Source organism: Petromyzon marinus, unplaced genomic scaffold (assembly GCF_048934315.1).
Source record: "Petromyzon marinus isolate PM22_M1 ecotype Great Lakes invasive population unplaced genomic scaffold, UKy_Petmar_22M1.pri1.0 PM_G_Scaffold_124, whole genome shotgun sequence".
NCBI classification, from domain to species: Eukaryota; Metazoa; Chordata; class Hyperoartia; order Petromyzontiformes; family Petromyzontidae; genus Petromyzon; species Petromyzon marinus.
The window spans coordinates 301,892-444,470 of record NW_027422678.1 but is presented as its reverse complement, the minus strand read 5'-3'; the positions used below and the strand labels follow the sequence as shown (position 1 = coordinate 444,470).

The window sequence follows — 142,579 nt, the reverse complement described above, 5'->3', positions numbered from 1 at the left end:
AGTAATTTGGCAAGGATAGTCTCGGTAACAATAAGTAAATCAATGGTAAACGAGCGCTAATTTAACAAGTGTAGAGGATTCTCACGACGTTTCGACTGCAACACAAGCAGTCATCATCAGGTGTGAAAATCAACGGCAAGAAACATTTGAGAGAAGTGGCGGTTTGTATTTATTTTCTTGAAATGAAAGATGTCGAGCATCCTGAGCTAGCTAACACTGAGTGGCTCCTGAAGTTGTACTATCTTGTGGACATGACTGGACATCTGAACCAGCTCAATGTGAAAATGCAAGGCATTGGAAAGTCTTATCCCTTCAACAAGCAGTGTTTGCATTTGAAAACAAGCTGGAACTCTTCATCGTGGATATTGAAAAAGGTCGTTTACTGCACTATGAAAAACTGAGAGAATTTAAAGATGCGTGCACAGCAAGTGACCCCGTTTAACATTTTGATCTCCAGCAGCTAGCTGGCTTCACATCTGATCTCCAGCAGTCATTCAAAGCACGCTTTGGAGAATTTCCTGAGCACACTCGTCTTTTCAAGTTCATCACTCATCCACACGAGTGTTCAGTGGACAAAGCCGACCTGAGTTACATCCCTGGTGTCTCCATCAGAGATTTTGAGCTGGAAGTTGCTGACCTGAAGGCTTCAGACATGTGGGTGAATAAGTTCAAGTCACTGAATGAAGCTTTGGAAAGACTTGAACAACAGCAAGCAGAGCTGGCGAGCAAACACAAGTGGACAGAAATGAAAAAACTTCAACCTGCAGACCAGCTGATTGTCAAAACATGGAACGCGCTTCCTGTCACATACCACACACTGCAGCGTGTGAGTATTGCTTTATTGACCATGTTTGGTTCTACGTATTCATGTGAGCAGTCGTTCTCACATCTAAAAAACATCAAGATCAACCTACGATCCCGTTTAACGGATTAAAGCCTCAACGCCTGCATGAAGCTTAACCTCACCACGTAACAACCAGACTACAAAGCCATCAGCAAAACAATGCAGCACCAGAAGTCGCATGAATGGTAAGAAGTATTTTATTTATTATTAGTTGTTGGTATAACGTTATTAAAAAGGATACATTCAGAGACTTATTATATTCTAAAATTGGTCTTAGTTAAAAATACACGCATTTAGTTGTATTCAGTGTTAAAAAAGTATATGACTCTCACGGACATTTATTTTAAAATGTGGCTTTCATGGCTCTCTCAGCCAAAAAGGTTCCCGACCCCTGGTGTAGTGTATAATAGTGTAGTGTATAATAGTGTATTGTATAGTAGTGTATATTGTAGTGTATAAGTGTATAGTGTAGTGTATAATAGTGTAGTAGTGTATAGTAGTGTAGTGTATAGTAGTGTATAGTGTAGTGTATAGTGTAGTGTATAGTGTAGTGTATATTGTAGTGTATAAGTGTATAGTGTAGTGTATAATAGTGTATATTGTAGTGTATAGTAGTGTATATTGTAGTGTATAAGTGTATAGTGTAGTGTATAATAGTGTAGTGTATAATAGTGTATTGTATAGTAGTGTATAGTTGTGTATATTGTAGTGTATAAGTGTATAGTGTAGTGTATAGTAGTGTATTGTATAGTGTATAATAGTGTTTAGTGTAGTGTTTAGTGTAGTGTATAGTGTAGTGTATAGTGTAGTGTATAGTAGCGTAGTGTATAGTAGTGTAGTGTATAGTGTAATGTATAGTAGTGTAGTGTATAGTTTAGTATAGTGTAGTGTATAGTAGTGTAGTACGCACACTGTTGCACATGGTTCGCTCGTGTGGGTGTGTAGTGGAACGCACTGCTCATGAAAACTTTGCCTCGTTACGCGGTAAATGCTGCGGCACAACAGGAGGGAACTGCAGGGATGAGGCTCTCCGCTCTTTGTGCTGAGAATTAAAACAGCGCCAGGGTGGAGAGTCTCGTCCCTACAGCTCGTAGCTGTGATGGAGCGAGAGTGATCAGCGGACAGCCACCATGGTTGCCAGGTAAGGGGAGACTTCACCCGGAACTCTCCTCCACACGTGTTCCCTATGAACATTGTCGCAATAAACGTACGATCAGGAATCTTTAAAATATCAGACCTTTGTTGTTCCGCAAGAATATTAACGCTCAAACTCGTATCGAACTCTTCATTAATTCACTTGGTCAAACAGTTCAGGTACTCGGCAAAGCATTTCACCACCCGGTATGCAACAGTTAAACAATCTACTCCAAATCAACACCGAAATGTCAAATCATCATCCACCATTGACTTCCACATCGATGGAAGCCGTTTGCCACGACGTCCAAGCCATTAAACACCGGAACAATGAACGTGCCATTCAAGTACATCTTGAAACCCATTATCTGAAGTAGTTGGTATTAAATAACAATAACTAAATAATAGAAACACGTTTACAATATTGAGCGAAGTTATAGTCACGGACTCTTTCCAACTTGATCTCAACAGGACCACAAAAGCTCAGATATGTGTTGCATAATAATGAATCAATCTGATTGAAATCATCAAACACTTTCCGATTTCAACATCACCTTATAAAAGAATAACATTTTAAATATAAGCGCACAACTTTATCTATCTGTGATGAGCGCTGCACTTTCCGTTGTTTTCATGCAGGGGGCGCTGCAAACCGACGCACCCCCTGCATGGACGACGGAGGCGCAGGGACAGACGTTCGATTACATTGGAATCGATCTGCAGACGGCGGTCTTCTCGCACGGCCAGCTCCGTGTCGCCTTACCTCGATCCCGCAATCCCAAACAGGTAAAGGGCCGCATCGAACCGAACCCCCGGCAAGACCGTCTACTTAACGACGAGAGAAAATTCACACGAAATGTCCTTTTCAATGAAGTCTTCCAGATGTAAATTGAGACAAGCTTTTAATGAAGAAATAAAATTATCTAATTCAAAACACAACACAATTCAAACATGCTTCATTTTAAAACTTAAAAACGGAGCATGGGGTACTTGCGTGAATGCGTCCTTCGTGTGCCGTAAATGTTGTGACTTTCCTGGCCTGAAGGCCGTCAACGTGTTGGACCATTATTGGTGCACAGCGTTTCAACAATAGCAGTGGGGTTTGCTTCAAACGATAGGTACGAACATCCAGACGTGAATCAGCAAGGTGCATTTCTAGTCCTAGTTAGACAAAATCTACGTCAACACGTAAGACAAAACTACAATTCGTGTTGTAGAGAATGTACCTCCTATACGTGTAACTTTTAAGTGGTATTCCTTGTAACTGATGAATGATCCGAGCGTGCTACCTATTTCAAAGACAATGAGTTGCGCCAGATGCTTCGTGGAACACAAAAGTACCCTTTGACCTGTATCACAAGAACAACGGGTCTCACCTGAGTAATCTGTACAGGTTACTTTCAAACACACACACACTTTGTCCTAACATCACTTAATCAATGTTTGACCCTTATAGATCAAATGTTACAAGTATGCACAAAACCAGACAAGTATACATTCTAAATTATTGACAGGCATATTAACAAAATTGGATTACTGCAGTGAAATATACTGCATCACGTTACATCATATTAACAAGAAGCTTTTTAAAAAAGTTGCACAGTCTGCTTCACCGTGTATGTAAAACATACTATTGTCATTCAAAACGAGGCCATTGCATGCTGGCGTCTGAGTGAAAATGTAGCAAATTCTAAACATTACCTACAAACCACACAACTGAGATGACACATCAATCATCGCCCCCTACTGACAGGCTCTTGTCCACATGCAGGCCGGTGCAGGGCCACCACCTTGTGCCACACAGGGGCAGCTGCTACTTGGGGATGCTCTTTGAGTGTTTCAGGCGAGGTACGACACAAAACTCCGAGTTGCTGAGGCGATTAAGCAAGCACCGTGTAAAAGCAATTATTATAACATAGTGAATGCTTGGGAGCTTATTGGCTCTTGCTCCTGGTTAGAGATCTACCCAACCCACGGGCCCACAAAGTGTTCAACTTCACATTGTCATTAAAGGCTTGTGACAAAGGTGCATCTATTGTAGCGACATCGTCTCTGGCTTACACATCTACCGGGTCTCCACTTGACTTTGGATTGTCTCGGAGGAAGTCCACCCACACCTCCACTTCCACAAAATGCTGGGAGTTGCCTCGCTCTGCCTCACAGTCAGAATTCTCCTCCTGCTTTACGTTGCCTCCATCGATGTGAAGGTCCCATTTTGGAGTTGAATCTTCATCTTCACATTTCACCTTCACTTCTTCCCTCTTCACCATCACTTCTTCCCTCTTCACCATCACCTCTTCATATTTCACCTCGATACCTTTAAAAGTGTCCAAGCTGCGATTTTCGTCCGGTTCTTGTTTCATGAGGGATGGGCTTATTGTGGCACTTTGACTTTCACAAGCTGATTTCAGATTCCACTCCTTGCAGATCTTCTGATGCTTCCGTGTTTTCTGGTGTACTTGAAGATTTTATGAATGTGCAAACGCCTTCCCGCAGAGTGCACCTGTGTTCTCCGGTGTACTATAAGATTTGATGACTGTTCAAACATCCCACGTAGAGTGTACCTCTACGGTTTCTCTCCTGTCTGTGTTCTCTCGTGTACTAGAAGATTTGATGAATGTGCAAATGCCTTTCCGCACACACTGCACTTGAAGGGTTTCTCTCCCGTGTGTACTCTGGTGTTTTTTAAGAGTAGATGACTGTGAAAATGCCTTCCCACACACACTGCACTTGAAGGGTTTCTCTCCCGTGTGTGTTCTCTGGTGTGATTTAAGACCAGATGACTGTGAAAATGCCTTCCCACACACAGTGCACTAGAAGGGTTTCTCTCCCGTGTGTGTTTTCTGGTGTGATTTAAGACCAGATGACTGTGAAAATGCCTTCCCACACACACTGCACTTGAAGGGTTTCTCTCCCGTGTGTTTTCTGGTGTGTTTTAAGAGCAGATGACTGTGAAAATGCCTTCACACACACAGTGCACTTGAAGGGTTTCTCTCCCGTGTGTGTTCTCTGGTGTTTTTTAAGAGCAGATGACCATGAAAATGTCTTCCCACAAACACTGCACTTGAAGGGTTTCTCTCCCGTGTGTGTTCTCTGGTGTGTTTTAAGAGTAGATGACCGTGAAAATGCCTTCCCACACACAGTGCACTTGAAGGGTTTCTCTCCCGTGTGTGTTTTCTGGTGTGATTTAAGACTAGATGACTGTGAAAATGCCTTCCCACACACACTGCACTTGAAGGGTTTCTCTCCCGTGTGTGTTCTCTGGTGTGTTTTAATAGTAGATGAATCTGAAAATGTCCTCCCACACACACTGCACTTGAAGGGTTTCTCTCCCGTGTGTGTTCTCTGGTGTGTTTTAAGAGTAGATGAATCTGAAAAAGTCTTCCCACACACACTGCACTTGAAGGGTTTCTCTCCCGTGTGTGTTCTCTGGTGTCTTTGAAGATGAGATGAATCTGAAAATGCCTTCCCACACACACTGCACTTGAAGGGTTTCTCTCCCGTGTGTGTTCTCTGGTGTGTTTTAAGAGTAGATGAATCTGAAAATGTCCTCCCACACACACTGCACTTGAAGGGTTTCTCTCCCGTGTGTGTTCTCTGGTGTGTTTTAAGAGCAAATGAATCTGAAAATGCCTTCCCCCACACACTGTACTCGAAGGGTTTCTCTCCCGTGTGTGTTCTCTGGTGTTTTTTAAGAGTAGTAGAATCTGAAAATGCCTTCCCACACACATTGCACTTGAAGGGTTTCTCTCCCGTGTGTGTTCTCTGGTGTGTTTTAAGAGCAGATGAATCTGAAAATGCCTTCCCACACACAGTGCACTTGAAGGGTTTCTCTCCTGTGTGTGTTCTCTGGTCTTTTTTAAGAGTAGATGAACCTGAAAATGCCTTGTCACACACAGTGCACTTGAAGGGTTTCTCTCCTGTGTGTGTTCTCTGGTGCTGTGTCAAATTTCCAGTCCGATCCGTGCTGTATGCACGCCGGTCGCATTGTTGACTTGTCGTCCCGGCTTGCTGTGCTGAGGGCCTTTGCTCCATCAGACCAGCGTCAGCTGCAGACAGAAAATAAGAATATCCACACCATCTACACGTCAGTATCGAGCCATGGAGGAATGAATATATACAGTCACACGTGACTTAGACGTCTATATTCATTCATGTATTCACGACTAGCTGTACTACCCAGCTTCGCCCGGGACTTGGATCCACCACGTCCGGCCGCCTTTGTCTCCCCAGTGGCGATGTTCACACGACAGCAGTTACTCGTTTGAGGCTGAGTCGACCTAGGGGAGGCCCAGAAGCGGTTCAAATAATCGTCACTGGTGGTGGCCGTGAGCGCGAATCGAACTCGGGTCGCAGGGTTCGTAGCGCGGCGTAGCGCTAACCGCTACACTACAATGCGTTACGCTTCCACACAAACACAGACACACACAGACACAAACAGACACACACAGACACACACACAGACACACACACAGACAGCGCTAACCGCTACACTACAATGCGTGACGCTTCCACATGCGAGGGTCACGTGACAGATTTGACGTCACAGCTCACTTGCCGTCCAAAAAATCTATACATTATTGAGCTCCCCCCCCAAAAAACAACACAAAAGTGTATTTGTATAATGTTTGCACGGTGTACAGTCTGGAAAGTACCCACATGGCAAATTTCCAGTTTTGTTGCATGTCGGGAAGTACGCTAAACATTTTGAACAGACAACACACACAATCACAACCTTGCATATTTTTATATATATGGAGGTATACAGTAAGAGCCAATTTGTTAATCCATTGCCAGACGAGGGTCTCCCCACGCCGCCCCGGGTCGTGATTTGACCATACTTCACCACGCTCGTCCGTGTGGCGGCTTGGTGGAGGAGGGTAGCGTAGACGTGGGAGCGTAGTGACATTGTACTCTACAATGGATGTTGCCCCCACCGCTCCTATGCCGCTCACCAACGTTGCACAGTCCCGCAGCCGCCTAAAACAACAACAAAGTGCCATCACAAGGGAGAAACACAAATAGACATTCACTTCGAGTACACTCACCACCACGTAGCTGTCAACCCCCTATCAATCAGTGCCCCTACCTTATTACAGATCAATTCAGACCGTATCGGCCACCACGTGTCTTTATAAATATCAACGTTCGTCCTACGGAGTCCCATCACAATGTAGAAACACAAACAGACAATATTATGTTACCAAATCATGTTTTTTTTTTGCCCGTATTGAAACGGCTGTACCCCGTATGGGCGTGAAAACTCAATGTCTCTGTACAAGAATACGGGGTAAACCGTACGGGTTATGACAGCTGTGATGCATCAAGAGATAACTTGACCCGTCGTTGTGTTACCTCGTTTAACCAAAGGCTTCAAACTCGCGTGGAACAGCCCGAAACCCAAAGCATGAGGACAAACACAAAGACGGGTATATCACGAGAGAAAAACCCCTACAAATTTACCAATAACACTGCCCTTAAAAGTAAATACTGTAGTGCATAATCGTGCAATGGCCCTTTTTCATAACGCCTCTGTTACTGACGATTGTATTTCAGCCTTTCTTCTTACGACTGCTGCCTGTGTATCTTACTGTGAAAACAGTTCCACAAAGCATGTATAAATGTTTATTTTCTTTGTGACAGACTAGGCCCGAGACGCCAGGGAGGGCCTGAATGGCCTGGATTGCCTACCGAGAAGGAGACGCCTTCCCCGGCGGGGAGCAACCACAGCCTACGGTGTCACCGCCGCAACGGGGGTCACACAACACCGGATTTTTTTTTTCGTAAAAATTTTAAAACCAAAACACCCACTTACCGGTTCGCGTGAGTTCAATCCTGCTCAGAGTTTTAAGGGGCGAGAGGAATTGTTCGTGCAAGTTTAGGGTGGGGTGGGTGGGGGTGGGGAGTCGTTATGTTCCGAACAGTTTCGAAGCGTCCTGGGAGCCGCGCTTGAGGCGTCAGCCATTGGCACTTGGAAGCTACCACTCCCAGCGAAGGGTTGATGCTCAAACTATCAATCTTATACTTTCACTTCCATCACATAATTTGAATTGTATAAACTCAAACAATATATGCTGAATGATCTGTAATAGTCACGGTCGCTCCGTCATTGTATTGCTGTTGTAGATGTATATATTTATATATTTTAAAAAATATTACCGTGTCTGCGACCCCCCCTATTTAAAGCGGTAAGTTGGTTCGTTCCAAATGATGACGTTCACACAACGCGATCAAAGTTCGGAACGCTCTTGCAGAATTGTACAACATTTAACTCCGACAGTTATCGCGATATGGCGATACTACGATATTACCTAATCATATCCACCATAAGCGTATCGTACATTTTTTTCCACACGCACACGGCACGTGCACACACTCAAAGCACTTGCAATTTAGATTTAAAGCTTTCGTGACTGCAGGGATTCATCTTCTTGGTTATTTGGGTAAAGTCACCACGTAGAATGGAAACAATAAAATAAAAAATATATTTTGATCCCCTGCTGATTTTGTACGTTTGCCCACTGACAAAGAAATGATCAGTCTATAATTTTAATGGTAGATTTATTTGAACAGTGAGACAGAATAACAACAAAAATCCAGAGAAACGCATGTCAAAAATGTTATAAATTTATTTGCATTTAATGAGTGAAATGAGTATTTGGCCCATCAGAAAGATTTCTGGCTCCCAGGTGTCTATGTGTACACTGTATGTGTGTACACTGTTTGTATACACTGTGTGTGTACACTGTGTGTGTACACTGTATACAGTGCGTGTACACTGTGTGTATACACTGTGTGTGTACACTGTGTGTGTATACACTGTGTGTGTGTGTGTGTCACTGTGTGTACACTGTGTGTCACTGTGTCACTGTGTGTGTGTACACTGTGTGTGTGTACACTGTGTGTATGTAAACTGTGTATACCCTGTGTGTACACTGTGTGTGTGTACACTGTGTGTGTACACTGTGTGTGTATACACTGTGTGTGTACCCTATGTGTGTACGCTGTGTGTGTGTACACTATGTGTATACACTGTGTGTGTACACTGCATATGTGTACACTGTGTGTATAAATTGTGTGTGTACACTGTGTCTGTGTACACTGTGTGTGTACACTGTGTGTGTGTACACTGTGTGTGTACATTGTGTATATTGTGTATACACTGTGTGTGTACACTATGTGTATACACTGTGTGTGTACACTGCGTGTGTACGCTGTGTGTGTACACTATGTGTATACACTGTGTGTGTACACTGCGTGTGTACGCTGTGTGTGTGTACACTGTGTGTGTACACTGCGTATGTGTACACTGTGTGTATAAATTGTGTGTGTACACTGTGTGTGTGTACACTGTGTGTGTGTGTACACTGTGTGTACATTGTGTACATTGTGTGTGTACACTATGTGTGTGTGTACATTGTGTGTGTACACTGCGTATGTGTACACTGTGTGTGTACAGTGTGTGTACACTGTGTGTACATTGTGTGTGTACACTGTGTGTGTGTACACTGTATACACTGTGTGTGTGTATACACTGTGTATACCGTGTGTCACTGTGTGTACACTGTGTGTGTGTATATATACACTGTCTGTACCCTGTGTGTGTACACTGGGTGTATACACTGCATGTACACCGTGTGTACACTGTGTGTGTACACTGTGTATACCCTGTGTGTGTGTACACTGTGTGTTTACACTGTGTATACACTGTGTATGTGTACACTGTGTGTGTGTACATTGTGTGTGTACACTGTGTGTGTACACTGTGTGTATACACTGTGTGCACACTGTGTATATACACTGTGTGTGTGTACACTGTGTGTACACTGTTTGTATACACTGTGTGTGTACACTGTGTGTATACACTGTGTGTGTGTACACTGTGTATACAGTGTGTGTCACTGTGTGTCGCTGTGTGTGTCACTGTGTCACTGTGTGTCACTGTGCTTGGCACAAGCGTCGTGGTGACGTCACCGCCACTTAGTAGCAAATGGCGGTTGTTGTTGTGTCACTGTGTCACTGTGTGTGTGTCACTGTGTGTGTACACTGTCACTGTGTGTGCGTCACTGTGTCACTGTGTGTGTACACTGTGTGTGCACACACAGTGTACACACACAGTGTACACACAGTGTACACTGTGTGTGTCACTGTGTCACTGTGTGCGTGTACACTGTGTGTGTACACTGTGTGTGTGTACACTGTGTGTGTGTACACTGTTTGTGTTCGCATTGAACCGAACCCCCGGCAAGGCCGTCTACTTAATGACGAGAGAAAATTCACACGAAATGTCCTTTTCAATGAAGTCTTCCAGATGTAAATTGATACAAGCTTTTAATGAAGAAATAAAAATCATCTAATTCAAAACACAAGACAATTCAAAGATGTTTCATTTTAAAACTTCAAAACGGAGCACCGGGTGTTTGCGTGAATGCGTCCTTCGTGTGCAAATGTTGTGACTTTCCTGGCCTGAAGGCCGTCAATGTGTTGGACCCTTATTGGTGCACAGCGTCTCAACAACAGCAGTGGGGTTTGCTTCAACCGACAGGTACGAACATCCAGACGTTAATCAGCAAGGTGCATTTCTAGTCCTAGTTAGACAAAATCTACGTCAACACGTAAGACAAAACTACAATTCGTGTTGTAGAGAATGTACCTCCTCCGCTACATGTAACTTTTAAGTGGTATGCCTTGTAACTGATGAATGATCCGAGCGTGCTACCTATTTCAAAGACGATGAGTTGCTCCAGAGGCAGACGCTTCGTGGAACACAAAAACACCATTTGACCTGTATCACAAGAACAACGGGTCCCACCTGAGTTCTCTGTACAGGTTACTTCCAAAACACACACACACACTTTGTCCTAACATCACTTATTCAATGTTTGACCCTTACAGATCAAATGTTACAAGTATGCACAAAATCAAGCAAGTATTAATTCTAAATTATTGACAGGCACATTAACAAAATTGGATTACTTCAGTGAAACATACTGCATCACGTTACATCGCATTAACAAGAAGCTTTTACAAAAAAGTTGCACAGTCTGCTTCACAGTGTATGTAAAACATACTATTGTGTCATTCAAAACGAGTAGGCCATTGCATGCTGGCGTCTGAGTGAAAATGTAGCAAATTCTAAACATTACCTACAAACTACACAACTGAGATGACGCATCAATCATCGCTCCCTACTGACAGGCTCTTGTCCACATGCAGGCCGGTGCAGGGCCACCACCTTGTGCCGCACAGGGGCAGCTGCTACTTGGGGATGCTCTTCGAGTGTTTCAGACGAGGTACGACACAAAACTCCGAGTTGCTGAGGCGATTAAGCAAGCACCATGTAAAAGCAATTATAACATAGTGAATGCTTGGGAGCTTATTGGCTCTTGCTCCTGGTTAGAGATCTACCCAACCCATGGGCCCACAAAGTGTCCAACTTCACATTCTTGTCATTAAAGGCCTGTGACAAAGGTGCATCCATTGTAGCGACATCGTCTCTGGCTTACACATCTACCGGGTCTCCATTTGACTTTGTATTGTCTAGGAGCAAGTCCACCCACACCTCCAATTCCACAAACTGCTGGGAGTTGCCTCACTCTGCCTCAGTCAGCATTCTCCTCCTGCTTTATGATGTGAAGGTCCCATTTTGGAGTTGAATCTTCATCTTCACATTTTACCTTCACTTCTTCGCTCTTCACTTCTTCACATTTCACCATCACCTCTTCATATTTCACCTCGATACCTTTAAAAGTGTCCAAGCTGGGATTTTCGTCCGGTTCGTGTTTCATGAGGGATGGGCTCATTGCGGTACTTTGACTTTCACAAGCTGATTTCAGACTGCACTCCTTGTGGATCTTCTGATGCTTCTGTGTTCTCTGGTGTACTTGAAGAGTTGATGAACGTGCAAACGACTTCCCGCACAGAGTGCACCTGAAGGGTTTCTCCCGTGTGTGTTCTCTCGTGTAATACGAGATTATGACTGTGTAAACGCCATCCCGCACATCGTGCACCTGAAGGGTTTTTCGCCTGTGTGTGTTCTCTGGTGTTTTTTAAGAGTAGATAAATCTGAAAATGCCTTCCCACACACACTGCACTTGAAGGGTTTCTCTCCCGTGTGTGTTCTCTGGTGTGTTACAAGATTACATGACTGTGTAAACGCCATCCCGCACATCGTGCACCTGAAGGGTTTCTCTCCCGTGTGTGTTCTCTGGTGTTCTTTAAGAGCAGATGACTGTGCAAACGCCTTCACGCACACACTGCACTTGAAGGGTTTCTCTCCCGTGTGTGTTCTCTGGTGTGTTACAAGATTACATGACTGTGTAAACGCCTTCACGCACATACTGCACTTGAAGGGTTTCTCTCCCGTGTGTGTTCTCTGGTGGTTCTGAAAAACTGATGGCCATGCAAATGCCTTGTTACACACAGTACATTTGAAGGGTTTCTCTCCTGTGTGACTTCTCTGGTGCCATGTCAAATTTCCAGTCCGGTCCGTGCTGTATGCACGCTGGTCGCATTGTTGACTTGTCGTACCGAGCTGCGCTGAGTGCCTTTGCTCCATCAGACCAAATCTGCAGAGGAAGCGTCAGCTGCAGACAGAAAAAAAGAATATCCACACCATCTACACGTCAGGCACAGAGGAATGCACACGTGACTTACACGTCTATACTTATTAATATATTCATGATGTGAAAAAGTTTCCCAAATTCATCAGATTTGATGAACGTGCAAACGCCTTCACGCACACACTGCAACTTGAAGGGTTTCTCTCCACAGGCTGTTATGGCACACAATGAGAGGGAAAATGTCATTAATATGCCTGGAAGCCTTCATATCTTCAAGATGAATGTTAACCCAAAACTCTAAGCACACAATTTCCGCTGTCTGACTACAAAATGAATATTTATGAAAACTAAATTCAGCTGACATAGCAAAGGGTTTTGAAAACAATACTATTTGTGTTTTGCAGAAATGCATGAATTAATGTTCAATCGCAACTCAGGTGTGAGTCCAGGCTCAGATGTTCTTGAATGCTGGGGATGAACAGTTCTGACTTCAGCTGAATGTGTGTGCTGTGTTCACATCCTGTTTCCATTCTTACAAAGAGTTCCAGAGGAAAACAAAAATAAACTATTGCTTTGATATAACCTCCGTGTTCAACCTAGTTAATAGACTTTACTGCAAACACAAACTTGACACTGTCACACACTGCCATGTGTAAACAGGTGGTGGTGTGACCAGCACCATGCCTGGCCACCTTCATCTGCTCAGCATTAATTCTTCCTCACTCCACCAAATAATGAATCGAGGATCATCAACATAGCCGAGGCTATTCGTGTCTCTGTCTCTCTCTCCCCGTGGTGAAGGTGTTCCCATCCACACATTCAGAGTCAACAGCGGCACGCGCTTAGCGTCTTTGACCGATAGATACATTGACGCACGTATTGTTGGTTCTTTCAGTAAAGTAACGTAGATAGAAAATAAAAATAACAGATTAAATTCAATAAGATAAAGACCACTTGTGTTGCGATCGAAACGTCGTGGGTTTTTTGCTTCATTTTCAATTTTTTTTATTTTTCATTAAATTTATTATCTGTTATTTTAAGTTAATTTTCTATCTACGTGACTTTACCGAAAGAACCAAGAATATTAATTCCTGCAGTCACCAAAGTTTTAAGTCAAAACATTCACACACGTTGACAAAGCCTCACCTTGTGTTGTTGTGGGCAGGTCGCTTCTGATAACAAGAGCGGTATAGCAGCTCAAGCGGGCTTGGCCTGGTAACAAAAGAACGAAAATAAAAACTGTGTGAATATTTACAATAAAACAAAGTTACAAAGTGGCGAGCCGGGTGAAGACAAATTAAACTTAAGCGAGATAATTAAAGTAAACGCAATCAGGCGAGGGCAGGAGGCAAGGCCCCGCGTGGCTAGGCCCCGCGTTGTAAAGTTCCAACCTGGACATCGATCCCCATGCTCGCTGCTACTCAACTGACATCCCTACGAGAGAGAGAGAGGCTCTACCTTGGTAAACAACAACCACCACCATGAGAATTTCTCACCTCGGATTTCAATGCAAGCGTGGATCGGCAGCCTCCTGTTACCTCGCGACATCACACGGGTAAGCAGGTAACATGACGTCACTTCCGGGGTAAGAGACACGCCCCTCCCTTATGTCGAGGGATGGGGCGTGGCTGCTGAACCCAACGGCTTCAACGAATACATTATATTTTGATTTAAAGCTTTCGTGACTGCAGTAATTCATGACTTTACCGAAAAAACTAAGAATACGAACACATTATGTTAATGAACCTCAGTCACTTGGGCGTAGCTTTGCCCAAACAAGGATTGCCACTGGATATCGGCAGTGACCCAAGCGGAGGTGACGTCACGCTCAAGAGCGCTGTGGACGGGGTTGGGGGAGTGTGAATACCTTGGTGACATGACGTCCCTAGCGAGGTACACCTCCCGCTGGCACTTCATGCCGATGAGGTCATGCTGAGTGATGACGTCACAGAGCATGGATGGAGTTTAAGTTGATTTAGCTTCATTTTCCATTGCCCCCTCCCTTGGGTGCGTGAACTCAGCAACTACAACGTGGACATTATTGTGTGTACGTACATACTGTGTGTATACACACTGTGTGTGTGTGTACGCACACACACACAGTGTGTACGTATACACTGTGTATGTACGTACATACTGTGTACGTACAGCCACTGTGTGTGTGTGTACGTACACACTGTGTGTGTGTAGTGGGGGGCAAAGGCGGTGCATTGGCCAGTCATCTGAGTCAGTCGACCCATGGCATCTTATCATCAATTAATTTTTTTAAATGTATTATTTTTATTTGTTATTTGTATTACATTTTTTCATTTTTTTATCTTTTATTTTGTTTATTTTTTTGTTTTCTATCTACGTTAATCTTTACCGAAAGAACCAGGAATATGGTAGCGCATTCTCTATTTGTTGCAGAGGTTCAAAGTTCAAATCCGACAGGCACACCTGGCTACTCCAGTAACAGTCACCACATTATGTGCTGTTCTGCTTCACGGCGGATGTCAAACAGAGTATTGTGTCACTCACAACGCACAGGTCATTGCATGTTGGTGTCACGGTCAAAATTGTGGTAATTCCAAACATTATCCGGAAACTCCACAATGTAGATGACGTGTCAATGATCGCCCCGTACCGACAGACTCATGCCAGGTGCAGGCCGGTGGAGGGCCACCTTGTGCCACGCAGGGGCAGCTGCCACTTAGGGGCGCCCTTCGATTGTTTGAGATGAGATTCGATACGAAACACCGAGTTGCTGAGGCAATTAGGCAAGCGACTTATGAGTGCAAATATGTTGTTTATAACGTAGTGAATGCTTGGGAGCTTAATTGTACCTCGCTCCTGCTCGCAGATTTACCCAGCCCACAGATCTTACATATGAAAAGCTAATGGTCAGTGAGGTCAGCAGCACTGTAGGTTCTGGTGTCAAGGACATGGGCCTGCATTAGCAGGTCCACTGCTATATAGTCCTGCGGATGTTCTTGCTTGGACCCGGCGTGAATCCATGATGTTGTCTGGATGCACAGATGCCAGAACAGCGTGTTGGCAATGACAAGCCCATAGGCTGCACAGAAGTCTAACAGCCTCCTACCATTGTTATTGAGTTGATCTGGCCCATGCCTTCCAATCGCTCCAGACCAGGTGCCTGCATCATCACCAACTCGGGCATTGAAGTCACCCAACAGGATGACTCTATCCCGAGGAGCCACTTTTAGCTAACACCTGTGACAGGAGGTCACAGAAGGAATCTGAATCCACGGGCTTGCCTGCATCCCTCCACTGATGTTCATCTTCGGTGGGGGCGTAAGCAGCCACCACCACCACCACCATTCTCTGCCTCCTGTTGATGGGGAGGCGAGCCCAAAGTAGCCTGGGGCTTACAGCTTCCCACACCTCGCTGCCACCTTCCCATGCCGCCTTCATTCTTTTTTTCAGAATAAGAGCCACTCCTTGTTGTTTGGCAGTCTCCTGCCCCGAGTGGAGGACTCTGCACCCCTCATGATGATTGGAGCCAGAGCCGGTCCACTGGATCTCCTGAATGCCACAGAGATCCAGGTAGTACCGGTCCAGCTCTGTACAGAGTAGCAGCCTCTCCTCCACGTGGCCACTCTCAGTGGCTTTTTGCCATTTCTAGAGGAACCCCAATGGTAAGGATTCAGGCATTGCTCCTCACAATGTTATCATCTGCCATCACAACCACCAACAACACACCTGTCTTTGAATTGCAAGTAACTTTAATGAACACAACGCAACCCACACAACCGTTCGTTTGAAAAACATATCCTTAATATTTCCGTTCTTCTCCGTGTGAGTCCCACGCCACACACCCGCTGCATTTAAATTCCAAATCGTGTTCATGAACACACCGCCAGTCACTTGAAACCGAGTCGGTGCTTAGAGGAGGGTGGCCCAGGACCGGTTCAGATAATCGTCACTGTTGTTGTTGGCCAGGAGCGGGAATCGAACTGGGGTCTCTGCTGTGTTGGTAGTGCAGTGTAGCCTGAATCTCTGCGCCGCTGCTTTCTCCTCACCCCCCTCAAAGTCCCCCCTCCCTGCAAACATCATCTATCAGCGGTCGTTGATGCAACAACGACAAGCCGGGGTCTTGTCTCTCTCTCTCCCTCCCTCTCTGTCCACCCACCTTCGCCCCCTGTTCCCAATACCCAGCACCCTATCTACCACTCCCACCAAGCGGTTCTCTCTCGCGATATGCCGCATCATGTGCATTAACTGTCCCCTCCCTCCCCCCTCTCCCCCTTCTCTTGTCCCCCCCTCCCCCCTCTCCCTTTGCCGTCTATCTCTCTCCGCGACTCCTCTGTCTCTCACGACCACCTCCCCCCCCGCCCCCCGGTCTCGACCCTTCTCGGCCTCCACGACTCTCCACGCTCTGTCCAAGTATTGCCTAACCCTCTCAATCGACACTTCTACCTCTCTACCACCTCTGATCCTTCCAGCCCCCTCCATGCCCCTGTGTGCCACCTCTCTCTCATTTCTTCTATCTACCTCTCTCCCTCCCCTCCTTCCAAGCCCCTCTCTCTCCCACCTTAGCATCTCTCCCGCTCTCTCTCTTATCTGCTGCTCTCTACCCTGGCCACCGGCCCATCTGACAATGTCTGCCTCCGCTCTTTCCCTCTCTGCTCCCCTATCTACCCCTCTGTTATCTCTCCTTCGTGCTCCCTCTCTCTCCCACCTTAGCATCTCTCCCGCTCTCTCTCTTATCTGCTGCTCTCCACCCGGGCCACCGGCCCCTCTGACAATGTCCACCTCCGCTCTTCCCCTGTCCATTGGCCTACGCACCTCTCCCTCTGCCCTCAATCTGGCCGCCTCTCTCTCCAATCGAGGCCTGTTTACTAACATCCTCTCCACTCTATTATCTACCTCTCTCATTGCCCTCAATCTGGCCCCCTCCATGTCCTACACACGCCGCTCTGCCGCCTGAACCACATCTCCCACTCCCCTCTGCCTGACCGGGTCCCTCTCCCCCCGCCCGTCCACCCCTCTCGCCCTCCCTCGCCCGCATCTCCCTCTCTTGTCCCCCCCGGTCCACGTTCTCCCTCGCTCCCAAAGCCCCGCCCGCATCCTCCCGTTCCCCGCGCACGTCTCTCCCTCCCCTCCGTCGAGCAAGCTCTCTACGAGCCCACTGCTCCTCCTCTAGCCCCATGACCCCCTCTTCCAACCGTCCACCTCCTCCTGCCCCCTCCCTCGCCCGCGTCTCATGCTCTCTTCCCGCCCGCCCCCGCTCCACATTCTCCCTCACTCTCCGTGGCCTCTCTCCGCCCTCTCCTCCGCCCCTCTCAATTCTGGCCATCTCCCTCTGTGCCCTCTGCCTCACGAGCTCTCTCATCTCACCCCATCTATCTCCCCCTGGTCGATCCCCCCCACCCCCTGGTCCTCTCTGTCCTCCCCCATCCCCGCCTCTCCTCTCTCTCTCCATCGTGGTACTCCGATTGCGCTCTTCCTCCTGGCCCCTCCCGCAGCGTCTTGCCGGGGGTAGCGATGCACCACGCGCACCTGTACCATGACAATGGCCGCCGTCGACACCGACATCAACGACCGCCGTTCGCCAGTAAGTGGCAGTGACATCGCCGTGGCGCCCGTGCCAGGCCAGGTACACTTTGAGGCCATGTGAAGTGTCAAAGGCTCGCTGGAAGGAGGAAGTCGCGTGACAGACTCAGCAGTTGCGATGGGTTAACTGACGGATGGCTATCGATTAGAAATCACATATCCCCGAGTCTCACCTGTGAGTGGCACCGCCTCACGCTGTTGTGGATCCCCACGTGGCTCGGAGCCTCAAAAGCTCCGTGACTCCTGGGTGGTGATACAAAGACAAAGAACCCCCGTGTAGCCTTAACAGACTGTTGGGGCAAGTGCTGTTAGCAAGTAGCAGCGCCACCTATGAAGGCCGGAACGGTACACGACGGGGTGGGTGGCCAGCACCGTGCCCGACCGCCTTTGTCTCCCAAAGTGGCGATGTTTGTACACCACACCGGGTACTCATTTGAGGCTGAGTCGACCTAGGGGAGGCCCAGAACCGGTTCAAATAATCGTCACTGGGTGTTGGCTGTGAGCGGGAATCAAACTCGAGTCGTTATGTTCGTAAGCAGCGTACTAACCGCTAGACTACCGCCACACACGTTACACACACACGCACAGTACACACACATGGTACACACACAGTACACACAGTGTACACACAGTACACACACGCACAGTACACACACACACGCACAGTACACACGCACGGTACACACAGACACACAGTACACACACACGGTGCACACATGCACAGTACACACACACGGTACACACAAACTCACAGTACACACACACACGCACAGTACACACACACACAGTACACACGCACGGTACACACACACAGTACACACAAACTCACAGTACACACGCACAGTACACACACAGTACACGCACAGTACACACACAAAGTACACACACATAGTACACACACACGCACGGCACGCCCACACTGCTTCCGTCACGTGACTAAGGTTGACGCGCCGCCCCGTCTCCCAAGGTGACCTCTTGGCTCTCTCGTCTCTCCTCGACACGTAGATTAATTTCTTACTCTTACCTAGAAACGTCATTGTCAGTCTGTCTGTCTCTGTGGACGCAACTTGCGAGGAATTGTACTCACAAACTGTACTCACAAACTGTGGGGTCAAATTATAGTGCCCAGATACCACGCGATAAGCCCCGTGGTGAGCCAGTGCTATTCCTATTTCCAATCCATCAACATGAAAGTAGTTAAATTAACAATTTATTACTAATCATATATATCAAAGGCAAAGTTGTGAATGTGTGTGTCTGTTCACACAGTTCCACAGAGGAAACTAAAATGACATTACGCAATCCCCAAAGTCGCACGCGGTAGGCTACACGACTCGGAGAACAGCGTCAGACTTCAAGACTTGCATCGCCATCATCATCATTCTTCCTCTCCACAAGTCATCGCACGTCAATATTCAACAAGCTGCACACACGTGCAAGTCACCTCTCGACCCGCCACCTGCACAGTTAACGCGATCAGACCCGGGGGTCAAATTAAAATTGTGTCGTCTTTGGTGACGTATTGCAATCGGTGTAATTTTAATGATGTACATACAGCAACTGCTGTACGTGCATCAAATTATATCATTGACAACGGGGTCCACTTTTGCGACATCTGTGTGCGGTCTTTTAATTATATAGATACGTAGTCAGTTCATTAGCATGGGGTTCCTCTATAAGGAATTGTAATTGTAAAATGTATTACTTAATAATACGCTTCCAGGCCACACTTAGCTTGTAGCAGTCAGAGCAGTTAAAATGACTGTACATGTGTAGGTATGAAATAAAATAAATTTAAAATAAAATAAAATAAATTTAAATTATTAAAACATTTAATTTAACGTAGGTATTAGATAAATTTAAATTAAATAAATTTACTAAAAATAATAATTTAACGTAGGTATAAAATTAATGTAATTTAAATAAATGTAATTTATAAAAAAATTATTTAACGTAGGTATAAAATAAAATAAATTGAAATAAATGTAATTTATAAAAAAATTTAATTAAACGTAGGTATAAAATAAATTTAAATAAATTTGATTCACAAAAAAATTCAATTTTATTTAACATATGTATGAAATAAAATTTAATTTATTACACATTTAAATTAAATTTAACGTAGGTATAAAATAAAATGAATTAAAATTATAAAAAAAATATTCATTTATAAAAAAAATTACGTAGGTATAAAATACATTTTAAATTAATCAAAATTTCAAATTAAATTTAACGTACATATAAATTTAATAACATAATAAATAAATTTTATTTTCTACCTCCGTCACTTTTCCGAAAGACGCAAAGAGTGTGGACCCACGTGACATCAAGGCTGTCCTAGTCTAGGCAAGGCCTCAGGGTGTACCGAGCCTTTCACAACAATAACAGCAGCAGCAGCAACAACGGTTCTCTTGAGAAAATGCTTTAAAAAAAAGTCAACGTAGCTTACCTTGACACTCGCGAACTTTAATGATTAAAATAATTAAAACAAAACTAAACACTCACACGCACAAGGGCAAACCTGGGCGCGTCTCCGGCGATGGTGCGCAGCGATTGGTCAACGGTTGTCCTATGCTAATTTTGGTATGCTAATTAATTTTAATCTGTATGCTAATGCAGTATATTTATCCATACTCATTAAGTTTAATGTTTATCCTAAATTAGTTAAAAATGTATGTTCGTTTCGTTAACATTCTATAATAGTATCGTTATATATTTTTATGCTATGATAACAGCAGTGCATACTGTGGTGGTACCTGCTATGATTACAGTAGTACATACTGACTGTGGTGGTACCTGCTATGATTACAGCAGTACATACTGACTAGTGGTACCTGCTATAATTACATCAGGGCATACTGTGGTGGTACTTGCTAAGATTACAGCAGGTATACTGACTAGTGGTACCTACTTTCACTACAGCAGTGCATACTGCTGTGGTGGTACCTGCTATGATTACAGTAGGTATACCAACTAGTGGTACCTACTATAATTACATCAGTGCATACCGTGGTGGTACCTGCTTTCACTACAGCAGTGCATACTGTGGTAGGACCTGCTAAGGTTACAGCAGTGCATACTGCTTATATGCTTTATCACGTGTTGTGAATGTGAGATAGTTTCATCCCAGAAATGGAATCCTTGACCGGCCCAGAGCAGACATTTCACTTTGCCTTAGAACCTGAGGTGGCACAGCATTAGCAATTCCAAGTTCTTTATGTGACCAATAGCGACGAATTGTGGCAAGCATTTGACATGAGTGGGTTATGACGTACTGTACTTCACTCTTATCGACCATTAACATAAGTCTGTGTTACTGGCGTTGTGCTGCCTCGGCTGGTACCAACTTCTTCTTTGACCACGTGGACCACGCGGATGAATGGTCTACGCGAGCCCAGCGACCGATGGAGAAGACCTATGGGGGCACGCAGCAGGAGACTCTCAGGCGAAATCGTGGAAGTCGCGTGACAGAATCCACGCGTGGATGATAGACGCATGCTGGCGAGACGTCGTCTTCAGTTTAATTTAAGTTTCATGTGTTAGGTGTAGAGCCCTGTGAGCCGTGCGGCCCTTGACTCGGGTACAACCGCAACAAATAAAAACGTGAACATATTCATGTTGTGGGTCACTGTTGACGATGTGGGTCCCTGATGACGATTTGGGTCCGTGTTAACGATGTTAGCACTGAATTGGTCCTCGTCTAATAGCCTATATGTTCTACCATATGTAAACCCATAAGACAATAAATGTTACAATACATAGCATGTATAAGAATTCAAATTCATGTCAACCACCACTCATCCTCCCCTCGACTCACTCCCACGCTCAGCCCTCCACTAGGGTACCCCCCCCCCCCGCCCACACCGGTGGCAGAGGGCCTTGTTTGACCCAAGACACCTCTCCTTCTTTCCACAGAGCTACAAGACAATCAGAGTCTAGTCGTCCCACACATCGTCAGCAAGACGGATGAGGTGAGCTACGTCTGGCTGTGTGTGGCGCCGAGCGTGACGATTTTCTCCTCTTCTGCAGCGTGCGTCCACGACAACTTTCACCATCATGCGCGCCTAGACTCCTCCAAGGCTCCGCTGTCTCTCCTGCCCTCGTCCTCCTGCTTCCGCTCCGTCCGATCGCCCCCCTCTCCTCCCGCCCCTTGCCGTCTCTCTTCACACGCGCACTCCGACCTCCCTCGCTTTCCACGTCAGGAGGTACGCCCAAGATCACTCGTCCTGCCCGCACCAACGGCTCACCCATCGTCTGACCGCGTCTCCGTTCATGCAGGTAAGGGCACCATCGCGGCGTAGCGGTTAGCGGCGCTGCGCCATTCTCGCTCACGGCCAATACCAGCGACAATTAGGGGCCGTCCGTGAATGACGTCACGCACCTAGAGGGGGGGGGGCGGGGTCAGACGTTTGTGACGATGTGTGGCAAGGGGGGGGGGGGTTGAGAAATGTGACGTCACATCAAATTACGCAACTTTAAATAAATATAAACGCGTTCTACTTAAATAGACTTTGTAATGTTTTCTACCGACAACATCAGAGTGCAGCGCCACATTTACAACGCACTACAATGACAACAATAGTTTAAAGAGATTTGAAGCATGTTTTATATTTTTTTTGGGGGGGGGGGGGCAGAGCTTTGTGACGTCATATTTGAGGGGGAGGGGTCTGACTTTGTGACGTCGTGTGACGATTGGGGGGGGGGTCAAAAATCCTCTAAAATCACGTGACGTCATTTAAGGTCGGCCCCTTACCTGAAGCAGTCCTGAGCGTCACTTAGGTGGACTCAGCCATAATTAAGGAGGTGGTGAGGTGGGTGGGGGTGCTAACATCAGAATGTGAGAGACGAGCGGCCAGCCGTGGTTCTGTCCACACCAGCCCCTGGTGTTGTTCCATCACGATCCTCACCGGTGCTCGCTAACAGCGCACGCCCAGTGGGAGTCGATGAGTCCGTGGGTTTCTGTGCGAGTCCGTGGGTCCATGAGTGGGTCTGTGGATGCGTCAGTCTACATTGGGGAGCCTTTGTCTTTGCAGTTTGGGGACTAGTGCAGCACTAGTGTGTAGTAGTGTATAGTGTAGTGTAGTAGTGTAGTGTATAGTAGTGTAGTGTATAGTGTAGTGTATAGTAGTGTATAGTGTAGTGTATAATAGTGTATTGCATAGTAGTGTATAGTGTAGTGTATAGTAGTGTATAGTGGTGTATAGTGTAGTGTATAGTAGTGTATAGTGTAGTGTATAGTGTAGTGTATAGTAGTGTATAGTAGTGTAGTGTATAGTAGTGTATAGTGTAGTGTATAGTAGCGTAGTGTATAGTGTAGTGTGTAGTGTAGTGTATAATAGTGTTTAGTGTAGTGTATAGTGTAGTGTATAGTAGTGTAGTGTATAGTGTAGTGTATAATAGTGTATAGTGTAGTGTATAGTTTAGTATAGTGTAGTGTATAGTGTAGTCTATAGTAGTGTATAGTGTAGTGTATAGTTTACTATACTAGTTATCACGTGACTAGTGTAGCTAGCCAGGTGGTGACCACACTCGTGCGTGCATCTCCACTCGTCCGTGTATGCAAGTAAGCGCTCGTGTGTGTATGTGCACCCGCGTGTTTGTTCGTGTCTGTATGTACGCACACTGTTGCACATGGTTCGCTCGTGTGGGTGTGTAGTGGAACGCACTGCTCATGAAAACGTTGCCTCGTTACGCGGTAAATGCTGCGGCACAACAGGAGGGCACTACAGGGATGAGGCTCTCCACTCTTGGTGCTGTGAATTAAAACAGCGCCAGCGTGGAGAATCCTGATCCCTACAGCTCGTAGCTGTGACGGAGTGAGAGTGATCAGCGGACAGCCACCATGGTTGCCAGGTAAGGGGAGACTTCACCCGGAACTCTCCTCCACACGTGTTCCCCTTGAACATTGTCGCAATAAACGTACGATCAGGAATCTTTAAAATATCCGACCTTTGTTGTTCTGCAAGAATATTGACGCTTAAACTCGTATCGAACTCTTCATGAATTCACTTGGTCAAACAGTTCAGGTACTCGGCAAAGCATTTCACCACCCGGTATTCAACAGTTGAACAATCTACTCTAAATCAACACCGAAATGTCAAATTATCATCCACCATTGACTTCCACATCGATGGAAGCCATTTGCCATGACGTCCAAGCCATTAAACACCGGAACAACGAACGTGCCATTCAAGTACATCATGAAACCCATTATCTGAAGTAGTTTGTATTAAACAATAACTGAATAATAGAAACACGTTTACAATATTGAGCGAAGTTATAGTCACGGACTTTTTCTAACTTTAGCTCAACAGGACCACAAAAGCTCAGATGTGGTTCATAATAAATGAATCAATCTGATTGAAATCATGACCTGGCCAAACACTTTTCGATTTCAACATCACCTTATAAAAGAATAACATTTTAAATATAAGCGCACAACTTTATCTATCTGTGATGAGCACTGCACTTTCCGTTGTTTTCATGCAGGGGGCGCTGCAAACCTACGCACCCCCTGTATGGACGACGGAGGCGCAGGGACAGACGTTCGATTACGTTGGAATCGATCTGCAGACGGCGGTCTTCTCGCACGGCCAGCAGCTCGATGTCGCCTTATCTCGATCCCGCAATCCCAAACAGGTGAAAGTCCGCATCGAACCAAACCCCCGGCAAGGCCATCTACTTAACGAGAGAAAATTCAAACGAAATGTCGTTTTCAATTAAGTCTTCCACATGTGAATTGATACAAGCTTTTAATGAAGAAATAAAATCATCTAATTCAAAACACAACACAATTCAAAGATGTTTCATTGCAAATGTTGTGACTTTCCTGGCCTGAAGGCCGTCAATGTGTTGGACCATTATTGGTGCACAGCGTCTCAACAACAGCAGTGGGGTTTGCTTCAACCGATAGGTACGAACATCCAGACGTGAATTAGCAAGGTGCATTTCTAGTCCCAGTTAGACAAAATCTACGTCAACACGTAAGACAAAACTACAATTCGTGTTGTAGAGAATGTACCTCCTCCTATACGTGTAACTTTTAAGTGGTATGCCTTGTAACTGATGAATGATCCGAGCGTGCTCCCTATTTCAAAGACGAGTTGCTCCAGAGGCAGACGCTTCGTGAAACACAAAAGTACCCTTTGACCTGTATCACAAGAACAACGGGTCTCACCCGAGTTCTCTGTACAGGTTACTTCCAAAACACACACACACTTTGTCCTAACATCACTTAATCAATGTTTGACCGTCACAGAAAAAATGTTCCATGCACGCGCACAGTATTAATTCTAAATTATTGACGGGCATATTAAGAACATTGCATTACTGCAGCGAAATTGACTGCATCACGTTACATCGTATTAACAAGTTATTTAACAAATACGCACCGTCTGCTTAACAGTGTATGTACACCGTAGTATTGTTGCGTCATTCAAAACGAGTAGGCCATTGCATGCTGGCGTCTGGGTCAAAATGTAGCAAATTCAAACCATTACGCTACAAATAATAAATCACGGCACTTCGATGGCAACACAAGCAATCGTCATCAGGTGGGACAAGCACAGCAGCAAGAAGACAAAACTGCTGAAGTAGGCGCCTATTTCAGAGTCTTCTTCTTGCTGTGGTTGTCCCACCTGATGACGATTGCTTGTGCTGTGATCTAAACGCCGTGGTCTGTTAAGCTTCGAATCAAGATTGCCTACAAACTACACAACTGAGATGACGCATCAATCATCCCCCCCTACTGACAGGCTCTTGTCCACATGCAGGCCGGTGCAGGGCCACCACCCTGTGCCACACAGGGGCAGCTGCTACTTGGGGATGCTCTTCGAGAGTTTCAGACGAGATACAAAACTCCTAGTTGCTGAGGCGATTAAGTAAGCACCATGTAAAAGCAATTATCATTAGAACATCGTGAATGCTTGGGAGCTTATTGGCTCTCGCTCCTGGTGAGAGATTGACCCAACCCACAGGTCCACAAAGACTGGCCGCTCTTACTCTGCAGGTTGAACCTAGGAGCTGAGTGTTCAACTTCACATTCTTGTCATTAAAGGCCTGTGACAAAGGTGCATCTATTGGAGCGACATCGTCTCTGGCTTACACATCTACTGGGTCTCCACTTGACTTTGGATTGTCTCGGAGGAAGTCCACCCACACCTCCACTTCCACAAACTGCTGGGAGTTGCCTCGCTCTGCCTCACAGTCAGAATTCTCCTTCCTGCGTCACGTTGCCTCCATCGATGTGAAGGTCCCATTTTGGAGTTGAATCTTCATCTTCACATTTCACCTTCACTTCTTCGCATTTCACCATCACCTCTTCCCTCTTCACCATCACCTCTTCATATTTCACCTCGATACCTTTAAAAGTGTCCACGCTGGGATTTTCTTCCGGTTCGTGTTTCATGAGGGATGGGCTCATGGTGGCACTTTGACTTTCACAAGCCGATTTCAGACTCCACTCCTTGCGGATCTTCTGATGCTTCTGTGTTCTCTGGTGTACTTGAAGATTTTATGAATGTGCAAACACCTTCTTGCAGAGTGCACATGAAGGGTTTCTCTCCCGTGTGTGTTCTCTGGTGTGTTACAAGAGGAGATGACCGTGCAAACGCCTTCCCACACACACTGCACATGAAGGGTTTCTCTCCTGTGTGTGTTCTCTGGTGTACTTTAAGATGTGATGACTGTGCAAACGCCATCATACACAGAGTGCACCTGAAGGGTTTCTCTCCTGTATGTGTTCTCTGGTGTACTTGAAGATTTGATGACTGTGCAAACATCATCCCGCACAAAATGCACTTGAAGGGTTTCTCTCCCGTGTGTGTACTCTGGTGTCTTTGCAGATTTGATGAATGTGGAAATACCTTCACACACACACTGCACTTGAAGGGTTTCTCTCCCGTGTGTGTTCTCTGGTGTAGTTGAAGATGTGATGACTGTGCAAACGCCTTCCCGCACATTGTGCACTTGAAGGGTTTCTCTCCTGTGTGTGTTCTCTGGTGTTTTTTAAGAGTAGATGACTGTGAAAATGCCTTCCCACACACAGTGCACTTGAAGGGTTTCTCTCCCGTGTGAGTTCTCTTGTGCCGTGTGAAATATCCAGTACGATCCGTGCTGTATGCACACCGGTCGCATTGTTGACTCGTCATACCGAGCTGCGCCGAGCGCCTTTGCTCCATCAGACCAATTCTGCAGAGGAAGTGTCAGAGGAAGGGTCAGCTGCAGACATAAAAAAATAATATCCACACCATCTACACGACAGTATCGAGGCACAGAGGAATGCATATATAGTCACATGTGACTTATACGTCTATACTTATTCATATATTCATGATGCAGTAAAAACGTTTCCCAAATTCATCACAGGGCTGTTATGGCACACAATGAGAGGGCAAATGGTCATAAACATGCATGGAAGCCCTCGATTCTTCAAAATTAATGTTCACCCAAAACCCCGAGCACACAATTTCGGCTGTCTGGCTACAAAAGGAATATTTATGAGAGCTAAATTCAGCTGACATAGCAAAGGGTGTTGAAAACAATACTATTTGTGTTAGGCAGAAATGCATAAATTAATGTTCAATCGCAACTTAGAGGTGTGAATCCAGGCTCAGATGTCCTTGAATGCCGGGATGAACAGTTCCGACTTCAGCTGAATGTGTGTGCTGTGTTAACTTCCTGTTTCCATTCATATAAAGAGTTCCAGAGGAAAACAAAAATAAACTATTGTTACGATATAACCTCCGTGTTCAACAGAGTTAATAGACGTTAATGCAAACACAAACTGTACACTGTCACTGGGTAAACAGGCGGTGGCATGTCTAGAATCATGCCTGGCCACCTTCATCTGCTTGGCATGAATGCTTCCTCACTCCACCAAGTAATTAATTGAGGATCAACGAACATAGCCGAGGCAAACTGGAGTTTGCGTGTCTCTCTCCGTGGTGAGATGTTAACTAACTCACCTGGTATACAGGAAGTATACCAGGCCGATAGACATTGACACACGTATTCTTGTTTCTTTCAGTAAAGTTACGTAGATAGAAAATAACAATAACAGATAAAACAATTACATTAAATAAAGACCACTTGAGTTGCAATCAAAACGCGGGGTTTTTTGCTTTATTTAATATTTTTATGTTTATTATGTTATTGTTATTTTATTTTCTATCTACGTGACTTTACCGAAAGAACCAAGAATATTAATTCCTGCAGTCACCAAAGTTTTAAGTCAAAACATTCACACACGTTGACAAAGCCTCACCTTGTGTTGTTGTGGGCAGGTCGCTTCTGATAACAAGAGCGGTATAGCAGCTCAAGCGGGCTTGGCCTGCTAACAAAAGAAAAAAAACTGCGTGAATATTTACAATAAAACAAAGTTACAAAGTGGCGAGCCGGGTGAAGACAAATTAAACTTAAGCGAGATAATTAAAGTAAACGCAATCAGGCGAGGGCAGGAGGCAAGGCCCCGCTTGGCTAGGCCCCGCGTTGTAAAGTTCCAACCTGGACATCGATTCCCATGCTCGCTGCTACTCAACTGACATCCCTACAAGAGAGAGGCTCTACCTTGGTAAACAACAACAACGACCACCACAACGATGAGAATTTCTCACCTCGGATTTCAGTGCAAGCGCGCACACGGCAGCTTCCTGTTACCTCGCGACAGCAGGAAGTAGTATGACGTCAATTCCCTCCCACGAGCGGCTCTGTAACTGAATAAATTATGTTAATGAGGCCGGCCCATATGTCGACGGATGGGGGCGTGGGCGCTGAACCCGTCGCAATAAACTCGTGACGGCTTTAACGGACACATTATGTTAATGAGCCACCAGTCACTGGGCGTGATGAGTTCTAGGTGCCTCGGTGAATGTATATGCTCTGACTTTAACATAGCTATTTCTGTGACCAGTTACAAGCTAATCACTCAGCTATTTCAATGCTAAATTCTATGCTAATTCCTTTGTCAAGGGGTACCTCTGCGGATGTGTATACTTTAACTTAGCTATTTCAATGAGCCATTTCAATGCTAAATTATATGCTAATTCCTTTGTCAAGGCGCTTGGTCTTTTACTTCTCACACAGCTTATAGGTCGTGATCTAAGCGTGGCTTCTTCCACTCCAGCGCTGTCCTCCAGACAGTCTCGTCCCTTCACCTGATGAAGGCCGCTTGTGTTGTGGCCGAAACGTCGTGATTTTTTGTTAATTTTTTTATTTTATTTTCACCTACGTGACTTTACCCAATAGAACCAAAGAGTATTGGGCGTAGCTTTGCCCAAATAAGGATTGCCACTGGAACGATATCGGCAGTGACCCAAGCGGAGGTGACGTCACACTCAAGAGCGCAGTGGACGGGGTTTGGGGTGAATACCTTGGTGACATGACGTCACTAGCGAGGTACACCTCCCCCTGGCGTTTCACGCCGATGAGGTAATGCAGAGTGGTGACGTCACAGAGTTGGAGTTTAAGTTGATTTATATTCATTTTCCATTGCTCCCTCCCTTGGGTGCGTGGGCTCAGCAACGTGGACATTATTGTGTATACACTGTGTGTACACTATGTGTGTACACTGTGTGTGTGTGTACACTGTGTGTGTGTGCACTATGTGTGTGTACACTGTCACTGTGTGTCACTGTGTGTGTACACTGTGGGTGTACAGTGTGTGTATGTACACTGTGTACGTATATACATTGTGTGTGTACACTGTGTGTGTACACTGTGTCACTGTTTATACACTGCGTGTGTATACACTGTGTGTGTGTGTGTATACACTGTGTATACACTGTGTGTCGCTGTGTGTGTCACTGTGTCAGTGTGTGTGTCACTGTGCCTGGCACAAGCGTCGTGGTGACGTCACCGCCACTTAGTGGCGAATGGCGGTTATGTCACTGTGTCACTATGTGTATGTCACTGTGTCACTGTGTGTACACTGTGTGTGTACACTGTGTGTCACTGTGTCACTGTGTGTGCACACTATGTGTGTCACTGTGTCACTGTCACTGTGTGTGTACACTGTGTGTGTGTACACTGTGTGTGTGTGTACACTGTGTATACACTGTGTGTGTACACTGTGTGTGTACACTATGTGTATACACTGTGTGTCACTGTCTGTCGCTGTGTGTGTCACTGTGTCACTGTGTGTGTCACTGTGCCTGGCACAAGCGTCGTGGTGACGTCACCGCCACTTAGTGGCGAATGGCGGTTGTTGTTGTGTCACTGTGTCACTGTGTGTCACTGAGTGTGTACACTGTGTGTGTACACTGTGACACAGTGTGTACACTGCGTGTGCACACTGTGTCACTGTGTGCCACTGTGTGTGTGTACACTGTGTGTGTCACTGTGTGTGTGTACACTGTGTACACTGTGTGTGTATACGCTGTGTGTGTACACTGTTTGTGTCCACATTGAACCAAACCCCCGGCAAGGCCATCTACTTAATGACGAGAGAAAATTCACACGAAATGTCCTTTTCAATGAAGTCTTCCAGATGTATAGATTGACAGGTCTGGGTGTAGGCACTGATTAGAGATTTACAGGTCTGCGTGTAGGCATTGATAAGGGGTTGACAGGTCTGGGCGTAGGCACTGATAAGGGGTTGTCAGGTCTGAGTGTAGGCACTGATAAGGGGTTGACAGGTCTGAGTGTAGTCACTGATAAGGGGTTGACAGGTCTGAGTGTAGTCACTGATAAGAGATCTAACACCAAAATAAATAAATAAAAACCTGTATTAGGGGAAGCCACCGTTGGCCAATTTGGACCCCCGGTTTTTTTGTTTTTCTCCGTTGGCTCCAAGCGCTTGATCATAGCCCCCAGCTTTTAAGGGCGGTCCGTGAATCGCTTCTTCTCGCCCCTTCCGCCAGGATGCTCGAGAGCGTGAATGCAAACATTAAAACGTTTCCCCGTCTTGACCGGGCTGTCTTTGTTTGTTACGTCCTGTTGATTTCGTTGCCTTGGGTGTTCTGATTGTCCCTGCGAGGCCATGCCGCCAGGACCCTTCTTGAAGAGACGCGCGGCCAAAGGAGATGCTGATACACATGGACCCAGAGCTGGAAACCCAGCATCTCGATGTCTCCGTCTTAACCATTGCGAATCCCCAGAGAGACACAGCCATTATGAATCCACTGAGAAAGAGAGAGAGAGCGCTATTATGAATCCCCTGAGAGAGAGAGAGAGCTATTATGAATCCCCTGAGAGAGAGACAACCATTATGAATCCTCTTTGTGTGTCAGTGTGTGTCAGTTTGTGTGTGTGTGATTTAATACCATTTGTAAAGGATGTGATTCCCAATCTCACTGCGGCAGCAGTGACATTGGGGAAACGAAACGACATGTCTCGGACCGCGTTCGTGAACACAAGGTAAATCTGAAACACCAATACCTCTGCCGTTGCCGATCATTGTTTTAACGCTGTGGGCTCACACGAAATTGATTTTTCCAAGACGAAGGTACTCTGCAAACCTACCGGCTACCTTCAGAGATTTGCTCATGAAGCCATCCAGATATATAAACACAGACAACTTCAAGCGAGAAGATGGGTACAAACTGAGCAATCATTGGAAGGACTTTATTAACCAAGTAAATTATTAACTGACTGTGATGTTTCCCTCCTACCAGCCTATGTCAGCTGTTCTTTCCGACTCTCTGTATGTCTCTCATCATGTGTACCTCTTGCTCTTAGGGGTTTTTGTTCCTGTTGCCCGGCTCTCTGACATTGGGCCGTCTCACGTTGACATGCTAATCTCCCACATTTACATTTATGTACAAATTCCTTCTCTAGCTCCACCCACTTATCAGTGGGTTGGGCCCACCAATATCCTATATAACCTCTTGTTGCAGCGGCTCTTTCTCCTACGGCAGCAGTCCTCCTGCTCTGTTTGTTTCACACCTGAAGATGGTTGCTTGTGTTGCGATGGAAACGTCGTGATTTATTATATTTTTTCTACCTACGTGACTTTACCGAAAGAACCAAAGAATATGAATTCCTGCAGTCACGAAAGTTTTAAGTCAAAATTTGAGTCTAAGGGTCGCAGTGTGGTGAATCTATGGATCCTTGCGTGATGCGTCTATGGATCTTCGTGTGATGCGTCTATGTGTCTATGTGTGGTGTACATGGATCTTTTCGTAGTTTATGGATCTTTGCGTGATGAGTTTATGTGTCTATGTGTGGTGTATATATATATCTTTTCGTAGTTTATGGATATTTGTGTGATGCGTCTATGGGTCTCTGTGTGGATTCGGGATCTTTGTGTGGTTAGTCTCCACTGTAATTGTAAATGTGGATTTACTCTCCAACATTCTCTGTACCAACGTTCAACGTGATAACACTTAGAACGTGAGAATTTACACCAGCCATGGTGAAAGTAGTTCGTATTAAAGTAATCTATATGTATTCGATACTAAACACAAAAGTTTACGGTTTAAAAACTACGGGTGGATTATGGCATGGCAAACAGTCATTGCAAGATGTTTTTGACGGGCTGAATTTCATAAACGTGTCAAGAATGTCCAGAATGCCATTCACATTTTTCTGAGCTTTACATCAGCGGAGGCCAATGTGGGTTGTGATCCATGATCCACATGGGTTGATCGCAAGAGATTTTATTGTGCATCTCAGGACAAACCAAGATATTATTTTTAACAATCTGACTTGCGAAATTTAGGTCGGACTTACGAACCAAACGGCGGATCTCTTTTGTTCAGCGGAGCAGTCCTCCGCGAGATGTAACGAGTCCCAAAATTCTGCACGATGCGCAACGAGTCAAGGTCAGTGAAATTGAATGCTTTTTTCTTTTTGTGTTACGTTATTTTATGTTTTATTTACTGCACGGTATTTATCGTATTACGTGCAAATATACAATATTTAATTTCATTTGTTCGTTTAACAATGCTTCCCTTTTTGTGATAACGCTGCCCATGTGTACAATTAAATATGAAGTTCCGAGATACGAACAAATGGACTTAAGAACGAGTCTCAGGAACGTACCCCGTTCGTAAGTCGAGGCCTGCCTCTATAATGTAACAAAAGTGGGATTTTAAAAATATAATATATTTTATGTTTTTTACACCCATGTCTGATTTAACGCTAGGTAAAAGTGATGTAACGTAAGCGAGCAACAGGTCCTTGTAAATAAATGCGTAGTGACCAACTCGGAGACGATAAGACGTGAAGGCAACTTCTTTATTAACGAGCACCATATTGGGTTAACATGCTTCACGTTCAGTCCGTCTGTTACCGGCGACGCTACTCAGCCGGGACAGCTGGCGGGCTGCATGACCGTCAGCGCCCCCCCCCCCTCCCGAGATGGTGGAGACGGAGAGGACGACGAGAAGAATGGCGAAGGATGGACTTGAGCAGCACGACGGGGATCCCACTCCAACAGCAGCCACGAGGTGCCCCACAGGGCCCCACCCACTTACACTGCTGGCTCCGCCCACGGCCACGCCCCCTTTCTGGAACCTACCGGCGGGTTCCTGGTGGGCCCCTTCTGTGACCTTTCCCCGAGATCCCCCTTCTCGTGTCTATCACGTGGCCTGCTGACGTCAGGACTGCCGTTACACCGCAGATTCCCTTTCCTGCCAGCAGCCGGCGCTGTGCCACTTCGCGTGTGTGCGTGATGACTCTTGGACAACACAAACTGTAGCAGGTCTGTAGGGGCAAGTGCTGCTCGTAGCGAGTAGCGGCACTTACGAAGACAGAGATCCCGCGTGTCGCCTCTGCAGACTGTAAAGGACAAAGCGCCCTTAGCCCTTTTGAAGGACAGCACTGTGGCACGCGGGGGTGGGGTGTGGCTAGAACCACGCCCGGCCGCCTTTGTCTCTCCCACTGGTGATGGTTCCTGTACACTACCACTACACCAGATACTCATTTGAGTGCGTGGGTTGAGAAGCGGGTGAATGAGCGGTTGAATGATTGAGCGTGCAGTTGAGCGAGCGGATGAGCGGGTGAGCGTGCGGGTGAGTGAGCGGGTGAGGAGTGGGTGAGGAGTGGGTGAGCGTGCGGGTGAGCGTGCGGGTGAGCGGGTGAGTGAGCGGGTGAGGAGTGGGTGAGCGTGCGGGTGAGTGAGCGGATGAGCGGGTGAGGAGTGGGTGAGTGTCCGGGTGAGCGGGTGAGGAGTGGGTGAGCGTGCGGGTGAGCGGGTGAGTGAGCGGGTGAGGAGTGCGTGAGCGTGCGGGTGAGTGAGTGGGTGAGTGAGCGGGTGAGGAGTGGGTGAGCGTGCTGAGCATGGGGTGAGCGTGGTGAGAGGGGTGAGCGAGGGGAGGATGGGGTGAGCGAGTGGTGAGCGTGGCTGAGTGGTGAGCGTGGTGAGCAGGTGGAGTGGTTCTGGTGGCGCCCTTCACGGCCATCACCGCTGCTGCTGTTCTCATATCTTGAGAACTGCTGCTGCTGTTGTTGTGCTGTTGTTTAGTGGCGTTCACCTTCCCCCGCACCTCCAATTGTCTACGTATGGTGAGAAAGAAGTTCAACATATGTACATTTACCCAGCCAAATAGGGGCCGTCCATAAATGACGTCACGCGATTTTGGACGATTTCTGACCCCCCCCCCCTACCATCGTCACACAGCGTCACAAATGTCTGACCCCCCCCCCCCCCCCCTAGGTGCGTGACGTCATTTATGGACGGCCCCTTACCCACCCGCTCACTCACCCCACACCCACCCACCTAGTCACCTCGTCTTTAATTTGCACCCCCTGTGGTGGAGGCGTCTATGCACTGCGTTTGTCTGTGACCCAAAAGAGCTTTGTAGCCCTTCCGATTGCTCCTCCCTGCAGTCAAAGTAAAAGATTGAGACGCAGACAGACGGACGAAGCCCGCACGGCGTGAGTTGAGAATTCATTCGGTGGGGTCGGGAGGGGGGGGTCACTTACTGGAGGTGTAGCAGCTGCTGAGACTCGCTCTGAGACTCACTCAGAGGGTCGCTCAGAAACTCACTCTGAGACTCAGAGGCTCACTCAGAGACACTCAGAGGCTCACTCAGACTCACTCAGAGGCTCACTCAGACTCACTCTGCGACTCAGAGGCTCACTGAGAGACACTCAGAGGCTCACTCAGACTCACTCAGAAACTCACTAAGAAACACTCAGAGACACTGAGACTCACTCTGAGACTCAGCGGCTCACTCATAGACACTCAGAGACTCACTGAGAAACACTCAGAGACTCACTCAGAGACTCACTCAGAGGCTCACTCAGAGGCTCACTCTGAGACTCAGAGGCTCACTCAGAGACACTCAGAGACTCACTGAGAAACACTCAGAGGCTCACTCAAAGGCTCACTCAGAGACACTCAGAGGCTCACTCAAAGACACTCAGAGACTCATTCAGAGGCTCACTCTGAGACTCACTCTGAGACTCAGAGGCTCACTCAGAGACTCACTCTGAGACTCACTCAGAGGCTCACTCTGAGACTCAGGCTCACTCAGAGGCTCACTCTGAGACTCAGACTCACTCAGAGACTCACTCAGAGGCTCACTCAGAGACTCAGAGGCTCACTCTGAAGCTCACTCTGAGACTCACTCTGAGAATCACTCTGAGACTGAGGCTCACTCAGAGACTCACTCAGAGGCTCACTCTGAAGCTCACTCTGCGACTCACTCTGAGACTCACTCAGACTCACTAAGAAACACTCAGAGACTCACTCAGAGGCTCACTCTGAGACTCACTCAGAGGTTCACTCAGAGACACTCAGAGACTCACTGAGAAACACTGAGACTCACTCTGAGACTCAGAATCACTCAGAGACTCACTCAGACTCACTCAGAGACTCACTCTGAGACTCTGAGACTCACGCAGAGACTCTCTCTGAGACTCACTCTGACTCAATCAGATTCACTCCGAGACTCACTCTGAGACGCATCCAAAGACCCACAGACTCACAACATAGAGACCCTTAACAAAGCTTTCTCAATGGGAATCGATTCACACATCTCTCGGTCGACCACTATCGATTCTCATGTTATCCCAATGGGATTCGATTCCATCCACTCGAATCACTAGCAAGATGGATTACCATGTTATCCGAATGTGAATCGATTTCATCAGAACAAATCACCATGGCAGATTCCCATGTTCTCGAAAAGGCATCCGATGCCATTATACTACTGTACTCGCTACTACTGTGGATTCCAATGCAGTTCCAATAGGAATTGATTCACTTCGTCCAATACTCTGCAATAATTAATTCCCAACGTCCCAATCGATTTTCTCTCCGTGTGGGGTTCATGGCGATGCGCAAACTCTGCACATTTGGCCTACTCTTCCACTTGATCCTGCCTCTCCTCCTCCACCACCACCTCGTCACGTGTAACTACGGTGAGCCGAGTCGGTCGATAAATCGGGTACCAAGTTGCGGTGGACGTTGTGAGTGGTGGTGCAGTGGTTAGTGTGGGGAGTGATGGTGCAGTGGTTAGGTCACTGTGTGTAGTAGTGTGGGGAGTGGTGGTGCAGTGGTTAGGTCACTGTGTGGGGAGTGGTGGTGCAGTGGTTAGGTCACTGTGTGTAGTAGTGTGGGGAATGGTGGTGCAGTGGTTAGGTCACTGTGTAGTAGTGTGGGGAGTGGTGGTGCAGTGGTTAGGTCACTGTGTGTAGTAGTGTGGGGAGTGGTGGTGCAGTGGTTTCGTCACTGTGTGTAGTAGTGTGGGCAATGGTGGTGCAGTGGTTAGGTCACTGTGTGTAGTAGTGTGGGGAATGGTGGTGCAGTGGTTAGGTCACTGTGTGTAGTAGTGTGGGGAGTGGTGGTGCAGTGGTTAGGTCACTGTGTGTAGTAGTGTGGGGAGTGGTGGTGCAGTGGTTAGGTCACTGTGTGTAGTAGTGTGGGGAGTGGTGGTGCAGTGGTTAGGTCACTGTGTGTAGTAGTGTGGGGAGTGGTGGTGCAGTGGTTAGGTCACTGTGTGTAGTAGTGTGGGGAGTGGTGGTGCAGTGGTTAGGTCACTGTGTGTAGTAGTGTGGGGAGTGGTGGTGCAGTGGTTAGGTCACTGTGTAGTAGTGTGTGGAGTGGTGGTGCAGTGGTTAGGTCACTGTGGGGAGTGGTGGTGCAGTGGTTAGGTCACTGTGTGTAGAAGTGTGGAGAGTGGTGGTGCAGTGGTTAGGTCACTGTGTAGTAGTGTGGGGAGTGGTGGTGCAGTGGTTAGATCACTGTGTGGGGAGTGGTGGTGCAGTGGTTAGGTCACTGTGTGTAGTAGTGTGGGGAGTGGTGGTGCAGTGGTTAGATCACTGTGTGGGGAGTGGTGGTGCAGTGGTTAGGTCACTGTGTGTAGTAGTGTGGGGAGTGGTGGTGCAGTGGTTAGGTCCCTGTGGGGTGGTGTGGGGAGTGGTGGTGCAGTGGTTAGGTCACTGTGTGTAGTAGTGTGGGGAGTGGTGGTGCAGTGGTTAGTTCACTGTGTGGGGAGTGGTGGTGCAGTGGTTAGGTCACTGTGTGTAGTAGTGTGGGGAGTGGTGGTGCAGTGGTTAGGTCACTGTGTGGGGAGTGGTGGTGCAGTGGTTAGGTCACTGTGTCTAGTAGTGTGGGGAGTGGTGGTGCAGTGGTTAGGTCACTGTGTAGTGGTGTGGGGAGTGGTGGTGCAGTGGTTAGGTCACTGTGTGGGGAGTGGTGGTGCAGTGGTTAGGTCACTGTGTGTAGTAGTGTGGGGAGTGGTGGTGCAGTGGTTAGATCACTGTGTGGGGAGTGGTGGTGCAGTGGTTAGGTCACTGTGTGTAGTAGTGTGGGGAGTGGTGGTGCAGTGGTTAGATCACTGTGTGGGGAGTGGTGGTGCAGTGGTTAGGTCACTGTGTGTAGTAGTGTGGGGAGTGGTGGTGCAGTGGTTAGGTCCCTGTGGGGTGGTGTGGGGAGTGGTGGTGCAGTGGTTAGGTCACTGTGTGTAGTAGTGTGGGGAGTGGTGGTGCAGTGGTTAGTTCACTGTGTGGGGAGTGGTGGTGCAGTGGTTAGGTCACTGTGTGTAGTAGTGTGGGGAGTGGTGGTGCAGTGGTTAGGTCACTGTGTGGGGAGTGGTGGTGCAGTGGTTAGGTCACTGTGTCTAGTAGTGTGGGGAGTGGTGGTGCAGTGGTTAGGTCACTGTGTGTAGTAGTGTGGGGAATGGTGGTGCAGTGGTTAGGTCACTGTGTAGTAGTGTGGGGAGTGGTGGTGCAGTGGTTAGGTCACTGTGTGTAGTAGTGTGGGGAGTGGTGGTGCAGTGGTTAGGTCAATGTGGGGAGTGGTGGTGCATTGGTTAGGTCACTGTGTGTAGTAGTGTGGGGAGTGGTGGTGCAGTGGTTAGGTCACTGTGTAGTGGTGTGGGGAGTGGTGGCGCAGTGGTTAGGTCACTGTGTGTAGTAGTGTAGGGAGTGGTGGTGCAGTGGTTAGGTCACTGTGTGTAGTAGTGTGGGGAGTGGTGGTGCAGTGGTTAGGTCACTGTGTGTAGTAGTGTGGGGAGTGGTGGTGCAGTGGTTTGGTCACTGTGTAGTAGTGTGGGGAGTGGTGGTGCAGTGGTTAGGTCACTGTGTAGTAGTGTGGGGAGTGGTGGTGCAGTGGTTAGGTCACTGTGTAGTAGTGTGGGGAGTGGTGGTGCAGTGGTTTGGTCACTGTGTAGTAGTGTGGGGAGTGGTGGTCCAGTGGTTAGGTCACTGTGTGTAGTAGTGTGGGGAGTGGTGGTGCAGTGGTTAGGTCACTGTGTGTAGTAGTATGGGGAGTGGTGGTGCAGTGGTTAGGTCACTGTGGGGAGTGGTGGTGCAGTGGTTAGGTCACTGTGTGTAGTAGTGTGGGGAGTGGTGGTGCAGTGGTTAGGTCACTGTGTGTAGTAGTGTGGGGAGTGGTGGTGGTGGTACAAGGCAACACCCGCGGGGTTGACGGATCACGGCTCGACCCCCGTCTGGACGACCCCTTCTAGGCGCGCCCTCGTCGCTGGCGCTCGCCTGGCCGCCCGCGGCCGTGGAGACGCAGCAGCAGCAGCGCCGCCACCGTCTCTGCTTCTCCTTCAGCCGCTACGGCGACGCGGAGGAGGAGGAGGAGGAGGCGGTGGGGGGGCGGTCGGCGGCCGGAGGCACCGTGGTTTGTGACGGTGTCGGCAGCGGTGGCGGCGAGGAGGAGGAGGGGGAGGAGGGGGAGGAGGAGGGGGAGGAGGAGGGGGAGGGGGAGGAGGGGGAGGAGGAGGAGGAGGAGGGGGAGGAGGAGGGGGAGAGTCGTCGCGGGTTCTGCTACGCGGCGTGGCGCAACGTGTCGGGCGACATCCTGCTGGAGCGTCAGGGCTGCTGGGTCCACGACTGCCGTGGAAGGTGAGGAGGCAGACCGGTCAGACCAGCACACAGCAGCCCCCTCCTCCTCCCCACCATCTCCTCCCCCCCACCTCCTCCCCACCATCTCCCCTTCTCCTCCTCCTCCTCCTCACCATCTCCTCACCTTCATCTCCTCCTCCCACCCACCACCTCCTCCTCCCCCCCCACCTCCTGCTCCCTCGTCCCCCTCACGGTTTCCCACTGTGACCAGGAGCAAGTGCGTGGAGTCCAGTAGCAACCCGTTCGTCTACTTCTGCTGCTGTGACAGGGACCTCTGTAACATCGACTTCGCCCTACGGCCCAGGGCCCACGGTCAGTTTCGAGCCGGGAGAGACGCTGGAGATGGTTCGTGAGGCCGGGAGAGTTGATGCCATTCAAGCTCTCTCTCTCTCTCTCTCGCTCTCTCTCTCTCGCTCTCTCTCGCTCTCGCTCTCTCTCTCGCTCTCGCTCTCTCGCTCTCTCTCTCGCTCTCTCTCTCTCGCTCTCTCTCGCTCTCTCTCTCTTTTTTTACGATCAGAGGAAACAAGAAGATGCTCGGTGTAGTCGGCACTTTGCTCCGTTCATCATTTCGTTTTTTTTTGTTTTGTTTTAATGCTTTGCTTTATGTAAACCCCCCCCCTTTTAAATGAAAGACCCAACAATATATATTTTTTTCTTCCCTCCTTTCCCCTTCCCTCTCTCTCTACCCCCCTCTCTGCCCCCCCTCTCTCTCTACCCCCCTCTCTGCCCCCCTCTCTCTCTACCCCCCTCTCTGCCCCCCCTCTCTCTCTGCCCTCTCTCGTCCTACTCCATTTGGCTTTCTCTCGCGCTCTCTCTCTTTTCTTTATAACTATGACAAGTGCTGCATCTGCACGCAGCCCTTCCCACAGTCAAATGGCCTCCGACGGGTAGCTTAGATCTGCATGCAGAGCTCTCCGTCATCTGCCACCGAGCACACGGCCTCCTCCAGCGCCCACTGCTCCTTGAAGGCCGGCGCGGCGTGGGTCAGCCGCGCGTGGCGGAACTCCAGCCACACCCTGGCTCCGACCAGAGTGCGGAAGATGCCCAGGCTGCTGGCTGGACGTTGCCCCTCCAGGGCCACCTTCCTCGCCCTGTATATGGCGAGCTTGGCGTAGCCGAAGAGCACGTTGACCAGCCCCTGAAGATGTTGGGGTCCGTCGCCCTTCGGGTATCCAAAGATGAGGACCGTCGGGGAGAAGTGGAGGCTGAACCTTAGGAGGATGTTTCTCAGGACCTTGAACAGCGAGTCCAGGCTCTTGCACTCCATGTATTGGTGCACCACCGTCTCCACTTTACCGCAGAACCGGCACTCCGGGGACGTGTCGGTGAAGCGCGCCAGGGAGACGTTGGTGGTGACGGTGCCATGGGCGATGCTCCAGCTGAGGTCGCCGATGCGGTTGTACGTCGGGCTGGAGTAGAGTTGCCTCCAGCGAGGCCTCTCCGGAGAGACGCAGGGCAGGGCTCTCCTCCAGGCATGGTCCTTGTGGCTCCTCAGGGTGTCCTGTTGGTGGAACCGGACCATGTAGGAGTAGAGCACCTTCCTCTTTACATTTGCGAAGGCCACCTCCGGTAGGTCTTCTAGCTGGCACAGGTTGTGATCCGCCTTCGTTTGTCGGCATTGACGATGCAGTGGCACGACTGAGAGCTCCGGTGGAGGGGGATCGAGAGGGGCCTCGTCATCCTCAACGCCGATGGGGGGCGTTCTCCCCGCTGCCGCTGAGAAGGCCCCCTTGGCTTCGGCCAGGATCCGGGCAGCCACCCGGAGCGGCTGCAGCCCTGTCTTTGCAGCCACGTCTGCTGGTCCGAGCCACCGGCCCCGTGTTTCAGGCTCCACCAGATCTCCCATCCTGGTGAGCCGTGCGTTGGCGAGGTGCCTCTCCATTCCAGGGGTGGTGGTGGTGGATGGCAGCTTTGTCTGTGGGTTCCTGAGGATCGGTTCGAAGACCAAATCCACGGCGGATCGCGGTTGGTTCAGCCTCCTGACGGCAAGGGAGCTCCATATCTGCAGGACGCTTCTGTAGAAGGGTGGCAGCTGTCCCAGTGGGAGGCCCTGCAGGTCCATGTAGAATAGTTGTTTTGAGCACTGCAGACCCCCCAGTTGTTTCAGGAGGAAGGAGGCCGTGACGCTCCAGGCCGGTGCAGGGGCGGCGTGCAGGAACTTTTGCGCCGCCTGCAGTCGGAAGGTGGCCAGCTGACTCCGCACGCACACCAGCCCGTGACCGCCCTCGTCCAGTGTCAGGGCCAGGACCCCAGCCGCGACCCGGTGTCCTCCACCCGACCAGAAGAAGTCGAGGACTCGCTTCTGAAGTGCGTTAACAAGGCTCATGGGGGGGTGCAGGGAGAAGAGTCGGTGCCACAGCATGGACGTCACCAGCTGGATCACCACCAACGTCTTTGTCCTGAAGGTGAGGAACTTGCACAGGCGACCCCAGGTGCCCAGCCGCTCCTTCACCTTCTCCTCCAGCTCGACCCAGTTCCTCTGCGGTGGTTCCTCCTCTGGTCCGAGGAACACTCCCAGGTGGTGCAGCGATGTTGTGCTCCAATTGATGGCTTTTGCCTTCTCGGGACACTCGGTCATGTCCCACGCTCCAACCAGCAGGCCGCTGCACTTTTGCCAGTTCATTTTTGATGAGGAGGCCTTCGAAAAGACCTCCTGGCACTCATGCAGCAGGGCGACATCAGCCAGGGAGCGCAGGATGAGGAGGACGTCGTCGGCGTATGCCGTCAGGACCAACTTGACGCTTGGTTCCCTCAGCACCAGGCCGCTGAGTCTCCGCCTTATGAGACTCAGGAAAGGCTCTAATGCCAGGGCATAAAGTTGGCCCGACAATGGGCATCCCTGTCTCACTCCTCGCTCGAATTTGACCGGGGCAGTGAGGGCACCGTTGATCTTGATCATGCACTCCGCCTTGGTGTAGAGTAGGCAGATCGTTCGGACAAAGGCATCCCCAAAACCCAAGGTCTTGAGGGTTCCCAGCAGGTACTTGTGGTCCACTCTGTCAAAAGCCTTTTCCTGGTCAAGAGCCAGAAACGCGACTGGGATGCCCAACCTCTGGGACACCGCGATGAGGTCCCTGACCAGGAAGATGCCGTCGTGGATGGTTCGTCCGGGGATGGTGTAGGACTGGTCCCCGTTTACGACTTGTGCAATCACCCCTTTCAGTCGCAGGGAGAGAGCCTTCGTCAATATTTTGTAGTCTGTGTTCAGGAGGGACACCGGACGCCAGTTTTGTAGGTGCCTCAGGTCTCCGTTCTTGGGAAGCAGAGTGAGCACCGCCCTCCTCCAAGACTGAGGCATCACCCCGGCGACTGAGGCTTCCTCCAGCACCTCTCTGTAGTCCTCCTGCAGGTATGGCCAAAAAGCGGCGTAAAACTCCCCTGTTAGCCTGTCTAACCCTGGGGATTTATTCGGGGCCAGTCCTCTTACAGCTGCGTCAAGGTCAGTCCTGGTGAGCTTTTGCTCTAGCAGCTCTTTCCCGTCTTCCCCCAGGGTGGGTAGACCACTCCATGCCTCCGCCTGGGCCGGTTCCGATGTTTCTTCAGGGGAGAACAGGTTGCCGTAGAAGTCTCTGATGATGGTCGACTTCTGCTGGAGTTCGTGCACCAGGACACTGTCACCATCAAAGAGGCACTCCATGGATTTGTATCTCCCATTCTGCCTCCCGAGGGAGTAGAAAAGCGGGGATCCCGTGTCGAGGTCCGTGATGAGCTTCACCCGGGATCGCACAAACGCTCCCCTCGTCTGCTCCTCATGTAGCCCTTTGAGACGCTCCCTATTCTCCTCGTATTCTTGGAGAAGAGCAGGGTCGCTGTCTTCGGCGAGGCGACCCTCCAAATTGAGGACTCGGGCTTCCATGTCGGTGATGTCCACGTTCTTCAGTCTCGTGCTCCCCCAGGTGTATTGTTGGCACAACAGCCTGGTGTGCACTTTGCCCATATCTCACCACTGGGCCAGAGAGTCGGACTGCGTTTTGCTTTTTTGCCACTCTTCCCAGAAGTCCTCGAACATTTCTAAGAAGGTGCCATCCTCCAGCAGTGAGTTGTTAAAATGCCAGTGGGACGCGCCCTCACGGGCCCTCTCCAGCCTGACACGGAGCACGATGAGGTTGTGGTCCGTGAAGGGTGCCGCCCTGATGCCAGTCGTTATGGCGCACATCACAAAGCTCTTAGAGATGTAAAATCTGTCGAGCCTGGACTGCGTCACCGAGCCATCGCGCCTCGTCCTCATGTACGTGAACTGGCGTTGGCCCGGGTGATGTATGCGCCACACATCCACCAAGGCGGCGTCCTCCAGGAGTCTCTGCATTTCCCTCTTAGGCCCTACTCCCCCCGGCTGCCCCCCCGAATGATCCAGGGCGCCAAGTGTGCAGTTGTGGTCGCCACCCACAATCACGCACTCGTCGTCCGGAATCCCGGCCAGGTGCCTCCTCAGGAGGTGCAGAAACGGGATCTTCTCCTTGTTGGTCACAGGCGCGTACATGTTCAGTAGGTGGGTGGTGACATCGCCCACCCTGACCGTTACCGCGAGCAGCCTTCCCTTCACCACTTGGGTGTGGATGATGAGCTCGGGATGAAACCCTTTAGCGAACAGGGTCGCGACTCCACAGGAGGTGTTGTCAAGGTGGCTGTAGAAGGAGTCCCCTCCCCACTCCTTCCTCCAGTCATCCTCGTCCTCGACCGTGAGATGCGTCTCCTGAATGAAGAAGACAGAGGCAGCCTGTTTCCTCGCAAGAGACATTGCGGAAAACCTCCGCACTGCCTCCTTGCACCCGTTCACGTTCAGGGAGCCGATGTACATAGGCATTGCTTATTCCTTTCCCCCGTGGCCTCCCACCTTATAATTTGTTTGCGGAAAAATGTCAGCTTTGCCCTCTCCTTGCCCCGGGACTCGAGTCTCTGCTTGGCAAGGAGTCTCTCTGCTTGAGTCACAGAGGCCTTTATTGCCTTGCTGTCCTTCCATCGAGCCAAGGCAATGTCTGCTCTGTCTTTCCTCATGTTGGTCTCGTCGAGGAATTTCCAGAGATCTTCCGAGGAGATCAGGGGAGTCTGAGGGTCAAGGAGTGTAGACCCCTGGCTGCTCTCGCTCCCCATGCTGAAGCAGTCGTCCCGATCTGAATCGATTTCCTCGGCGTCCGGCTCCGCTAGAAGGGCTGCAGCGGCTGAGCTGGCGCATGGCCCAGCAGCGTCCTCTCCCCCAGTGTCAGGGATGGCCAGGGATGGCTCCTGCTCAGGCTCTTCGGGTGGATGGCCCGGTGTCTCTTCCGCTGGTTTTGGATCAGCAGTGGGACGGGGACCTTCCTCCTCATTCCCATCCATTTCGTCCTTGCCCTTGGTGAGTGTCTCTCTGCCAACTTCTACCTCTTGGTCAAGGGCTTCCTGTATAGCTGGTGGGGAGTGAGTCTCTATGACAACAGTAGGCGGGTCGATTTCCGTGGTGATGTCGCCTTCATCGTCGACGGTCTCCTGCTGTAGAAACCCTTCCCCAGACGCACGCTGCTTCTTCCTCTTGGCGGGTTTCTTCCTCGCCGCCCACGCGTCACTCGGCGTGGCATCCGGGAAGGCAAAAACCGCGTCTTCAGCGTCTGGCAGCTGTTCTGCTTCCTCCCCTGGTGTGGGGGGTTTCACCGCTTCTTCCTGTTCGAGGTCTGGGAGGGGTTCCTCCTCTGAATTTGACCCTTGAGATCCGGGTCCTTCTGTATTCTTCCTCTTGCGATTTGTTCCTTGAGGCGGCGAAGTTGGGGCCACGACTTCAGGTGTAGGAGGATTCGTGGCTCGCGGGCCCGGTGTGGGCTGTTGGGGGGCTTGTTGCAATAGGGGCTCTTGCTGCTTTGCCCCCCTTGCTCTGCCTCCCTCCTCCCCGCTCTTTTCTCCGACCCTCGCCGTCGTTGGTTTAGGGCAATCCCTTCGTAAGTGCCCCTCTTCTTTGCAAAGATTGCATCTGATGCAATCTTTGGCATAAAACAGTCTATGGGCAATGCCTGCATTGACAATGACAAACGAGCCCTCTTCCTGCTGTCCGGTAGTCAGCAGGACGTGCACCTGCCTCTTGAAAGATAAAATGTGATTGAGAGCAGGATTTCTGCACCCCAGTGCCAGGGCACGTACTGGCACCACGATGGTGCCCAGCTTGGACACGTGTTCCAACACGGCCTTGTCGGGGATGTAGGGCGGCACGTTCCAAACGACTATTCGCGCCGCGACCGAAGCGATGGGTTCCAGCTGGACGTGGAGTCCCCCCACGGTCATCCCCTTCTCGACGGCCGCATCTGCCACCTTTTTCGTCGTCAGGAAGAAGACGGCTTTCCCGCTGACCTTCGAGGCGTGGGTGATGGTGGCTGGCGGGACGATGGCGGCCAGGGCCTCGACGTACGCCTCGATCGTGACGGAGCTCGAGGTGTAGCAGCGGATGCCGTTCTCGCGCAGCGGCAGTGGTCGCTGCGCGCTTGGGGGGGTTCGCTTTGGAGGAGAGGCCCTAGTGGGGGGCCTCGTGACTCCAGGCAGATTGGCAGCTGCGACCTTTGCGTAGGTGGCCATTTTATTCCTGCTGCCTTCAATTTCTACCTGACTGTGGTGCTGCGCTTCTGTACAGAGCTCCCCTTGAGAGAATGTAAACTGAGGATGAATAAAGAATCCTCGTTTAAGAAAATAATGAAAGGAAAAAAGAAAGGAAAGAGATATATTTATTCAATAAACTATTTTTATTGAATAAATTATGAAGCAGTAAATGAAAAAATAATTTGATAGTGATATCTAATTATAAATTTGCGTGTTAAATAAATTAATGTATTTTGCAAACAAATCTACTTTTTAGAAAAATGTGTTTATTAAATACATTCACTCATCGTTAAATAAATATAACTTAGAGTCCTTGCACACTCGTGGAGGCAAACAAAAAACGCAGTGTTAAGGAATCATTAACTAATAGGTTGCTTTAGCCTCAAAGTAAACAATTGCTTGTGTGGCCTTAAATTGTGAGGCACCTTTGTCAAGGTTTGAAAGGGTCAAGGTGCCTCACTTCTGTAAACCAGCTTAAAAGACGCTACGAATCTTAACAACGTTCATTGAAGCTCTGTCGTCCCGACAGGTCTGTTCCTTTCACCTGAAGAAGGCCACTTGTGTTGTGGCCGAAACGTCGTGAGAATTTTATTGTGTTATTTTATTAATTTATTATTTTATTCTCATTCTACGTGACTTTACCGAAAGAACCAAAGAAGATGAATCCTTGCAGTCACAAAAGCTTTAAATCGAAATTTAAGATAGGAGAGTGGCCTCCTCGACGAGGGCATGGAAGTGGCGATGTTAATGTGAGAGATTAGCGTGATGTTATTGTAAAATCGAAGAGTGGTGCAATCCAAAGGCATGCGTGCAAACCCAACGGGTGCAATCCAAAGGGCATGTGAGTATGTTAGTGCAATCCAAAGGCATGATAGTGCAATGCAAAGGACACGTGAGCATGAGAGTGCAATCTAAAGGACATGTGAGCATGAGAGTGCAATCAAAAGGACATGTGAGCATGAGATATCTAAGAGAGATGCATAGAGAGATACACACAGAGAGTCGGAAATAACAGCTGACATAGGCAGGTAGGATGGAAACATCACAGTCAGTTAAGACTGTACCTGGTTAATAACGTCCTTCCAATGATTGCTCAGTTTGTACCCATCTTCTTGGTTGGAGTTGTGTCTGTGTTTATGTATCTGGATGGCTTCATGAACAAATCTCTGAAGGTAGCCGGTAGGTTTGCAGAGTACCTCCGTCTTGGAAAAATCAATTTCGTGTGAACCCACAGCGTTAAAACAATGATCGGCAACGGCAGAGGTATTAGTCCTACCGTGTTTCAGATCTACCTTGTGTTCACGAACACAGTCCGAGACATGTCGTTTCGTTTCCCCAATGTCACTGTTGCCTCAACCATAACTCAGTTTGTAGACACCAGGGTATTGCATGTCAGGAATCACATCCCTTTCAGATGGGATTAAATCACTGATTTTGTGTACTGTGTTGAAACGAACCTGGATCTTGTGCTTGTTTAAGATTTTGGAAATCTATTTGGTAACCCCTGCTATGTACAGTAAAGTGATGGTCTTGGTTGGATCCTCAGAAGGTTGTCTCCGCATGGCTGGGGAGACATCTTTGCAGATGTACGGTCCGAGTATCCGTTCATCCTGAGGGCTTGGTGTACGTGCTCCAACTCACTGGCTAGGTGGTGCTGGTCGGAGATGCAACGGGCCCTATGGTGTAGTGTTTTGACGAGGGAATTCTTCTGGGCTGGATGGTGGTGGGAGTCAGGCTTTAGATAGGCATCCGTGTGGGTGGCTTTCCTGTAGACCGAATGTCCCAACAAGCCATCAGGTCTCTTCTCGATCAAAACATCCAGGAATGGTAGCTGATGACGTCGTGATTTATTTTATTTTATACCTACGTGACTTTGCCGAAAGAACCAAAGAGTATGGATTCCTGCAGTCACGAAAGCTTCAAATTCGATGGGAGCCTTTAACAATGGAGTCTATGGGAGCCTTTAACATTGAAGTCTATGGGAGCCTTTAACATTGAAGTCTATGGGAGCCTTTAACATTGAAGTCTATGGGAGCCTTTAACATTGAAGTTAATGGGAAACTTTAACATTGAAGTCTATGGGAGACTTTAACATTGAAGTCTATGGCAGCCTTTAACATTTAAGTATATGGGAGGATTTAACATTGAAGTCTATGGCAGCCTTTAACATTGCAGTCTATGGGAGCAGCCCCTGTGAGTGGCTTCACAGCTGAGCCTCCTGTTGCAGAGGGCACTCAGCAGCCTACGCCGGTGGCCAGGCCGGTGCCCTACGCCGGTGGCCCTGCTGGCCGTCACGATGCTGCTGCTGCTCCTGCTGCTGCTGCTGCTCTCCGTGTGGATGTACCGGCGATGCCGCAAGCTGACGCACGCCACAACGCCTCCGCAGGTGGTGGTGGTACTATGTGTGCGTCTGTGTGTCTGTGTGTGTGTGTCTGTGTCTGGCAGAACAACCCCCTCCCTCCTCGTGGTGCCGGACGGGCAACGTCATGGGCAGTGCCGTGGGGGGAGGGCCAATTCCGATTGGCCTTTCCCCTCATTGCGTCTGTGGCCACCACAGCAGCTAAATGGGGGCTCTGGACGGGTGCGAGGGGCTGGTAACCCCTCCACCTTCAATAAATTACCACTAAACCATGTCTAAAATATCTAATTAATAAGCTTGTGCCGGAGGCCCCGGGGGGACAGGCGTCTTTGACGTCTCCTGGCCAAACCCCATTTGGCGGAGCCAGGAGATTGATTCTTTACCCTCGGGGCTCCTCCATAAACAACAAAAAGCCACTACGGATGGCCACGTGGAATGTTCGAACGCTCACTGCGGAGGAGAGGCTGCCACTCCTCTGTCGGGAGCTGGGCCGGTACCGTCTGGATCTCTGTGGCAATCAGGAGGTCCGGTGGACCAGCTATGGCTCCTGCCACTATGAGGAGTGGACAGTCCTCTACTCGGGGAGGAGACTACTAAACAACAGGGAGTGGCTCTTCTTCTGAACAAAAGAATGAAGGGGGCGTGGGAGCGTGGCGGTGATTTGTGGGAAGCTGTAAGCCCCAGGCTACTTTGGGCTCGCCTTCCCATCAACCGGAGGCGAGGAGTGGTGGTCAGGGTTACTTATGCCCCCACCGAAGACGAACATCCGTGGAGGGATGCTGGCAAGGTCGATGAGTCAGATGCCTTCTATGACCTCCTGTCATAGGTGCTGGCTAAAGTGGCCCCTCGGGATAGAGTCATCTTGTTGGGTCACTTTAATGCCCGAGTTGGTCATGATGCTGGCACCTGGTCTGGAGTGATTGGAAAGCATGGGCCAGATCAGCTCAATAACAACGGTAGGAGGCTGCTAGATTTTTGTGCAGCCCATGGGCTTTAAATTACCAACACGCTGTTCAGGCATCGGCGCATCCACACAACATCATGGACGCATGCCGGGTCCAAGCAAGAACATCTGCTGGACTACATAGTGACGGATCAGCGGATGTGGGTCCATGTCCTTGACACCAGGACCTACCGTGGAGCTGATCTGCCCTCTGACCATCGACTTGTCATCTGTAAGATGCGCCTGCCATTCTTCCACTCGGGTGGTGGGTATACACCCAGGACCCCATTCCAACCTAAGGTGGCCTGGTCTCAGCTAGCTGATGAAAGTTGCAAGCAAGAATTTAATCATCGCTTGCGGCTGGGGTTAGCATCGTCCCCCACTCCTCCAGATGTCTAGGGTACATGGGTGAGGTTTAGGACTGTGACTGCGGTCCAGACCTCCCAGAAACCCTGGCTGACAGAGGAGGTGTTCAGGATAGTTGAGATAAAGCGACAGGCCCACTCGAATTGTCTACAGCATCCCACGTCAGAGAATGAGGAGGCTTACCGTAGCCTTCGCTCAGAGGTTCGGAGAGCCGTGAGGCGCTAAAAGGATGGGTGGTGGTCGCGGGTTGCTGTGGAGATGGAGTCTGCCTCAATGGCCCGCGATCACAAATCCCTATTTAACTCCATCAAAAAAGTAACCTGCAGCGCCATACCTATTACCATCATTAGGGGGAAAAACGGGGATCCAATCTCCGACCCCCACGAACAGGTTTGCAGATTTGCTGAGCATTTCTGTGAAGTCCTGGGGGAAGGGAAATCCCTCGACATGGGGATGAGCCTGCAGAGGCTGCGGTGCCCCAAATATTTTAAGAAGTCACCCCTTGTGAGTGGTTGGCTGAGGTGCCATCTGTTGAGGAAGTACTAAAAGTGATCCAGAGTCTGAGACCAGGAAAGGCACCGGGCAGAGATGATCTCCCAATCCACAGTCATTCCCTCCCTTCTCTACGCTTTAGAAACGTGACCCCCCCAAATGGAACATCTTCGCCAGTTAGAAACATTTTGGCTGGCCTTCCTACGATCCATCCTGGGTTTAACCAGGCTGGATTGTGTGAGGAGCTCACAAATCCTTGAAAGATTTGGACAAAGTCCCATCGGTGAGCTCCTACGGCAGGCAAGGCTGCGTTGGCTGTGCCATGTAGCCCGAATGCCCAGCCACTGCATGCCTAAACAGCTTTTGTTCAGCCGGATCGAGAGGGCTAAATGGGCGCGGCACGGGCTAGAGAAGAGATGGAGTGATGTGGTACAAGAGGATGTGGAGCTGAGTGGATTTGCCGATGACTGGTACCAGTGGTGTCAAGATCGGCCTCTGTGGAGGAGGCTCGTGAAGGACGCTGCTGGGCAGTTGGAGGCAGTCGCCCTCCAACAACAACGGAGGGCGGAGGAGTGACGCTCACAACAATGAGCGGAGCGCTGTGTGGCTAAGGCACAGCAGGTTGGCACAGTAAGGGGCACAGGTGGTGCATCAGCCAGTCATCTCAATCATCTCAGTCAGTCGACCCGTGGCACCTGCTGGGTCTGCCCCGTGACCTCCTGCCAGCGGGCGTTCGACACTTCTAGTGGCCTCAAGGTGCACATAACCTGGCACAAGCATCGTGGTGATGTCACCGCCACTTAGTGGCGAATGGCGGTTGTTGTGTCTGTGTGTGTCTGTGGGGAGCGGCAGTGTAGTGGTTAGCGCGCTGCGCTATGAACCTGGCGACCCGAGTTCGATTCCCGCTCACGGCCAACACCGCGTGGATTATCTGAACCGGTCCTGGGCCTCCCCTAGATCGACTAAGCCTGAAATGAGTACCCGGTGCGATGTGTGAGCATTGCCATCGGGGCGACAACGGCGGCCGGGCATGGTGCTGGGCAACTCCCCCTCCAGAAAAGAGAATTGTTTTGAGTCAAATAAAAACGTTGTTTCGTTAAAACAACCACCACCCGACACGGCCAATCAGTAAGGTTAGTGTCACGTAAACGAGACGTGGCCAATTCATTACTAGTATATAGTGTAGTGCAGAGTGTCATGTATAGTAGTGTATAGTGTAGTGTATAATAGTGTAGTGTATAATAGTGTATAGTGTAGCGTATAGTTGTGTAGTGGACAGTGTAGTGCATAGTAGTGTATAGTGTAGTGGTGTATAGTGAAGTGGTGGATAGTGTAGTGTATAGTGTAGTGTGGAATATAGTGCAGTGTATCGTGTAAACTTGAGTGTATAGTGCAGTGTATAGTATGGTAGTGTATAGTGTTGTATATCTTGTGTATAGTGTAGTGTATGGTGTAGTGTATGGTGTAGTGTATAGTGTAGTGCATAGTGTAGTGTATAGTAGTGTATGGTGTAGTGTATAGTAGTGTAGTGTATAGTAGTGTAGTGAATGGTGTAGTGTATAGTGTAGTGTATAGTGTAGTGTATAATGTAGTGTAAAGTGTAGTGTATAGTAGTGTATAGTGTAGTCACTTGCCCTGCCGGTCTGTCGAGGCTACGCGACGGGGGGTCTCTGCCGTTAACGGCAGCAAGGGTGGCTGACGGTCCACTTCGCCAACAGGAGGCGGTGAGCCTGACGGCGCTGCTGCTGCTGCGGCCGGTGCGCCTGCTGGAGTTTAGGGGCGGCGGTCGCTTCGGCTGCGTCTGGCGCGCTCAGCTCCTGTCTGAAATCGTCGCGGTGAAGATTGTCCAGCCCGTGGTGAGACCCCACACACACACACACAGACCCTACACGACACGTGTTTCTACAGACTGGCGGAGGCCCACAGAGACCTACAGTGACCCATAGAGACCCAAAGAGACCCATACTCAGAGAGACCCACAGGGACCCACAGAGACCCACAGCAACCCACAGAGACCCACAGTGACCCATAGAGACCTACAATGACCCATAGAGACCCATAGAGACCCATACTCAGAGAGACCCACAGCGACCCACAGCAACCCACAGAGACCCACAGCAACCCACAGAGACCTACAGTGACCCATAGAGACCCAAAGAGACCCATACTCAGAGAGACCCACAGCGACCCACAGAGACCCACAGCAACCCACAGAGACCCACAGTGACCCATAGAGACCCATAGAGACTCACAGCAACCCACAGAGACCCACAGAGACCCACAGTGGACCCATAGAGACCCACAGAGACCCATACTCAGAGATTCACAGAAACCCAGAGACCCACAGAAACGCACTGCGTGTGTCTGCGTGTGTTTCCATGCGTCTCCATATGTCTCCATTTCTCCGCGTGTCTCCCGTGTGTCTGCGTGTGTCTGCGGATCTCGCCACGTGTGTCACCCCACGTCTCCGCGTGCATTTCTGCTTCCCCCCGCGAGACTTCTGCGCCTCTGGACGTGACCTCGGACTGGGTAACTTCACGCGTTTGCTCCCTCCTCCTCTTCTCCCCGCCGTCGTCATCGGCATTGTCTTCGTCCGAGACGCTCAGCAGAACCAACGGCTGTGGCAGAACGAGGTGGATATTTTCGGCACGCCCGGCCTGAGTCACCGCAACCTGCTGGAGTTCATCGGCGCGGAGAGGCGGGAAGGGAACGCCGAAGCCGAGCTGTGGATCATCACCGCCTTCCACGAGCGGGTTCATAGACTCACTCACCATGCAGAGACTCATAGACTACTCACGTAGAGACTCATAGACTACTCACACAAACACACACGCACAAAGACACACATGTAGTGCGTTTAACCGAGGTGCACACTTGATCTTGGAGGCAACATGTTTATTACCACAGGTTAACATTCACAGGATAATGACTTAGGATGGTGACCACCACAGATGACTATATACTTAGGATGGTGACCACCACAGATGACTATATACTTAGGATGGTGACCACCACAGCTGACTATATACTTAGGGTGGTGACCACCACAGCTGACTATATACTTAGGGTGGTGACCACCACAGCTGACTATATACTTAGGATGGTGACCACCACAGCTGACTATATACTTAGGGTGGTGACCACCACAGCTGACTATATACTTAGGATGGTGACCACCACAGCTGACTATATACTTAGGATGGTGACAACCATGGCTGACTATATATTTAGGATGGTGACCACCACAGCTGACTATATACTTAGGATGGTGACCACCACAGCTGACTATATACTTAGGATGGTGACCACCACAGATGACTATATACTTAGGATGGTGACCACCACATATGACTATATACTTAGGGTGGTGACCACCACGGATGACTATATACTTAGGATGGTGACCACCACAGATGACTATATACTTAGGGTGGTGATCACCACAGATGACTATATACTTAGAATGGTGACCACCACAGATGACTATATACTTAGGATGGTGATCACCACAGATGACTATATACTTAGGATGGTGACCACCACAGCTGACTATATACTTAGGATGGTGACCACCACAGCTGACTATATACTTAGGATGGTGATCACCACAGATGACTATATACTTAGGGTGGTGACCACCATGGCTGAATATATACTTAGGGTGGTGACCACCACGGCTGACTATCTACACGCTGGACGGGATAATTACTAAGTCGGACCAGGACAGCGAACACGCTGCCTGGTCCACGCGCGCGAAGACCGGAGACCGAGGACCCAGGCTTGAAGATGGCGGATTGATTCCCAGAGACCGCCCAAATTTCAAAATTTCACTTTCCTCCGTCGAGACCGACCATAACAGCATTCAATTTGAAGAAATTAAAATCCCAATGCCTCCTTCCGATATCACCACAGAAGTCTTAAGCGTCCGTATCAAATCCCATCTCGGCCCACTCACTGTGATCAACGTCTACACCCCAACCGACCAGTTCTTGCCCTCGTAACTATCAGTTCAAGATAAATCGACTTTTACCAAACAACGACTCAATTTACACCATTGGAACCTCCTTTGCCAGTATCAAAATATGATCATTGGTTTTTACCCTTATATCTGGCAACAAACTGACACCTTTTTTTTACAAGGAGTCATGTTTGCATTGACCACAATACCTGCGGTCCAACACCCATGTTAGACGAGGGCTCTAAGGAAAGCTGTCTCGGGTGTGGACCAATCAATTTCAAGTACAGTGCCAATACATTATCAGAGTTGTGTGTTTTTTGTTTGCATTCTGACCGCAGGTATTGTGGTCAAAGCAAACGTGACTCCTTGTCAAAAATGTGTCAGGTTTGTTGCCAGATAAAAGGGTAAAATATCTTGAACGGCTCCCCCTATGGGGTACTCGGTGAAAATCAAACCAGAGTTCCATTATCTGGCCCTTCATCCTCACCAGATATCTCAATAGCATCAGGAAACCTCCTGTCGTCAATCGGCTGGCAAGTCTTTAGGGCCCTTGGATCCTTCCACCTACCAATTGTGTTGACCCTCAATGCCGCCAAGCCTTCACAAACTCCTGAACATCGCTTGTATTACAACTTTAAAAAAAAAACAACTGGCCACTTTTTACTTCAGAATCAGAAGCATTATTCGCCGACAACATCAACCATATCCACACATCCGCACATAACTCTGAAAATATTTTCATAAGCATCATCGCAACCACCACCAAGCACACCACCCCGGCGGGTTGCTACAACCAACGCCTCCCACTAGCAAAAACCCCCAAAATTCTAGGTGTAACCTTTGACACCATGTTTAGCTTCGCTCAACACGGCAGAAACGTCCATGCAAAGGTTAACCGAAATAACATCTTACGAGCTTTAGCCGGCACATCTTGGGGTCAACAAAAGGAGACTTTACTCCTAACCCACAAAGCCATTGGACGTCCCATCATCAATTACGCCAGTCCCATTTGGTGCCCAAACCACTCCTCTACAGGTTACCAAAAGCTCCAAACCTCAAAAAACCAGGCACTTCGCCTAGCTACAGGATGCCACCTCGTGGCGCCCATTGACCATCTCCACCAAGAAACCAAAGTTCTTCCGATTTAAGAACACTGCAAGCTTCTCACCGATCAATATCCGGCATCATGCCACTCGACAACGCATCCTTGCACAAAGCTACTCAGAGCCCCCCCCTGCACCTGCTAGGGAAATGAAATCCACCTTCCTTTACTTCAGCTCCGCCAACGTGCAATAAACTTTAAACGCTCTTCCACCAAAAAGCACCACCAAATCAATGTAGAACCACTTGTGCACCGCCACCACCGTGCACCGCCTGAACGCCTACAAGCCCCCAATGTCGTGCTAGGGGGTTGGCCCCCACCCATAGCAGACGATGAATAATCCCCAGACCCGGGCAACTCGCACAAGACCGGCTCGACTCCGTTCAGGTGACTGCTGCTCCGTGCTAGCCGAATACCAACATCGAATCGACCCAAACGTCCCAAACTGCTGCTGCCCTTTGTGCCAAGCAACGCCAGAAGACGTCTCCCATTTTCTCAGTTGCCCAAAACGCGGACCAAAAATTAGATCGATTGATCTCTGGCTAGACCCTTCCAAAGTGGCGATACAACGCCACCTATAAACAGAAAGTGCGAGGAAAAGAGCAACACACAGAGACTCATAGACTACTCACATAGAGACCCATAGACTACTCATCCAAAGACTTACACTACTACTACCACTGCAACCACCACTACTATAACCACTACCACTACTACCACCACTACTATAACCACTACTACTACTACCACCACCACTACCACCACCATCACCACCACTACTACCACTACTACCACCACCACCACTATCACCGCCATCACCACTATCACCACTACTGCCGCCACCACTACCACTACTATCACCACTACCACTACTATCACCACCACCACCACCACTATCACCACCATCACCACCATCACCACTACCACCACTGCCACCACCACTACCACTGCCATCACCACTACCACCACTGCCACCACCATTACCACTACTATCACCACCACTACCACCACCACTGCTGCTGCTCCCCTCTCATCACCCCAGGGCTCCCTGTCCGATCACCTCAAGTGCTCCATGTTGTCGTGGGCCGAGCTGTGCCACATTGGCGAGACGTTGGCATGCGGCCTCGCCCATCTGCACCACCACGTTCATGGAGGCAAGCCAGCCATCGCCCATCGGTATGTCAGTAGCAGGCCGCCCACGGATCACCGTGGGTGGCGGAGTGGGTGGGGGGGGGGCCCCTGCCAACCTTGGGTTCAGACTCCGCTTGCTGCTCACGCTGCTCTCTCTGACCCTTCGACCGCTCGAACGCGATGAGAGAAAATAAAAAAATCTAATCTTGAAACTCTTTTTGTTATTATATCACTCCAATACCCCCCCCCCATCCATCTCTACCCACAGCGACTTGAAGAGCAACAACGTGCTACTGAGGAGCGATCTGTCGGCCGTCATCGCCGACTTCGGCCTGGCGCTCAAACTCCAGCCGGGCCGCCCGCTCGGCGACATCCCGCGGGTAAACGCCGTCGCCGCGGCTCGGCGGAGACACCGAGCGTCGGATGCCACCGTTCGTTACCCGCCAAGAGACCGGAGAGCGTCGCGCCGAACGTGACGCCGAGCGTCGCGTCCTGCAGGTCGGCACTCTCCGCTACATGGCCCCCGAGCTGCTGGAGGGCGCCGTCTGCTTGCGGCGCGACGCCTTCCTTCGCATCGACGTCTACGCCCTGGGGCTGGTTCTGTGGGAGATCGCCACACGCTGCACGGCCGGTGGCGGTGAGTGGCGGTGGCGGAGGCAGCGTGGCCCCGGGGGAGACAAAGGCCGCCGGGGCGTGGTGCTGGCCGACCCCGCCCACCCCGATACCACGGTGCCGACACCACGTGATGTGTGTGGGGGGGATCTATGTGTGGGTGTGTCTGTGCGTGTGTCTGTGTGTGGGTCTGTGCGTTTGTCTGTGTGTCGGTCTGTGCGTGTGTCTGTGCGTGTGTCTGTGCGTGTGTCTGTGCGTGTGTCTGTGTGTGGGTTTGTGCGTGTGTCTGTGTGTGTGGTGTGTGTGTGTGTATCTTTTTGTGTGTCTGTGTGTGTATGTGTCTGTGCGTGTGTCTGTGCGTGTGTCTGTGTGTGGGTCTGTGTGTGTGTGTTTCTGTGTGTGTCTGTGTGTGTGTGTCTGTGCGTGTGTCTGTGTGTGTGTGGTGTGTGCGTGTGTGTGTGTGTGGTGTGTGCGTGTGTCTGTGTGTGTGTCTGTGCGTGTGTCTGTGCGTGTGTCTTTGTGTGTGTGTGTGTTTCTGTGTGTCTGTGTGTGTGTGTAATACCATCATTAAGGGAAAGAACGGTGATCCAATCTCTGACCCCCAGGAACAGGTTTGCAGATTTGTTGAGCATTTCTGTGAGGTCCTAGGGGAGGGGAAATCCCTCACCCAGGAAAAGAAAATGGGACAAAGTGGGGATGACCCTGGCGAGGCTGCGGTGCCTCAAATATTGGAGGAAGAAGTCACCCCCTGTGAGTGGCTGGCTGAGGTGCCATCTGTTGCGGAAGTACTGAAGGCGATCCAGAGTCTGAGACCAGGAAAGGAACCGGGCAGAGATGATCTCCCAAGCGAAATGCTGAGGGAGGGTGGCGTTTGTGCACAAACTGCCCTACATGACATCTTAACAACAGTCTGGACCACTGGATGGGTTCCGCAGGATTGGAAGGATGCTCTGGTGGTCCCCCTCTTTAAGAAGGCGGACCACACAGACTGGAACAACTACAGGGGCATCTCACTCCTCAGTGTGCCGGGAAAGGTCCTGGCAAGGATTATTCGACATTGCCTTGCCAGGCACGCTGAGGAGAGGCTTGCGTAGCCCTAATGCGGTTTCAGGAAAGGGCGGTCCTGCACTGATGCCATATTTTACGTCTGTCTGCTACAGCAGAGGTGTAGGGAATTCCAACAAGACCTACATCTCTGCTTTATTGACCTGGTCAAGGCCTATGATACCATCAGTAGGCCTGGGCTCTGGGTTGTTCTTCGTGCTTTTGGAGTACCTGACCCTCTGCTCACGATCATTAAGGACCTTCATGATGATGAGCGGGCCCGGGTAAAACTACGTGGCTGGGAGTCGGAGCCATTCGCTGTACACCTTGGGGTGCGACAGGGATGTCCTCTGGCTCCCACATAATTTAACATCTATTTTGACCACGTAGTTCATGAGGCCTTCAATAGCTGTACCGGTGGAATTTCCATCGGGTACAGATATAATGGGAGGCTGATCGATGCCCGGGTGCGGTCAAGGGATGGCTCCCTATTGCTCAACAATGTTACGTATGCCGATGATCTGGTGATAGTTGCTCACTCAGAGGAGGAGTTGGAGGCGCTGCTGCTGAACCTGGAGCTTGCCACTAAGAGGTAGGACCTTACCATCAGCCCCACCAAAACTAAGCACCTGCCTGGGTATTTTGTACCATCGGTCAATCCACCCCCACAACTCCCAATTGGTGACGGGGCAGTTGTGGAGAGAGTGGAGAGTTTCCCATGACTGGCTCCGGTTTAACAGCAGAGGTCTCACTCCGAATCAGTCGAGCGGCAATATCTTTTCATCGGTTGCGTAACGCTGTGTGGAGCTACCTGGTCTCTCACTCCGCACGAATCTCCAGGTCTTCTCGGCCACGGTCATTCCCTCCCTTCTCTACGCTTGCGAAACGTGGACCCCCCGGTTATAAACTTTTAGGGTGGCCTGCCTACGATCCATCCTGGGTTTAACCAGGCTGGATTGTGTGAGGAGCTCACAAATCCTCGAAAGATCTGGACAAAGTCCCATCGGTGAGCTCCTCCGGCACGCAAGGCTGCGTTGGCTGGGCCATGTAGCACGCATGCCCAGCCACCGCATGCCGAAACAGTTTTTGTTCGGCCGGATCAAGGGGGCTAAACGGGTGCGGCATGGGCTATAGAAGAGATGGAGTGATGTGGTACAGGAGTACGTGGAGCTGAGTGGACTTGCCGATGACTGGTACCAGCGGTGTCAAGATCGGCCTCTGTGGAGGAGGCTCGTGAAGGACGCTACTGGGCAGTTGGAGGTAGTCGCCCTCTAACAACAACGGAGGGCGGAGGAGCGACGCTCACAATAACGAGCGGAGCGCCGGGTGGCTAAAGCACAGCAGGTTGGCACAGTAGGGGGCACAGGTGGTGCATCAGCCAGTCATCTCAGTCATCTCAGTCAGTCGACCCGTGGCACCTGGGTCTGCCCCGTGACCTCCTGCTGGCGGGCGTTCGATACTTCACGTGGCCTCAAGGTGCACATGGCCTGGCACAAGCGTCGTGGTGACGTCACCGCCACTTAGTGGCGAATGGTGGTTGTTGTCTGTGTGTGTCTGTGTGTGTCTGTGTGTCTGTGTGTGTTGTGTCTGTGTGTGTTGTGTGTCTGTGTGTTGTGTTTGTGTGTGTGTCTGTGTGTGTGTCTGTGTGTGTTGTGCCAGGCGTGCTGGGTGAGCACCGCGCTCCCTTTGAGGACGAGGTGGGTGAGTGCCCCACGCTGGATGAGCTCCGGCACATCGTGGTGCACGGCAATGGCCGCCCAGCGATCCAGGAGGCCTGGCTCAAGCACCCGGTCGACATCTCACTCAGTCACTCACTCAATCTCTCACTCACTCACTCCCTCACTCACTAGCTCACTCACTCAGTCACTCACTCAGTCACTCAGTCAGTCACTCACTCAGTCACTCAATCACTCAGTCACTCACTCAGTCACTCAGTCAGTCACTCACTCAGTCACTCAGTCACTCAATCACTCAGTCACTCACTCACTCACTAGCTCACTCACTCAGTCACTGACTCAGTCACTCTCTCACTCACTAAGTCTCTCACTCACTCACTAGCTCACTCACTCACCCGCTTACTCACCTACTCGCTCACTCACTCACTCAGTTACTCAGTCACTCCCTCATTCACTCACCCACTCAGTCATTCACTCACTCGCTCACTCACTCGCTCACTCACTCAGTCACTCACTCACCCACTCACTCAGTCACTCACTCACTGGCTCACTCACACACTCCCTCACTCACTCACTAACTCGCTCACTCAGTCACTCACTCACCCACTCAGTCATTCACTCACTCGCTCACTCACTCGCTCACTCACTCAGTCACTCACTCACCCACTCACTCACTCACTCACTGGCTCACTCACACACTCCCTCACTCACTCATTCACTGACTGGCTCACTCACTCACTAACTCGCTCACTCACTCACTCACTAACTCGCTCACTCACTCACTCACTAAATCGCTCACTAACTCGCTCACAATACTCACTTACTCTGTCATTCACTCCCTCACTCACTCTCTTACTCAGTCACTCACTCACTGACTGGCTCACTCATTCACTCCCTCACCCACTCACTCCCTCACTCACCCACTCACTCACTCAGTCACTCACTTGCTTACTCACTCGCTCACTCACTCAGTCACTCACTCACCCACTCACTCACTCAGTCACTCACTCACTCACTCACCCTCCTACTCACTCGTTCACTCACTCAGTCACTCACTCACTCACTCACCCTCCTACTCACTCGTTCACTCACTCAGTCACTCACTCACTAGTCACTCACTCGCTCACTCAGTCACTCACTTGCTTACTCACTCGCTCACTCACTCAGTCACTCAGTCACTCGCTCGCTCACCCACTCACTCACTGAGTCACTCGCTCACTCACTCTTTCCCTCCCCTCCTCCCTCCCTCTATGTCGTCTCCCTTCTCTCTTAGCCTCCTCTGTCGCACCTCCTGGTCAATGTTCCTAGGGTGCAGCGGTGGCTATGAGATGTTGACTACCTCACCTGGTATACAGGAGGCCGTGGGTTCGATCCAGACCCTGACGATGTCTGCTGCTGTATTTGGAGTTGCATTTTAACCTCTGATGATGGTCACTCATCCAGCAGTGGATTGACCACGACTGATGTCACATTTACCATCGTCTCTCCCGGTCTGTCAATCGGTGATTGATTTTGATCTTTCGCTATCGGCGGTGGTGGTGGTGGCGTGGTGGTGGTAGCGGTGGTGGTGGCAGTGGTGGTGGCTTGGTGGTGGTGGCTTGGTGGTGGTGGCTTGGTGGTGGTGGCTTGGTGGTGGTGGCAGTGGCTTGGTGGTGGTGGTGGCTTGGTGGTGGTGGCTTGGTGGTGGTGGTGGTGGCAGTGGTGGTGGTGGTGGTGGTGGCTTGGTGGTGGTGGCAGTGGTGGTGGTGGCAGTGGTGGTGGCTTGGTGGTGGTGGTGGCTTGGTGGTGGTGGTGGCTTGGTGGTGGTGGTGGTGGCTTGGTGGTGGTGGTGGCTTGGTGGGGATGGTGGTGGTGGTAGCGGTGGTGGTGACGATGTTGGTGCGTGACTCCCAGGGACTGTCCCAGCTGTGTGTCACCATGGAGGAGTGCTGGGACAAGGATGTGGAGGCTCGCCTCTCGGCGCACTGCGTGGAGGAGCGTCTGGCGCAGCTGCGGACTGACCCGGGGCTGCCTGGTGGCAGCGGTGGCACCACAGCTGCCCCTCCACCCACCACCACCACTATCGTCACCGCCCCTCCACCCACCACCACCACCACCACTATCGTCACCGCCCCTCCACCCACCACCACCGTCACCGCCCCTCCACCCACCACCACTATCGTCACTGCCCCTCCACCCACCGCCACCGACACTACCGTCACCGCCCCTCCACCCACCACCGCCACCGTCACCGCCCCTCCACCCACCGCCACCACCACCACTATCGTTACCGCCCCTCCACCCACCACCACCGCCACCGTCACCGCCCCTCCACCCACCACCACCACCGCCACTGTCACCGCCAGGCCCCTCTGCTCCGACCCCGGCGTCGTTGTCCGTCTCTCCACCCCGACACCCCCTTCACTCTTCCTCCTCGTCGCCCCCATCGAGGAGTCGAGCCTCTAGGCCGGGGCGGGCGCAGTGGGTAGGGGTGGGGGGGGTACCCCCCATGAGTTGGACGAATGACCATCAGCTTTGCTAGGCCTGGCTGGACAGGCTTTACTAGGCCTGCTTAAACAGGCTTCACTACGCCTGACTGGACAGGCTGTTTTCACTAGGCCTGACTGGACAGGCTTTACTACGCCTGACTGGACAGGCTGTTTTCACTAGGCCTGACTGGACAGGCTTCACTAGGCCTGACTGGACAGGCTGTTTTCACTAGGCCTGACTGGACAGGCTTCACTAGTCCTGACTGGACAGCCTTTTTCACTAGGCCTGACTGGACAGGCTTCACTAGGCCTGACTGGACAGGCTTTTTCACTAGGCCTGACTGGACAGGCTTCACTTGGCCTGACTGGACAGGCTTCACTTGGCCTGACTGGACAGGCTTCACTAGGCCTGACTGGACAGGCTTTACTACGCCTGACTGGACAGGCTTCACTAGGCCTTACTAAACAGGCTTTACTAGCCATAATAGAGGTGTTTGGGTCTTTACTAGGCCTGACTGAACAGACTCCACTAGGCCTCACTGGTCAATCCACAGCTGGATGAGTGACCATCAACCTTTCCTATACTGTTAAAGTCCTATTGTGTTTGTGTCTTGTGTTGTTTTTGTTGTAACGTTCTGACACCGTGCCCCCTACTGGACATCTGTGACACACCAAGAGCTTTACAGCTCTTCGGATTCCTCCGGTGTTAATAAAGACTGACATCACTCTCAAATGTTTGTCGTTTGTAAAGCTTCCGCCCCATTACGCGCCCAATGACTATGACGCATTAGCAAATCGTAGCCCGTTTAGGATCAGTAAGATCACACACCCACAACAGGGGTTGTGTATGGGTTAGTGTATAGGGTAGTGCATAGGAGTGTAGTGCAGTGGCGTCACTAGGGGGGTGCGGGGGGTGCGGACCGCACAGGGTGACACCATCAGAGGAGGTGACACCAAAATGACTGTACAATTTCTGTGCAGTGTTTCAGTATAAATATATTATTTTAATAAAAAAAATATATTCCTGCAGTTGTATAGCTAAGTCCAGCTTACACGCGCAGCGGGTTTTATGGAAGTCGGAGACGAATCTTGGAGGCGACACTTTTATGCAACATAAACACCCGGCAGTACAGTCCCAGTCTCACACAGGGCGATGGGCCCTTCCAACCACTGCCTGGGGATTTACTGCCTCCGGGCAAGCGTTGCCCTGTCACGGGGCTACAACTCTGGGTCCTCCGGCTACGGGTGCCCTAGAGGAGGCTGCACTGACCCGACCCAGCCAAGGTGCGGGTTCCGACCACTGGCCCACTCGGACCCGGCCCTCACAAAGACGTCGGGCTGGGGGTATCCCAGGGTCTCACCACTGAGCCACACAGAGTCCCGGTCCTTACAAGGGCAGCGGGGCTAGGGGGTCCCAGGGCACTAGCCAGCCGGTCTTCTGGCTTCTGTCTTGGACTGGCCCCGGACCCTTCCCGTGGTCCGGCTTTTATACCCAGCACCGGTGCGTCAGCCCCTGACTCCGCCCACCTTCCAGAGAGTTCCAGAGGGGGCTCTGGGGGATCCCAGGACACCCCGTAGCCCCCTCCTGCTTTGGGGCTGGGGATATAGCGACTGCCCCTGCTGGACCCTGCCTGCCCCTGCAGGTAAGTGTACACAGCCCATTGACGAGTAAACTTCTTACGAGGCACACTCTGTTTATTGTCTTCTCTTACACAGTCCTTAACACACAGAGGGGTATACGGTCCCCTCAACCGATACCCTAAGAAGGTACAGCCTCCGGACTTAGTGGGATCTACACACAAGTCTCTTGCTAACCTAAGGAGGTGCAGCCTCCTGTCTTGGCGGGACTTACTTACACGTCTACCGCTATCCTACAGTCCTCCGGCTTGGACCTAGGGAGGCTATCAGACCCACCGCTGGCCTGGCGGGTCTTGACCACTGGATACGCCGAGCCTTAGCCCTCAGAAGGGCCGGGAGGCCGGGTCCAGGGTCCTGGCTTTCTTCAGCCCGGGCTTCGGTCTTCGTGTAGGGAGAGAACTCACCCTTCTTATACCCGTTTGTGGCCATGTGTAATCAATCCCACATTCACACGTGGAACTGTCTGATTGGTTCTTACCAAACCGTGGCTACGACCCACTTCACCTCGTCTGACCCCAACCGTTATGTACGCCGAGGTAACGCTGCACTGCCCCTTTGATACCTAGTGGCCATGCAGGTTACCGAACAGTGAGTAGTTAGCACCTCTACACGTGTACAATACACCTACAAAGGCTAAAACTCTATGCTAATTTACTTGTTAACCTGATGCGCCCCGGTCAGAGCTGTCATTACTACCCAATCACAGTGACTCTTCAAAGTCACGTGGTTTCGTCTGCACGCGCTGCCGGTTTCGGTCACTGCTGGTGTTTCTATAGTCGCTGAATTTTGTCAAATTTTCTGGTGTTTTAGCTACAATATTGCGCCATTTAGTTTTTGTGAACCTATATCAATAACTTTTTTGAGAATGAAGTAGTAATTAAAGGCAATATTGTCATTTAAAGGTGTAATTTTAATGTTGCTCGTTGTTTACGTCACTAATATTGCCATTGCATTCAGTGATATACGGGAATTACGATGTACGAGTAACAGTACAAAAAACTCAGGATTCTGTATGGTCTGGTGCGGGCAGAGGTCCATGAGGGGTGACAACATGGGTCACCGCACTTGGTGACACCAATCCTAGCGACGCCACTGGTGTAGTGTATCGTGTAGTGTATACTATACACTACATGATACACTACTTTATATGTACACCACACTATACACGCGTAAAAATACACTATACACTACCACGAAAACTCCAAATATACAGCAGCAGATATCGTCAAGGTCGAGATGGAACCCACGACCTCCCGTAATACCAGACAAAATAGTTAATCTCCAAGTCACCGTGGTGATGATGATGATGAGAGAGAGAAATAACTCCAAATGTACAGCGGCAGACACCCTCAGGGTCTGTATTGACCCACGACCTCCCGTATACCAAGCGAGAGAGTTAACCTCCTAGCCACCGTAGTGATGATGAGTGATGAGAGAGAGAGAAATAACTCCAAATGTACATCAGCAGACATCCTCAGGGTCTGTATTGACTCACGACCTCCCGTATACCAAGCGAGAGAGTTAATCTCCTATCCACCGTGGTGGTGATGATGGTGATGAGAGAGAGTGAAATAACTCCAAATGTACATCAGCAGACATCCTCAGGGTCTGTATTGACCCACGACCTCCCGTATACCAAGCGAGAGAGTTAACCTCCTAGCTACCGTAGTGATGATGAGTGATGAGAGAGAGAGAAATAACTCCAAATGTACATCAGCAGACATCCTCAGGGTCTGTATTGACCCACGACCTCCCGTATACCAAGCGAGAGAGTTAACCTCCTAGCCACCGTGGTGGTGATGATGGTGATGAGAGAGAGAGAAAGAACTCCAAATGTACAGCAGGAGACATCCTCATGGTCTGTATTGACCCACGACCTCCGTATACCAAGCGAGAGAGTTAACCTCCTAGCCACCGTAGTGATGATGAGTGATGAGAGAGAGAGAAATAACTCCAAATGTACAGCAGCAGACATCCTCATGGTCTGTATTGACCCACGACCTCCCGTATACCAGGCGAGAGAGTTAATCTCCTAGCCACCGTGGTGGTGATGATAGAGAGAAAGAACTCCAAATGTATAGCATCAGACATCCTCAGGGTCTGTATTGAACCCACGACCCCCCGTGTACCAGGCGAGAGAGTTAACCTCCTAGCCACCGTAGTGATGATGATGGTGATGATGATGATGAGAGAGAGACAGACACTTTGCACCAATCCAAGCGGTCAATGCGTTGCCACAGAATCTCAAACGATGAGTCGACAACAATGCCGCTCCCCCCCCACCCCCCTCCCCCCACCTGGTTCGCAGCTGTTGAAGCGTCACGCGGTTTGACGGCCGCACCTGGCCGAAGCAATTAACCACTCAAGTGAATTAAGGTGATGGGTTGGGGGGTTGGGCACCTGTAGCGCAACGCGTGGCTGGGATAATGCAAATTAACACCACCACCACCATAATCATCTCGTGTCCAATGCTGATATATCCCTGAACCACCATCACCACCACCGCCATCACCATCACCACCATCACCATCACCACCATCACCACGTGTGGAGAGGCAGACGAGGGGAGGCGGCGGCGGTGGTGCAGAGAGGAGCTTACTCGAAAGACGGAGGTGTGGAGGAAGGTGAAGTGAGGAGGAGAAAGGTGAGAAGGAGGAAGAGGAGGAGAAGGAAGAGGAGGGAGAGGAGGAGGGAGAGGAGCAGGAAGAGGAGGAGGGAGAGGAGAGAGGAAGAAGAGCAGGAAGAGGAGGAGGGAGAGGAGGAGGAAGAGGAGGAAGAGGATGAGTGAGAGGAGGAGGATGGGTGAACTGCATCTGCAGCGGCCCCACGCAGCAGGGAACTTTGTCCGCTACCTCCTCCTGCCCCTGCTGCTGCTGCCGCTGTGCGGGGTTCGTACTGCACCGGCCTCCTGCTGCCCCTGCTGCTCCTGCCCCTGCTGCTGCTCCTGTTGCTGCTTCTGCTGCTGCTGCCCCTGCTGCTGCTTCTGCTGCTGCTGCCCCTGCCGCTGCTGCCCCTGCTGCTGCTGCCCCTGCCACTGCTGCCCCTGCTGCTGCTCCTGTTGCTGCCCCTGCTGCTGCTGCCCCTGCTGCTGCCCCTGCTGCTGCTTCTGCTGCTGCTGCCCCTGCTGCTGCTGCCCCTGCTGCTGCTGCCCCTGCTGCTGCTTCTGCTGCTGCTCCTGCTGCTGCCCCTGCCCCTACTGCCCCTGCCGCTGCTGCCCCTGCTGCTGCTTCTGCCCCTGCTGTTGCTCCTTAGAATGTCCCCCCCTCACCTCCCTCACCTCCCCCCTCACCTCCTCCTCTGCTCTCCCTCCCCCCTCCCCCCCAGCAGTGCGACGCCTCTGGCGACTTCTCCCTGCAGGTGACTTCTCTCCAGGCCCTGCCCAGCGGGGGCGACGCTCTGCGTGGCTCCTCCCCCTCCTCCTTCGTGGTCCGCGTCTGCCTCGGGGAGGCGTCCCACGGGCTGAGGCCCTCGCCGGGCCTCCGCCCGTGCCCCTTGGGCTCGGCCACCGCTCGCGGCGAAGGCGGTGCGGGGCTCCTCCTGTCAGTGGCCTTCGACTTCGCGTGGCCGGTGAGGGTGAGACGCTCACCTGGTGAGGGTGAGACGCTCACCTGGTGAGACGCTCACCTGGTGAGGGTGAGACGCTCACCTGGTGAGACGCTCACCTGGTGAGGGTGAGACGCTCACCTGGTGAGGGTGAGACGCTCACCTGGTGAGGGTGAGACGCTCACCTGGTGAGACGCTCACCTGGTGAGGGTGAGACGCTCGCCTGGTGAGACGCTCACCTGGTGAGATGCTCACCTGGTGGGGGTGAGACGCTCACCTGGTGAGGGTGAGACGCTCACCTGGTGGGGGTGAGACGCTCACCTGGTGAGGGTGAGACGCTCACCCGGTCGGGGTGAGACGCTCACCTGGTGGGGGTGAGACGCTCACCTGGAGACGGTGAGAAGCTCACCTGGTGGGGGTGAGACACTCACCTGGTGAGGGTGAGACGCTCACCTGGCGGGGGTTGTGGTAGTGGGAATTGTGGTGGTGGTTGTGGTGGCGGTTGTGGTGGTGGGGGTTGTGGTGGTGGTGGTTGTGGCAGTGGTGGGGATGGGAGTTGTGGTGGTGGTTGAGGTGGTGGGGGTTGTGGGGGTTGTGGCGGTGGTGGTGGTGGTGGTGGGGCTTGTGGTTGCCATTTGCGCTTTTGAGCTATCACGGGTGAAGGGTAACCTCCTTTGTATAACAATTCACAGCTTTCTCCAAGTAAGAGGGGAGGGGAGGGAGGCAGGGAGGGAGGGAGGGGAGGGAGGCAGGGAAGAAGGGAAGTGAGAGAGGGGAGGGAGTGCCGTGACCTCGCCGTGACCTCGCCATCAATGAGTGACTCATTGACGGTGAGCTTGAACTTTGCAGCTGTGGTGCTCGCTGGCTGTGGATGTGTGGGAACAGCACAACGGCACCGCGCCAGGTACGTGCGTGTGTGTACGTGTGTGTGTGTGTACTTGTGTGTGTGTACGTGTGCGTGTGTACATGTGCGTGTGTACGTGTGCGTGTGTACATGTGTGTGTACGTGTGTACGTGTGTGCGTGTGTACGTGTGTGTGTACGTGTGTGCGTGTACGCGTGTGTGTGTACGTGTGTGTGTGGGGAGCGATAGTGTAGCGATTAGCGCGCTGCGCTATGAACCTGGCGACCCGGGTTCGATTCCCGCTCACGGCCAACACCAGTGACGATTATCTGAACCGGTCCCGGGCCTCCCCTAGGTCGACTCAGCCTCAAATGAGTACCTGGTGCGGTGTGTAAACATTGCCACTAGGGAGACAAAGGCGGTCGGGCGTGGTGCTGGCCACCCACCCCCTCGTGTACCGTTCCGGCCTTCATAGGTGCTCGCTAACAGCACTTGCCCCTACAGTCTGTTAAGGCTATATGGGGGATCTTTGTCTTTGTGTGTGTACGCGTGTGTGTACGTGCATATTGCTCACGTATGATGAGCGGTGGTGCAGTGGTTAGCTCACCGCGCTATTAAAATTCGCAGCCAATATTGAATTTTTTTTTTTTAATGAATATAGTTTAAATATTTACGACCATATTTATTTAAATCTTCATATAACACGTATTTATTGTTCATATATTTATCTAGATATGTATTTACATAGTTACATAATACAGCAAAAAAATGTTACGTAAATATTCATGTAAATATTTCTATAAATATTCATGTAATATTTCTATACTCTTTGGTTCTTTTTGGTAAAGTCACGTAAAAAAACAACAAAAAATATTCATGTAAATATTTCAATAAATATTCGCACGCTTTTTATTTTGCACATTTTTATTTCGCTATTTATTTGAATCTTCACGCGACATCCTCCTCCTCCTCTTCCTCCACCCCCCCCCCCCCCCCCCCACAGGAGGAGATCTCCGGCAGGTGACGCGAGCCGTCCACGTCATCGGCGACCGCCCCGGCGAGCCGTGGCGGACGCTGCACCACGCGGCCGCCGCCAACGCCACCGCCCTGGAGTACCGCGTCCGCGTGCGTTGCCACGCCGACTACTACGGCGTCGACTGCAAGCGGTGGTGCCGTCGCCGTGACGACCACTTCGGCCACAACGAGTGCGACGCCCACGGACGCAAGGAGTGCATGCCGGGCTGGGCGGGGGAATATTGTGACAGAGGTGCGCTGGTGGCGGTGGTGGTGGTGGTGTTGGTGGTAGTGGTGGTGGTGGCGGTGGTGGTGGTGGAAGCGGTGGTGATGGTGGTAGCAGTGGTGGTAGCGGTGGTAGCGGTGGTGGTAGCGGTGGTAGCGGTGGTGGTGGCGGTGGTGGTGGCGGTGGTGGTGGTGGTGGCGGTGGTGGTGGTGGTGGCGGTGGTGGTGATGGTGGTGGCGGTGGTGGTGGCGGTGGTGGTGGTGGCGGTGGTGGTAGTTTTGGTGGTGGTAGCGGTGGTGGTAGCGGTGGTGGTAGCGGTGGTGACGTGAGGCCCTGATGAAGCACACACACACAACACAATCCTTGACACAAATAAACCCCCGACACCTCCCTCGCTGCTGCTGAGCTCGTCAAGGAGCATGAACCACCACCACCACCACGCCAACTCTGCTCATTCTCGCAGCAGCAGCGGCCTTCTGGAGTGTTCTTTCCTGCCGATATCTTGGGGAGCCGCTGGGAGGCCGTGCACTCTGAAACCGCCGCCCCGAATTGACGACCTCGTTGCTTTAGAAGCGAATTCTTTCTCAAGCTTGACGCGTAGGGAGCCTTTCACGACCGATATTTGTCGTAACAAAGGTTTGTTGGTATCAGATTGCATAAGTATCGATGTTGTGTCGTAACCCTCCACCACCCGACACAACCAATCAGTAAGGGATTTGTAACGTCAACAAAATGCCAATTTGTTACTATTATAATTTAAAGTAATGTATAGTGTAGTGTATAGTGTCGTGTATAGTGTACAGTATAGTGTATAGTAGTATAGGGTATAGTAGTGTATAGTGTAGTAGTGTAGTGTATAGTAGTGTTTAGTGTAGTGTATAGTGTAGTGTATAGTGTAGTGTATAGTGTAGTGTATAGTAGTGTATAGTAGTGTAGTGTATCGTGTAGTGTATAGTGTAGTGTATAGTAGTGTATAGTGTAGTGTATAGTTGTGTATTGTATAGTGTAGTGTATAGTGTAGTGTATAGTGTGGTGTATAGTGGTGTATAGTAGTGTATAGTAGTGTGTGGTGTATAGTATAGTGTAGTGTATAGTGTAGTGTATAGTAGTGTATAGTGTAGTGCATAGTATAGTGTAGTGTATAGTGTAGTGTATAGTATAGTGTAGTGTAAAGTGTACTGTATAGTGTAGTGTATAGTAGTGTATGGTGTAGTGTATAGTGTAGTGTATAGTGTAGTAGTGTAGTGTATAGTTGTGTATAGTATAGTGTAGTGTATAGTTGTGCATAGTATAGTAGTGTAGTGTACAGTATAGTGTATAGTAGTGCAGTGTCTAGCGGTGCATAGTGTGTGCATAGTCGTGTTTAATGTAATATATAGTGCAGTATATAGTGTAATGTATAGTAGTGTATAGTCGTGTAGTGTATATTAGTGTAGTGTATCGTGTAAAGTATTGTGTAAAGTATAGTGTAGTTTATAGCGTATAGTAGTGTGGTGTACAGTAGTGTATAGTATAGTGAAGTGTACAGTAGTGTATAGTAGTGTAGTATATTGTAGTGTAAAGTATAGTGCAGTGTATAGTAGTGTGGTGTATAGTGTACAGTAGTGTAGTGTATAGTGTAGTGTATAGTAGTGTAGTGTATAGTAGTGTAGTGTATAGTAGTGTAGTGTATAGTGTAGTGTGTAGTGTATAGTATAGTGTATAGTGTAGTGTATAGTAGTGTAGTGTATAGTATAGTGTATAGTAGTGTAGTGTATAGTATAGTGTATAGTAGTGTAGTATATTATAGTGTAGTGTATAGTAGTGTAGTGTATAGTAGTGTAGTGTATAGTGTAGTGTATAGTAGTGTAGTGTATAGTGTAGTGTATAGTAATGTCGTATAGTATATAGTAGTATATAGTAGTGTAGTGTATAGTGTAGTGTATAGTGTAGTGTATAGTAGTGTATATTATAGTGTAGTGTATAGTGTAGTGTATAGTAGTGTATTGTAGTGTAGTATATTATAGTGTAGTGTATAGTGTAGTGTATAGTGCAGTGTATAGTGCAGTGTATAGTAGTGTAGTATATTGTAGTGAAGTGTATAATGTAGTGTATAGTAGTGTAGTATATTGTAGTGTAGTGTATAGTGTAGTGTATAGTAGTGTAGTGTATAGTAGTGTAGTATATTGTAGTGTAGTGTATAGTAGTGTAGTATATTGTAGTGTAGTTTATATTGTAGTGTATAGTAGTGTAGTGTATAGTGTAGTATACGACATGAGCCCACCGGTGTGTTTGCAGAGTAAATCCACGACATTGACAATGTGTGTGAGCACCGTGACGTTTCGCCGTTACATCAACCAGTGGAATCGTCGCCGTGGTCGGGCGATTTGCCAGAATGGCGACGAATTTTCTCTTCGGCTTCCTGCCTCAGCAATTTGCAGGCCGGGCTGCGATTCGCTGCGTGGAGGCTGCGACGTCCCCGGACAATGCCGGTGAGCGAAACTTTGACGCCAACAACGCCGCAATGCACTCCCAGCGAGGCGTTGGACGACCTGCCGCTGAGCGTACCGACGTCGTGTGTCAAGTAGTGGAGTGTGTAGTGTAAAGTATAGTGTAGTGTATAGTGTAGTGTATAGTGTAGTGTATAGTGTAGTGTATAGTAGTGTAGTGTATAGTGTAGTGTATAGTGTAGTGTAGTGTGTAGTGTAGTGTATAGTGTAGTGTGTAGTGTATAGTGTAGTGTAATGTATAGTGTAGTGTATAGTAGTGTAGTGTATAGTGTAGTGGAAAGTGTAATATATAGTGTAGTGTATAATGTAGTGTGTAGTGTAGTGTATAGTGTAGTGTAGTGTGTAGTGTATAGTGTAGTGTAATGTATAGTGTAGTGTATAGTAGTGTAGTGTATAGTGTAGTGTATAGTGTAGTGTAGTGTATAGTGTAGTGTATAGTGTAGTGTAGTGTATAGTGTAGTGTGTAGTGTATAGTGTAGTGTAATGTATAGTAGTGTATAGTGTAGTGTATACTGTAGTGTATAAGAGTGTATAGTGTAGTGTATAGTAGTGTATAGTGTAGTGTATAGTGTAGTGTGTAGTGTATAGTGTAGTGTAGTGTGTAGTGTATAGTGTAGTGTAGTGGATAGTAGTGTAGTGTTTAGTGTAGTGTATAGTAGTGTATAGTAGTGTAGTGTATAGTAGTGTAGTGTATAGTAGTGTAGTGTGTAGTGTATAGTGTAGTGTATATTAGTGTAGTGTATAGTGTAGTGTATAGTAGTGTAGTGTATAGTGTAGTGTGTAGTGTAGTGTATAGTGTAGTGTAGTGTATAGTGTAGTGTATAGTGTAGTGTATAGTATAGTGTATAGCGTAGTGTATAGTGAAGGAATGAACAGGATTTGCATTTTTAAACCATTTGCAACCGTTCCCTGACGACGTCAGCGCTGCATCGTCTCGCAGCCATACCTGGCGATGTCCACGTGGGGTCTCGTCAGGGCCGTGGTGTCCAACAGGCCACAATAGGCACCGTGGATTGGGGGAGGGAGGGAGTTGGGGATGATGGAGGTACTAACACTGCCCACAGACTCAACACTACCCATAGACTCAACACTGCCCATAGACTCAACACTGCGCCATAGACTCAACACTGCACCATAGACTCAACACTGCACCATAGACTCAACACTGCACCATAGACTCAACACTGCCCATAGACTCAACACTGCACCATAGACTCAACATTGCACCATAGACTCAACACTGCACCATAGACTCAACACTGCACCATAGACTCAGCATTGCCCATAGACTCAACACTGCACCATAGACTCAACCATAGACTCAGCACTGCCCATAGACTCAACATTGCACCATAGACTCAACACTGCCCATAGACTCAACACTGCACCATAGACTCAACACTGCACCATAGACTCAACACTGCACCATAGACTCAACACTGCCCATAGACTCAGCACTGCACCATAGACTCAGCACTGCACCATAGACTCAGCACTGCACCATAGACTCAACATTGCCCATAGACTCAACACTGCCCATAGACTCAACACTGCCCATAGACTCAACACTGCCCATAGACTCAACACTGCACCATAGACTCAACACCGCACCATAGACTCAACACTGCACCATAGACTGAGCACTGCCCATAGACTCAACACTGCACCATAGACTCAACACTGCACCATAGACTTAGCACTGCCCATAGACTCAACACTGCACCATAGACTCAACACTGCCCATAGACTCAACACTGCACCATAGACTCAACACTACCCATAGACTCAACACTGCCCATAGACTCAGCACTGCACCATAGACTCAACATTGCCCATAGACTCAACACTGCACCATAGACTCAACACTGCACCATTGACTCAACACCGCACCATAGAATCAACACTGCACCATAGACTCAACACCGCACCATAGACTCAACACTGCACCATAGACTGAGCACTGCCCATAGACTCAACACTGCACCATAGACTCAACACTGCACCATAGACTTAGCACTGCCCATAGACTCAACACTGCACCATAGACTCAACACTGCCCATAGACTCAACACTGCACCATAGACTCAACACTACCCATAGACTCAACACTGCCCATAGACTCAGCACTGCACCATAGACTCAACATTGCCCATAGACTCAACACTGCCCATAGACTCAGTACTGCACCATAGACTCAACACTGCACGATAGACTCAACACTGCACCATAGACTCAGCACTGCCCATAGACTCAACACTGCACCATAGACTCAACACTGCCCATAGACTCAACACTGCACCATAGACTCAACACTGCCCATAGACTCAACACTGCACCATAGACTCAACACTGCACCATAGACTCAACACTGCACCATAGACTCAGCACTGCACCATAGACTCAACACTAGCCATAGATTCAACACTGCACCATAGACTCAACACTGCACCATAGACTCAGCACTGCACCATAGACTCAGCATTGAACCCTAGACTCAACACTGCACCATAGACTCAACACTGCACCATAGACTCAACACTGCACCATAGTCTCAACAATGCACCATAGACTCAGCACTGCCCATAGACTCAACACTGCACCATAGACTCAACACTGCCCATAGACTCAACACTGCACCATAGACTCAACACTGCACCATAGACTCAGCATTGCCCATAGACTCAACACTGCACCATAGACTCAACCATAGACTCAGCACTGCCCATAGACTCAACATTGCACCATAGACTCAACACTGCCCATAGACTCAACACTGCACCATAGACTCAACACTGCACCATAGACTCAACACTGCACCATAGACTCAACACTGCCCATAGACTCAGCACTGCACCATAGACTCAGCACTGCACCATAGACTCAGCACTGCACCATATACTCAACACTGCACCATAGACTCAACACTGCACCATAGACTCAACACTGCCCATAGACTCAACACTGCACCATAGACTCAACACTAACCATAGACTCAGCACTTCCCCATAGACTCAACACTACCCATAGACTCAACACTGCACCATAGGCTCAACACTGCCCATAGACTCAAGACTGCCCATAGACTCAACACTACCCATAGACTCAACACTGCACCATAGACTCAACACTGCACCATAGACTCAACAGTACCCATAGAGTCAGCACTGCACCATAGACTCAACATTGCACCATAGACTCAGCACTGCACCATAGACTCAACACTACCTATAGACTCAGCACTGCACCATAGACTCAGCACTGCACCATAGACTCAACACTGCACCATAGACTCAGCACTGCACCATAGACTCAACACTGCACCATAGACTCAACACTGCACCATAGACTCAACACTGCACCATAGACTCAACACTGCACCATAGACTCAACACTGCACCATAGACTCAACACTGGACCATAGACTCAACACTGCACCATAGACTCAAAACTGCCCCAAAGACTCAACACTGCCCATAGACTCAACACTGCACCATAAACTCAACACTGCACCATAGACTCAACACTGCCCATAGACTCAACACTGCACCATAGACTCAACATTGCACCATAGACTCAACACTGCACCATAGACTCAACACTGCACCATAGACTCAACACTACCCATAGACTCAACACTGCCCATAGACTCAGCACTGCACCATAGACTCAACATTGCCCATAGACTCAACACTGCACCATAGACTCAACACTGCACCATTGACTCAACACCGCACCATAGACTCAACACTGCACCATAGACTCAACACCGCACCATAGACTCAACACTGCACCATAGACTGAGCACTGCCCATAGACTCAACACTGCACCATAGACTCAACACTGCACCATAGACTTAGCACTGCCCATAGACTCAACACTCCACCATAGACTCAACACTGCCCATAGACTCAACACTGCACCATAGACTCAACACTACCCATAGACTCAACACTGCCCATAGACTCAGCACTGCACCATAGACTCAACATTGCCCATAGACTCAACACTGCCCATAGACTCAGCACTGCACCATAGACTCAACACTGCACCATAGACTCAACACTGCCCATAGACTCAACACTGCACCATAGACTCAACACTACCCATAGACTCAACACTGCCCATAGACTCAGCACTGCACCATAGACTCAACATTGCCCATAGACTCAACACTGCCCATAGACTCAGCACTGCACCATAGACTCAACACTGCACCATAGTCTCAACACTGCACCATAGACTCAGCACTGCCCATAGACTCAACACTGCACCATAGACTCAACACTGCCCATAGACTCAACACTGCACCATAGACTCAACACTGCCCATAGACTCAACACTGCATCATAGACTCAACACTGCACCATAGACTCAACACTGCACCATAGACTCAGCACTGCACCATAGACTCAACACTAGCCATAGATTCAACACTGCACCATAGACTCAACACTGCACCATAGACTCAGCACTGCACCATAGACTCAGCACTGAACCCTAGACTCAACACTGCACCATAGACTCAACACTGCACCATAGACTCAACACTGCACCATAGTCTCAACAATGCACCATAGACTCAGCACTGCCTATAGACTCAACACTGCACCATAGACTCAACACTACCCATAGACTCAACACTGCCCATAGACTCAGCACTGCACCATAGACTCAACATTGCCCATAGACTCAACACTGCCCATAGACTCAGCACTGCACCATAGACTCAACACTGCACCATAGTCTCAACACTGCACCATAGACTCAGCACTGCCCATAGACTCAACACTGCACCATAGACTCAACACTGCCCATAGACTCAACACTGCACCATAGACTCAACACTGCCCATAGACTCAACACTGCATCATAGACTCAACACTGCACCATAGACTCAACACTGCACCATAGACTCAGCACTGCACCATAGACTCAACACTAGCCATAGATTCAACACTGCACCATAGACTCAACACTGCACCATAGACTCAGCACTGCACCATAGACTCAGCACTGAACCCTAGACTCAACACTGCACCATAGACTCAACACTGCACCATAGACTCAACACTGCACCATAGTCTCAACAATGCACCATAGACTCAGCACTGCCTATAGACTCAACACTGCACCATAGACTCAACACTGCCCATAGACTCAACACTGCACCATAGACTCAACACTGCACCATAGACTCAGCATTGCCCATAGACTCAACACTGCACCATAGACTCAACATTGCCCATAGACTCAACACTGCCCATAGACTCAGCACTGCACCATAGACTCAACACTGCACCATAGACTCAACACTGCACCATAGACTCAGCACTGCCCATAGACTCAACACTGCACCATAGACTCAACACTGCCCATAGACTCAACACTGCACCATAGACTCAACACTGCCCATAGACTCAACACTGCACCATAGACTCAACACTGCCCATAGACTCAACACTGCACCATAGACTCAACACTGCACCATAGACTCAGCACTGCACCATAGACTCAACACTAGCCATAGATTCAACACTGCACCATAGACTCAACACTGCACCATAGACTCAGCACTGCACCATAGACTCAGCACTGAACCCTAGACTCAACACTGCACCATAGACTCAACACTGCACCATAGACTCAACACTGCACCATAGTCTCAACACTGCACCATAGACTCAGCACTGCCCATAGACTCAACACTGCACCATAGACTCAACACTGCCCATAGACTCAACACTGCACCATAGACTCAACACTGCCCATAGACTCAACACTGCACCATAGACTCAGCACTCCCCATAGACTCAACACTGCACCATAGACTCAACACTGAACCATAGACTCAGCACTACCCATAGACTCAACACTGCACCAAAGACTCAGCACTGCACCATAGACTCAACACTACCCATAGACTCAACACTGCACCATAGACTCAACACTGCACCATAGACTCAACACTGCACCATAGACTCAACACTGTACCATAGACTCAACACTACCCATAGACTCTACACTGCACCATAGCACTGCCCATAGACTCAACACTGCCCATAGACTCAACATTGCACCATGGACTCAACACTGCACCATAGACTCAACACTGCACCATAGACTCAACACTGCACCATAGACTCAACACTGCACCATAGACTCAACACTGCACCATAGACTCAACACTGCACCATAGACTCAACACTGCCCATAGACTCAACACTGCACCATAGACTCAACACTGCCCATAGACTCAACACTGCCCGCGTGTCCGCAGGTGCCGCTCCGGGTGGCAGGGCGAGCTGTGCCAGCGCTGCGTCCCCTACCCAGGCTGTGGCCACGGCAGCTGCAGACAGCAGCCCTGGCGCTGCAGCTGTGACAGTGGCTGGGGAGGCCTCCTCTGTGACAAAGGTGCCACTACCGCACCCCCCTCCTCCTACTCCCCCCCCCTCCTCCCCCCCCCCTCCTCCACCTACCCCCCCTCCTCCACCTACCCCCTCTCCCCACCTCCTCCACCTACCTCCCCTCCTCCCCCCCCCTCCTCCCCCCTCCACCCCCCAAGTCACCCGGTGAATTTCCCTCCACTCGCTCCCCATCCAACGCTCGGATGTGTCCATCAATATTTACCTATCATCATCATCATCATCATCCGTGGTGGTGGTTATGGTGGGGGTGGTGGGGTGGTGGTGGTGATGGTGGTGGTGGTGATAGTGGTGGTGGTGGTGATGGTGGGGGTGGTGGTGATGGTGGTGGTGTTGGTGGTGGTGGTGGTGATGGTGATGGTGGTAATGGTGGTGGTGGTGATGGTGGTGGTGGTGATGGTGGTGGTGGTGATGGTGGTGGTGGTGATGGTGGGGGTGGTGGTGATGGTGGTGGTGTTGGTGGTGGTGGTGATGGTGATGGTGGTAATGGTGGTGGTGGTGATGGTGGTGGTGATGGTGGTGATGGTGGTGGTGATGGTGGGGGTGGTGGTGATGGTGATGGTGGTAATGGTGGTGGTGGTGGTGGTGATGGTGGTGGTGGTGGTGATGGTGGTGATGGTGGTGGTGGTAATGGTGGTGGTGGTGATGGTGGTGGTGGTGATGGTGGGGGTGGTGGTGATGGTGGTGGTGGTGATGGTGGGGGTGGTGGTGGTGTTGGTGGTGGTGATGGTGGTGATGGTGGTTGTGGTTGTGGTGGTTGTGGTGGTTGTGGTGGTGGTGATGGTGATAGTTGTGATGGTGTTGGTGGTGGTGTTGGTGGTGGTGATGGTGGTGCTGCTGGTGGTGGTGTTGGTGGTGGTTATGGTGGTTGTGGTGGTGGTGTTGGTGGATGTGGTGGTGGTTGTTGTGGTGGTTGTGGTGGTTGTGGATGTTACATCATGGGACCTCCTCTGCCAGTACCAAAATATGATAATAACTTTCCCCCTTTTTTCTGGCAACAAAACAGCGGCGTTAAGATGTTAAAACACCACACTGTGAAACCTTTTACAAGGCATGACGTCACTGCACGAACCACAATGCCTTGCGGTTCAGAATGAACCTCTGGTCTAGAGGTCACCTCTGGTCTAGAGGTCACCTCTGGTCTGGAGGTCACCTCTGGTCTGGAGGTCACCTCTGGTCTAGAGGTCACCTCTGGTCTGGAGGTCACCTCTGGTCTGGAGGTCACCTCTGGTCTGGAGGTCACCTCTGGTCTAGAGGTCACCTCTGGTCTAGAGGTCACATCTGGTCTAGAGGTCACCTCTGGTCTAGAGGTCACCTCTGGTCTCACACCGTTTGAGACGAGGCTCTAAAGAAAGCCGTCTCTGGTGTGGACCAATCAGCTTCAAGGACAGCGCATCATCATCATCTACTATCAGATGATGTGTTTTGTTTGCATTCTGACCACAAGCATTTTGGTTAATGCAGTGACGTGATTCCTTGTAAAAGGGTTTCACAATTTGGTGTTTTAACATCTTAACGTCGCTGTTTTGCTGCCAGATAAAAGGGGGAAACCCAATTGTCACACGGTGGTGGATGTTGTTGTTGCCGTTCCCCTCCCTCGCTTCTCGCTAGATCTGAATTACTGCGCCAGCCACCAGCCGTGCTTGAATGGAGGCAGCTGCATCAATGCCAAGCCGGATGAGTTCACCTGCAACTGCCCCCAAGGGTATTCCGGCATGAGCTGCGAGATAGGTGAGTGTGTGGTGAGAGTGTGGTGAGTGTGGTGTGTGTGTGGTGAGTGTGTGTTGAGCGTGTGGTGAGTGTGTGGTGAGTGTGGTGAGTGTAGTGAGTGTGTGTGGTGAGTGTAGTGTGTGTGGTGTGTGTGGTGAGTGTGGTGAGTGTGGTGAGTGTGTCGTGAGTGTGTGGTGAGTGTGTGGTGAGTGTGGTGTGTGTGTGAGTGTGGTGAGTGTAGTGTGAGTCTGGTGAGTGTGGTGAGTGTGGTGTGTGTGTGTGTTGAGTGTAGTGAGTGTGTGGTGAGTGTGTGTGGTGAGTGTGGGGAGTGTAGTGAGTATGTGGTGAGTGTGGTGTGTATGTGGTGAGTGTGGTTAGTGTTGTGAGTGTGTGGTGAGTGTGTGTGGTGAGTGTGGTGAGTGTAGTGAGTGTGTGGTGAGTGTGGTGTGTGTGTGGTGAGTCTGGTGAGTGTGTGGTGAGTGTGGTGTGTGTGGTGTGTGTGTGGTGAGTGTGTGTTGAGCGTGTGGTGAGTGTGTGGTGAGTGTGGTGAGTGTAGTGAGTGTGTGTGGTGAGTGTAGTGTGTGTGGTGTGTGTGGTGAGTGTGGTGAGTTTGGTGAGTGTGTCGTGAGTGTGTGGTGAGTGTGTGGTGAGTGTGGTGTGTGTGTGAGTGTGGTGAGTGTAGTGTGAGTCTGGTGAGTGTGGTGAGTGTGGTGTGTGTGTGTGTTGAGTGTAGTGAGTGTGTGGTGAGTGTGTGTGGTGAGTGTGGTGAGTGTAGTGAGTATGTGGTGAGTGTGGTGTGTATGTGGTGAGTGTGGTGAGTGTTGTGAGTGTGTGGTGAGTGTGTGTGGTGAGTGTGGTGAGTGTAGTGAGTGTGTGGTGAGTGTGGTGTGTGTGTGGTGAGTCTGGTGAGTGTGTGGTGAGTGTGTAGTGAGTGTAGTGTGTGTTGTGAGTGTGTGGTGAATGTGGTGAGTGTGGTGAGTGTGTGGTGAGTGTGTGTTGAGCGTGTGGTGAGTGTGTGGTGAGTGTGGTGAGTGTAGTGAGTGTAGTGTGTGTGGTGTGTGTGGTGAGTGTGTGTTGTGTGTGTGGTGAGTGTGGTGAGTGTGGTGAGTGTGTCGTGAGTGTGTGGTGAGTGTGTGGTGAGTGTGGTGTGTGTGTGGTGAGTGTAGTGTGAGTGTGGTGAGTGTGGTGAGTGTGTGTGTGTTGAGTGTAGTTAGTGTGTGGTGAGTATGTGTGGTGAGTGTGGTGAGTGTTGTGAGTGTGTGGTGAGTGTGTGGTGAGTGTGGTGTGTGTGTTTTGAGTGTGGTGAGTATGTGGTGAGTGTGTGGTGTGTGTGTGTGTGAATGTGGTGAGTGTAGTGTGAGTGTGGTGAGTGTGGTGAGTGTGTGTTGAGTGTAGTGAGTGTGTGGTGAGTGTGTGTGGTGAGTGTGGTGAGTGTAGTGAGTGTGTGGTGAGTGTGGTGTGTGTGTGGTGAGTGTGGTGAGTGTGGTGAGTGTGTGGTGAGTGTGTGTGGTGAGTGTGGTGCGTGTAGTGATTGTGTGGTGAGTGTGGTGTGTGTGTGGTGAGTGTGGTGAGTGTGGTGAGTGTAGTGAGTGTGTGGTGAGTGTGGTGAGTGTTGTGTGTGTGTTGAGTGTGGTGAGTGTGTGGTGTGAGTGTGGTGAGTGTGTGGTGTGTTGAGTGTAGTCAGTGTGTGGTGAGTGTGTGGTGAGTGTGTGGTGTGTGTGTGGTGAGTGTGGTGAGTGTAGTGAGTATGTGGTGAGTGTGGTGAGTGTGTGGTGAGTGTGGTGAGTGTTGTGTGTGTGTTGAGTGTGGTGAGTGTGTGGTGTGAGTGTGGTGAGTGTGTGGTCAGTGTGTGGTGAGTGTGGTGTGTGTGTTGTGAGTGTAGTGTGAGTGTGGTGAGTGTGGTGAGTGTGGTGTGTGTGTGTTGAGTGTAGTGAGTGTGTGGTGTGAGTGTGGTGAGCGTGTGGTCAGTGTGGTGAGTATGTGGTGTGTGTGTGGTGAGTGTGGTGAGTGTGTGGTGTGTGTGGTGAGTGTGTGGTGTGTGTGGTGTGAGTGTGGTGTGTGTGTGGTGAGTGTGGTGAGTGTGTGGTGTGTGGTGTGAGTGTGGTGAGTGTGTGGTGTGTGGTGTGTGTGGTGTGTGTGGTGAGTGTGGTGAGTGTGTGGTGGTGGTGGCGGTGGTGGTGGTGGCGGTGGCGGTGGGGGTGGTGATAGTGGTGGTGATAGTGGTGGTGGTGTTGGTGGTGGTGATGGTGGTGATAGTGGTGGTGATAGTGGTAGTGATGGTGGTGGTGATGGTGGTGGTGGTGGTGATAGTGGTGGTGGTGATGGTGGTGATGGTGGTGGTGGTGATAGTGGTGGTGATGGTGATAGTGGTGGTGATGGTGGTGGTGATGGTGGTGCTGGTGGTGGTGGTGGTGATGGTGGTGGTGATGGTGGTGGTGATAGTGGTGGTGGTGATAGTGGTGGTGATAGTGGTGGTTGTGGTGGTTGTGGTGGTTGTGGTGGTAATGGTGATAGTCGTGATGGTGTTGGTGGTGGTGGTGGTGTTGGTGGTGGTGGTGCTGGTGGTGGTGGTGTTGGTGGTTGTGGTTGTGGTGGTGGTGATTGTGGTGGTGTTGGTGGATGTGGTGGTGGTTGTTGTGGTTGTGGTGGTTGTGGATGTTACATCATGGGACCTCCTCTGCCAGTACCAAAATATGACAATAAGTTTTTCCCCTTTTTTTCTGGCAACAAAACAGCGGCGTTAAGATGTTAAAACACCAAACTGTGAAACCTTTTACAAGGCATGACGTCACTGCACAAACCACAATGCCTTGCGGTTCAGAATGAACCTCTGGTCTAGAGGTCACCTCTGGTCTGGAGGTCACCTCTGGTCTAGAGGTCACCTCTGGTCTAGAGGTCACCTCTGGTCTCGAGGTCACCTCAGGTCTCGAGGTCACCTCAGGTCTAGAGGTCACCTCTGGTCTAAGGTGACCTCTGGTCTTGAGGTCACCTCTGGTCTAGAGGTCACCTCTGGTCTAGAGGTCACCTCTGGTCTAGAGGTCACATCTGGTCTAGAGGTCACCTCTGGTCTAGAGGTCACCTCTGGTCTCACACCGTTTGAGACGAGGCTCTAAAGAAAGCCGTCTCTGGTGTGGACCAATCAGCTTCAAGGACAGCGCATCATCATCATCTACTATCAGATGATGTGTTTTGTTTGCATTCTGACCACAAGCATTTTGGTTAATGCAGTGACGTGATTCCTTGTAAAAGGGTTTCACAATTTGGTGTTTTAACATCTTAACGTCGCTGTTTTGCTGCCAGATAAAAGGGGGAAACCCAATTGTCACACGGTGGTGGATGTTGTTGTTGCCGTTCCCCTCCCTCGCTTCTCGCTAGATCTGAATTACTGCGCCAGCCACCAGCCGTGCTTGAATGGAGGCAGCTGCATCAATGCCAAGCCGGATGAGTTCACCTGCAACTGCCCCCAAGGGTATTCCGGCATGAGCTGCGAGATAGGTGAGTGTGTGGTGAGAGTGTGGTGAGTGTGGTGTGTGTGTGGTGAGTGTGTGTTGAGCGTGTGGTGAGTGTGTGGTGAGTGTGGTGAGTGTAGTGAGTGTGTGTGGTGAGTGTAGTGTGTGTGGTGTGTGTGGTGAGTGTGGTGAGTGTGTCGTGAGTGTGTGGTGAGTGTGTGGTGAGTGTGGTGTGTGTGTGAGTGTGGTGAGTGTAGTGTGAGTCTGGTGAGTGTGGTGAGTGTGGTGTGTGTGTGTGTTGAGTGTAGTGAGTGTGTGGTGAGTGTGTGTGGTGAGTGTGGGGAGTGTAGTGAGTATGTGGTGAGTGTGGTGTGTATGTGGTGAGTGTGGTTAGTGTTGTGAGTGTGTGGTGAGTGTGTGTGGTGAGTGTGGTGAGTGTAGTGAGTGTGTGGTGAGTGTGGTGTGTGTGTGGTGAGTGTGGTGAGTGTGGTGAGTGTGTGGTGAGTGTGTAGTGAGTGTAGTGTGTGGTGAATGTGGTGAGTGTGGTGAGTGTGTGGTGAGTGTGTGTTGAGCGTGTGGTGAGTGTGTGGTGAGTGTGGTGAGTGTAGTGAGTGTATGTGGTGAGTGTAGTGTGTGTGGTGTGTGTGGTGAGTGTGTGTTGTGTGTGTGGTGAGTGTGGTGAGTGTGTCGTGAGTGTGTGGTGAGTGTGTGGTGAGTGTGGTGTGTGTGTTGTGAGTGTAGTGTGAGTGTGGTGAGTGTGGTGAGTGTGGTTTGTGTGTGTTGAGTGTAGTGAGTGTGTGGTGAGTATGTGTGGTGAGTGTGGTGAGTGTTGTGAGTGTGTGGTGAGTGTGTGGTGAGTGTGGTGTGTGTGTTTTGAGTGTGGTGAGTATGTGGTGAGTGTGTGGTGTGTGTGTGTGTGTGAATGTGGTGAGTGTAGTGTGAGTGTGGTGAGTGTGGTGAGTCTGCGTTGAGTGTAGTGAGTGTGTGGTGAGTGTGTGTGGTGAGTGTGGTGAGTGTAGTGAGTGTGTGGTGAGTGTGGTGTGTGTGTGGTGAGTGTGGTGAGTGTGGTGAGTGTGTGGTGAGTGTGTGTGGTGAGTGTGGTGCGTGTAGTGATTGTGTGGTGAGTGTGGTGTGTGTGTGGTGAGTGTGGTGAGTGTGTGGTGAGTGTGTGGTGTGTGTGTGTTGAGTGTGGTGAGTGTAGTGTGAGTGTGGTGTGTGTGTGTGTTGAGTGTAGTGAGTGTGTGGTGAGTGTGTGGTGAGTGTGTGGTGTGTGTGTGGTGAGTGTGGTGAGTGTAGTGAGTGTGGTGAGTGTGGTGTGTGTGTGGTGAGTGTGTTGAGTGTAGTGAGTGTGTGTTGAGTGTGGTGAGTGTTGTGTGTGTGTTGAGTGTGGTGAGTGTGTGGTGTGAGTGTGGTGAGTGTGTGGTGAGTGTGGTGAGTATGTGGTGTGTGTGTGGTGAGTGTCGTGAGTGTGTGGTGTGTGTGGTGAGTGTGTGGTGTGTGTGGTGTGAGTGTGGTGTGTGTGTGGTGAGTTTGGTGAGTGTGTGGTGTGTGGTGTGAGTGTGGTGAGTGTGTGGTGTGTGGTGTGTGTGGTGTGTGTGGTGAGTGTGGTGAGTGTGTGGTGGTGGTGGCGGTGGTGGTGGTGGCGGTGGTGGTGGGGGTGGTGATAGTGGTGGTGATAGTGGTGGTGGTGTTGGTGGTGGTGATGGTGGTGATAGTGGTGGTGATAGTGGTAGTGATGGTGGTGGTGATGGTGGTGGTGGTGATAGTGGTGGTGGTGATGGTGGTGGTGGTGATGGTGGTGGTGGTGATAGTGGTGGTGATGGTGATAGTGGTGGTGATGGTGGTGGTGATGGTGGTGCTGGTGGTGGTGGTGGTGATGGTGGTGGTGATGGTGGTGGTGATAGTGGTGGTGGTGATAGTGGTGGTGATAGTGGTGGTGATGGTGGTTGTGGTGGTTGTGGTGGTTGTGGTGGTGATGGTGATAGTCGTGATGGTGTTGGTGGTGGTGTTGGTGGTGGTGGTGGTGCTGGTGGTGTTGGTGGTTGTGGTTGTGGTGGTGGTGATTGTGGTGGTGGTGTTGGTGGATGTGGTGGTGGTTGTTGTGGTTGTGGTGGTTGTGGATGTTACATCATGGGACCTCCTCTGCCAGTACCAAAATATGACAATAAGTTTTTCCCCTTTTTTTCTGGCAACAAAACAGCGGCATTAAGATGTTAAAACACCAAACTGTGAAACCTTTTACAAGGCATGACGTCACTGCACAAACCACAATGCCTTGCGGTTCAGAATGAACCTCTGGTCTAGAGGTCACCTCTGGTCTGGAGGTCACCTCTGGTCTAGAGGCCACCTCTGGTCTAAAGGTCACCTCTGGTCTCGAGGTCACCTCAGGTCTCGAGGTCACCTCAGGTCTAGAGGTCACCTCTGGTCTAAGGTGACCTCTGGTCTTGAGGTCACCTCTGGTCTAGAGGTCACCTCTGGTCTAGAGGTCACCTCTGGTCTAGAGGTCACATCTGGTCTAGAGGTCACCTCTGGTCTAGAGGTCACCTCTGGTCTCACACCGTTTGAGACGAGGCTCTAAAGAAAGCCGTCTCTGGTGTGGACCAATCAGCTTCAAGGACAGCGCATCATCATCATCTACTATCAGATGATGTGTTTTGTTTGCATTCTGACCACAAGCATTTTGGTTAATGCAGTGACGTGATTCCTTGTAAAAGGGTTTCACAATTTGGTGTTTTAACATCTTAACGTCGCTGTTTTGCTGCCAGATAAAAGGGGGAAACCCAATTGTCACACGGTGGTGGATGTTGTTGTTGCCGTTCCCCTCCCTCGCTTCTCGCTAGATCTGAATTACTGCGCCAGCCACCAGCCGTGCTTGAATGGAGGCAGCTGCATCAACGCCAAGCCGGATGAGTTCACCTGCAACTGCCCCCAAGGGTATTCCGGCATGAGCTGCGAGATAGGTGAGTGTGTGGTGAGTGTGTGGTGTGTGTGTGTGTGGTGTGTGTGTGGTGAGTGTGGTGAGTGTGTCGTGAGTGTGTGGTGAGTGTGTGGTGAGTGTGGTGAGTGTGTGTTGAGTGTGGTGAGTGTGGTGAGTGTGTGTGTGTGTCGTGTGTGGTGAGTGTGTGGTGAGTGTGGTGTGTGTATGTTGAGTGTGGTGAGTGTAGTGAGTGTAGTGAGTGTGTGTGGTGAGTGTGGTGAGTGTGGTGAGTGTGTGGTGTGTTGTTGCCGATCCCCCCCATAGACTCATCACACGGAGACCCATAGACTCACCACACAGAGACCCATAGACTCATCACACACAGAGACCCATAGACTCACCACGCAGAGACCCATAGACTCATCACACAGAGACCCATAGACTCACCACGCAGAGACCCATAGACTCATCACACAGAGACCCAGAGTCTAATCACACAGATACCCATAGACTGACCACACAGAGACCCATAGACTGACCACACAGAGACCCATAGACTCACCACACAGAGACCCATAGACTCACCACGCAGAGACCCATAGACTCACCTTACAGAGACCCATAGACTCATCACACAGAGACCCATAGACTCACCACACAGAGACCCATAGACTCATCACACAGAGACCCATAGACTCACCATACAGAGACCCATAGACTCATCACACAGAGACCCATAGACTCATCACACAGAGACCCATAGACTCACCACACAGAGACCCATAGACTCATCACACAGTGACCCATAGACTCACCACACAGAGACCCATAGACTCACCACACAGAGACTCATAGACTCATCACACAGAGACCCATAGACTCATCACACAGAGACCCATAGACTCACCACACAGAGACCCATAGACGTACCTACGGCCTTCCTGTGTTTTTTGTGCGCCATCAGGAGAGAAGGTGGACGATGACAACGACGACAACGAGGAGGAGGAGGTGGAGGAGGTGGAGGAGTGCAGCAGCGTTGACGGTGTTGGCTCCTCGTGTGAGTCCAGCGAGGGCGTCACGACCATCGACGGTGGCAGATTCGTCCCCCCGGCTTCCGCCGGCGTGGATGGTGAGTGGGGGGGGGGTGATAGGGGACTGAGTAGTTGACCGTGATGGTGGTGACGTTGAGACTTAGGAACACACGGAGCTCTGGAACGTTACTTGTTCGTTAGTAGAGTTGTCTGCCTGCAATTGCATGGTACCTAAGTAGGGGAGTATTTGGAGTTTGTGGTCTCAATCCCCTTCCTCCCCCCCCCTCCCTCCCTCCCCCTCCCCTCCCCCAGGCTCCCTGCTGCCTGTGCTGCTCCCCCTGTCGCTGGCCGTCTGCCTGCTGAGCGGCCTGGCTGTAGGCCGCCGCTGCCGGCCGCGGTGTCTCAGGCGCCGGCCCAGGGAAGTTTCCTGGATAGCTAACGACTTGGGCGGCGGCGGCGATGGCGGCGGTGGTGGCGGTAACACGGAGGGCGGTCGCTCCCCCAAACTTCCTCCCAAAGGCCCCGACGAGGTGCGCCTGGAGGCACGGGAGATGCCAAAGCTGGGAGAGCGACGGCTCCCACTGACGCCGGAATGGGGAGCGAAGTTCTCCAAGCTCGGGGGACTGGGAGCTGAAGACGTGAATGTTAATAACGTGTCGCGAGTGAAAATACACGCGGCCACGGAGAGACGAGAGGGGAAGGGGTCTGAGAGTGGGGGGAGTGGAGTGGAGTGAGATGAGAGGGGAGAGGTAGGAGAGTGAGTGGAGTGGAGTGGAGTGAGAGGGAGAGGCAGGAGAGTGAGTGGAGTGAGATGAGAGGGAGAGGCAGGAGAGTGAGTGGAGGGGAGTGAGAGACAGGAGAGTGAGTGGAGGGGAGTGAGATGAGAGGGAGAGGCAGGAGAGTGAGGGGAATGGAGTGAGATGAGAGGGGAGGGTCAGGAGAGTGAGTGGAGTGGAGTGAGATGAGAGGGAGAGGCAGGAGAGTGAGTGGAGTGAGATGAGAGGGAGAGGCAGGAGAGTGAGTGGAGTGGAGTGGGATGAGAGGGAGAGGCAGGAGAGTGAGTGGAGGGTAGTGGAGTGAGAGGGAGAGGCAGGAGAGTGCGTGGAGGGGAGTGGATTGAGAGGGAGAGGCAGGAGAGTGAGTGGAGGGGAGTGAGATGAGAGGAGAGTGGAGTGAGATGAGAGGTAGGTGAAGTGCATTTGTGAGCAATTTTTTTCTTAAATTGTCCAAGTAATTTCCTGTCACGCGACTGCCGCGTTCAATGCGACGATTTGTGGATCAAAAACGCGACAGAATTTACGATAAATGTGCGTTGATGAAGTGGCAAGCCAACCAGCGTCAAGGGGCGACCTAAATGTGGGGCTGGCGTACTCGATCCACAAATCGCTTCAACGATAAAACATTAATGAATTAAAAACGTGACAGCTTCATCTGTACTCAAACACGAACATAGATCATCAATGTCGTGGCTTTAGCTCTCCAACACACAACTGGTGTGCCGTGCAGGTAACGAATTGGCACATTCTGTTTACGTGACGAACCTGACTAAATGGGCTGTCGGGTGGTGGCGGGTTTGAAGACATTCATATATCTACGCCATCTAACCAATAAAAAACCTCTGTTGTGTACCCCGGGTGTAAGATCTTTGTTAGCTCGCGCACATCCTCGGCATAATCAGGCAGGTCCTCACCGGGTTGGCAACGGCGTGCCTCTAAGGCTGCTTTTGCCTCCTCCTCATCGCGCGTACCGAAACGCAGATCAAGTCGGCGCATCAGCTCCTCTAACTGTGTCTGCGCGCTTGCGGGTAGGGCTTCCACAAAATCGGCTGCCCGCCCATCCAGATTCATATTAAGTTGACGTAACGCCTGCGCGTCCGTCCACCCACTAATTTCCTTAGCCCCTAGGACATTGCGGGCAAACGCTTTCCACGAAGGGGTACCCCGGCCGGTGAATATATGCCTTATTTTTGCGTGGGGTAACGCGGGGGTTCGTACCGCTTCTGACGCCAAACTGTGGGGGCTACCGTCCCCCGCCATCACTGAATTGTCAGGGCCGTTGCCCACCGACTCCCCCGTTCCACTCATACCGCTACCCCCCGGCTGCTCTGTCAGGTCCAGACTGCCGACCCCTAATGTCTCGCACCCCTGTACCTCTGCCTGGGATGTCGACCGTGTTTGCGTAGCTTAATTAGCGGCTCGTACGCTTTGCGCTTGCGATGCGCTACCCTGTTCAACGGCGGCGTGCCACAGTGAGCGCGCTCACAAAGTAAAACCCCGTCCTGCACGGGAATAAACAGGTGCGGCGCGCCGCCGTGGGATTCCCTCCCACCCACGCTCCACCCGCTTGAGCAAAAACAAACACGCCGCGATTACTTTGCTCCGATTTAATGGGCTGTTTACACAGCTGCGTTTTCGCGCACGCTAGGCGCTTAATTCGCTCCCTCGCTATTAGACAATCACGCGGGTGCGCGACCGCCACCCCGTCACACAGATGCGCGAGCGTTAAGCCCTACTGTAAACAATCGTACAGGTATGCGAGCGCTAAACGCCACCGAAACCAAACGCGTAGGCACGCGTACACTGAACACTCCGCTTCGTGGAAAACAACCACGCACGCACGCGAGCGCAAAGCGCTACTGTAGGTGATTGCGCAGGTACGCGAGCGCTGGGCACCACCGAAAATAGTCGTGTAGGTATGCGCTGAACAATACTGGAAACGATCGTACAGGTACGGACACCAAGCACGCTCTACTCCCTTATTCGCCGCAAACAGCCGCGTGTGCGCGCGAACACAAAACACTCTCCACCCTCCTCTTCACCCTCCAAAGGACCACACGAAACAGTTTATTCCCCTACCAGTTATTTTATTTACCGCGAGCAACCCGTTAAGCTACGCGTAATTCTGTGGGTAAGTGGATGTCAGCCTATTCCCCTTGGGATCCTAGACTGTATTTCCCCTGCCTATCGCTCTGCTTTCTACCCTCAATCAAATAGCCCAAACTTACCTCTCTCTTACTCATGCGTACTTCCACTCTGCTGCACTGGAAGCTGTAGAAAAGCGATCAGTAGAGGGTTGAGCCTGGCTGCGCTGAAGTTCGTCACGCGGACGTCTCGAACGGCTGACTCCCCTCCTGCGTGGACCGCGATGATCTTGAAGAAGAACTGCCTTGCTACCTGAATCCCCCTCCCTTTATCCCACCTACAACAAAGGAATTTCGGCGTTTCGCTTCCTTGACCTCCCGTCCAATCAGGGGCTCGGATTTTCCCGCCCTTTCGATACCCGGATCCCAGCTCAGGTGACGTCGCCGCAATGATCTCTCCGACATACGCTCTTTGTTCTCCCGCTACCAGTCCACTGACCCGTGCTTGTGTGTGTGTGGTTCCACTCGTGGTGGCTCGATGGCCCTTTCCGTGACCATGCAACTTTTACTATTAGGTCACGGCGCCGCAGTGCATGTCAGCTACAGGGGGAAGATCGCCCAATTTCCCGGCCGCAGGAAACCATGAAGTTCGATCCCATTAGGGACTTCTGGAAAAAAATCTATCGGCTGGGTGACCTCCCCTCCCGGCTCTACGTTGGGCGTGTGTGCGTTCGTGCGGGGGGGGGGGGGGGTGGTGAGGGTGCACCGCGTCGGCATCCCCCGGTGGCGGCAGAGCGGCGGTGGGCACGGCCTCGGCAGAGCGGCCCTGCTGCGGCGGCCTCACGACTGTGCAGTGGGCAAAACGCGGACGTCTGAGAAGGCACCGGCCCGGGAGAGTGGCGGGAAATCCGAGGCATCGGTGATGGCGTCGCGGCGATGGGTACGGCTCCGCTGGAGCGGCTCCGCTGCGGCGGCACCACACAGCCCCCCGAGGTGCCAGTCCCCGTTCCGGGTTGACTGGAGCACCTCGCCTGGGTTGCCCCTACGAGGTAGCGCCGCGGGGTCTGTGGGACTCGTCCGGCTCTTGTGGCTGGTCTCGGCGGTGGCGGGTCCGTCTCTCGGGGTTCTGGCGGCGGTCTCCTCCTCCACTCCAGGGGTTCTTTCCGGTCCTGGGTACCTGCGGGCTGGGAGACAAACTCGGGGGCGGTAGGGTTCAGGGGCCGTCGTCCTCGTCTCCCTTGGCTTGGGTCGGTACCCCCTGGGGCCCAGGGCCCCGTGGGGCCCATATACGGCACGAGGCCCCCGGGTATGGGGGGTGTGGGGGGGGGAGGTTCCGGCGTCCTCGAGCGGCGGGGTTCTCCCTTGCTGGGGCCGCCCTCCCTGGTTTCAGTCGCCGGACACTGACTACCATCTCCCAGCCCCCCTCTCCCCCTTGAATCAGTACCATCCAAGGGGAGATCTGTCGCCCCACCGTCCAGGGCCCCCGCCAGTAGGTGGTTTACTTCCCCACCTGCCTGGCCCCGACGCGAGGGGTGTGCAGCCACATCTGAGAGCCCGCCGAGTAGAAGGGGGGCTCCATTCGGGGTCGGGTGCCCCGCTCCTGCCACTGGTGCGCGGTCTCGCCTTGCGGGTAGGCCCGGACCCTAGCTTCTCGCAGGGTCCCCATCAAGTCCTCCACGGGGCGGCTCCCTTCCTCCCATTGCGGTGGAGGGACACCGAACAGCAGATCTGTAGGCAGGCGAGACTCACGACCAAACATCATTAGGAGCGGGGTCTGTCCCGTGGAGGTGTGTACTGTGGTGGCGTAGGCGAACAGAGCATAGGGGAGGTGTTCGTCCCAGTCCCGTTGATTCGCGGCCGCCATGCGTTTAAGCTTCCCGGCTAGGGTCTGGTTCATTCTCTCTACCATCCCATTTGCCTGGGGATGATACGCCGTAGTTCGGTCCTTCTGGATCCCGAACTCCCGGCACAGCGCCTGGAATAGCTCTGCCTCGAACTCACTACCCTGGTCAGTAATGACTCTGTGAGGGATCCCGTGCTTAAGTACACAGTGTTCCAAGAACGCTCGGGCTACTACGAGGGCTGTCTTATCGGGGATGGCCACCGCTACGGGATAGCGTGTGAAGTACTCCACCGCTACGAGAATATATCGGTTGGCCTGGTGGGATCGCGGGAATGGCCCTTGCAGGTCGATCCCAACCAGCTGATTCGTTCGACTGACGCGGAACAGTCTCATGGGTACCTGGTATCGTGCCGGTTTCGGCCCACATTGCTGGCACGCGCGACAGCCCTGTACCCAGGCGGCCACGTCTTGTGCTAACTTGGGCCAGAGATACTGGCGATGCAGGGTTTCCCGAGTGCGCCGTTTCCCCGTCATGGTCCCCGAGCGGGTGGTGGTGCACCAGTCTTAGCAGCTGGGGTCGCACCTGGGCGGAAACACAGATGCACCCAGGCTGGCCGGCTTCTGTCAGCTCTCGTACTACCCCGTTCTGCACGCACAACCGGGCGTACAAACCACTCCAGGGTCCTGGTAGGGCATCCTTCTTCTCCCGTAGGGCCGCTTCCACCGCCGCCAGATCCGGATCCCGCAGCTGGGTCCGTATCAGCTGCGCGTGGTCCAGGCCCGGAAAGGCGCAGCCGACGTCCTCCTGGATCCGATCGGATGGGGTTGCGCGACCCGTTGGGCCCCAGGGTGTGGGCCCCGTGCCTGTCGAGTGGTCGCCCGGGTCCCTGGTTCCTCCTACCGGGGTCTCTGTGGCACATACTGCACTGCCTCTCACCGGGGGAGGGTTAGTCTCGGTGCGCTCCTGGGGGCCTGCCACCTGCCAGCAACGGCCCCCCGTGAAGCACGGGCAGACTTCCTCCAACCTTGTCTCGGCACACACCGCGGGCTGCCTCGACAAGGCGTCCGCGTTTGCGTGCGTACGCCCAGCTCGGTACTCTATTTGCAGGTTGTACTCCTGCAACTGCGCCAGCCATCGGGCCATCTGCCCCCGCAGTTCCTTGAATGTAAGGAGAAACTGCAGGGCATAATGGTCAGTGCGCACCCGACATTTCCTGCCGTACAAATACGGTCGGAACTGTTTACACGCGAAGATCACGGCATACAGTTCTTGACGGGTCACGCAATAATTCAGCTCGGCCCCACTCAGGGTCCGACTGGCGTATGCGATGACCCGCTCTGTCCCACCCTGCACCTGTGACAGCACCGCGCCCAGCCCACTGCTGCAGGCGTCGGTGTCCAAGATAAAATCCGTGGTGAAATCTGGGAAAGCTAGGGTGGGGGTGTGGGTGAGGTGGTCTTTGAGGGCGGTGAAGGCCGTTTCGCAGGCCTCCGTCTATCGATAGGGGTTCTTAGGGGAGGTGAGTTGGGTGAGGGGGCGTGCAATCTCGCTGAATCCCTTTACAAATCGACGATAATAGGTGGCGAGTCCTAAGAATGACCTGATCTCCGTCAGATTCCTGGGCCGTGGCCATTCCACTACGGCGCGCACCTTTTCCGGATCGGTGCACACCCCTGCCTCGCTGACTCGGTGTCCGAGGTACCCTACCTCGCGCTGCGCAATGTAGCACTTACGCGGCTTGAGCTTGAGATGGGCTGCTCGTAGTCGCTGGAACACCTCTCGCAACCTTGACCAGTGCTCGGACAGAGATCTGCTGAACACTATCACGTCATCCAGGTAAATCAGGCACTGTTCCCACTGTAAGCCCCGCATTACCAACTCCATCAACCGCTGGAATGTCGCGGGTGCGTTAGTGAGTCCGAACGGAAGCACTCGAAACTCGAACAGCCCCATCGGGGTGGTGAACGCGGTTTTCAGCCGATCCTCCTCCGCCATCTCCACCTGCCAGTACCCGGACGCCAGATCGAGGGTGGAAAAATACCGTGCCCCTGCGAGGCTGTCAAAGGTGTCGTCGATGCGCGGTATGGGGAAGGCGTCGCCGAGGGTGACTGCGTTCAATTTTCGGTAATCAACGCAGAATCGGGTCGACCCGTCTTTTTTCGTCACTAGCACCACGGGGGCAGACCAGGGGCTCGTCGAGGGCTGAATTATGTTATCACGTAGCATGTCCGCGACTGCCTCCTTGATCTGGGTCCGTTCAGGCGCGCCCACCCGGTATGCGGGGAGTTTGATCGGTCGGGCTGCACCTGTGTCAATTTGGTGCTTAACAAGGTCTGTTCGGCCTACATCTGAATCGTGCTCGCTGAACACGTCGGCGTACTCCCGTAACAACCCGCGCAGCTGATCGGCCTCCCCCCTAGGTAAATCTGCCCAAGGCACATGTAACGCATCATGTAGGGGAGCGATCTCGGCCCGGGGGGTTGGGCCGACCCGCCAGGCCAGATCCTGGTTGTCCTCAGAGTGGCCAGGGTCTTCTGCCCAGAGTGCAAACACCGAGTCGTTAGAGTGGTGCGCGTGCAGGGGGTGTATGGTGGCTACTGTGGTGCGTCGTCGTAGCATCGCCGGGGTACTGTGTGGGTTAAACACCGGCATGAACAGTCAGCCCCCATCTGCGTTTACCAGCGTGGCTGATCCTACGACTCCGTACCGCGCTGCCAACTCCGGGTGAGGAGTTAGCATTACCTCACCCGATGGTCGGTGTGTGGGGTCGGCGGAGGGGGTTGCCACTGGCACCAGCATCTCGGCGAGTGGCCCGATGGTGAGGGCTGACACCAGCGTAGCGGCCACGGGTGTGAAGCGAGGGCGATTCGGCTCGGGTCCCAGGAACGGAATCCGCTCCCCGCTGCCCTCCACGGTGGCGCATCGCTGGCGGGGCTGCACGTTGAGCCGCAGCTTTTCCAGGAGGTCCGTACCTGCAATACACTCATGGCACAACACACTCGAGACGTAGAATTCCTGGTTGCACAACTGGTTTCCGAGACGGACCTCGAGGGAGATCCTTCCCAGCAACCCCATCCCGGCTCCGCTCGCTGTGTGCAGCGCGCAATCCGGGGCCTGCAGGCGGCTCACGTCAACCCCGAGCACGCTGCAGTGCGTGGCGCTCACGAGTGAGGCTACGGCCCCCGTGTCCAGTAGGATCCGGGTGCGCTGCCCGTTCACCTGTCCTTCCACCAGCGACGTGGCCCCCGTGATTCCTGCCACCAGCTCCCGTAGCCAGTTGCCCGTCCTCACCGCGTCCTTGGGTGTTGTGGCCGGGACCTGTGTGGGTGTCACTTGCTCACCATTATTATTATCGCCGTTTTGTTTCGGGACCTCGTTGATTGCAACCCTAGGTGGTCCACTCTCTAGGGGGCGTTGGCGTTTAACCCTGGCGCCTTTCTAGCGCGGGCGATCTGGGGACAGTCCCTCACCAGATGCCCTTGCTGGTCGCACAGGTAGCATGCTCGGGGAAGGGCGGCGGCCCCGTAGGAGCCTCCCCGCCCGCTCCCTCTTTCCCCTCCCGTACGCCGCTGCCCAGACTCAGCCTCTAGTCAGGCTACCCTCTCGGCCAGCCCTCCCAACTCGGTCTGAACCGTCTCTACCGTAGTCTGCAGCGCAGTCATATGTGCCCGTACTTGGGTTACCTTGTTGTCCACTTGGGTTGCTCTCTCACCCACTTGGGTTACCTTGTGTCCATTTGGGTTACCTTGTTGTCGATCCCCCCAATGCCCGTCTGTATCCCTGCTACCCATCCCGGGGTTGTCTCGCGGGATGCCGGAGGCTCCCTTTCCCGACCCCTTACCGTCCTGGCGAGCCCCTGTTCCTCCTCTTCCTCCTCGGTGGACAGACTTGCGATGGTGCGCTCCCGTCCCAGTCCTCGGAGCTGTGCGCGTTCGCTAGAAATTCTTTCACATTTGCGCGCGCGCTCGACAAGGGCGTTAAAGGGGAGGCGCGTACAGTTCATGTCTGGCTGCCACCACGCCGTGCGCGTTAAGTATCGCTGGATTTTCTCTGCGGCCAGCTCCTCAATCACTTCCGTTGTGTACCCCGGGCGTGCGATCTTTGTTAGCTCGCGCACATCCTCGGCATAATCGTGCAGGTCCTCGCCGGGTTGGCGACGGCGTGCCTCTAAGGCCGCTTTTGCCTCCTCATCGCGCGTACCGAAACGCAGATCAAGTCGGCGCATCAGCTCCTCTAGCTGTGTCTGCGCGCTTGCGGGTAGGGCTTCCACAAAATCGGCTGCCCGCCCATCCAGATTCATATTAAGTTGACGTAACGCCTGCGCGTCCGTCCACCCACTAATTTCCTTAGCCCCTAGGACGTTGCGGGCAAATGCTTTCCATGAAGGTGTACCCCGGCCGGTGAATATATGCCTTATTTTCGCGTGGGGTAATGCGGGGGTTCGTACCGCTTCTGACGCCAAACTGTGGGGGCTACCGTCCCCCGCCATCACTGAATTGTCGGGGCCGCTGCCCACCGACTCCCCCATTCCACTCACACCGCTACCCCTCGGCTGCTCTGTCAGGTCCAGACTAACGACCCCTAACGTCTCGCCCCCCTGTACCTCTGCCTGGGATGTCGACCGCGTTTGCATAGTTTAATTAGCGGCTCGTACGCTTCGCGCTTGCGATGCACTACACTGTGCAACGGCGGGGTGGGGCTGTAAGCGCGCTCACCAATAAATCTCCATACCGCCCGTAAACAAACAGGCGCGGCGCGTGTTTCCCTCCCACCCGCGCTCCACGTGTGCCGACAATAACAAACACGTCCCTTCCCTCTGCCCGTAAACAGACCAATCGCACGCGAGGGGGTTGGAGCCGGGGGGCGGGCGGGCGGGGTTTCTGCCGTGCGCGCACCGCTGATTGGGGACGCTCGCTTGGCTCTGAGTTAAAGATCCCGCTCAAACAGTCGCGCGAATACGCGCGCGCTCGGCGCTCTAACTCGCTATCTCGCGACCAGACCCGTGTGCGGGTGCGTGACCGCGGCACCGCCACCCAGGTACGCGATCGCTAAGCACTATGGTGGGCAATCGTGCGGGCACGTAAACACCCCACGCTTCGTCTCGAGGTGCACAGCCGCGCATACATGTAGACACCCAGCGCACACTGCCCTCCACTTCACACTCCCAAAAGACCACGCAACACAGTTTTATTCCCCCACTAGCGAATTTTATTTACCTGTGATGGTATGGTCAGTGGAAGCTAATCTTTCCCTCGGAGGTCTTCGAGTCGATTTCCCCTACTGCTCGCCCCGCTCTCTATCCTGGATTTAAAACGGCTGAACTTACGCCTCTCTCACTCGTACTTACTTCTCCCCGATGTACTGACCGCTGTAAGGGAATGAGGCGGCGAGCCTGCCGATGCTGGAGTACGTCTCACGGACGTCTCGGATGGCTGACTCTCCTGCTCCCGGGACCGCAATGATCTTGAACAAGAAGAACCCCCCTGCTACCCCAATCCCCCTCCTTTTATCCTACCTACAACAAAGGCATTTTTGCTCTTTCAGACCCTTGGCCTCCCGTCCAATCAGGGGCTCGGATTCTCCCGCCCTATCGATGCCCAGATCCCAGCTCGGGTGACGTCGCCGCAGTGATCTCACCGACGTCCGCTCTCTGTTCTCCCGCTACCAGTCCACTGACCCGCGCTTGTGCGTGCGTGGCTCCACTCGCGGTGGTTCGATGGCCCTTGCCGTGACCATGCAACTTTAATATCAGGTCGCGGCGCCGCAGTGCATGTCAGCTACAGGGGGAAGATCGCCCAATTTCCCGGCCGCAGGAAACCATGAAGTTTGATCCCATTAGGGACTTCTGGACAAAAACCAATCAGCCGGGTGACCTCCCCTTCTGGCTCTACGTGGGGCGTGTGTACGTTCGTGTGGGGGGGAAGGGGGGGTGGTGAGGGTGCGCAGCGTCGGCGTCGACATCCCCCGGTGGTGGCTTTGCGGCGGTGGGCACGACCTCGGCAGAGCGGCCCTGCTGCAGCGGCCTCACGACTGTGCAGGGGCCAAAACGCGGACGTCTGAGAAGGCACCGGCTCCGGGAGAGTGGCAGGAAATCCGAGGCATCGGTGACGGCATCACGGTGGTGGGCGCGGCTCCGCTGCGGCGGCACCACAACTCCACAACATAACATTTAACACGTAAACGTGTGAATGTATTTGTGCAAAAGCTCTGAGGCCGTATCCAGACCACTGATAACTGAGTGTGTGCACAAATAGCAGTTATAATGAAAAATATTTGTAAGTAGTGCTTGGAATCAAGCTTTATTATAGTACCATACCTTGTTATCTAGAAACGTCACGGACTTCACTCCAGCCAGAATGAGGTTCTTCACAACCTCAGCTCCAAGCCCTTTCATCCCCACGATCTGCAGCTTGGAAGCCCTCAGTCTGCAGAGGACGATTTACCGTTATTGTCGTCAACGTACCAGCATCACCACCATCACAACCGTCACCAGCACCACCATTACCACCACCACTACCATCATCACCACCATCGTCACCATCATCACCATCATCACCATCATAACCATCACAACCATCACCATCATCACCACCATCATTAACATCGTCGACAATATCGCCATCACCACCACCATCAACTCTCTCACCTGACCTGGCGATGGCCCGCCACGTAATAAAATATCGTGTGGGAGGAGGATTCTCTGGTCCCTCTCCCCTTCCTCCCCTCCATGCCTCTCATTCCGTTCCTCTTCCTCCCCCCTCGCCTCTCTCCATCTCTTTTTTTTCGCCTCCTCACTCCTCTTCAATGACGAGCTTCTTCCTCCCTCTGCTGCTGCTGCTGCTTTCACTGCCCCTCTCTCTCTCTCCCTGTGCCATGCCTCTCTCCCTGCCTGCCTCTGTCACTGTCCTCTCGTTTTTTTAACGATCAGAAGAAACAAGATGCTCGCTGGATTCGGCAACTTGGTTCCGTTCATCATTTCGTTTTTTGGGGGATTTTTTTATGCTTTGTTTAACGTAACCCCACCCCCCCTTCTATTCTTTTCTAGGATTTTTTTTTATGTTTTTGTTTTTTCTTCATGGCTCGTGCCGCGCGGCCCCCCCGTGCCGTGAGGCGGAGCGCGTGGGCGGCGCAGCGCAGTACCGGAAGCCCAACCGGGGTTAATTCTCACAGGAGGCAGGGGATTAATTGTGTATGTCTGTGGATGTCTGTACGCATGTATCCGAACACCCGGATAAAATGGGAGGGGTGGGGCTGGGTGGAGAGGGGAGGGTGGGAAGTGGCTGGGTGGGGAGGGTGGGGCTGGGTGGGGGGTGGGAGGGGTGGGGCTGGGTGGAGAGGGGCTGGGTGGGGAGGGTGGGGAGGGGCTGGGTGGGGAGGTAGGGGCTGGGTGGGGGTGGGAGGGGTGGAGCTGGGTGGGGCTGGTCACCCCGTGGTGCCCTTACAAAACTCAACGTTTAACCTACTCACGCCGGCTTGTGCCCGCCCTCACAGACGGGCATATTTGCTCAATGCACCACGTGGTGCCGCCGTTGACCCTGGCCATTGACCGAGCAACCCAACGTTCCTACCAGCTCCCTCCGCAGGAATGTGTTTCAACAAAGTGCGATCACCACGCGTGTGCATCCACTAAAAAGCGCCATTGTCAAGCCACGCGCAAGCTTCAGCGCTTTTGAATTTAAAGACATCACACGAGACGGGGGGGGGTGGTGTGTGAGCCAGCAACCACGCCCGGCCGCCTTTGTCTCTCCCCCCCCCCAACCCCAGAGGGACCGGTTACGTCTTTGATGGTGTTGGGTAGGGCGCATCCGTGAGCGGGAATCGAACTCGGGTGTCTGTCGGGCGCCTCTCTTCAGATGTGTTTGGCCGTGAATTGATTTGTAGTTTGTTTTGGCTGCGCGCGAGTCTATGGGTCTCTGTGTGAGTCTGTGTGAGTCTGTGATTCTGTCTCTCCGTGTGAGTCGATGGCTCTGTGAGTGTGTGGCTCTCTGTGTGAGTCGATGACTCTGTCATTTTGTGGCTCTCTGCGTGAGTCGATGGCTCTCTGTGTGAGTCGATGGCTCTCTGTGTGAGTCTATGGCTCTGAGTCTGTGGCTCTCTGTGTGAGTCGATGGCTCTGTGATTCTGTGGATCTCTGTGTGAGTCGATGGCTCTCCGTGTGAGTCTATGTCTCTGATTCTGTGGCTCTCCGTGTGAGTCGATGGCTCTCCGTGTTGCAATCTAAACGTCGTGGTATTTTTTATTCACTTTATTTTTTTCTATCTACGTGACTTTACTGAAAAAAACAGAATATGAATAAGCGGTAAGGCTCTGTGTGAACGGACAGAAGTAAGAACATCACAAAACAATGACGTGAACAATTATCGACGGATCCTACTAATGTAGTGTGTCGTAGTGTATAGTGTAGTGTATAGTGTAGTGTATAGTGTGTAGTGTAGTGTATAGTGTAGTGTATATAGTGTGGTGTAGTATATAGTGTATAGTGTAGCATATATAGTGTAGTATATATAGTGTGTAGTGTAGTGTATAGTGTAGTATATATAGTGTAGTATATATAGTGTGTAGTGTATAGTATAGTGTGTAGTGTATAGTGTAGTGTATAGTGTAGTGTATAGTGTAGTATATATAGTGTATAGTGTAGTGTATATAGTGTGCAGTGTAGTATAGTGTAGTATATATAGTGTATAGTAGTGTATAGTGTAGTATATATAGTGTGTAGTGTAGTGTATAGTGTAGTGTATAGTGTAGTGTAGTATATATAGTGTGTAGTGTAGTGTATAGTGTAATGTATAGTGTAGTATATATAGTGTGTAGTGTATAGTGCGTAGTGTAGTATATATAGTGTAGTATATATAGTGTAGTGTATAGTGTAGTGTATAGTGTAGTGTCTAGTGTAGTATATATAGTGCAGGGGTCGGGAACCTATGGCTCGCGAGCCAGATGTGGCTCTTTTGATGATTGCATATGGCTCGCAGATAAAACAAAATATTCTCACTTGTTTTAATCCATCCATCGATTTTTCACTGCGCATGTCCTGTTCAGGGCTGCAGGAGCAATTGTCCATTATTTTAATTGGATGATACTGGCCTACGTTTGCCGTTGCTGGGTAAAACAGGTAAACGCCCCCTTTTGAATCAGTCTGAGACTGCGTCTGCTCGGTCATTAGCTCAAAGCTAACCCTTCGACGAAGAAGATGGCGAAAAGAAAAAAAGACGACGAGTATCGTACATTTCAGGACGAATGGACCGAAGAATTCGCCTTTGTGGAGAGAGCGGGTTCTGCGGTGTGTCTAATTTGCAATGACAAAATTACATCGTTGAAACGGTCGAATGTAAAGCGGCACTTCGACACGCGCCACGCTACCTTTGCATCAAAATACCCTGCGGGAGACAGCAGAAAGAAAGCGTGCCAAGAGCTTCTGAGCAGGGTGCAAGCTAGCCAGCAGCAACTCCGCGTATGGACCCGGCAAGGTGACTATAATTCGGCTAGCTTTGCTGGTTCTTTAGCAATAGTGAGGAACGGAAAACCATTCACAGATGGCGAGTATGCTAAAACGTTCATGCTGGATGTAGCCAATGAACTTTTTGATGATCTTCCGAACAAAGACAAGATAATCAAACGGATACAAGACATGCCTCTGTCGGCAAGAACTGTTCATGATCGTACCATCGTGATGGCAAACAAAGTGGAGGAAACGCAAGTGAAGGACATAAATGCAGCGCCGTTCTTTTCTCTGGCTTTGGATGAGTCAACAGACGTGAGCCATTTGTCGCAGTTCAGCGTGATTGCAAGATATGCTGTTGGTGACACACTGCGCGAAGAAAGTCTTGCTGTTCTGCCATTAAAAGGGTCCACAAGAGGTGAGGATTTATTCAAGTCTTTCATGGAGTTTGCTCAAGAAAAAAGTCTACCTATGGATAAACTTCTCTCAGTGTGTACTGATGGTTCTCTGTGTATGGTGGGGAAAAACAAAGGATTTGTGGCGCTTCTCCGTGAACATGAAAATAGACCCATCCTAAGTTTCCATTGCATTATACACCAGGAGGCACTTTGTGCTCAGATGTGTGACAGGCAGTTTGGCGAAGTGATGTCGCTGGTCATTCGTGTGATCAACTTTATTGTTGCCCGAGCCTTAAATGATCGCCAGTTTAAAACACTGCTGGATGAAGTTGTAAATAACTATCCTGGTCTGCTTTTGCACAGCAATGTGCGTTGGTTGTCAAGAGGGAAGGTGCTTAGCCGTTTTGCGGCTTGCCTGAACGAAATCCGGACTTTCCTTGAAATGAAAGGCGTCGGGCATCCTGAGCTAGCCGACACCGAGTGGCTCCTCAAGTTTTACTATCTCGTAGATCTGACTGAACATCTGAACCAGCTCAACGTGAAAATGCAAGGCATTGGAAATACAGTGTTATCCCTTCAACAAGCTGTATTTGCTTTTGAAAACAAGCTGGAGCTTTTCATCACGGATCTTGAAACAGGTCGTTTACTACATTTTGAAAAACTGAGCCAATTTAAAGATGCATGCACAGCAAGTGAGCCCATTCAAAACCTTGATCTCCACCAGCTAGCTGGCTGCACATCCAGTCTCCTACAGTCCTTCAAAGCACGCTTTGGAGAATTTCGTGAGCACACTCGTCTTTTTAAGTTCATCACCCATCCAAACGAGTGTTCACTGAACACAGCCGACCTGAATTACATCCCTGGTGTCTCCGTCAGAGATTTTGAAGCAGAAGTGGCTGACCTGAAGGCCTCAGACATGTGGGTGAATAAGTTCAAGTCACTGAATGAAGATTTGGAAAGAATCACACGACAGAAAGCGGAGTTGGCGAGCAAGCACATGTGGACAGAAATGAAAAAACTCCAACCCGAAGACCAGCTGATTCTCAAAACTTGGAACGCGCTTCCTGTCACATACCACACACTGCAGCGTGTGAGTATTGCTGTATTGACCATGTTTGGATCTACGTATGCATGTGAGCAGTTATTCTCACATCTTAAAAACATCAAGTCCAACCTACGATCACGTTTAATGGATGAAAGCCTCAACGCTTGCATGAAGCTTAACCTCACCAAGTACCAACCCGACTACAAAGACATCAGCAAATCCATGCAGCACCAGAAGTCGCATTAATGGTGAGTGTTATAACAACATTATTTAAAAGAATAAATTCAGAGGCTTATTATACTGACATTTAGTTGAATTCACTTTTAAAATATATTATATGGCTCTCACTGAAATAAATTTCCAAATGTTTTGCTTTCATGGCTCTCTTAGTCAAAAAGGTTCCCGACCCCTGATATAGTGTGTAGTGTATAGTGCGTAGTGTAGTATATATAGTGTAGTATATATAGTGTAGTGTATAGTGTAGTGTATAGTGTAGTGTCTAGTGTAGTGTATAGTGTGGTATACATAGTGTAGTATATATAGTGTGTAGTGTATAGTGTAGTGTATAGTGTAGTATACATAGTGTAGTATATATAGTGTGTAGTGTATAGTGTAGTGTATAGTGTAGTATACATAGTGTAGTATATATAGTGTGTAGTGTAGTGTGTAGTGTAGTACACTAGTACAGCACACTGGTGGGTTAGCGAGCCAAGCAACAACATTTGCACTCTGGATACCGTGACATTTCGCCAGCAATCACAACAACCAGCTTCATCAGGCGACAGCCACATTTGTACATTGATTTATTTACACAATCTAACCCGGCTGATATCGGTTCGCCGAAAACCAACAGCGTCAAACTATGAAAGTACCGCGGCATCGCGGGAGCGGCCGATGAAACTGGCCGGGTTCGGGGAGAAATAAAAAACTGAGACGCTGACGGGGCGCACGAAGGCTCACGGCGTTGTACGCGCCTCGTGACGCCGCTTGTTGCCTCGATAAAACAATAATATAAACCGCCGGCCGGCCGGCACATGTGGAACTCCCTTCGTGCCGGACGTCGTGACGGACCGTGCCGATGTCGCCGCTCGTTGACCCCCAGCCACGCGAGGGCGAATTTAAATTCTCCCCCCCCCACCCCCCTCTCCCTGGCTCCCTGGCACCATGCCCAATCGCCTCCCTTCCAACGGCACATGCCGGGGGAAAGCACTGGCAGGTGAGAGACCGTCACGAGTCTAAAATAAAATAATAAAAAACTGCGTCCAGTAACAGAGAGCTCTTTCGTAAAAAAAATCCCCCCCCCCAAAAAAACAAAAGTCAAAAGCCAAACTTTGGCACTGATTGTTGGGATCACACAACAACAACAAATCTTCTTGGTTCTTTCGGTGAAGTCACGTAGAAGGGAAATAATACAATAATAAAAATAAAACATAAAATAATAAAATTCTCACGACGTCTCGGCCACAACACAAGCAGCCGAAACGTCGGGAGAATCTTATCACGTTATGTTTTATTTTTATTAATTCCCTTCTACGTGGTGACTTTACCGGAAGAACAAAGAAGATGAATCCCTGCAGTCTCCGCTACAGTCCAGATCGTCGCACGCGGGGGTTCATCCGCTCGTGAAGCCGCCCACGGCGACAATCCCCAGCGTTACCCCGGCAACTGGAGGCACGGTAAGGTGGAGCACGGCAAGGTGGAGCACGGCAAGGTGGAGCACGGCAGGGTGGAGCACGGCAAGGTGGAGCACGGCAAGGTGGAGCACTCTCCCTCCTCGGGCACCCCCCCCCCCCCCCGCGCCGCTTCTCAAACATCTTCCTCCCCTTCCTCGTCGTCATCTTCGTCTTTGAAAACCTGCGCGGGTCAGAATAAATAAGAGAGACGGTGACCGACTCCACCCCCCCCCCCCCCACCCCTGGGGTGGCCAGAAGTTGCTCACCGCTCGCCCGCCCACCAATGGCTCCCTTTAAGAGTGTGCTCCTAATCTCAGCTCGTTACCTGTATAAAAGACACCTGGGAGCCAGAAATCTTTCTGATTGAGAGGGGGTCAAATACCTATTTCCCTCATTAAAATGCAAATCAATTTATAACATCTTTGACATGCGCTTTTCTGGATTTTTTTTGTTATTCTGTCTCTCGCTGTTCAAATAAACCTACCATTCAATTATAGACTGATCATTTCTTTATCAGTGGGCAAACGTACAAAATCAGCAGGGGATCAAATACTTTTTTCCCTCACTGTATACACTACACTACTATACACTACACTATACACTACACTATACACTACACAGAATACGGAGAGAGACACGGATGGAATGGGCCTCTGTGCGCGGGCGGTGTGCCACTCACGTAGCCAAGGTCGTCCTCCGCGTTTCTCCGCGGTGGCTTGGGGAGAGTGGGGGGTTCCTCCCTGCACGCATGTGGGTAGTGGAGGGGTGGTGGGGGGGTAGCGGGGGGGGGGGGGTGGTGAGGTAGCGGGGGGGGTGGTGGGGGGGGCACAGCGGCAGGTCGTCACACAGGTAACCCCGCAGGCACCGCCAACGTCCGCCCGACGTCCGAGAGAAGCGAGCGACTCACGTGGGGCCCCAGGGCTCGTGACGACGCTACCGCTGCCGGCGGCGGCGGCAGCAGAGCAGCAGATTGGCTGCCAGGGCGAGGGACACGGCGAGGATTGCGGCCGGAATGGCCCAGCTGGCCCAGCCCGCCGCCGCCGTCTCCGCCGCCTTCTCTGCGTGGCACAACGATCCCCCGCGTGGCGTTAGCGTGCTGCTGTAGCACGACGACAACAACCATCGCGACAACAACCACCGCAATGACAACACGCGCCAGGCTAGGTGCACTTTAAGGCTCGTGCTGCTTGCACCCAGGCGTTGCGGGTTGAGGGAGTGAGATGAAGGACAGACAGAGACAAAGTTCCCCCGTAAAAGCCCTAGCAGACTGTTGGGGCAGGTGCCGCTAGCGAGTATCAGCAACTATGAAGGCCTTGATTGTGACAAACGAGGGGATGGGTGGCCAGAACAGGGACACGCACACAGACAGGCACACACACACGCACACGGACTGATATGCATGCACACGGACACACTTGCATGCACACGCACACGGACAGACACGCACCAACACACATGGTTGCACACACACACATACTAGGACACACACGCATGCAACATTCAGAGATGCGAACAAACCTGTTTGTGTGTCGAGTTGCCTGTTCGGACCGAAAGTCGTGAGTTCAACTGGCGTGCAACAGACGGCGGTGGTGGCGTCTACATCTGTAGAACGTGAAGAACCAGTGGCATCTACATCTGTAGAACGTGAAGAACCAGTGGCATCTACATCTGTAGAACGTGAAGAACCAGTGGCATCTACATCTCCAGAAAGTGAAGAAGCAGTGGCATCTACATCTCCAGAAGGTGAAGAACCAGTGACATCTACATCTGCAAAACGAGAAGAACCAGTGACATTAACATCAACAGAATACGAAAAACCAGTGGCATGTACATCTGCAGAACGTAAAGAACCAGTGGCATCTACATCTCCAGAAGGTGAAGAACCAGTGGCATCTACATCTGCAAAACGAGAAGAACCAATGGCATCTACATCTGCAGAACGTGAAGAAACAGTGGCATCTACATCTGCAAAACGAGAAGAACCAGTGGCATCTACATCTGTAGAACGTGAAGAACCAGTGGCATCTACATCTGTAGAACGTGAAGAACCAGTGGCATCTACATCTGCAAAACGAGAAGGACAAGTGGCATCTACAGAATATGAAAAACTGGTGGCATCTACATCTACAGATTATGAAGAACGAGTTGCATCTACATCTGTAGAACATGAAGAAACAATGGGATCTACATCTGTAGAATGTGAAGAACCAGTGGCATCTACATCTGTGGAATGTGAAGAGAACGTGAAGAACCAGTGGCATCTACATCTGTAGAACATGAAGAAGCAGTGGCATCTACATCTATAGAAGGTGAAGAACCAGTGACATCTACATCTGCAGAACGTGAAGAACCAGTGGCATCTACATCTGCAGAACGTGAAGAACCAGTGGCATCTACATCTGCAGAGCGTGAAGAACCAGTGGCATCTACATCTGCAGAAGATAACGAGCTTTTGGTCTCTGTGTGAGTCTATGGGTTTCTGTCTGAGTAGACTATGGGTGTCTGTGTGATGAGTCTATGGGTCTCTATGTGAGTAGTCTATGGGTCTCTGTGTGAGTAGTCTATGGGTGTCTGTGTGATGAGTCTATGGGTCTCTGTGTGAGTAATCTATGGGTGTCTGTGTGAGTAGTGATGAGTCTATGGGTCTCTGTGTGATGAGTCTATGGGTCTCTGTGTGAGTAGTCTATGGGTGTCTGTGTGAGTAGTCTATGGGTCTCTGTGTGATGAGTCTATGGGTGTCTGTGTGATGAGTCGATGGGTCTCTGTGTGATGAGTCTATGGGTCCCTGTGTGAGTAGTCTATGGGTGTCTGTGTGAGTAGTCTATGGGGGTCTGTGTGAGTAGTCTATGGGTCTCTGTGTGAGTAGTCTATGGGTCTCTGTGTGAGTAGTCTATGGGTCTCTGTGTGAGTAGTCTATGGGTGTCTGTGTGAGTAGTCTATGCGTCTCTGTGTGATGAGTCTATGGGTGTCTGTGCGATGAGTCGATGGGTCTCTGTGTGATGAGTCTATGGATCTCTGTGTGAGTAGTCTATGGGTCTCTGTGTGAGTAGTCTATGGGTCTCTGTGTGAGTAGTCTATGGGTGTCTGTGTGAGTAGTCTATGAGTCTCTGTGTGAGTAGTCTATGGGTCTCTGTGTGAGTAGTCTATGGGTGTCTGTGTGAGTAGTCTATGGGTCTCTGTGTGAGTAGTCTATGGGTCTCTGTGTGAGTAGTCTATGGGTGTCTGTGTGAGTAGTCTATGAGTCTCTGTGTGAGTAGTCTATGGGTCTCTGTGTGAGTAGTCTATGGGTGTCTGTGTGAGTAGTCTATGAGTCTCTGTGTGATGAGTCTATGGGTGTCTGTGTGATGAGTCGATGGGTCTCTGTGTGATGAGTCTATGGGTCTCTGTGTGCGTAGTCTATGGGTCTCTGTGTGATGAGTCTATGGGTGTCTGTGTGATGAGTCGATGGGTCTCTGTGTGATGAGTATATGGGTCTCTGTGTGAGTAGTCTATGGGTCTCTGTGTGATGAGTATATGGGTCTCTGTGTGAGTAGTCTATGGGTCTCTGTGTGAGTAGTCTATGGGTCTCTGTGTGAGTAGTCTATGGGTGTCTGTGTGAGTAGTCTATGGGTCTCTGTGTGATGAGTCTATGGGTCTCTGTGTGAGTAGTCTATGGGTCTCTGTGTGAGTAGTCTATGGGTCTCTGTGTGAGTAGTCTATGGGTGTCTGTGTGATGAGTCGATGGGTGTCTGTGTGATGAGTCTATGGGTCTCTGTGTGAGTAGTCTATGGGTCTCTGTGTGAGTAGTCTATGTGGGTCTCTGTGTGAGTAGTCTATGGGTGTCTGTGTGATGAGTCGATGGGTGTCTGTGTGATGAGTCTATGGGTCTCTGTGTGAGTAGTCTATGGGTCTCTGTGTGAGTAGTCTATGGGTATCTGTGTGAGTAGTCTATGGGTGTCTGTGTGAGTAGTCTGAGTCTCTGTGTGAGTAGTCTATGGGTCTCTGTGTGAGTAGTCTATGAGTGTCTGTGTGAGTAGTCTATGGGTGTCTGTGTGATGAGTCGATGGGTCTCTGTGTGATGAGTCTATGGGCCTCTGTGTGAGTAGTCTATGGGTCTCTGTGTGAATAGTCTATGGGTCTCTGTGTGAGTAGTCTATGAGTGTCTGTGTGAGTAGTCTATGGGTGTCTGTGTGATGAGTCGATGGGTCTCTGTGTGATGAGTCTATGGGTGTCTGTGTGATGAGTCGATGGGTCTCTGTGTGATGAGTCTATGGGTCTCTGTGTGAGTAGTCTATGGGTGTCTGTGTGATGAGTCTATGGGTCTCTGTGTGGTGAGTCTATGGGTCTCTGTGTGAGTAGTCTATGGGTCTCTGTGTGATGAGTCTATGGGTCTCTGTGTGGGGCAGTGCCAATTCTCACCGATGACAGAGAGGTTGACCCTCCCCTCGAAGTTGCCGTGGGGGAAGGTGGCCACACGACAGAGGAAGAGGCCCCCGTCGCCATGACGCACGTCCAGCAGCTCCAGCGAGACGTCGCCGGGCGGCCCCCCACTGCGGAACCGCAGTCGGCCCGCGAGGGACGAGTTGGAGTACGCCGTGCCGTGCAGCGGGCTGAGCGCGGCCAAATTGGCCCCCGCCCAGACGTCGTCACGGGAGGCCTTCAGCCAGTTGGCCTGCACCACCACCACGGCCGCACCCCACAGGACGCAGCGCAGCACCGCCACCTTCTGGCCGACGACCGCCGTGACCTGGCCGTCCGTTTCAACACCCACACGAGGGGCTGGGTGGGAAGACCACACAAAGACCCACACACACAGTGCGCTAACCACTGCACCACCACTCCCCACACTCACACACACTGTGTGCTAACCACTGCACCACCACTCCCCACACACAGTGCGCTAACCACTGCACCACCACTTCCCACACACTCACACACACAGTGTGCTAACCACTGCACCACCACTCCCCACACACATACACTGCGCTAACCACTGCACCACCACTTCCCACCCACACAGTGCGCTAACCACTGCACCACCACTCCCCAAACACACACACAGTGCGCTAACCACTGCCCCACCACTCCCCCTTCACACACACAGTGCGCTAACCACTGCACCACCACTCCCCACACAATCACACAGTTCGCTAACCACTGCACCACCACTTCCCCTTCACACACAGTGCGCTAACCACTGCACCACCACTCCCCACACACACAGTGCGCTAACCACTGCACCACCACTCCCCACACACTCACACAGTGCGCTAACCACTGCACCACCACTCACACACACTGCGCTAACCACTGCACCACCACTCCCCCTGCGCTAACCACTGCACCACCACTCCCCACACACTCACTCACACACAGTGCGCTAACCACTGCACCACCGCTCCCCCCACAATCACACAAACTGGCACCCGATTTATCGATCACCTCCGGCTCTGTTCACCGTGGCTGCTGCACGTGACGAGGTGGTGGTGGTGGAGGAGGAGAGGCAGGATGAAGGAGAAGAGTAGGCCAAGTTTGTAGAGTTTCGACATCGCCATGAACCCCACACGCAGCCACGCGTTCTCCTCACCCAAGCCATGTGCTGAGAAAATCGATTCAAGGTTAAATTAAAACTCGGATCGATTCTATGGGGATAACAAATGCGAATTGATAGTGGTCAAAAATGAAGCCGATGGCATCGATCCCTATTGGGACTGCATTGGAATTGACGTTGGTCGTGAGTGGAAAATGTAATCGAATACATTTTCGATAACATGGGAATTATAGTGATTTGTTCTAATGAAATGGATTCACATTAGGACAGGTGTCTTTTATACAGGTAACAAGCTGAGATTAGGAGCACTCCCTTTAAGAGTGTGCTCCTAATCTCAGCTCGTTACCTGTATAAAAGACACCTGGGAGCCAGGAATCTTTCTGATTGAGAGGGGGTCAAATGCTTATTCCCTCATTAAAATGCAAATCAATTTATAACATTTTTGACATGCATTTTTCTGGATTTTGTTGTTGTTATTCTGTCTCTCACTGTTCAAATAAACCTACCATTAAAATTAGAGACTGATCATTTCTTTGTCAGTGGGCAAACGTACAAAATCAGCAGGGGATCAAATACTTTTTTCCCTCACTGTACGTATATTACTGAGTAGCGAAACTTTGGGGCTAATGATGTGAAGTGATAGGCAACTAAGCCATTAAAATAATCATATATGTTGAACTTTCGCACCGTACGTAGCCAACTGTGCTGATCGGATGTGCGGAACAATGTGTCGCAAGGTGGTCGGGCGGTGGGACAGGAGTTATGTTTATGAAACGGTGGCATGTGTGGCTCCAATTGGTGGGTTAATACGGTAGCTGGAAAATGCCATCTTTGCTTTGCCAGCATCAGTTGTTTATGGGCCAAGTGCTTTCCTGGAACATTTGGAATGCGGAGGCAATATCTTCATCAGAGCTTCTTCCGGGAGGTAGGAATGAAGTCCACTCAGCTTTTCTGCAGTGAGCATCCAACTCACAATCCATCTCACAATCAAGGCGATGAGTTCACACCCGAGTCTGGGATCAATTTAGCCCCTCATCTCTGCAAGCACAATAAAACGAGGATCCCATTATAGATAGCGGGTTGCCTTCGAGAGGACTGACTCCCCACCATGGGGAATGGGGAGTGTTCACCGCTGACTCAACGGAGGTGAGCACCACAGCGGCAGCCGTAACAATCGGCCACGAGTTTCTACATTACCACAAAGTTCCTGATTATAAATTCATCGCTTGCAACCTGAAACTGGGAACGCGAAAAAAAACCGCCCAAAGGTAGAGCTTTTTTTTTTTGCGGTAGAGGCGGGGGGCGACTTTTGGCCGAGATTACTTGAGACGAGGTCAACGTTAGACGACCCCCGTGTCCTTGACGACCCCACTCAGTCGACACACGGGGCCCAACTCTTCTTCGCTGTGCAGGAGAGGTCGGGGTCCACTTAGGCTATCGGCAAGTCTAAAGCCTCGCCCCGGTTTGCTTACCAGGACGTCTGCCCCACGACCGGGCTGAAGGTAATGTGGGACACAAAAAAAACACAAAGGTCCCCTCGTATAGCATTAACAGACTGTTGGGGCAAGTGCTGCTAGCCAGCGTCTATGAAGGCCGGCACTGTGGCACGCGAGGGGGTGGGCAGCACCACGCCCGGTCGCCACCTTTGTCTCCCCGCAGTGGCGATGTTTACACACCTCATCAGATACTAATTTGAGTCCGAGTCGACCTCGGGGAGACCCAGGACCGGTTCAGATAATCGTCACCGGTGTTGGCCGTGAGCGGGAATCGAACTTGGGCAGCCGGGTTCGTGATGCAGTGCACTAACTGCTACACTACATGGGACACAGATGCAGGCACACACACACACAAAGATACACACACACGCACACCAACACTGGGCGAAGTAATGAATACGATGAAATAGCGACGTCTTCTTCCACAGTCATTCTACTTATATGATTTGGGTTGCCATCTCTGAGGGACAAACCACTTAAACATATCGTGAGAATAATACGTTGTATGAGCTGAAAATGGGAGGAACCACGTGTTAATGCATCATCTCGTGTAGTTGTAATCTTACGTAACTGACAAAAAAACTAGACTTTTAACTTTCCCCGGGGGGAACAGTTTACTGGATTCCCAGCACAGCCACGATTATGGGAGAAAACCAGGACAAGGTGGCAACGCTATAACAACAACAATAATAATATAACCCAGACGTGGGTGTTGATGTCGTGGGGTCGCTTATGTCTGCAGCCGCACCAGTCGGCCAAATGGTCGCAACGCCGTGCGATGTAGGGAAAGGCGCCGCCGAACGCAACCCCCTCGTGGCGCACTTCAGAGGACTCAATGATCAACTTCGTTGGTCTCCGAGATAAACAGGATCAGCGCGCGCTGAATGGTTCGAGCGGCGTTGAACTTCTTCGCACGTGCGCACGTGGCGAACCACGCTCGCTGTGATCGTTCGCGCTGGCCGTCTTGTCATACGCGTAGGGGCATTTAAGCTGTCACGTCGTTCGTGCTGCTGTTGATCCGTGGGGGTGAAGGGGGAGGTGGAGGAGGGGGTTCCGTGAGGGTGCAGAAAACATAAATAGGCGGGCCCACTGCATGCGGTGTTCATTATGGACGCGCCGCGCCGGCTAAAGGACGGGAAGTCGTTTCACTCTTAGGAAGGAGGGGCATTGAGAGAGAGAGAGAGACGCACACGGAGCAAAGCTTAAGAAATGGAGACCTACTACCCGAAGGCGAAGGGCCTGGAAACGGGATCCGGCTCGGATGGAACATGCAGAGACGGATCTCCCGGCAGTCAGCCACCCACTCACCCACCCGCCCACTCACCCAGCCACTCACAACAACCGCCACTAATTGGCGGTGACGTCACCACGACGCTTGTGCCAGGCTCACGTGGTTAGCATTAATTAATTAAACCATCTCCACCTTCAATTAATTACTGCTTACCACGTGACCCTGGCACAAGCGTCGTGGTGACGTCACCGCCAATTAGTGGCGGTTGTTGTGAGTGGCTGGGTGAGTGGCTGGGTGAGCGAGCAGGTGAGTGAGTGGGTGAGTGGCTGAGAGAGTGGGTGAGTGGGTGGGTGAGCGTGTGGGCGACTGGGTGAGTGGGTGGGTGAGTGGGTGGTGAGTGTGTGGGTGAGTGGGTGGTGAGTGTGTGAGCGACTGGGTGAGTGAGTGTGTGGGTGGGTGAGTGACTGGGTGAGTGAGTGTGTGAGGTGAGTGTGTGAGCGACTGGGTGAGCGACTAGGTGAGTGTGTGGGTGGATTAGTGGGTGGGTGACTGTGTGAGTGAGCAACTGGGTGAGCAACTGGGTAAGTGAGTGGGTGTGTGAGTGTGCGTGCGACTGGGTGAGTGAGGGGGTGGGTGAGTGTGTAGATGAGTATGTGAGCGACTGGACGAGTGAGTGTATGAGTGTCTGAGTGAGTGGGTGGGTGAGCGACTGGGTGAGTGTCTGGGTGAGTGGGTGAGTTTGGCGCAGTAGGAGGCACAGGTGGTGCATCAGCCACTCATCTCAGTCAGTCGACCCGTGGCATCTGGGTCTGCCCCGTGACCTGCCAGCGGGCGTTCGACACTTCACGTGGCCTCAGGGTGCACATAGCCTGGCACAAGCGTCGTGGTGACGTCACCGCCACTTAGTGGCGAATGGCGGTTGTTGTTGTTGTCAAAAACAACTCCCTACCTCCACGTGGTGCCGGACAGTGCTGTGGGGTGGAGGGCCAATTCCAATCGGCCTCTTCTGTCAGGGCATTTGCGACCACTATAGTGGCTAATTAATTGAAGGTGGAGGGGCTGGTAACCCCTCCACCTTCATTTACTTAATTGAAGGTGGAGGGGTTACCCACTCACCCACCCACTCACCCAGACACTCACACATCCACCCACTCACCCAGTCGCCCACCCACTCACCCAGACACTCACCCAGACACTCACCACCCACTCACTCACCCGCCCACACACATCCACCCACTCACCCAGTCGCCCACACACCCAGCCACTCACAACAATCGTCACTAATTGGCGGTGACGTCACCACGACGCATGTGCCAGGCTCACGTGGTTAGCAGTAATTAATTAATTAAGCCCCTCTCCACCTTCAATTAATTAACCCCTCCACCTTCAATTGATTACCGCTAACCACGTGAGCCTGGCACAAGCGTCGTGGTGACGTCACCGCCAATTAGTGGCGATTGTTGTGAGTGAGTGGCTGGGTGAGTGGCTGGGTGAGCGAGCAGGTGAGTGAGTGGGTGAGTGGCTGGGTGAGCGAGCGGGTGAGTGAGTGGGTGAGTGGCTGAGAGAGTGGGTGAGTGAGTGGGTGAGCGTGTGGGCAACTGGGTGAGTGGGTGGGTGAGTGGGTGGTGAGTGTGTGAGCGACTGGGTTAGTGTGTGGGTGGGTGAGTGAGTGGGTGAGTGAGTGTGTGAGGTGAGTGTGTGAGCGACTGGGTGAGTGAGTGTGTGGGTGGGTGAGTGAGTGAGTGGGTGAATGAGTGAGTGTGTGAGGTGAGTGTGTGGGCGACTGGGTGAGTGGGTGGGTGAGTGGGTGGTGAGTGTGTGAGCGACTGGCTGAGTGAGTGTGTAGGTGAGTGGGTGAGTGAGTGAGTGTGTGAGGTGAGTGTGTGAGCGACTGGGTGAGCGACTAGGTGAGTGTGTAGGTGGATGAGTAGGTGGGTGACTGTGTGAGTGAGTGAGCAACTGGGTGAGCAACTGGGTGAGTGAGTGTGTGAGGTGAGTGTGTTGGCGACTGGGTGAGTGGGTGGGTGAGTGATTGGGTGAGTGGGTGGGTGAGTGGGTGGTGAGTGTGTGAGCGACTGGGTGAGTGAGTGTGTGGGTGAGTGGGTGAGTGAGTGAGTGTGTGAGGTGAGTGTGTGAGCAACTAGGTGAGCGACTAGGTGAGTGTGTGGGTGGATGAGTGGGTGGGTGACTGTGTGAGTGAGTGAGCAACTGGGTGAGCAACTGGGTGAGTGAGTGGGTGTGTGAGTGATTGTGTGTGCGACTGGGTGAGTGAGTGGGTGGGTGTGTGAGCGAATGGGTGAGTGTGTGAGTGAGTGAGCGACTGGGTGAGTGTGTGGGTGGGTGAGTGGTTGAGTGAGTGGGCGAGTCAGTGAGCAAGTGAGTGGGTGAGTGAGTGGGTGAGCCAGCAGGTGAGTGATTGGGTGAGTGGCTGAGTGAGTGGGTGAGTAAATGGGTGGGTGAATGTGTGAGTGACTCGGTGAGTGAGTGGATGAGTGAGGAGGGGTACTGCGGAGGGTGGGGGGGTGTACAGGGGGTGAGGGGTAATGATTATTATACAAGGCGGTCCAAAAGTTAGGACACAGTTTCTTGGGTTTCTCTTTAAGTTCATTGTCATTTTTCGAGTTTATAAAGTTTAACACGTAGGCTTTCGCGACCAATATTCATAATAAAGGTTTTTGGGTTAGATCGCGTTATTTATAAATGTGTCGTAACCCTCCACCACCCGACACGGCCAATCAGCAAAAAAAGTGTCACGTTGACAAAAGACAAATAGTTCACTACTTTAGCCCACCGGTGTGTTAAAGAGTGAATCCACAACATTTACAGTTTGAGTAGTGTGACGTTTCGCTGGTAATTACATCCAGCATCATCGGGCAATTTGCCAGAATGGTAAAGCCCTCTCCACTTGCTCCCGGTCTTAAATAGAGCAGCAGCAGGGTGACGTCATCATTTAACTCATATCAGGTGCAGTGATTTGAGGCGGAGGGGGGGGTATTGTAATTATATAATCGAATAGTAATCAGTCAATGGTTATGATTAGTAATGAGTTGTAGATTAGTAATTAGTTGTAATGTGTTAGTGATTATATGCTATGTTAGTAATCCGTTAATTAGTATGTGTTTCCCCTATAAGGAATTGTAATATGTATTATTTAATAATACGCTTCCAGGCCGCACTAAGCCTGTAGCTTTTAGAGCGATTAAAGTTATTTTTATTCCTCTCAATTTCAATGGATTCTCTAATTAGTCTTTGCCAGTAATAATTAGTTTTACACAACACTTCAACGTTATCAAAATGAATTGAGTGTCCTTGTTGACAAGCATGTTCTGCCACTGCCGACAGTTGTGTTTGAGATAATTTAATATTTCTCTGATGTTCTTTTAGTCTTACGCTGATGTTACGTCCCGTCTGTCCAATATAGCATCTGCTACATAAACAATCCGATATACACCTTCTGTTGATAATTTAGGTAATGCGTCTTTAGTGCAAGATACTAGTTTTTGAATTTTGTGTACTGTACCAAATCTTACTGTAATGTTTTGCTTTTGCAAAACACGGGCTAATTTGTCAGTTACTCCTGAGATATATGGAATTTTTATTGTTTTAACAATCTGATCGCTTTCAGCAGTATTGCTTTGCGATCGTGATTTGGCATTCAGTGCTCTGTTGATTTGAGCATTATTGTAGCCATTCTGTCGTAGTGCGTCTTTAACATGTGTAGAGGTGTTAACTACGCGCTGTTGCGTAACCTGCGTTGCCACCAGGGCGGTGCAGCATTACCCCTGGGTACAACGGTTGGGGTCAGTCGAGGTGAAACGGATCGTGGCCAGGGTTTGGGGCGAACCAATCAGACAGTTCCACGTGGGAATGTGTGATTGGTTCTGCCTGGCCACGAAGGGGTATAAGACGGGTGACCCAACGGACCTCGGGGAGTTCTCTCCCTGCACGAAGACAGAAGACTGGGCTGAAGCCTAGCTAGGACCCTGGACCAGCCTCCCAGCCCTTCTAAGGGCTAAGGCTCGGCATACCCAGTGGTCAGGACCCACCGGGCCAGCGGTGGGTCAGATAGCCTCCCCTAGGTCCTAGCCGGAGGACTAGGATAGCGGTAGACGTGTGAGTCCCGCCAAGTCCGGAGGTTGTACCTCCTTAGGTATCAAGGAGGTTAGCGGTAGACGTGTGAGTCCCGCCAGGTCCGGAGGCTGTACCTCCCTAGGGTATCGGGTGAGGGGACCGAATATCCCTCTGTGTGTGTTAAGCGTTGTATAAGGAAATAATACAATAAACAGAGTGTGCCTCCTAAAGAAGTCTGCTCGTCCTTACAACACTACAACTGGAGTCAGAAGTGGTTGGAAATGGAAACCAGAAGTTCAGCCCACGCGCGGAGCCAGAACGAAGATAACGCTGTCTCACCTCCAAGCACCGCCAGCTCCGCTGAAAACGCTGCCGTGTTGACGGCCGCCCAGCCACCGGTTGAGCAGCCGGTTGCTCCCCCTGCCATGGGGGACGGACTCAGGGCAGCACACGGCCGTCTCGCTCAACTCCTACACACCGCGGCCTCCATTCTCGAAGAGATCAACTTGGAGGTTGCGGGCGGGCCGAGTCAGCCGCCGGCGGACGTTCCCGCCATCGGCCGGGGCAGACATTTTGATTTTCCCGCCGGGGAACCACGTGATTCCGCCGGAAGTGGAAGCCAGGGGCATCCTGGGAACGCGGGGGGCCAATCACAACCCGCAACGTCATCAGCACGCGACGTGTGGATTCAAGTTCCTCAGCGGACGCCGCGTCATCACTGTACCGACACGGTACAGTAGACTCTATCGGCCGGGAAATCGCCGATCTCCGGCTCGAGACGGTACAAGCTGAGGGGGAGACGACGTCCGCCCTCCAACAACGCCTGCCCATCTTCCGAGAATTCACATCTGAAGGGGGCGACTGGGCGGCGTTCCAGCGTCGCTTCCTGAGCCACCAAGAGATGGTGGGCTGGTCGGACGCACAGGCGCTCCGAGCACTACCGGCCACTTTGGATGACGACGCTCTCGCCTCGCTCCTCACCATCCCCAGGCAACAAAGGGCGACTCTTCAATCGGCCCTCCGACGGATGTCCGACGTGTACGGGCCTCCATCCGACGTCCGCAGCCAATTTTACGACAGGCGACGCCGCCCTAAAGAGTCTCCGTTGGCATTCCGGACCGCTCTACTGGCGATGGCAAGAGCGGGTTACCCTCGCATGGACGACGAGGCCATCGATGCCATCGTTCTCCAGAAGATGCTGGAGCTGGCGCGCGAGCTGCGCATCGTCATCCAAGCGGTGGACGACGACAGTATGTGCTCGCTACGAGCCGCTCGGTGCATCCACGCACATCTGCTGCTCCACACGGAATCGACCATCGCCGCCTCGGCTTCGACGTCGGAGCCTGCCAGCAGGGACGCCGAGTTCTCCCCCGACCGGGCCTTCATGGCGACCAGGTCAACGGGCCGGCGATCGTCCGACCACGCTGGTCGCCGCAACGACCAGCAGCGGGGACGGCCTGCTCCACGCGGCGACGTGACGTGCTTCAACTGTGGCCGACGAGGCCACATCTCCTCTGACTGCCGTGCGCCTCAACGACGCCCCTCCGCATCCCGGGGCCAGGACTACAGGACGTCCACGGCATCGCGGCAAAACCAGGCAAGTCGCGACGCCTCTCACGCTCGGCCCTCATTCACACCATACACACTGCAACGCACCATAAGAAGGGCTCGCGATTCGGCGTGTGATGGGGGGTATTCTGGCGTTTGTTCGCGGCCACTCGGACATGGGCAGTGGTCTGAGTTGGCCCATAGGGTAGTCGCGGCGACGGCAGGTTCGTCCGTGGTTGTCGGATCAATCGAGGGTGTGGAATTTCGCGTGTTGGTCGATACTGGTGCGTCGGCTACGATCATTTCGGATCTGATTTACAATATACTGCCCGTACGATGCCGCCCCTTGGAACGGGTTTCTATCCTGTGTTTCGCCGCTAATGGCAGTTCACTTGGCATTATTGGGCAAATTCGGGCGCAAATTTCCATTGGAGACATTAAATTAGCAGGGCCTATTTTGGTCTCTTCTTCCCTCGCCGTGCCGTGTTTGTTAGGCACTGATTTTCTCACGAAAATGCCTATTAAGATCCTTGTAGATCAAGGCTGCATCGAACTCCCGTCGGGTCGACGGATGGCGTTCTTGCCCACACCCTCACATCTGCGCATGGCTAGTGCCTCGGTGCAGGCGTTTGTTGCGAGCACAGTCCGCATTCCGCCAGTGACACAAATGCTCGTGCCCTTGCAACTTAAAAAACCGCTAGCCCCGGAGGCCTCGGCACATGGCATTTTGCTGGGGCCTTCAAACGCAGCTGCTAAGGGGTTAGATTTGGTGGCTGCACAGACCCTCGTAGCAGCCGACAGGGAGCCGTTCTTGCAGGTTTTGAATGTCGGATTGTCCACAACCGTCATTCCGCAAGGAACTGTGCTCGCTCACGCGACCCCGGTGCCGTTGGGGACCGGAGTCGCGGGACACGTGCATGCCACGCCGCAGGTCCTACCTCCTTCCGAATCGGATGAGAGATGGTTGGACGCGCTCTGCACAGACACGGGTGATCTGTCTCATTCGCAGCGATTTAAATTGCGCGCTCTTCTGCGAGAATTTTCCGATGTCTTTAGTAAATCTAAATTTGATATTGGCTGCACCAAGCTGCTGCGTCACCACATTGATACTGGTGACGCTGCCCCGATTCGATAAAACCCGTTTCGGCTTAGCCCGGCGGAGAAACAGCATGTTAAATTGGCTGTGGATGACATGCTGAAGGCCGATATAATTTCTCCCTCCACTAGTCCCTGGGGTGCTCCAATAGTGCTGGTCAAAAAGCACGATGGCAGTCTCCGTTTTTGCGTTGATTTTCGGCGCCTAAATAAAATCTCGGTAGCGGACGCCTACCCTCTGCCTCGTATGGACGAGTCATTGGATGCCCTGGCAGGGGCGCACTATTTTTCCACCTTGGACCTTCTGTCGGGGTTTTGGCAACTCCCCCTCGACGAATCGTCAAAACCTAAGACTGCTTTTCGGACACCACAGGGCCTTTTCGAGTTTAATAGATTGTCCATGGGTCTCCACTCGGCCCCAGCGACGTTCCAGAGGCTCATGGAGCTGGTCCTCGCTGGGCTCCAGTGGGACTCATGTCTCATTTATCTTGACGACGTCATCGTCTTTAGCCGCACGTTCGGCGAACACATCGAACGGTTGCGTGCTGTCTTCTTGAAAATGCGGGCCGCTAACTTGAAATTCAAGCCGCAGAAGTGTCACCTTCTGCGTGAGTCTGTGCGCTATCTGGGCCACATAGTTAGCCGCTCGGGCATCTCTACCGACCCTGAAAAAACCAAATGTGTTCAACATTGGCCGACCCCTACATCTGCGGGCGATGTTCGTAGTTTAATTGGTTTTGCGTCGTACTACCGCCGGTTTGTTGCTGGCTTCGCGACGATTGCCAAGCCGCTCCACGCCCTTACGTCAAAAGGGGTGGCGTTTCATTGGGGGGACGCAGAACAGGCTGCGTTCGACTCCTTGCGGAACGCGCTCGTGACGGCACCGTCCCTTGCGCACCCCGATTTTTCCGTGCCATTCGTGTTGGACACCGACGCTAGCAATACGGGGATTGGGGGTGTTCTGTCCCAAAAAGTTGATGGCATTGAAAGGGTTGTTGCCTATGGTAGCAGAGTCTTGTCTCTTGCTGAACAAAGATACTGTGTGACCAGACGTGAGCTGCTGGCCATTGTTTTTTTTATTCAGCAATACAGGCCGTACCTGTATGGTCAGCATTTTACCGTGCGATCTGATCATTCGGCTTTACAGTACGCTCTGCGGGTTGACCAACCGTCCGGGCAGCTTTCTCGGTGGCTCGAAGTCCTTCAGGACTACGATTTCAATGTCACTTACCGTAGGGGTGCACAACACACGAATGCCGATGCGTTGTCTCGCCTTCCGCCGGCTCAAAAATGTGCGTGTTTTTTGGGCTCGGGCCGTTGTAAGCCGCCACTGCCTGCGCAGGTCGCGCCTCTCACAACGGTGTCAGCCGCACTTCCCGCCGCCTCAGCGCCGATGTTGGATCATGCAGATCCAATGGCCAGTGACGATTTGCTGGGGCTAACTTTGGCCGAATGGGGTTGGCACCAGGGCGAGGACATGTCGTTATTGAGGTTGCGTCGCCACGCGAATAATGCGGTTCCAAGACAGGGCAAATTTAATTCATTTGTCATGAAGCGCGGCTTGTTGATGCATTGGGATGCTGACTCGTGTCAACATAAAATCGTCGTGCCATCCGCCTTGCGATGCAAGGCCGTATGGGCGGCGCATGAGCGTTTATTGCACCTGGGTGTTCATAAGACCATTGGGTTGTTGCGGTTGCAATTTTTCTGGCCGGGCATGCTGCGCGACGTCACTGACATTTTGCTGGGATGCACCCATTGTGCGCAACGTAAACCGCCGGCTAAACCGGCATGCCCACCCCTGCAACCCATTTCGGTCTCTCGTATAAATGAGTTGGTGGCTCTCGATATTTTGGGCCCTTTTCCTACTACGCCACGGGGTAATAAGTACCTTCTGGTTGGGGTAGAGTATTTTACACGGTGGCCTATGGCCTGGGCCCTCCCCAACCAGTCGGCGGCGGCCGTTGTGGACGCCTTTGTTCAAGGCTACGTCCTGGACAAGGGCGCACCAGAACGGTTGCTGACCGATCAGGGAAGAAATTTTTCAGGAGCCTTGCTGACTGATGTGTGCCGCCTGTTGGGCACTAAGAAAGTGCGCACTTCGCCCTACCATCCCCAGACCGACGGCATGGTGGAGCGCCTTCATAGAACTCTCACCGCTATGTTATGCCATCAGGTCGATGAATCCCACCTCGATTGGGACTTGCAGGTTCCGGGGGTCCTCGCCGCATACCGTATGGCACCTCACGCGGCGACGGGATTTTCCCCGTTCTTTCTAATGTACGGCAGGGATGCCTTTCCTCCCGCCGACGTTCGGCTGGAAATCGAACAGCCACCGCAAAAGTCAAAGCTCGTTGACCACTTGCGATTCAACCTCCGTAAGTTGGCCGAGGCACGGGAGGCCGCCATTGAAAATTCGGCTTCCCGCCAACGGGCGAATTTGCGACTGCGGGACCATCGGTCGTACACGCATCGGTCGGCACCGGGAGACAGGGCATGGCTCCACTGCCCCCAGGTGCCGGTGTCCACGTCGGCCAAACTCCTCAGACCATGGCGAGGCCCGGTTGAGGTAGTGGAAGTCCTGCGTCCCCAATGTGTTAAAATTAGCTGGGGACGGCGTCGCTGGTGCGTTCACCCCTCTCGGTTAAAACCCTTCGTCACGCCACGCGTCCCTCCACAACACACACGACATGGGGGCCGAGTGTGCGACGCGTCCGACGAGCCGGATGTTGCCCCGTTGGTGCCTAACCCACAGCGCAGGCGTGTCATTCCTCCTGCAGATGACGCGGGAGTGACGGCTCCATGCAGGCCACGTTCGGCCTCAATGGACCGTGGAGCAGTAGGTGTCCCCGTGGAGATGCCTAAAGGCCCACCGGATGCTCTGGCTCATCCTCCTCCTTCCCTTGTGCCGCCGACAAAGCCTGCCATCCCCTACGATGGCCCCGCGAAACGCACGCGCGCGAAATCTCGCCGGTTGTTATGTTTTTTTTGGCATGTCTTGTGCCTTGTACATACGTTATGTTGTTAAGGGGGGGTATTTATAGGGGTTTAATTGTTCTTGTTGTTCGTGAGGCACACTCACAATTCTACTGTTGGTAATTTCGGAGTTTCCCATTGTTGCAGCCGGGACGGCTGGAGCTTCCGAAGGAGGGGGTGATGTAGAGGTGTTAACTAAGCGCTGTTGCGTAACCTGCGTTGCCACCAGGGCGGTGCAGCATTACCCCTGGGTACAACGGTTGGGGTCAGTCGAGGTGAAACGGATCGTGGCCAGGGTTTGGTGCGAACCAATCAGACGGTTCCACGTGGGAATGTATGATTGGTTCTACCTGGCCACGAAGGGGTATAAGACGGGTGACCCAACGGACCTCGGGGAGTTCTCTCCCTGCACGAAGACAGAAGACTGGGCTGAAGCCTAGCTAGGACCCTGGACCAGCCTTCCAGCCCTTCTAAGGGCTAAGGCTCGGCATACCCAGTGGTCAGGAGCCACCGGGCCAGCGGTGGGTCAGATAGCCTCCCCTAGGTCCTAGCCGGAGGACTAGGATAGCGGTAGACGTGTGAGTCCCGCCAAGTCCGGAGGTTGTACCTCCTTAGGTATCAAGGAGGTTAGCGGTAGACGTGTGAGTCCCGCCAGGTCCGGAGGCTGTACCTCCCTAGGGTATCGGGTGAGGGGACCGAATATCCCTCTGTGTGTGTTAAGCGTTGTATAAGGAAATAATACAATAAACAGAGTGTGCCTCCTAAAGAAGTCTGCTCGTCCTTACAACACTACACATTTAATAGTCTCAGCATGCCCACAAAAAAAATGACTTGTAAAGTTTTACTGCTACGTGATGAATATTTCTCAATAGCAGGTCCTATTGTGTGCTAAGAGGTAATTACAGGGATCTTAAAATTAGTTCTGTGAAACTCCATGTCCTTCGTTCTCTAATTCATTACTCGTCCTTTGAATGAATTTTCTGTTCTTCGTAGGCCGGGAGTCGTCTTGCCAGTCGACCTCATGGGGGGACATTATGGATAATGTGGACCCTTTCCCAGGCCAAGGTTACAAGCATCGCTCCCCAAAGGTGTGTATGGGATCTGTGGGGTCAAACACACAACATTCTCTCCAAAACTAGCACACTGTGTCATCACACCATCACACCAAAATATCACTAAACCATCTCTCCACATCACCTTTCTCATCACACCACACCACCATCATTTAAATACTCCATCATAGAGCCTCATCATGTCTCTATACCATCACAAGACACCATCTCTCTAGAACATTCCACTACTTCACTTCTTCATAAAACAACACCATCTCCCGACACCATCACCCAATCTCTCGACCATCCCACTCATGCAAGCACTTGAAGTGGTCATTTATTAACAATGAAGACAGAATGATATAAATCAGTCACATTAATTATTTATGTTAGTTGATTGGAAGTTGCCATTCCAGTTGCCCACTATGGGCACTGCAGTGAAATTTGTAGTCATTATGGGCTTCCAGATCGTTAAACTGGAACATTATGTGGAAACTATTGCCAGTGATGATTGTTGCCAACATATATCAAATCTTCACAGTCGATCACAGCCTTAAGTGCATGTATGGGGTTTGTGAGGATATTTGAGGATGTAACATGGATTTTGATTCTGTAGGGGTTTGGGATATTTAGACGTTAGGGCTACACGTACAATGTGATCAAAGTATTGATGGATAAGGCCTTATGTTAACATCAGGTTTGAATGAGTGAACGTGGATGCCTGCATCTGTACACAGATGTGTGAGTATGTATTTGCATGTGCATGTCTGAATATTCCTGTGGTTATCTTTGCTTGAACAGAAGATAATCGGGGAGTTGAAAGACTTCCACAGGGTGAAGCATCTCCAGGAGGAGAAGGACCTTGCAACGGAGAAACGCCTCATGGTAGAGGAGCGCCTATTTGAGGTGCAGTGGCTTGCCAGGGTGAAGTGCCGCAAAGAGGAGAAGTGCTTCCGAGACTATCTCCTCAAGAGGCGCCTCGTTAAAGGGAAGTGCTTCACGGATGCGAAGCGTCTTTGCGAAATGAAGCATCTTGAAGAGAACCGTCTGGAGGAGGATGAGGAGAAGAAGTGTCTCACCAACATGAAGAGCGTCAAGGAGGAGAAGCGCCTCTTGGAGGAGAAGCACCTTGAGGAGGAACAGTGCCACGTCAGGACTGCTACCACCACCGCCGCCACCAACACCACCGCCACCACTACTGCCTCCGCCACCACTGATTCTGCTACCTTTGCCGCGACCGCTGACACCACTGCCACCACCACGGCCACCGCTGCCGCCATCGCCACCAGTGACACCACCGCCACCACCGCCACCACTGCCACTGACACCACCGCCACCACCGCCAGTGACGCCACCACCACAGCCACTACCGCCATCACCGCCACCTCCACTACTACCGCCACTGACACAACCGCCACCATCACTGCCACCACCGCGGCAACCACCACTTCTGCTACCACCACCGCTACTGACACCACTGCCAACCCCACCACCACCACCACCACTGTCACCGATAGCACCGACACTACCAACACAACCAACACCCCTGCCGCTACCGCCACCACAGCCGCCACCGCCGCCACTGCCACCTCTGCCACCTCTGCCACCACCGCCATCACCGCCACCACCGTGGCAAACACCACCACCACGGCTACCACCGCTATCACCTTCACCACCTCCGCCACCACTGCTGTCACCGCCACCACCGAGGACCAGGAGGTTGAGGAGGATGAGAAGGAGAGAATGGAGAAAACAGAGAAGGGGGAGAAGATGTTGGTGGAGGATGAAGAGGAGTTGGAGGAGGACGAGACAAAGGAGGAGATGGAGGAGGTGCAGATGGTGGAGGTGGTGATGCAATTAAAGAAGAGGAAGCGAGGGGGCCTCGCTCGCGTGGCGAGAGCAATCACCTCACTCCTCCGCCGCGTGCTGCTTTGTGGTACAACATCCACCACTCAGTAGGGGTGATAGTGGTCGTCGTGGATTGGTGCGAACCATGACGACTATCATCATACTACCCACCCACCTTGTGATACTTGCGGGCTTCTGAATAAAATACGTTCCAGTTGTATTACCACTGCAGTGGCATTTCGGCATGAAGCATGGTGGTAGAGTAGACGTGAAGTTTAACGTCATTGTGTAACGACAAAGTAAAGACTCAGAGTGAGCGTACATCCACTGTCATTACGACCCACGTGTAGTGATACACTCAGCGACACTAGGAGTAGGAGGCAATCTGTTTATTATAGCCTGCACAGGGTACAAGGGGTAACTACACTTTCAGTCAAGACAGCTAACAGACTGCCTGACTGACAACGCCGAGGAGGTGAAGGTGGCGACGAAGACTCCAGCAGCCCGACAGGATTCCACTCCAAGCAACAGCGATGAACCTTCGCTAGGGGTCCCCTTTTATCCTCCCAGCGTGGCCTCGCTCCGCTCTCGGCCACGCCCCCCTACTAGAAACTACTCGCAGGTTCCTGGGCTTACCTCACGTGCCCCCTCTATCACCTTTCCCCTACATCCCTCTGTCTGCCTATCACGTGACCTGCAGCGAGACTGGGCTGCTGCAACTGCAGATCCCCTTCTCTGTCAGCAACCCACGCCATGCTACATAGTGACCCATTCCATGTCACTACACATGAACAGGACAGCTGACATGTTATCATGTAAAGCAACCATAAACACATGAAAATACCTAGGTTTACAATTTTTGAGAAAACCACTATAGACACAATATACATAGACGTCAAATGTTGGGAACAGGAGACAATCAGTTGTTTTAATTGTCATTTGAATTCAGCACGTCAAAATCCATAACAAACATCACATTTCATCTCTGAAATAAATGACGTCTAAAAAACAAGTGGACCAGTGTGATCATCAACACCCATCATCAGCATCAATACCCATCATCACAAACACCCATCACCAGTCTTCATCACCACCACCACCCAGCCATCATTACCACCACACATCATCATCACAACCCACCAAAATCGCCACCCATTATAATACTCACCACCCATAATCACCACCACCCATTATCATTACCACCACCCATCACCATCATCACACACCATCACCCATCATCACCACCACTACCCAACCATCATAACCAAAATCCATTACTTGTGTAGTGGGTTCACGGAACACGGAGACGGTGGAGTAGAGGCAGCACTGTTTTATTCAACTTAACGGGTTACACAGGAAGGGGTAACGGCCCCTTCACCCGTATACACTCTGGGACATCCCCTAGGCTATCTAGCCTAATTCCTATACTCCCAGTTCCTCCAGCTACAGGCGCTAGAGGAGGCTATCTGATCTGGCCCTGGTCAAGCAAGGTCACGGCACCCCACCAACCAGACCGGACCTTAAAAGGGCTCTGGCTCTGAGGCTCTGGAGCCGCACCACTGGCTTACCCTGCTGGCCCTCAAAAGGACAGCGGTCAGGGAAGTCCCAGGGTCTTTCTAGCCGGCCTTCCTTCTTCACTGGTTCTTCATTCTTGGCCCCAACACACTGCCCCGAGTTCTCTGGCTCCCCGCCCTTTATACCCATACACCACTGAGGGCGGGGCTATAGCGGACGTGGTTGTAGCCACCAACATGTGGCTGTGTGTTACCTTCCCACACTGTGTTTCCTTCCCACAACACCCCTACATCTGCAAGTGCTGCCTGGGTTGATTCAATGTGCCATGGCTCGGGTATGCGGTTTTCCAGAGGTGTGTGTGGCGGTACAAGGACAAATATATAATGAGAGTTGTTTTGGGAAATGGTCCTTCTTCAGACCACATACAAATGTTGGAGAGACAAGATATTCAGGTGTTTTATTCTTAGCTCTTTCGGTAAAGTCATGTTGAAGGGAAACAATAAAACAATAAAATATATATAAAACAATAAAATTTCTCACGACGTTTCGACCATAACACAAACGGTCGTCATCAGGTGTGTCAGTTCACATTAATTAATTTATTTTCAAACGGTGTATTTATTATAATTTAAAAAACGTCAGCGCCACGCGCAGCGATTTGGCAATTTATTTAGAAGGACTAGTCCATCTATGTTCTGAAAAGAGGAGGGGGGAGACGAAAAATTAATGTATGCTGTCTGAAAGCCACCGTAAGCGTGAACAATCAATTAAGACCTGAAATGGTTTATCAAATCTTTCCAATGATTGCTAAGCCAGAATCCATCTTCTCGGTTGAAATTGTCTCTGTACTTGTATATGTGGATAGCCTCATGAACGAATCTCTCATGGTAGCCAGATGGCTTACAAAGAACCTCTGTCTTGGAAAAGTCAATGTCATGTGAGCCTACTAAATTATAACAATGATCTGCCACGGCCGAGGTGTTGGTCCTACCGTGTTTAAGGTCTGCTTTGTGTTCACGAATGCGGTCCGAGACATGGCGTTTGGTTTCTCCAATGTAACTACTACCACAGAGGCAACTTAGTTTGTAGACACCAGGGTACTGTATGTCCGGAATCACATCTTTTACAGACGGAACCAGATCACGGATTTTATGTAATGTGTTGAAACGGATCTGGATCTTGTGTTTATTCAAGATTTTGGAGATCTTTTTTGTGATCCCCACAATGTAGGGTAAAGTGATGGTTTTGAAAGGCTCCTCAAGAGGGTCCTTCTTCATGGTTTGAGTGATAGCTTTGCGGATTGTATAGTCGGAGTAACCATTAGCCTTAAGAGCTTGGTGTACGTGCTTAAGTTCACTGCCTATGTGTTCCTGGTCGGATATGCATTGGGCTCTATAGTATAGAGTCTTGATGAGGGAGTTCTTCTGGGATGGATGGTGGTGGGAATCCGGTTTCAAGTAAGCATCCGTATGGGTAGCTTTCCTGTAGACAGAGTGGCTCATTGAACCATCAGGTCTCTTTTTTATTAGGACATCCAAAAAAGGTAGCTTGCCATCTTTTTCGACTTCCATGGTAAATCTGCTGGCTGGGTGTATGGAATTGATGTGGTCGAAGAATTGGTTTAGAGCAGGCCGGCCATGTGGCCAGATGACAAAAGTGTCATCCACGTACCTTTTCCATAAGGTTGGGCGCAGAGTGGCAGTCTGGATGGCGTCAGTCTCAAATTTCTCCATGAAAATGTTAGCTATAACCGGAGATGGGGGGGAGCCCATTGGGGTGCCCTCAGTTTGTTTGTAGAAAGTTCCATTCCAAGTGAAGTATGTATTGGTTAAACAGTGTCTCACCAGGGGGGGTACCTCAGTGTTTAGTTCTTGATGAACCAAGTCTTCAATGATTGCGATGGTGTCAGGTACAGGAACCTTGGTGAATAAGGAAACTACATCAAAACTGACAAGCAGGTCGTCTGGGGACAGGGAAATACCTTTGATTGTCGATACCAGGTGAGTAGAATTTTGTACCGCAGAGGTGGTTTTTCCAGTGAAAGGATGCAGGATTTCAGACAAAAAACGAGCCAGTTTGTAGGTGGGGGAGTTGATAGTAGAGACGATGGGACGAAGGGGTGTATCTACTTTATGTATTTTTGGTAAGCCGTATAATCTTGGTGAGCCACTCTGTCTACAGGAAAGCTACCCATACGGATGCTTATCTGAAACCGGATTCCCACCACCATCCATCACAGAAGAATTCTCTCATCAAGACTCTGTACCATAGAGCCCAATGCATATCCGACCAGGAACACATAGGCAGTGAACTCAAGCACGTACACCAAGCTCTTAAGGCTAATGGTTACTCCGACTATACAATCCGCAAAGCTATAACTCAAACCATGAAGGACCCTCTTGAGGAGCATTTCAAAACCATAACTTTACCCTACATTGCGGGGATCACAAAAAAAATCTCCAAAATCTTGAATAAACGCAAGATCCAGGTCCGTTTCAGCACATTACATAAAATACGTGATCTGGTTCCGTCTGTAAAAGATGTGATTCTGGACATACAGTACCCTGGTGTCTACAAACTAAGTTGCCTCTGTGGTAGTAGTTACATTGGAGAAACCAAACGCCATGTCTCGGACCGCATTCGTGAACACAAAGCAGACCTTAAACACGGTAGGACCAACACCTCGGCCGTGGCAGATCATTGTTATAATTCAGTAGGCTCACATGACATTGACTTTTCCAAGACAAAGGTTCTTTGTAAGCCATCTGGCTACCATGAGAGATTCGTTCATGAGGCTATCAACATATACAAGCACAGAGACAATTTCAACCGAGAAGATGGATTATGGCTTAGCAATCATTGGAAAGATTGATAAACCATTTCAGGTCTTGATTGTTCACGCTTACAGTGGCTTTCAGACAGCATACATTAATTTTTCGTCTCCCCCTCCTCTTTTCAGAACATAGATGGACTAGTCCTTCTAAATAAACTGCCAAATCGCTGCGCGTGGCGCTGTTTTTTAATTTTTATAGAAAAAATACACCGTTTAAAAATAAATAAATTACTGCTAACCGACACACCTTATGACGACCGTTTGTGTTATGGTCGAAACGTCGTGAGAATTTTTATTGTTTTATATATTTTATTGTTTCCCTTCAATGTGACTTTACCGAAAGAGCTAAGAATATGGATTACTGCAGTCACGAAAGCTTTAAATCAAAAGATATTCAGGTGATTTGCCTCCTTCACAACACTGCCATTCTACTCTACTGCCCCAATGATCCAGTGTGATCATCAACACCCATCATCAGCATCAATACCCATCATCGCCAACCATCATGATCACCATCATCACCACCCATCATCAAAACCACCCATCACCAGCCTTCACCACCACCACCCATCACCAGTCATCATCACCACCACCCATCATCATTACGACCACCACCAATCAACATCATCACACACCATCACCCATCATCACCACCACCACCACCCAGCCATCATAACCACCATACATCATCATCACAACCCACCACAATCACCACCCATCATAATACTTACCACCACCCATCACCATCATCACACACCATTACGCATCATCACCACCAATACCCAACCATCATAACCAACACCCATTACCCATCATCATCAACACCACCACCCACCAATCACCACCACTACCCACCACCACTACCCACCAACCACCACCAACAACAACCACCCACCAACCACCACCAACCAACCACCACCAACCACAAACACCACCCACCAAGCCCCACCACCCACCAACCACCATCACCTACCAACCACCACCACCCACCAACCACCACTACCCACCAACCACCACTACTCACCAACCACCCACCAACCACCACCACCAACAACCACCACCCACCAACCACCACCAACCAACCACAGCCACTAACCACCAACACCACCCAGCAACCAATACCACTACCAACCACAAGCACCCACCAACCACCACCCACCAACCACTACCACCCCCCATCAACCAACCACCACCGCCCATCAACCACCACCGCCAACCAACCACAACCACCACCCACCACCACTATCTACCAACCACCACCATACACCACCAACCACCAACCACCAACCACCACCAACCAACCACCACAAACAACCACAAACACCACCCACCAATCACCACAACCCACAAACCACTAACATCAACCAACCAGAACCACCACCACCCACCAACAACCACCGACACAAACCAACCACAACCACCCACCAACCACAACCACTCACCACCACAACCCACCAACGACCATCACCCACCACCACCTACCAACCACCAATACCCACCAACCACCACAATCACCCATAAACCACCAAAACCATCCATCACCACCACCACCCACAAACCTCTATCACCACCCACAAACCACCGCAACCCACCACCATCACCCACCATCGACCACCACCACCAACCACAACCACCCACAAACCACCCACCACCACCAACCACCACAACCCACCACCGCCACCCACCATCACCACCACCACCAACCAGCCACCACCAACTACCACCCACTACCCACTAACCCCCACCACCAACCACAACCACCCAACAACCACCACAACCGACCACCCACTACCACCACCACCACCACCCACCAACTCCACCACCTACCAACCAACACAAAACAAACACCATCACCCACCAACCACAACGAACCACTAACCACAACTACCCACCAACGACAACCACCCACCACAACCAACCAACCAACCACCCCCACTACAACCAAAACCCACCAACCAATCACCACCACCCACCAATCTCCACCACCCACCCAAAAACCACCACCACCACCACCCAACAACCAACACCATCAATACATATCCGTGTGAAGAACGGGTACAACGGCTATCTTAAATATGAAGCAGAAATTACATCAGTTTGTTTGTGTGAAGCAGCAAAAACCGCTCCAACGCTGAGGTCTGGCGTCATGAAATTTTCACAGCTTATGCTGTCTGGAATTTCTAAGTGAACGCCACTATTTTCAGCTCGCCACGTCATTCCCCTCCCGAGTGGCCAAAATCGACCTTGCGTAGAAGTGAATTAAGGTTAAATTTCCTTGAGTGAAAACATCCGATTTAGGTAACTTAATTTGTTTCGGATTTTTTCCTTCGTGCGAGCATCAACATTTACGGGTTTTTCAGTGAAATATAAGGGAATATGAAATGTTTCCAAGACAAGAATCCAAATCCCGGGCGAAGCCGGGTAGTGAAGCTAGTTACTAATAAACCCCAAGGATCCGATCGAAATTAGAGATTTTGATCGGATCGTTGGGGAGGAACGTGCCACCCCACCCCCAATGGCTCCACCACTGTCACGCACTGGCATGGTTCACAGGTGGTGGTGTGTCCAGACCCACGCCTGGCCACCTTCACCTGCTCAGTATTAATGCTTCCTCACTCCACCAAGTAATTCATTGAGGATAAATCAACACAGCCGAGGCTGCGTGTCTCTCTCACTCTCCCCGTGGTCGCATGGATTTCCTTCCTGATCCCCGGGTTTCCCCTCCACATGTAGAGAGTGAACACCGCCACGCATCTAGAGTGAACACCGCCACGCGTCTAGAGTGAACACCGCCACACGTCTAGAGTGAACACCGCCACACGTCTAGAGTGAACACCGCCACGCGTCTAGAGTGAACACCGCCACACGTCTAGATTGAACACCGCCACGCTGTTGACAAGCTCCACCTTGTTGTTGTTGTGGGCAGGTCGCTTCTGAAAACAAGAGCGGTTTGAGCAGCTCAACGTGGGCGTGGCCTGGTAAAAAAATATAAAAAATACAACTGTGAATATTTAAAACAAAACAAAGTTACAGAGTAGCGAGCCAGGTGAAGAGAAATTTAAACTAAAGCAAGATACTCTTCGGTTATTTCGGTAAAGTCACGTAGAAAAAATAAATAAATTAAATAATAGTTTCAGTTTCACTTTATTTGGTATAGCCCTGTGAGCCATTCGGCTCTTGAATCAGGTGCAATCACAACAAACAAAAAAATAAAACGTGAACAAGAAAACATCTTGAAGTGACTATGTGACTTTGCAAACAGAATTCCAGGGAAAAACAGCAAAATATTCCACAATAAGCACCGTACACCATCGCTGTGTGCAAATAGCATACGACGTTTCGATTGCAACACAAGCAATCATCATCAGGTACAAGTGAAAAAGAGAGAACAAACCTAGAAAACTTAGAAACGTAATGCAATACAACACAGAGAGTCGGCTAACGTAACAGTCAACAACACCCCAGCTGGTTGATAACGTTCTTCCAAAGATTGCTCAATTTGAGAGAGAGACAAAACACAGACACGGAGACACATAGACAGAGAGAGATAACACAGAGACACACAGAGAGAGATACACGCATAGGCACACAGAGATACAATGCCTCTGTGTCGAGGCCTTAAATAGAGAGAGAGGGGGGTAGAGAAATGAGCAAGTCAATGCAAGGCCGTAGTCATGGAGTCAACATTGGGGGGGACCAAATCTTCCAGGGGGTCTGGGAACCCCCCCCCAGAAAAAAATGTAAATTTGAAAACTAATGTCCTGCCATTTCCTGCGTAAAATATTAACAAATTTCACTAACACATGGGATGGATTGTTTATTTGATACAATCATGTCTAATATTGTATTGTATTACATTGCTCAGTTTTTTTACTTTTCTTGTTTCATAGTATGTAATGGCAGAGATTAGGGATTCATAAAGTACAGCGCAATCATATAAACAGAAATCTATGCATTGTTATATGAAGACAAGTCCAGATTTTGTGGCCAAGGTTTAGAAAATTGTTGTTTTTATTAACATAGCATAGCAATTATTATTTGGAAAACATTTTTATAGCAATATTATATAGCAATATATAGCAATATTATATAGCAATATATTGGGGGGGGGGATATTTTGAGCATATTTGATAATTGGGAGGGTTGTGTCCCCCAATATATATAATAATTATTATAATATATTATAATTACGGCCTTGTGTCAATGAGAGATTTGGAGCTTTGGTAACTGCAGTAAATAATAACACGAGGACACAGAGAGAGAGAAAGCACACTTAATCAAACAAACTGAGTACAATTACGAAATCTAATGCAATGCAACACAGAGAGTCGGTCAACACACAAATAAAGCATAGCCTGGTTGATTACTTTCTTACAAAGATTGCTCAACTAAGCAAGAGAATTGAAGCAAACGCGATCAGGCGAGGGCAGGAGGCAAGATCCCACGTGGCTAGGCCCCGCGCTGTAAAGTTCCAACCTGGACATCGCTTCCATGCTCGCTGATACTCAATTGACATCCCTACGAGAGAGATAGCGAGGCTCTACCTCGGTAAACAACAACAACCACCACAACCACCACCACCACCACAACCGCGCTGAGAATTTCTCACCTCGGATTTCAGTTCACGCGCGAAGCGGCAGCTTCCTGTTTCCTCGTGACGTCACGCAGCAGCAGGTGGCTTGACGTCACTTCCGGGCTACGCGCGGTGCAGTCACCGCGCGTAGCTTTGCCCAAATAAGGATTGGCACCGGAACAGAAATCGGCAGCGGCCGAACGAAGGTGACGTCACGCTCAACAGAGAGCGGTGGTCGCGGGGTGGGCGACATGACGTCACTAGCAAGGCCCACCGCCCCCTGGCGTTTGACGCCGATGAGGGTCACGCTGAGCAGTGACGTTAGAGAGCAGGGGTCAGAGTTCAAGTTTGTTGACAGAAGGGGAGCGGCAGTGACGTGGTGAGCGCTGCGCTCCCGACCAGCCGAGTTCCATTCCCGCTCGTGGCCAACACCGCCAGTGACGATTTTCTGAACCGGTCCTGAGCCTCCCCTACGTCGACTCAGCCTCAAACGAGTACCCGGTGCGGTGTGTAAACATCGCCACTAGGGAGACAAAAATGCAAAAATGCATTTCAAATGTAGTCTCTTAAATTACCTCCTTGCTATGAAGCAGATCAACAGACACAACATCTTTCATTTATCGATCTCTCCACGAAACAAAGGAATGTTTTACACAAACTATAACTAGCACAGCCTTCTGAGAGTGCATTATTGATTCAGTGCAAGCCACCTGTGGACCCTTATTGGTGCACAGCGTCTCAAAAGCAGCCGGGCTGCTTCAACCGATAGTTTCGGACATCCAGACGTTAATCAGCAAAGAGCATTTCTAGACCTAGTTAGACAAAATCTACATCAACACGTAATACAAAATTATAATTCGTGTTGTAGAGAATGTATCTCCTCTACGTGTAACTTTTGAGTGGTATGCCTTGTCACTGATGAATGATACAAGTGTGCTCCCTATTTCCAAGACAATGAGTTGCTCCAGAGGGAGATGCTTCCTGAAAACACAAAAACACACTTTGACCTGTATCACAAGAAGAATGAGTCTCACCCGAGTTATCTGTACAGGTTACTTCTAAAAGACACACTTTGTCCTAACATCACTTAATCAATGTTTGACCCTTATAGACAAAATGTTTTTAACAAGACGATATTTGAAAAAATACACACCGTCTGCTTAACAGTGTATGTACAACATACTATTGCGCCATTCAAAACGAGGCCATTGCATGCTGGCGTCTGGGTCAAAATTGAGCAAATTCCAAACATTACCTACAAACTCCACAACTGAGATGGCACGTCAGTGATCGCCCCCTACTGACAGGCTCTTGTCCACATGCAGGCCAGTGCAGGGCCACCACCTTGTGCCACACAGGGGCAGCTGCTACTTGGGGGTGCTCTTCGAGTGTTTGAGACGAGATACGATACAAAACTCCGAATTGCCAGAGGCGATGAAGCAAGCACCATATAAATGGAATTATTAGAACCTTGTGAATGCTTGGGAGCTTATTGGCTCTCGCTCCTGGTTAGAGATCTACCCAACCCACAGGTCCACAAAGACTGGCTGCTCTTACCCTGCAGGTTGCACCTAGGAATTGAGTGTTCAACTTCACATTCTTGTCATTAAAGGCCTGTGACAAAGGTGCATCTATTGGAGCGACATCGTCTCAAGCTTACACATCTACCGGGTCTCCATTTGACTTTGTATTGTCTCGGAGGAAGTCCACCCACACCTCCACTTCCACAAACTGCTGGGAATTGCCTCGCTCTGCCTTGCAGTTAGAATTCTCCTCCTGCTTCACGTTGCCTCCATCGATGTGAAGGTCCGATATAGGAGTTGAATCTTCATCTTCACATTTTACCTTCACTTCTTCGCTCTTCACCATCACTTCTTCACATTTCACCTTCACTTCTTGACTCTTCACCATCACTTCTTCACATTTCACCTTCACTTCTTCATATTTCACCTCGATACCTTTAAAAGTGTCCAAGCTGGGATTTTCTTCCGTTTCTTGTTTCATGAGGAATGGGCTCATTGCGGCACTTTGACTTTCACAAGCTGATTTCAGACTCCACTCCTTGTGGATCTTCTGATGCTTGTGTGTTCTCTGGTGTACATGAAGAGTTGGTGACTGTGCAAACGCCATCCCACACACACTGCACTTGAAGGGTTTCTCTCCTGTGTGTGTTCTCTGGTGTGTTACAAGAGTAGATGAATGTGCAAACACCTTCCCACACACACTGCACTTGAAGGGTTTCTCTCCCGTGTTTGTTCTCTGGTGTGTTTTAAGAGCAAATGAATCTGAAAATGTCTTCCCACACACAGTGCACTTGAAGGGTTTCTCTCCCGTGTGTGTTCTCTGGTGTGTTACAAGATTACATGACTGTGCAAACGCCATCCCGCACATCGTGCACCTGAAGGGTTTCTCTCCCGTGTGTGTTCTCTGGTGTTTTACAAGATCAGATGACTGTGCAAATGCCTTCACGCACACACTGCACTTGAAGGGTTTCTCTCCTTTGTGTGTTCTCTGGTGCTTTTTAAGAGAAGATGACCATGAAAATGTCTTCCCACACACACTGCACTTGAAGGGTTTTTCTCCCGTGTGTGTTCTCTGGTGTGTTTTAAGAGCAGATGAATTTGAAAATGCCTTTCCACACACACTGCACTTGAAGGGTTTCTCTCCTGTGTGTGTTCGCTGGTGTGTTTTAAGAGCAAATGAATCTGAAAATGTCTTCCCACACACACTGCACTTGAAGGGTTTCTCTCCCGTGCGTGTTCTCTGGTGTCTTTGAAGATGAGATGAATCTGAAAATGCCTTTCCACACACACTGCACTTGAAGGGTTTCTCTCCTGTGTGTGTTCTCTGGTGTGTTTTAAGAGCAAATGAACCTGAAAATGTCTTCCGACACACACTGCACCTGAAGGGTTTCTCTCCCGTGTGTGTTCTCTGGTGTTTTACAAGATCAGATGACTGTGCAAATGCCTTCACGCACACACTGCACTTGAAGGGTTTCTCTCTTGTGTGTGTTCTCTGGTGTTTTTTAAGAGTAGATAAATCTGAAAATGTCTTCCCACACACACTGCACTTGAAGGGTTTCTCTCCCATGTGTGTTCTCTGGTGTGTTTTAAGAGCAAATGAATATGAAAATGTCTTCCCACACACAGTGCAATTGAAGGGTTTCTCTCCTGTGTGTGTTCTCTGGTGTGTTACAAGATTACATGACTGTGCAAACGCCATCCGGCACATCGTGCACCTGAAGGGTTTCTCTCCCGTGTGTGTTCTCTGGTGTTTTACAAGATCAGATGACTGTGCAAATGCCTTCACGCACACACTGCACTTGAAGGGTTTCTCTCCTGTGTGTGTTCTCTGGTGCTTTTTAAGAGCAGATGACCATGAAAATGCCTTCCCACACACACTGCACTTGAAGGGTTTCTCTCCCGTGTGTGTTCTCTGGTGTGTTACAAGATTACATGACTGTGTAAACGCCATCCCGCACATCGTGCACATGAAGGGTTTCTCTCCCGTGTGTGTTCTCTGGTGGTTCTGAAAAACTGATGGCCATGCAAATGCCTTGTTACACACAGTACATTTGAAGGGTTTCTCTCCCGTGTAAGTTCTCTGGTGCCGTGTCAAATTTCCAGTCATGTCCGTGCTGTATGCACGCTGGTCGCATTGTTGACTTGTCATTTCGAGCTGCGCTGAGTGCCTTTGCTCCATCAGACCAATTCTGCAGAGGAAGCGTCAGCTGCAGACAGAAAAAAAGAATATCCACACCATCTACACGTCAGGCACAGAGGAATGCACACGTGACTTACACGTCTATACTTATTAATATATTCATGATGTAGTGAAAAAGTTTCCCAAATTCATCAGATTTGATGAACGTGCAAATGCCTTCACGCACACACTGCAACTTGAAGGGTTTATCTCCCGTGTGTGTTCTCTGGTGTACTTTAAGATGTGGTGACTGTGCAAACGCCTTCACGTACAGAGTGCACCTGAAGGGTTTCTCTCCACGGGCTGCTATGGCACACAATGAGAGGGAAAATGTCATTAATATGCCTGGAAGCCTTCATATCTTCAAGATGAATGTTAACCCAAAACTCTAAGCACAATTTCGGCTGTCTGACTACAAAATGAATATTTATGAAAACTAAATTCAGCTGACATAGCAAAGGGTTTTGAAAACAATACTATTTGTGTTTTGCAGAAATGCATGAATTAATGTTCAATCGCAACTCAGGTGTGAGTCCAGGCTCAGATGTTCTTGAATGCTGGGGATGAACAGTTCTGACTTCAGCTGAATGTGTGTGCTGTGTTCACATCCTGTTTCCATTCTTACAAAGAGTTCCAGAGGAAAACAAAAATAAACTATTGCTTTGATATAACCTCCGTGTTCAACCTAGTTAATAGACTTTACTGCAAACACAAACTTGACACTGTCACACACTGCCATGAGTAAACAGGTGGTGGTGTGACCAGCACCATGCCTGGCCACCTTCATCTGCTCAGCATTAATTCTTCCTCACTCCACCAAATAATGAATCGAGGATCATCAACATAGCCGAGGCTATCCGTGTCTCTGTCTCTCTCTCCCCGTGGTGAAGGTGTTCCCATCCACACATTCAGAGTCAACAGCGGCACGCGCTTAGCGTCTTTGACCGATAGATACATTGACGCATGTATTGTTGGTTCTTTCAGTAAAGTCACGTAGATAGAAAATAAAAATAACAGATTAAATTCAATAAGATAAAGACCACTTGTGTTGCGATCGAAACGTCGTGGGTTTTTTGCTTCATTTAAAAAAATATATATTTTCATTTTATTTTCTATCTACGTGACTTTACCGAAAGAACCAAGAATATTAATTCCTGCAGTCACCAAAGTTTTAAGTCAAAACATTCACACACGTTGACAAAGCCTCACCTTGTGTTGTTGTGGGCAGGTCGCTTCTGATAACAAGAGCGGTATAGCAGCTCAAGCGGGCTTGGCCTGGTGAAAAAAATAAAAACTGCGTGAATATTTACAATAAAACAAAGTTACAAAGTGGCGAGCCGGGTGAAGCCAAATTAAACTTAAGCGAGATAATTAAAGTAAACGCAATCAGGCGAGGGCAGGAGGCAAGGCCCCGCGTGGCTAGGCCCCGCGTTGTAAAGTTCCAACCTGGACATCGATTCCCATGCTCGCTGCTACTCAACTGACATCCCTACGAGAGAGAGAGAGGCTCTACCTTGGTAAACAACAACAACCACCACCACGACCACCACCACCACAACGATGAGAATTTCTCACCTCGGATTTCAGTGCAAGCGCGCACACGGCAGCTTCCTGTTACCTCGCGACAGCAGGAAGTAGCATGACGTCACTTCCCTTCTACGTGGTGGTGACTTTACCGACAGAACCAAGAATATAAGTGTGCTTTCTCTCTCTCTGCGTGTCCTCGTGTTATTATTATTTCCTGCAGTCACCAAAGTTCCAAATCTCTCATTGACACAAGGCCGTAATTAAAATATATAATAATTATAATATGTTATAATAATTATAATATATATTGGTGGGGGACATATCCCCCCCCCCAATAATCAAACATGCTCAAAATGTCCCCCCCAATATATTGCTATAAAAATATTTTTTTAAATAATAATTGCTATGCTATGTTAATAAAAACAACAGTTTCGCTAAACCTTGGCCACAAAATCCGGACTTGTCTTCATATAACAATGCGTAGATTTGTGTTTGTATGATTGCGTTGTACTTTATGAATCCCTAATCTCTGCCATTACATACTATGAAACAAGAAAAGTAAAAAAAATAAACAACAGAGCAATGTAATACAATACAATATTATACATTATTGTATCAAATAAAACAAAAATTCCATCCCATGTGTTAGTGAAATTTTTCAATATTTTAGGAAATGTCAGGAAATTAGTTTTCAAATTTAGATTTTTTTTTCCTGGGGGGTGGGGACCCCAGAGCCCCTGGTAGATTTGGTCCCACCCCAATGTTGACTCCATGGCTACGGCCTTGCATTAACTCGCGGATTTCTCTACGCCCCCTCCCCTCTCTCTCTGCCCCCCTCTCTCTATTTAAGGCCTCGACACAGAGGCGTTGTTTCTCTGTGCCTACAGTGAGGGAAAAAAGTATTTGATCCCCTGCTGATTTTGTACGTTTGCCCACTGACAAGGAAATGATCAGTCTATAATTTTAATGGTAGGTTTATTTGAACAGTGAGAGACAGAATAACAACAAGAAAATCCAGATAAACGCATGTCAAAAATTTTATAAATTGATTTGCATTTTAATGAGGGAAATAAGTATTTGACCCCCTCTCAATCGGAAAGATGTCTGGCTCCCAGGTGTCTTTTATACAGGTAACGAGCTGAGATTAGGAGCATAATCTTAAAGGGTGTGCTCCTAATCTCAGCTTGTTACCTGTATAAAAGACACCTGTCCACAGAAGCAATCAATCAATCAGATCCCAAACTCTCCACCATGGCCAAGACCAAAGAGCTCTCCAAGGATGTCAGGGACAAGATTGTAGACCTACACAAGGCTGGAATGGGCTACAAGACCATTGCCAAGCAGCTTGGTGAGAAGGTGACAACAGTTGGTGCGATTATTCGCAAATGGAAGAAACGCAAAAAAACTGTCAATCTCCTTCGGCCTGGGGCTCCATGCAAGATCTCACCTCGTGGAGTTGCAATGATCATGAGAACGGTGAGGAATCAGCCCAGAACTAAACGGGAGGATCTTGTCAATGATCTCAAGGCAGCTGGGACCATAGTCACCAAGAAAACAATTGATAACACTTCACCGTGAAGGACTGAAATCCTGCAGCGCATGCAAGGTTCCCCTGCTCAAGAAAGCACATATACATGCCCGTCTGAAGTTTGCCAATGAACATTTCAATGATTCAGAGGACAACTGGGTGAAAGTGTTTTGGTCGGATTAGACCAAAATGGAGCTCTTTGGCATCAACTCAACTCGCCGTGTTTGGAGGAGGAGGAATGCTGCCTATGACCCCAAGAACACCATGCCCACCGTCAAACATGGAGGTGGAAACATTATGCTTTGGGGGTGTTTTTCTGCTAAGGGGACAGGACAACTTCACCGCATCAAAGGGACGATGGACGGGGCCATGCACCGTCAAATTTTGGGTGAGAACCTCCTTCCCTCAGCCAGGGCATTTAAAATAGATGGTGGATGGGTATTCCAGCATGACAATGTCCCAAAACACACGGCCAAGGCAACAGGAGTGGCTCAAGAAGAAGCACATTAAGGTCCTGGGGTGGCCTAGCCAGTCTCCAGACCTTAATCCCATAGGAAATCTGGAGGGAGCTGAAGGTTCGAGTTGCGAAACGTCAGCCTCGAAACCTTAATGACTTGGAGAAGATCTGCAAAGAGGAGTGGGACAAAATCCCTCCTGAGATGTGTGCAAACCTGGTGGCCAACTACAAGAAACGTCTGACCTCTGTGATTGCCAACAAGGGTTTTGCCACCAAGTACTAAGTCATGTTTTGCAGAGGGGTCAAATACTTTTTTCCCTCATTAAAATGCAAATAAATTTATAACATTTTTGACATGCGTTTATCTGGATTTTTTTGTTGTTATTCTGTCTCTCACTGTTCAAATAAACCTTCCATTAAAATTATAGACTGATCATTTCTTTGTCAGTGGGCAAACGTACAAAATCAGCAGGGGATCAAATACTTTTTCCCTCACTGTATGTGTGTATCTCTCTCTGTGTGTCTCTCTGTTATCTCTCTCTGTCTATGTGTCTCCGTGTCTGTGTTTTGTCTCTCTTTCAAATTGAGCAATCTTTGGAAGAACGTTATCAACCAGGTGGGGTGTTGACTCTTATGTTGGCTGTCTCTGTTGTATTGCATTACATTTCTATTCTAGATTTAAAGCTTTCGTGACTGCTAGGATCCATACTCTTTGGTTCTATTGGGTAAAGTTACGTAGGTAAAAAATAAAATAACAAAAATCACGATGTTTTGGCCACAACACAAGCGGCCTTCATCAGGTGAAGGGATGAGACTGTCTAGAGGACAGCGCTGGAGTGGAAAAAGCCACGCACAGATCACGACCTTTAAGCTGTGTGAGAAGAAACAAAGCGCCTTGACAAAGGAATTAGCATAGAATTTAGCATTGAAATGGCTCATTGAAATAGCTAAGTTAAAGTATACACATCCGCAGAGGCACCCCTTGACAAAGGAATTAGCATAGAATTTAGCAT

General features: G+C 50.7%; 6 protein-coding genes across 8 annotated transcripts in view; 3 read left to right on the top strand and 3 right to left on the bottom strand.

The window, feature by feature from the left end:
- The window catches only part of LOC142909547 (uncharacterized), a 13,021-nt gene extending 4,675 nt beyond the window's left edge, over nucleotides 1-8,346 (bottom strand). The window contains exons 1-3 of the mRNA XM_076059767.1: nucleotides 7,794-8,346; nucleotides 6,820-6,958; nucleotides 5,463-6,027 (exon numbers count right to left, since the gene is read on the bottom strand). Of these exons, the coding sequence (XP_075915882.1) occupies nucleotides 5,463-6,013 (551 nt within the window). The 5' untranslated portion in view covers nucleotides 6,014-6,027; nucleotides 6,820-6,958; nucleotides 7,794-8,346. The remainder of the gene's footprint in view (nucleotides 1-5,462; nucleotides 6,028-6,819; nucleotides 6,959-7,793) is intronic.
- Nucleotides 8,347-39,236: 30,890 nt separating this feature from the next.
- LOC142909539 (activin receptor type-2B-like) lies at nucleotides 39,237-62,762 on the top strand. Its single transcript, XM_076059759.1, has 10 exons — nucleotides 39,237-39,336; nucleotides 39,548-39,648; nucleotides 48,119-48,277; nucleotides 51,770-51,907; nucleotides 52,661-52,804; nucleotides 56,154-56,287; nucleotides 56,511-56,622; nucleotides 56,741-56,879; nucleotides 59,558-59,688; nucleotides 61,468-62,762. The coding sequence occupies exons 3-10, from the start codon at nucleotides 48,188-48,190 to the stop codon at nucleotides 62,017-62,019; spliced, it is 1,440 nt and encodes a 479-aa protein (XP_075915874.1). The 5' UTR covers nucleotides 39,237-39,336; nucleotides 39,548-39,648; nucleotides 48,119-48,187; the 3' UTR covers nucleotides 62,020-62,762.
- A 3,641-nt stretch (nucleotides 62,763-66,403) lies between these two features.
- On the top strand, nucleotides 66,404-88,953 carry LOC142909538 (uncharacterized). Its single transcript, XM_076059758.1, has 11 exons — nucleotides 66,404-66,568; nucleotides 67,005-67,247; nucleotides 68,073-68,127; nucleotides 69,070-69,333; nucleotides 71,717-71,777; nucleotides 78,074-78,207; nucleotides 79,830-79,949; nucleotides 83,304-83,423; nucleotides 86,218-86,337; nucleotides 87,259-87,423; nucleotides 87,638-88,953. The coding sequence occupies exons 1-11, from the start codon at nucleotides 66,461-66,463 to the stop codon at nucleotides 88,057-88,059; spliced, it is 1,812 nt and encodes a 603-aa protein (XP_075915873.1). The 5' UTR covers nucleotides 66,404-66,460; the 3' UTR covers nucleotides 88,060-88,953.
- Nucleotides 88,954-103,697: 14,744 nt separating this feature from the next.
- On the bottom strand, nucleotides 103,698-112,927 carry LOC142909537 (uncharacterized). 2 transcript variants are annotated; one of them, XM_076059756.1, is made up of 7 exons: nucleotides 112,835-112,927; nucleotides 110,022-110,162; nucleotides 108,983-109,342; nucleotides 106,103-106,351; nucleotides 105,492-105,642; nucleotides 105,264-105,324; nucleotides 103,698-104,765 (listed from the first exon to the last, which is right to left on the bottom strand). In XM_076059756.1, the coding sequence occupies exons 1-5, from the start codon at nucleotides 112,878-112,880 to the stop codon at nucleotides 105,518-105,520; spliced, it is 921 nt and encodes a 306-aa protein (XP_075915871.1). In that variant the 5' UTR covers nucleotides 112,881-112,927; the 3' UTR covers nucleotides 103,698-104,765; nucleotides 105,264-105,324; nucleotides 105,492-105,517. The 2 variants fall into 2 exon arrangements, with proteins under 2 accessions (XP_075915871.1, XP_075915872.1); XM_076059757.1 differs by having other exon boundaries at nucleotides 110,006-110,162; nucleotides 112,835-112,924.
- Nucleotides 112,928-120,735: 7,808 nt separating this feature from the next.
- Nucleotides 120,736-126,783, top strand: LOC142909536 (uncharacterized). Of its 2 annotated transcripts, none has more exons than XR_012932397.1 (2): nucleotides 120,736-123,619; nucleotides 124,385-124,474. XR_012932397.1 is itself a non-coding variant. In XM_076059755.1 (2 exons), the coding sequence occupies exons 1-2, from the start codon at nucleotides 123,503-123,505 to the stop codon at nucleotides 125,540-125,542; spliced, it is 1,275 nt and encodes a 424-aa protein (XP_075915870.1). In that variant the 5' UTR covers nucleotides 120,736-123,502; the 3' UTR covers nucleotides 125,543-126,783. The 2 variants fall into 2 exon arrangements, 1 of the variants encoding a protein (XP_075915870.1); XM_076059755.1 differs by having other exon boundaries at nucleotides 124,385-126,783.
- Nucleotides 126,784-135,635: 8,852 nt separating this feature from the next.
- Nucleotides 135,636-137,982, bottom strand: LOC142909546 (uncharacterized). The gene is made up of 3 exons (XM_076059766.1): nucleotides 137,226-137,982; nucleotides 136,198-137,057; nucleotides 135,636-135,662 (listed from the first exon to the last, which is right to left on the bottom strand). Exons 1-3 carry the CDS (start codon nucleotides 137,980-137,982, stop codon nucleotides 135,636-135,638), a joined length of 1,644 nt encoding a protein of 547 aa, XP_075915881.1.
- Nucleotides 137,983-142,579: the final 4,597 nt, after the last annotated feature.

What these genes read in the sequence shown, in the direction of transcription:
- LOC142909536 (XM_076059755.1), top strand. Translation starts at nt 123,503, where the DNA reads ATGAATTTTCTGTTCTTCGTAGGCCGGGAGTCGTCTTGCCAGTCGACC. An exon ending in ACAAGCATCGCTCCCCAAAG is followed by an intron (nt 123,620 to 124,384) that starts GTGTGTATGGGA and finishes TTGCTTGAACAG; the next exon opens with AAGATAATCGGGGAGTTGAA.
- LOC142909539 (XM_076059759.1), top strand. Translation starts at nt 48,188, where the DNA reads ATGCTGCTGCTGCTCCTGCTGCTGCTGCTGCTCTCCGTGTGGATGTAC. An exon ending in TGAAGATTGTCCAGCCCGTG is followed by an intron (nt 51,908 to 52,660) that starts GTGAGACCCCAC and finishes GACGCTCAGCAG; the next exon opens with AACCAACGGCTGTGGCAGAA. An exon ending in AGGCCTGGCTCAAGCACCCG is followed by an intron (nt 59,689 to 61,467) that starts GTCGACATCTCA and finishes CGTGACTCCCAG; the next exon opens with GGACTGTCCCAGCTGTGTGT.
- LOC142909538 (XM_076059758.1), top strand. Translation starts at nt 66,461, where the DNA reads ATGAGTGAGAGGAGGAGGATGGGTGAACTGCATCTGCAGCGGCCCCAC. An exon ending in GACGTCCCCGGACAATGCCG is followed by an intron (nt 71,778 to 78,073) that starts GTGAGCGAAACT and finishes GCGTGTCCGCAG; the next exon opens with GTGCCGCTCCGGGTGGCAGG. An exon ending in CGGCATGAGCTGCGAGATAG is followed by an intron (nt 83,424 to 86,217) that starts GTGAGTGTGTGG and finishes GCTTCTCGCTAG; the next exon opens with ATCTGAATTACTGCGCCAGC.
- LOC142909546 (XM_076059766.1), bottom strand. Translation starts at nt 137,982, where the DNA reads ATGACTGGAAATTTGACACGGCACCAGAGAACTTACACGGGAGAGAAA. An exon ending in GTGTCGGAAGACATTTTCAG is followed by an intron (nt 137,058 to 137,225) that starts GTTCATTTGCTC and finishes AGACATTTTCAG; the next exon opens with ATTCATTTGCTCTTAAAACA. An exon ending in TGAAGAGCGAAGAAGTGAAG is followed by an intron (nt 135,663 to 136,197) that starts GTAAAATGTGAA and finishes CATGTGGACAAG; the next exon opens with AGCCTGTCAGTAGGGGGCGA.
- LOC142909537 (XM_076059756.1), bottom strand. Translation starts at nt 112,880, where the DNA reads ATGTTCCATCCGAGCCGGATCCCGTTTCCAGGCCCTTCGCCTTCGG. An exon ending in CGTCACGTGCAGCAGCCACG is followed by an intron (nt 109,343 to 110,021) that starts GTGAACAGAGCC and finishes CTTCCCACCCAG; the next exon opens with CCCCTCGTGTGGGTGTTGAA. An exon ending in GCAACTCGACACACAAACAG is followed by an intron (nt 105,643 to 106,102) that starts GTTTGTTCGCAT and finishes TGTGCCACGCAG; the next exon opens with AGAAGGCGGCGGAGACGGCG.